The sequence below is a fragment of the Glycine max genome, chromosome 9 (genome assembly GCF_000004515.6).
Source record: "Glycine max cultivar Williams 82 chromosome 9, Glycine_max_v4.0, whole genome shotgun sequence".
NCBI lineage: Eukaryota > Viridiplantae > Streptophyta > Magnoliopsida > Fabales > Fabaceae > Glycine > Glycine max.
The window spans coordinates 36,541,227-36,685,405 of record NC_038245.2 but is presented as its reverse complement, the minus strand read 5'-3'; the positions used below and the strand labels follow the sequence as shown (position 1 = coordinate 36,685,405).

At 32.4% G+C, this 144,179-nt stretch overlaps 5 protein-coding genes, 1 non-coding gene and 1 pseudogene across 11 annotated transcripts; 5 read left to right on the top strand and 2 right to left on the bottom strand.

The window, feature by feature from the left end:
• Positions 1–5,968: 5,968 nt before the first annotated feature.
• IQD31 (protein IQ-DOMAIN 31) lies at positions 5,969–11,497 on the top strand. Its single transcript, XM_003533167.4, has 4 exons — positions 5,969–6,502; positions 9,781–9,978; positions 10,349–10,414; positions 10,544–11,497. Exons 1-4 carry the CDS (start codon positions 6,071–6,073, stop codon positions 11,294–11,296), a joined length of 1,449 nt encoding a protein of 482 aa, XP_003533215.1. The 5' UTR covers positions 5,969–6,070; the 3' UTR covers positions 11,297–11,497.
• Positions 11,498–20,631: 9,134 nt separating this feature from the next.
• On the bottom strand, positions 20,632–23,876 carry LOC100784671 (inactive rhomboid protein 1-like). Its single transcript, NM_001255071.2, is given in 5 exon segments — positions 20,632–20,912; positions 21,256–21,506; positions 21,886–22,049; positions 22,262–22,425; positions 23,397–23,876. Coding segments are annotated over 5 exon segments (993 nt in total). The 5' UTR covers positions 23,696–23,876; the 3' UTR covers positions 20,632–20,797.
• A 23,111-nt stretch (positions 23,877–46,987) lies between these two features.
• On the top strand, positions 46,988–54,557 carry LOC100820113 (homeobox-leucine zipper protein ANTHOCYANINLESS 2). 5 transcript variants are annotated; one of them, XM_006587282.4, is made up of 10 exons: positions 46,988–47,272; positions 47,427–47,522; positions 48,613–48,836; positions 48,940–49,057; positions 49,902–50,597; positions 50,881–50,982; positions 51,052–51,264; positions 52,291–52,462; positions 52,551–52,915; positions 53,168–54,555. In XM_006587282.4, the coding sequence occupies exons 3-10, from the start codon at positions 48,622–48,624 to the stop codon at positions 53,516–53,518; spliced, it is 2,232 nt and encodes a 743-aa protein (XP_006587345.1). In that variant the 5' UTR covers positions 46,988–47,272; positions 47,427–47,522; positions 48,613–48,621; the 3' UTR covers positions 53,519–54,555. The 5 variants fall into 5 exon arrangements, with proteins under 5 accessions (XP_006587345.1, XP_006587347.1, XP_040860863.1 ...); XM_006587284.4 differs by lacking the exons at positions 46,988–47,272; positions 47,427–47,522 and adding an exon at positions 47,535–47,649 and having other exon boundaries at positions 53,168–54,556; XM_041004929.1 differs by lacking the exons at positions 46,988–47,272; positions 47,427–47,522 and adding an exon at positions 47,894–47,943 and having other exon boundaries at positions 53,168–54,556.
• A 26,012-nt stretch (positions 54,558–80,569) lies between these two features.
• Positions 80,570–88,535, top strand: LOC100819582 (protein ROOT PRIMORDIUM DEFECTIVE 1-like; annotated as a pseudogene).
• Positions 83,035–83,235, top strand: MIR4374C (microRNA MIR4374c). The gene has a single exon (NR_161703.1). It is a non-coding gene; the product is annotated as a microRNA MIR4374c (primary transcript).
• A 25,631-nt stretch (positions 88,536–114,166) lies between the features above and the next one.
• On the top strand, positions 114,167–121,517 carry LOC100784143 (E3 ubiquitin-protein ligase XBAT33). The gene is made up of 10 exons (XM_003533961.5): positions 114,167–114,781; positions 114,904–114,963; positions 115,413–115,484; positions 115,733–115,914; positions 117,211–117,371; positions 117,452–117,510; positions 117,591–117,637; positions 117,725–117,868; positions 119,364–119,455; positions 120,485–121,517. The coding sequence occupies exons 1-10, from the start codon at positions 114,605–114,607 to the stop codon at positions 121,024–121,026; spliced, it is 1,536 nt and encodes a 511-aa protein (XP_003534009.1). The 5' UTR covers positions 114,167–114,604; the 3' UTR covers positions 121,027–121,517.
• Positions 121,518–124,424: 2,907 nt separating this feature from the next.
• On the bottom strand, positions 124,425–126,160 carry TFL1.4 (terminal flowering 1-like protein 4). Of its 2 annotated transcripts, XM_006587280.3 has the most exons (5): positions 125,726–126,160; positions 125,547–125,608; positions 125,413–125,453; positions 124,837–125,085; positions 124,425–124,757 (listed from the first exon to the last, which is right to left on the bottom strand). In XM_006587280.3, the coding sequence occupies exons 1-4, from the start codon at positions 125,924–125,926 to the stop codon at positions 124,868–124,870; spliced, it is 522 nt and encodes a 173-aa protein (XP_006587343.1). In that variant the 5' UTR covers positions 125,927–126,160; the 3' UTR covers positions 124,425–124,757; positions 124,837–124,867. The 2 variants fall into 2 exon arrangements, with proteins under 2 accessions (XP_006587343.1, NP_001276314.2); NM_001289385.2 differs by having other exon boundaries at positions 124,428–125,085; positions 125,726–125,926.
• Between the last annotated feature and the right edge of the window lie 18,019 nt (positions 126,161–144,179).

The window sequence follows — 144,179 nt, the reverse complement described above, 5'->3', positions numbered from 1 at the left end:
ATATATATTTTTTATCCTTAAGCAATTTTGGTCTCTAGAAAAAATTTATTGCAAATCTGGTTATCAACTTTTTAAAATTTAGTAATTTTAATTCACTGTATGTATGCCTTCAATTTTATAACCCAAATTTATGACATTGCTTATAAGTAATAAGTAATAATGTGACACTAACATGTCAATGTGATAAATGATTTAGCAATTTATTATGTATGTTGATATGATATTAAAGGTAAGTTTGATTTGCTAGAAAGATAAGACAAAAAGAACTCCATTAATCAAAAGCTGAGTCATAGAATAACTTTTTGTACTATATGTTGGTTGACACTTGATGCAATACAACTAATTTGATATTGTATCTTGTTTAATGTGTTTATATATTGAATAAAATAATATAAATTTTACTATAAAACCCTAGGTGCATTAGCAGGACCTTGACAGCGCAATAAAGGAGAGACACCTCCACGGAGGAGGTGCAGTCCCTAACGCCACCGAGCACAAGGCCTAGCGTCGGGAGGCCACTATAGGGTCACGATGGTGGCAACGATGCCATGGCACCGCAACACAGCCTCGTCAGAATTGGCCAAAAGAAAAAAAAATATATGATCCTCGTCGATAACAAAGGTACGACGTTTGGAAATGGAGGTTTAGAGAAGGAGACAAATATGGAAAAAGAAGAAAGGTGTGGGATAATGAAAAGTAAAAGGGATAATATTGTATTTTTACTTTTGTTAGAGACGAGACAAAAAACTATACGAGGTTTAATGAGTTATAAGTTTTTTGGTATTTGTCTAGTCCATCATTGTTTATTTTGTAATGTCCCTCAATCATTTTTTAAATCAAACATTAGACAAATATTTGTGTTGTTTGATTTCTTATTTTTTAGCGAATCAAATGCATCCTAATAATCTAAATTTTGGTTCATACTACCATAATAATACATTGTACTCGCATGTGTTCTATTGCCAAGTCATCCATCATGTTAATATGTTAATGTCACATCATTACTTAAATATCAAATTAGTAATTTCAGTAAAAAATAACGGTGACAAATTATGGATAAATCAAAATTGTCAAAATATAAAAGAATGAAAACCAATAGTATAGAAAAAAAATTTGAGAGACCAAAATTGTAGAATAGGAAAAGTATGGACACCAAAAGTAAATTTAAACCAATTCATTATCAATAGTTCAGAATTTTCTTCATAATAAAAATCCATAGTTGATAATAACTTTATTTTACAATTTAAATTATTCATTATAAATTTTAATCATATGAAAATAAATATTTTATCTTTATTGAATACTCAAATTAAAATACTAGTAACAAATAAAAGTGGAAAATATTTTGTCAACCCAAACATGTTTCCACGTGTTTATCCTATTGCAGTCATTAATTGAACATTTGCTTGCGAGGTTGGGGTGGGGGCGCTACATATTTGATAGACCAATGTACGATAGACCTGCACTCTATAATGTTTCATATTTTTTCAAATCCTTTATTACTAGTTGTTTTCGTTATTTAAGATATGTGGGCCCAATTCTTCAACAGTTCAACCAGCCCAACAGCCCCAACTCATGCCATGACAAGTAGATTGATTCACAACGTTAAATTCTCAGTTGTATAAGCATAAAGGTTTAATCCTCTGTCTTTACTTTGTCATTAAAAGTCCACACCTTACAAATAAATGTTTTCACCTTCTTCCCCCATTGAATAGCAATGTTTGCACCTCAATTTAGAATTTTCGCATTCATTTCTATAATATAGACGCGCTAGTATAGGTTTCAATAAAAATTATTTACTTCTATAAATATCCATTAATACAATTAATAGCAATTTGAATTCGTTAGATATAAAATAAATATTATTGGGAGAATAATACCACCTTTAATTAATTATTCTGAAGATTACTTGGTATCAATATTATATTAAAAAATAATAGAAATCTTTACGTAAGTTTTTTTTTTTAAAAAATAGTATGACAATGTGACTTTTTTAATTCATTAATAATTATCAGTTTGAAATTTATTTATACAAGATCATGGAATTTCTATATGTTTACATTTTTTTTCTTACAAAGAAGGGCCAAACTTAAAGACGAAACTAAAACTGTACTAATTGCCACTAGAAATTATTAACTAATGCCATCATTGGTTAATTTCCTTCGCGAAACTCATGTCTAATTGTAGTATAGTTTCTATGTTTCAGGGAATAAATAATATTGAAGTGAACAAGCTCATAACAAGGCTTTCGTCAAAAAAGAAGAAGAAGAAGAAAAAGCTCATAACAAGGTTGAAGAGAATTACAATCAGAATTGACTCTAAGTCTAAAGTAATTAAAACTTATGTTTCGGGCATATTAATAAAAAATAATATATAAAATAAAAAATCACATTTGTTAAAAATATCACATACATTAACAAAAGGTCCAACATGTAGATCTCTCTTTTAAAATAAAAAAAATTCTTTAAATTTGATTTAGGTCTCTTCACTAGTTGGCAAGTGCACCAACTTGTCCAAATAGTAAATTAAAACAGTAAGACAGAGTATCGTGTTCTAAGGAAATTTTTTGTACTCAAATGACACATATTTAGTTTATAAACAATTTATAGTTGGATGTAAATGAAAGTCAACAAATAATTCATGTTGCACAATAAACTATAACATTTTTCCTAGTTAAAACTGAATAATAGAATTAAACACCGAGCTTAGCGGATGAAAACAAATACCAAGGTAATTATGTTGGGGAGCGCCCTACTGAAACCTCTCTTGATGTAATTGGAAAAGTTTTTCTCTATTCAATATTATCCTAATGTCACTTGCATCCACAAATTTACTCTAACCACAATTCCTCACATGAAAGAGTATAACCCTTCTAGTTTCATTCTTGATTCCTCAAAGAAATCAACTAAGCGAACAGCATGACGAATGGGATGCAAACCATACTAAATTATTTCACACTATTCCTAAAAATGAAGAATTTTAGTTGTTCTACCATGTTCTAAGGATTAACCGCATTTTCCAACACTTAAATCCTAACAAAGCATATAAATGGATGATCAAACCACATACATGAAAATAACCACCCATAGAAGCAAAGACACTAGCAATAATATTAAATAAATAATTAGAGCTTTTACATCAAGAGTGCTCAATGAAAAACTCCCCAACAAATGGAATGTTTAGCCCTCCATTAACATGGAGAGCTCAACTACAAATGGAAAAGACAAGGAAAGGTGAAGTGTTGAAGCTCCAATGAGATGAAATCAGCTTGCTTTTTATTCCTTTTTGCCTAAGAGAACTGACAAAAGCTGCGTTGGGCCAGTTGACTACGGGCTGAGCGGTTGGTCTCTGGCTTCGTGCTCTCTAGGGTTTGTAGCCGCACTGGGCGAGCTGTCTTGGCATTGAGCGGATTCCCTCGCTTAGCGAGCGTTGCATGCTGAGCATGAGCCTTCAGGATGCACTTCCTAATTTTCCTTGCTTAAAATCTAAAAATTTCCATAAAAATACTATCAATCATCATGATGAGACCTCTATTGTGTAAAACTCATAAAAATTTAGATATTTAATAATTCTAAAATAAAAGAAACCACAAAAATGGAGGCACATTACTAATTTTTATCTACTTTTTGATGCATTTTATGCTCTTGAATATTAATTATCAAGGCCTCTTTGATTACAACTAATGGTGATACTTTAGGTTTTACTAATTTGTAAAATAAGTAATTCATATATCGTACTACTTAGCATGGAATATTAATTCAAATTCCTTTTGACAGATAATTTACACGGTTTCCTTATTTTTATTTCAGTATGAGGTTCAACATTCTTCATATTTAAAAGAAGTGTATGTTGGAAACTTAAATTGTGTAGTATCTACAGCTTTTCGGCTATCATCCTCAAGGTAGATGAAAATTAATTAGAGCAGAGAGTGAGGTAAGACAAAATATTGTACTTTGTCCCAAAATAAGAAGAAATGTTGTACCGAACATATATATATATTTTTTATGTACCGAACATATTAATTAAGATCTCATTCCTTTCGCAGGTGTAATACATTAAGATGATTTATTTGATTTTCGTATAGTATTGTCTTTTTTCTTTTAGGCAAAATTGTTGTTCTGTAACTTTACATTTCGTAGTCTGAAATGGGCGCATAGTTTAGTTGAATTATAATTGAGACTTTGTACCAATTCGTGTACATGTTTCGGGTCATACTCACCTAAAATATCTACTTTTTCATTAAGAAGTAATCACTTATTTTCAATAATAATTGACTAAAAACGAGAGTTGGTGTAAAAACTTAATATCCATACCCAATTCGTATATTTCAGCGCTTATCTGGAAAAAAAAATACCTTAAAAAGAATGTTTTATTGTTTTTTTTACCTCCTGAAGAGTATTTTAAGGGCTATTTAAACAATCTAATTGAGGCCCTATACACCTATGTTCAATTTGAGGTTTGAAATAAACTCCGAACGACTGAAATGAGATACACGTTAGTACTATTATTCTCCTTTTCCACAGCGTACTATTTTACCCTAAATCCACAAACCCTCTAATAGCATTTTCAACCCACTAGGATTTTTTTTTAAAGCTCTCATCATTAGGATTCTTGAGTGATTTAACTTATACATATCACTCATTTTTATCATTTCCACCTTAAGCACCTTATAAACACCCGATCTCCCTAACCCAACACATCTAAAAAATTTACTAAATGAGTCTTACCAATAACTCCACATCTTTATATTTTATCAACATTAATTATAAGAAACTTTAATTATTAATAATATTAATACAATTATTACTATAATTAATTAAGAAAATATACATTTTATGTAACAAAAAATAAAGAAGAAGTAAAGCATTGGTGCTTAATAAGAACTCAACAAAGATTTGTTCCAATGTAAAAATATTCTTTGGAAAGGTTCTTAATAAGAAAAAAAAAGGGATATCATGTTGCAAATGACCTAAGTTTGTTTAAGAAAGTAAATAGGATAAAGATTAAAAGTCTAAAAAAAAATAGAAACGGAAGAAAATACGAATAATGATGAGTTTTTTTTTTTTTTTTGGAAAGAAAAGGATAGAAGCAAAAACTTAAAAAAAAATCATTTCTTTTACCTTCCCTTTAATTAAAATTTCAAAAATTTCTCTCCTTTCCTATTTTTTTTTCCTTGTTCCAAACACATGTTAAACTTTACGATGTTTGTTAAGAGAGAGAAAAAATGTGAGCATAAAAATAGGAAAAAGAGAAATAAGGTGAATGAAAATAAAAATATTTTTAGAATGTTTGATTTAAGAAAAATAAAAAATAAAAAATATAATGTGTAAGTAAAAAGATTATACTATTCTCATGTATAAACATGAATAAAAGAGTTAATCATATTTTTTGTTTCTGATTTTTTTTTAGTTTTACTTTTAGTTTTTGAACTAAATTTTGATAAGTCTTAATTCCTAAATTAATGATTTTAATCCTTACTGTAAATATTATTATTAAATGGTGAGTAATGTTAATTTTATTATGTTTTGTGACGATTTATTTTTTGATGGTTAAAAATTACTAGAAAATTAATTCCAATAAATTTCTTTTTTGGATTAAATGATTCCTTTGCCGTCAAAAATTACTTCATTTTAAAAACCCAAAGAACCTCAAAAATCAAACCGCCTAAAAATTAACCAAACAGCTTTCTACTACTCTTAATAAAAAAAAAAACATTTTGTAGTTTCTTTAGATTCTTTTAGTATGTTCTTCAATCAAAATCAATTTTTCTATCAGTAAGTCATTTTCTTTAATCAAAATTAAAAATTCATCTTGATAGTTCGCACAATAAAACTCTAATTGTAATTAAAGAGAGAGAGTAAACAGTAATTAAAAAAAAACACAAATAACTGCATCTAGATTTTGTATTCCAAAAATATTGATTAGTAATAACCATTTTCAATATTTCCAAATGTGCAACCCTCCAAACTTAGTCCATTTAAGTGTTCCCTTCCCTTCATACTCTTCTTCACTCCTCTTATCTTTTTCTTCTTCTCTCTCTCCACCAATGCCTTGAATTGAATTCCCTCTCATGGGCTTTCTCCGGCGACTCTTCGGCGGCAAGAAGCACCACAACAACCCCCCACCCTCCTCCTCCGACGCCTCCAAACCCAACAAAGACAACAAAAAAACATGGAGCTTCATCAAACACAGTACGAGGTACAAACCCAACACATTACCAACAACACTTAACAACAACAGCAACTTTGACTCTTCCACTTCCTCTGCTCCTTTCACTGAATCTTTGGACGCTAACAAGCATGCCATTGCTGTCGCCGCCGCCACCGCCGCGGTCGCTGAAGCTGCTCTCGCCGCCGCACATGCTGCGGCCGAGGTTGTCAGGCTGACCAGCGGCACCGGTGGCGTCTCCAGCCGGCCCGCCCCGGCGCCGCAGCCCCGACGCGTGGCGGAGGAAACCACCGCCGCCGCTGTAAAAATCCAGTCGGCTTTCAGAGGTTACTTGGTACGTGAAAATCTGGTTTTGTTTTTGTTCTTCGTAGTAATTAATATTCGCAGTCAAATGTTGTGTTTTTCGGTGTAACTACGTAGTTTAAATTATTCTTTGTTAATTTAAAGACTTTTTTATCATCATTTAATTATAAATTATTTTAAGTACGATTTTTTAAGTAGTTGCAACAAAAGTTACCAATCTTTTTTATGATGATAATGAGAATTTTAATTTTTATTAACGGTGTGTTCTTTTAAATATGTTTGGGAAGTGAAATTGACACTTCAAAGTGTCATGTTAAGTTGTTTAAGGTTTTAAATGATGAAAGATTGAATTAAATTGATGTTTATTGATAAAAAGTTGAATTAATGCTGAAAATATTTGCTTGTGAGTTTTTGAATGACTAAATTTGAGTATTTAGGACAATTTTGATACCAGTTAATTTTGGAAAAATAATTTGAAAAAGTTGTATTATTAAATTAAGTAGTCTGTGCTTTGATTAAGACTTGAGAGTGATGAAATATGAAGTAATTGATCCAAAATTTTCTTTGCTTGGTGTTGTTGAAGTTGAACACATGTTTTTTTTCATAGTGATCTTTCTTTTTTACCTCTGGTTTTGTTTGAGTTTGACCTTGGTAAAAACGAATTATTCTTCCTTTTTAAATTTTCTCCCTCGTTCTCAGCGCGTCAGCTAATTTCAAATTTGTTGACTCGCTGTTTCTGATTGTCTGTGTGTGCTTTTCACCCATTAATTTTTCTCGTTGAAATGGAATTTCCCCTGCTGTTTTTCTCGGGAAACAAATCCTAGTCAAATATTATTGCTTCATTTTCAACGCTGTTTATTTTTTCCTAAAATTTTCACCTATCCAAAGAAAGCTGTTCCCTGCCACAAGTCACAACACAACAGCCATGCCTTTTCTTCTTCCAATAAATAATTTGAATTGTTAGGATCATGTTAAAGAATTAAAATTGAACGTAGTTTTCTATTAAAAATATTACTGCATTAGTAATTTATTATTCTGATTTTTTTAATATATTTTTAACACATTTTTTAATTCTATTCCTCTTTCTTTGTAGCTTGTGGTAAAACTTTGGTCTTTGGTAGATGTTGTGTGTGGACCTGGCAATTTGGGTTCCGCCGACAAATCTCTATAGAATCCAACTTGTAAACGTTAGCGAGATAGGATGGGAATATAAAAAACCGTAACTTGTCTATATCGATCGTTTTAATCTTAAAAACTATTTTTTTAGTTTGAAAGACAAAAATATCGATAATTTAAATCTTTGAAAAACAAATTAATTTCCGTAAGAAATTAAATTAATTGACCTTTTCGTATTTTAAGACGAGAATATGATTTTTATTTTTGGATGCTGATGTATGATTTCCGAATCTTTTAGGCCTGAAACGATATTTTATTTTTCAATGTTATGGGTGTTGAATGCAACATGTATTCCCATCACGCGGTGGCTGCAATTTTCGTGTGTTGAGTCACTTTTGTGTTGTGGGGGGTGTTCTGTTCTGCTTTCTGTCGTGTACTTGGCTTGTGTCGTATTGCTTATGTGTGATTTGATTTGGATCCTTGAGAAAATGTAGCAGTGAGACTAGAGTAGTAGTAATGCAGTATGGTGTTGTGAGGATTCTGCCAGTTAAACGATTCAGCTCAAAGTGGCCATGTTTTGGGGACTTGGGTGTGTGACAACACAAGAGTCAAGGGCCAACAAAGAAAGTTTCGAGAAGTGGAAAATGGGTAATTTGTGGGAGTAAGAAAGTGTGAGCCCCACATATTGGTGAGTTATGATACTTACCTTTCCGGTGACCAAAGTGGAATGTCCCCTTTGTACCCAAAAAATAACACCAAAGGTGAAGTGGCCGTGCACCAACACGTGATCATTGACCTAAGTGCTAGTGCTAGTTGTTAGGCTACCCATATTTTACTCAATGTAAGTAATAACAGAGTCACGCGCAAGTTGGCAAAAATAATGTTTTTGTTATTGGCTCTGTAATCGGTATGATATAGGGTACATAGATTGACTCATTCTCCATTTACATAAGTGGTTTAAGGATTTACTATGAAACTCTTGCACACACTTTTATAAGTGAGTTCGAATTTTCTTAATATAATTTTTTTTGTCCGGTGGACAATCTTCTCTTGGAAGATCTCTTAATCGGTAGAATTGCTTGCGGTTAAGGTTTGAACTATAATGTTTATGTGGCTATGTGAGTCTCTTTTGACCGTTCCAACATGTCTTTAGTACTATGCCAAGTAGTATTTTGAGCATGGAATAAGGGGGCATCATACTTTCATGTTTAGAGCATTGTCCATGTAATCCCTTAATTAGGTAGAATTATTTGTTGTTTGGACCTTGTGGGTCTCTGCTGATAGTTTAGTATGTCATTAAGCCCTGTTCAGTACTATTATTGAAAGTGTGTAAGCACTCTATCACTTTTGTTGATTAAAAAAATAAAAAAGAAAAATGGTACATTGATGGATTTATGTTAAACTTGTGATTTCTTGGGTTTGACAAATGAAAAGCCGAAAGTGAAAGAGCCATGCTTTTTTGGGGGGGTTAAAGTGAAAAGAGATTTTTTACACCTCACTTTAACCTTCACGTGAGAGGAAGCTACTCTTGTTGAGGACAACACGGACCAGCAGTTAGGCTGTAATGTTTTTTGTTTTTTCTTTCTAATAGAAACTGAAAGTAACATTAAGACTACAATATTCGTTGAACTTAAATTTTCACCTTTTGCCGTCCAACCATGGTGGGGCATGCGACATAGGAAGCTTCAATGAATATGAAGGAGCATCAATAATGGATGGCTTTCCACTGTGTATTTATGTTTACTAATGATTACGCCCATCAACCTCAACCCCCCTCCCCCTTCTTTCTCGTGTCTTTTTCATTTCAATATCCTCCAACTTTCTGACATCCCTCTATTTCCCATCTTTTATTTTAATATTATGTTTAGAGTATGTTTATTTTATTCTCGATATAACATTTTAAAGTAATATTTCCTAAAGTTATCATTGATCAAGAATCTTACCATAGATAACAATGTATGATTAAATAACATTGTAAAAACTTTACATGTTAATTTGTTCTAACTAAAAGCCTTTATAATTATGTAACAATGCAGATACCCTTTGCATTATCTTTGTTCGTATGCTTTAAGTGTTCTTTTTTTTTCTCCTCAAAAAATGTGATAGGTGAATTTCATGGATAGGTTTTACGAACAGTATGATATGGAATGGAATTTTATGTTTTACTGATATTTTTTTATATGAATTTGGAAGGCAAGGAGAGCATTGAGAGCACTTAAAGCACTGGTGAAGTTGCAAGCATTGGTGAGGGGTCACATTGTGAGAAAGCAAACTTCAGATATGCTAAGGCGCATGCAAACCTTGGTGAGACTGCAGTCTCGGGCACGTGCAACTCGAGGGAACTTGTCAGATAATATGCATTCTTTCAAGTCTCCACTTTCTCATTACCCTGTAAGCAAAGTGAACACACACACACACATGATCCTTATCTATGTGATGGCATTGTCATGGCATCTCACTTTCTTCAAACGTGTTATCTTTGTTAATGGACTTTTCTTTAACTATTTTTCTTTTTTCTATCACCCCACCAAATGTTGCAATTAGGAATCTATTACAGAATAACTTTCCACCCAGTATAGAACAGCATGTTGCAAATTAAACTGGTGCTAGAGCATGGTTCTTTAGATAATCTTTAGGTTGGATCGTAACCTTGTGGTAATGGTAATCATTAATATGTGGCTCATCAAATAGCTCATAAATTCTTAACCATTAATCTTTTCTTTGAACCTTTTTTTTATTATTTTTGTTTTGAATAATTTAGGTCCCTGAAGATTATAAGCACTCACTTCGTGCCTATAGTACAAAGTTTGATGGATCTATTCTCAAGGTACACATGGTTCTAGCTTGCTCATAATATTACTCCAAGCATTGTCCATTTTCAAGGGATCATCACTTGGATGATCAACCTATGAATTTAATTCCCACTTTAATTGCATTCCCCATTTTCAACTTGCAGAGATGTAGTTCCAATGCAAATTTTAGGGACATAGACGTGGAGAAAGCCCGGTTTGGTTCCCATTGGTTAGATAGTTGGATGGAAGAAAATTCATGGAGACAAACTAGAGATGCTTCATTAAAAATTGGACGCCTTGATGATGAGAAGAGTGACAAGATTCTTGAAGTGGATACTTGGAAGCCACACTTGAACTCACACCATAGTAGTGGCAGCTCATATCAGACATCATCACATCATTACTTGTATTCTGATTACAACAATGAGAATTTTGTGGCATATGAATCTCCATCAAAGGGTTCTTCCAAAGGTCTAAATCCAAGTCTCTCTTCTAGGGAGGTTCTTCCCTTTGGGTCTTTGACATTTCACAAAGGAAAAGAAGAAGTGGCGGCTTTGCCAAATGTTGAGGATAGTCCTCAAGCATTTTCTGCCTCCTCTAGGCTTGGAAGTGGTGGTGCAAGGAGAGGTCCATTCACACCAACTAAGAGTGAGTGTGCATGGAGTTTCTTCAGTGGCTACCCGGGTCATCCCAATTACATGGCGAATACAGAGTCTTCTAGAGCCAAGGTTAGGTCACATAGTGCTCCAAGGCAAAGAATGGAGTTTGAGAGATATGGTCATTCCACAAGAAGGTCTCTTCAGGGTCTTTGGGAAGCAGAGCCTAGTTCAGATAGGGATTCTGATTTTAGGAGCCAGGCCTATGCAACGACCACAAGCAGCAGTTTGAACAGAATTGGGAGTGCCAATTTAAGATGACATCACAAAAAAGACAAAGAAAACAAAAAAATAGAAGAGAAAGAGACATTAGTTTCTTTTGCTTGGTGTTTTCTGTGTATGACAGCAGTTTTAGGATGTAAGTATTTGACATGTACTCCTATAGTGTCTTTGTCCCCTCACGATCAAAGGCCACCTTGTTGACTCATGATTGGATTTTTACTGAATTTTGTTATGTTGAAATATTACATGTTTTGGAGGCTTTTTACTGAATTTTGTTATGTTGAAATATAGCATGTTTTGAATGTGTTCATTAATCCAATGCTGGTTTTGATTTTTATTCATCAGAAGTTACATAACATTAAAACTAGTACCTTCCTAAGAAAATATCAATGATTATAAAATAAGGATAATGTGGTATGAAGACAATATAAAAATGAGACAGGCTGAACATGTATTGAGTAACAATGATGTGTATAATGAAGAGTTTTATACGTGCAAGTGCTGTTTATATACCAAAATTCCAATTTTTTTTAATAAATAGAAACTAAATATTGTGTGGGTTTCTTCTACATCAAAACTTCATAAAACGCTGCATTTTAGCAAACGTTTTCAATATGGTGAAGAACTGCAAAACTTAGCAAACGGTCTATTCAACTTCATTTCAAAACTTCCAGTGAGCATGCGTGTTAATAAACACCATCCACTTTTACCTGTAGTTTGTTGCAGATCTCGGCAATTTTTTATAATATGCTAATCTACTAATGGCTATTACTTGCCAAATGACAAGGTGTTTGTTTATGCTGGAATATGCTATAGGAACTTGTCGAATTCATGATATACAATGGTGCTTAAACAGCCTTTACATTAGGACAGATCTGAACTACCAAATCCTGAATTTTATATCTTGTGCGGATATCCTGTTAATTTTCTTGTGAGAACAATCTTATTGAATATGGAAAGAGACAAAACCACATTAATGAAACTTTCATCTTCAACAGGACTAGTCTTATTCATTAGAGGACTCCATTATTGTAAAATAGTCTTTTTGTTTTTTTCGCTTTGATGGTTTCTTTATAAGTCTACTGCAACCAGTTCCTTCCAAATGAACTGCATAAAGGAGTTCAGAGAATTTTCCTCAAATAGCTGAAGGCAGTTTCTCCAATTTGATTTCCCACTACCATTAAATGAACATGTTTGTAAAAATATTTGTATCAAAATAAGCAACGACATTGATGCATAAAAGTATTTATGATGTAGCACAAAGCAAGTGGATCAACTAATGTAGAGCTATTCTAACTTAATCAACGATTTTGAGTTTGAGTATTAAATATTTAACTACATTAGATATTGATCAGAAGAACTTTGTTGTTGATAGTAATTTCATCTACCTTGAGGAGTATTGTTTCTAAAAAAAGGATATATGCGGTCTAAGAAAGTATTTATTGTGTGAATGAACAAATAATAATGTATATGAAGATGCTGTAACTAATTAATAAATAGAGAAGATAAGATATGCTTTTGCTAAGTATTCTTATTTTTATTTATCTTTTGGAAATGTTTTCCTACTTTTATTTATCCATTGTTGTGAATTCATCCCAGTTATATTTCTCCCACGTGAATTCAGGGAAACTATATCTTAGCTTTCTTTATAGTTTTGCCTTTCGGTGGCCCATTTCACATAAATGGACACCAAACAAAAGGACAAAAGATTGGACACATGAAGTGACATATTAGACAGCATGACTCCCCTCCCTTTGTTTTGTTGTGTTTTTTTGTTTCTCTTGTGACTATGAAATGGAACTGTGGCCTTGGATGCTCACCGTAGGCCATGCAGTTGAAGACAATTGATAATGAGAATGATGATAGTTGCTCTCTCATTAGATCTGATTCTCTCTTTCTGATCTAGTTTTGGACCACACCAATCCAATAACCCATGTCACACTTTCAGACATATCACCTTTGTATCAAATGACAACTTAAACATGCCCCTTTCTATCACTGCTCTTTTGTAGAGTACTGTGTCTTTCATTATGCCAAAATCATTTGCTTTTATCAATCATATCAAAGATCAATAACTCCTCTTTTGAATCACTTTGAAATTAACTGTTAAACTAATAGTTTAGTTTAACAACCAGGAAAAAAAGTCACATACTAGATTTTCTAAGAGCATTATTCACCTGAATTGAAAAATATAGATCAACACATAAAAGTAACAGTAGAAACGAAAAGAGTTTATTATGGGGTCATATAATCATGAATTAGTTGATTTGTTTATTCACCTGTCGTGAACACGTAGTACCATGAGAAAGAGCAGTATAAAAGGAATTAAGAGGACACATGAATCATATAATATAGTTTATTAATGGTGTGACATATACATGTACCTAAATAAATAAAGGTACAAGCATTTGGAAAGTTTCATGTCGCCATCATTAAGAATTTGATTAATTAATGGAAACACCTCATCAAAAAATAGGACAGAGGCATTCAAGGATGGGTCAGAGTGTAAGACCATAATTAATAGTGCCCTGATAAATTAAGAGGGTTTGGAATAATTGGTAGGATAAATAGGACTCAATATGGTTGCTGTTTAAGTTTGGTGCCTGGAATTTTAATGTGTGGCTACTTGTCAGATGATTAAACAAGGGAATTTATGGGATGAATAGCTTCCATCAACCCTCAAGCAATGAAAAAAAAATGAGTTAGATATGGAACTTGAGCTGGAGATTTTGTGCTATAAAGAATGTATAACCTTTGAAGCTCAATATATAGATTTTTTTTCTCAAAATTTTAAAATCATAATTTCCTAGTATAATTAAATACTAATTCAAAGTTCTAAAATTTCAAAGATATAAAATTTTGAATGTTAGATTATTTGTTACTAATAGATTATGGTCATTAGATCTATGCTTATTAATGTTTCCCTTGATTGACCCTTTTTGGGATTGATTTATAATTTCAATTTGCAATTGAGAAATTGATGTTTGAATTAGTGTGATGCATTGAGCATGTTCTTAGCCTCGGAACATGGTTTGAAGCGTATGCATTCTTTTGTGATTTCTTGAACATATTACTTGTTTATAATTATTCTTGTATGAAGAATTAGGATTCATGATAGTAATAAAGGTTTTTTTATCATCGATCGCGTGGATCAACCAGAGTACGATTATTATAATTTAATTCATGCTTTCAAATTTAAATAATACTAGATATATAATTATATTAAATACTAAATGCTAAAAGAGACTGATGTGTGACTTACAATAATTTTATCCGATTTACACATAATTACCCGTGGTCTAGACCAAAAAATAAAAATAAAATAAAAATGACGAATTTTCTTACTAAAATTAGACAAATTGAGTGTGAATTACATAATTAGAAGGAATTTAGGAGAAATGCAACATTAAGTCTCAATGAACTGTGCAGTGGGGCTACATCCCCATGGAGTCCCCACTCTTTCTAATTCTCACGAGCGAGCATGTAACTCAACTTTGAATACTTTCTCCATCAGGGTCGATTGACACTATTACAACATAGACCAAGGACCTTAGTGTTGTGTACATGCACATCAATTCCGAGATATCTGTATGGAAAAATACAATTTTACCCGTTACACGTGAATTTCATGATAGTCATTCATTTACATGATAAACATTTGTCATGTAATATTTATCACCTTGTGGCATATATAATTCATGATGCATGAGTAATCACAATGTATGAATAATATTAATATATAGCGGAGCTTGGTAGAAAACTTTGGAGTGGCAAAAATTAAATTTATGATATATAAATTAAATGTAACAATTTTGATAACATACTGAAAAGTGGGCTTGTTCCTCCCTCAAATCTCTTTAGACTACTTAATAATAATAATAACATATATTATAATTATTATTATATTACATAGTAAGAAAAAATTAAATAAGTCATATTAATTAGTATATAATATATTAATAACATATATTACTTCTAGTAAAAAAAATACTGATTAATAAATCTTCATTGATTATATATTAATATTTTAATAATATATTGTCATTAATTATAATTATATATATATATATATATATATTTTGATAGATCTTATTTCTATATAACTTTTCATCAATTTTTATAAGTCTCATTCATTTATTATATATCTAATTATTAACATTAATTATTATTAATATTATATAACATAATTGTATATATTATATATAATTGTTATGAAATTTGATGACTTTTAATTATTATTATATTTGATGTGTTTGTTTTTTTAATTGTGAGATTATTATACATGAATCATCAATTATTATCATTATTATCAATATTATACAAAGCATGTGTTTAAGTTGAATTACATGAGCGAAGTTGGAGTACATGAGCTGACACTGACTGACAATAGGTTTTCATTCACAAAACCAATTAGAAATCTATATAGAAATCCATACCAATGTGATCAAATATTTACCAATATAGTCATGTTAGTAACAAGGAAAAAAGAATCAAACACAAACATAGTTTAATTAATCAATCCTACTATGGTATAGTTTTGTCAAAATCAACTTACACCAAGAATAAGAATAAAAGAATAAAGAGTTATTCTTCATCTCATCCTTAATTTTCTCTCTTGAAATCTATTTATTGTAATTAGTGAGTAACTAATAAAAGAGGAACAATCGGGCTCCCATTGATGTCAAGTTGGTGTGGTCAGATATTTTAATATTTTTTTGTTATTTTTTATTTTATTATCATTTGTTTAAACTTGAATAACTTTTTTTTTAATTTGAATTTAAATAACTCTTACACATAGGGACTCTAGTATATTAAAATATTTGATTCCTGTTTTCAATTGAAAACCGTTGTAGAGTGTGGAAGTTTGAATAACAAATATCATTTGCTCCATTTAAAAAGCTAATTAGAGAACTAAAGCAATGCAAGTTGAACAAACTATAACTCAAAGCACACAACAACAGAATTAGCATTTGATTTTAACATGGAGTAGATTAAGCAAGAAATAACCTGTTTTTCATTTTCTAACAGGCTATGAGAACTAAAAACATATCCAGAAATCAACTTTAAGATTAGTTTATATAATTATCAAATAGCCAATGACGCACGGATACATATTAAAAACTTAAAACCAATAATATATTTATTAATCATTAATAAAATTAAGATAGAAATTGCAAATAACTATAATCCAAAATCTTGAAAGATTAAACCATCAAGAAATCAAATATAAAAAAATATAATTTTATCTTTATTTTGGTATTACCCTATTAAAAAAATGATTTATTTTAAATCTGAGTATCATGTCACCCAACAATAAGTAAAATGGCATAGACCATCCATAGAACATATTGATAATCCTTGTATTTTGACTTGAGGCGAATAGCAGGGAGACTTAATTGTTCTAACCGCACAAACTGAGGGGCGCAGCAGCAAAATAAACCCCGGGAGAAATCCTGTGAGGAATATCCTCCAATATGACGAAGTTATCAACATGTGGCAACATCCAAGGGCAAGGTTAATGACAATAGTAAATAGAAGTGTGAACAAACCAACTGCCTGCCAAAATATGAAAAAAGACGGTTAGAAACTTATAAATGAATCTTAAATATACTATGCAAGTCATTTTGCCAATCAACGGGATGCATGCATACAGGACTTCGCCAAAATCTCTTCGTAAAATTAATCATTTTCCTTTTCAAATTAAAGAACTAACAATCATACAGAATACAAAAATAGCATAAGAACTGATAACTCTATTCTCACCTTATTTGTATGAATACTCCAGTTTGTAATAAGTTCTGAAAGCATTGCTCCAAGTCCAAAAATAGCACCAGAAGTACCCATAGAGATGATGTTTCTAATGAACAGAGAAGACAGTAAATTATTCCTATCTTCACTGCCAACATTTTCACAAAAATGTCAGGCCATAACCATTCAGAAGAAAAAAACTGAAGAACACATATACAAGAACTCGAAGAACATAAACATTCTCAAATGGGTTACCATGTTCACAGGTATAAAACTGAACATCCTAATTTTGTGTATAATTCACACTAAATGGCATGATAGAATAAACTGTAAAGAGAAACATACCAATCCCAAATTGTTCTTCAAGGCCAATGTCAATGAAGACCAGACTCTACATGTTTGAAGCCAAATGAACAATTCCACCGTATAACCAAATGCAAGTCACGACTCCCCATCCTTGATGATGATTCACAACAAAATCCCACCAAAGTCCTACCATCTTTTCTAAGCTTAAAAAATGAACCAAAATTTAAACCAATAAATCTTTACCAAATCTCTATACCACCATACTTACCAAGAGTTAGGCCAAAGAACTTGAACTCAAACAAATGAAAAAACCAATCACCATTCCAAAAAAACGGGTGTTATTATTTAACCTTTATTTTGTGCTAAGGGTAGAAGGAAAATAAGGGTGATTCTAACTCTTACGTATATGAAGAAGATCCAAAGAAAAAATTCTCCCTAAGGGGTTGGAAGGAGAAGCGGACGAGAAACTTGGCAAAACAGTCCCCTTCAAAGCCGACATTATTCTTGGGACAATCATTGACATACATGATCACAATGAACACCACAACGTTAACCGCCACAAACAGCGGCACCAGTCACGACTTCCAATTAAGTGAGAGCATCCATGTAGTTGATTTTGTCCTTGCTAGTCCCTCCACTTTCTAGATCTCTGTGTTGATGACATGATCTCTGACTTGCTTCAACGCAAGTTAGTTTGGAATTGATTGTTACGATGGTATCTCACAAGTTGTGACCATTATATGTACGATATTATTGGTTTACCATTTTGGCTGAAAGTAATATCCAAGCCAGGATCATTGGGATTCAAACAAGAAAATAGAATTATTCTATTTGCAGAGTTCTGGTTACTTAGATGCATCCATGCATTTGATTCTTTTGTCTTCAAATGATAACTTGAATGTCACGCATTCTTCAATGCCAAGATTGAGTTATCTTATTTTTTGAGCTTAATTTTTAGCTAATGTCTCTTGCTTGATGGACTTTTGCTTAATCAATACATTGAACCAAATCTTTCAACTCTTTTGTCTAATTCTCATTTATTCATTTGCTTTGATATGGAATGACAATGAATCATGCCAAATGCGGGGTTAGTTCAAACTTATTCAGTGATGAGAATACCAAGTTAAAAAGCTAAGCCACTAATTGGTAATGTTAAAAATGAATAATAATTAGGTTTAATTATATTTTCTAACTGTCATAATAATTAATGTGTAATTTTATTAACTTTTCAATAATTCTTCATTCAAATTTAATTCATCGTTTTTAATTACTATAATCAAGTCGCGTCATCAGATTTGTATTACTTACATAATTATCAAATTCTCACTTTTTTAATAAATCAAAATCTCTATGAATTAAATCATTAAACTATTTTAAACCATGCTTAAAAAAAACTATTTTAAACCATTTTTGCTTAAAATAAGACACCAATCAAAACACCATTCCAAAATTACAAAATCTTAAATATTATCATCTTCGAAGTCTTCATCCTACAAAGTCTTTCAAATATAATCAAAATTTTAACTTTACAATCATTATTTATTTGAAGTCCTTTTTATAGCATGTTTTGCTATGCATTTCTGACCATAAACACGCTTAAGGGATGGGAAAATCTGAAATGTACTAAATGGATACCCGCAAAAATTATTCATGATGAGTAGGGATTTTTTTTAGAAGATCATGATGAGTAGGTGGATTATTCATTTTATGGGTATGAGATGTACGGATAATTATCCACAAATTTTAACAGTACAGGTGTGGATATGAGTAGCTTAATATCCAATCATATACCAACTCACAACAAATAATAATAATAATAATAATAATAATAATAACCACGTTGATCAATCCAACAAACATAAAAGAGATATGTTATTTATTTGCTAAAAGATATATCATGATCTTTATTTGCTTAGAGATAGATCACATTCCATAATTTTTTTTAAAAAAATATCCTTATTTGCTTTTTTTTTTCAATTTTCTTGTTGATGTTTTATCATTATTATCGTTATATTTTGTAAAAGATATTTGAATAAGATTTTAATGATTGTGTCTTTGTGATAATCTATTATTATGTTTTATAAAAGATTTTAAATGGGATCTTAATTTAATTACTATTATAATTTTAATCAATATTTATGTATTCATTTTTCATAATTAATTAAAGTGTAGATAACAGTACGGGTATGAATTTCTATGTACCCAATGAGGAATGACACGTGTATTTATTTTTCATAATTAATTAAAGTGTAAATAATGGTACGGGTATGGATTTTTATGTAGTCAATGAGGAATGGCTACTACCCATTCTCATCTCTAAACACGTCCTTATTTACTTATTGGTTAAATTGTTTTTTTTCTTTAATTTATTTAGTAGGTTTTTGCCCCTTTATTTTAAAATTTTTAATTAGGTCTCTTATTTTTTAAAATAAATTTAATTTGATCTCATTTTTCTTTTTGTCAGTTCCAAATATTTAAAAAAAAATCTGAGAGACTAAGTTTAACTTATTTAAAAATAAGAGATCTAATTAATTTTAAAAAAATAATGTTATCAAATTAAACCTGCAAAATATGTTATGGATAAAAAAATTAGTTTAATCTTACTTATTTTAAAAGGAAATTGAAGTTGATATGTGGGCTAATCTAAATGCTCCAGAAGCCTACCCAATACATTTCTCTCTTTTATTCTTGAATTTTTTTAAAAAAATTCGTTTATGTGAAAGTGAATAAATTGTTTGCAATCTCACATTCTAAACCCATTTAAGCCACAAGTTTTACAAATCAACCCACGTAAATCAACAACTAAACACATCAATACTTTAACATTACCAAGCTCGTGTGAGCCATTACACCGAATTATTCATGAACATATATCCACCTTAACTAAATTTAACAAAAAAAAATATAATCTTTTAAACTTCATTAAAATTGAAAAGATTAAATTATAAAAAAAAAATGATAATAATAATAATAATAATAATAAGCAAAAGGATGACATTATCTACAACTTACCTAATTATATCACTTTGTAATATATTGGAGTTAGAAGTAACAGCATACCAAATGCAGTGTCGGAGTCTCCACTCTCCAGTTTGTGCTTGAGAGATTTACAGTAACTTGGATTTTGAATCATGTTTCCGAATTCAATATGCTTAAATTATCTAGGTGAATGAGAATCAAAGGAATAGGTAGAATTTAATCAATTTATTCCAGACTATAAATTTTTTCGTTACATGGAAGGGGTAAATTTAAAGTCGGAAAGAGCTAGGCAACAGGAAAGTCATCAGGCAGAGTATGAATGCAAAATGACAAATGAATTTCATGTACAAATAAATTTCTTTATATATGTATAATACATATAAATCCACAGTCAAACCAATAACTGAATTTGACAGGAATTAGCAAAAAAATAAAATAAAATAACAAAACAACCCAAAGTGAGAGCTATAGCTATACATATGAGGACGATAGCTCATGCCCTTTTGTTTAATTGTCATTGCATTTCCATTTAGAAGTTGGAACACATGTTAGATAGTGACACCAATGGCAGTGATCATATCCACTCTCACCCCGGAATAGCATCACTAGAGCAATAGATAACCTGACATTCAACAAATAAAAGCAATGATTAGAAAACTAAAGAAATGCACAAGTTGAAGACAAACTATAACTCAAAGCAAAGGAAAGCAAAGCGACAGAAATCACAGAATTATCACAGAATTAGCATTGGTTGATATGGAGTAGAATGAAGCAAAAAATAACTAGCTTTACATTTCCTAACAGGCCAGGTGAGAACTAAACATCTCTAGAGATCAAATTTAAGATTTAGTTTATACAATTATCATATAGCAAATTAATATAATTTCATTTCCTAGACCAAAAACAGCTGAACCATGACAATAATATAGCTTTATGAGTTTCAAGGATTTAAGAAAGTAACTCACCCAACAATCAGTAAAATGGCAGAGACAATCCATAGAACATATTGGTAAGCCTTGTATTTGGACTTGAGGTGAACACCAGCATGGAGACGTTGTTGTTCTAACCACCCAAATTGAGGACGGAGCAGCAAAATAAACCCAAGGAGAAATCCTGAGAGGAATCCCCCAATATGCGCAAAGTTATCAACATGTGGCAACATTCCAATGGCAAGATTGATGACAATAATAAACAGAAGTGTGAACAAAGCAGCTGCCTGCAAAATGCAGATGAAGAGTGTTAGAAACTTAGAAATGAATGTCAAATATACTATATAAGTATCATCCATATGCAAGTCATTTAACCTAGTTGATGGAAAGAATAAAAAAAGAAAAGAAAAGACTCAAAAGACCAAAAGTGTTTTTTCAAATCAGCACAATTAGTTCATGCAAATTGATAAGAATATTATAATTAACTAACCAGGATGTTTTGTAAATTCAGTTTTAGTAATTGGACAAGAAAAAAATCAACAGTTTATGATGATGCATTCAAGAATTTGTCAATCTTTTCATAACATTAATCATTTTCCTTTTCAAAAGAACTAACAAACACACAGAAAACAAAAATAGGATGGGAACCAATGACTTTATACTCACCTTATTGGTATAAATACTCCAGTTTGTGATAAGTTCTGAAAGCATTGCACCAAGAAGTCCAAATAGAGCACCAGAAGCACCAACAGAGATATTGTTTCTAATGAATAAGGAAGACAGTACACTCCCGCCGAATCCAGACAACAAGTAAATGATTCCTATCCTCACTGCCAATGTTTTCAAAAATGTGAGGTCATAACCATTCAAAAGCAAAATTTGAAGAACACAAAAGAACATGAACACTTCCAAATGGGTGACCATGTCCATAGGTATAAAACTAAAACTTGAATGTTTTTTATTTCCTAACTTCGGGTGTATAAATTCACACTAAATGGAATTGCTTCAAATAACCTGAAATAAGCAGATAAAAGAAACATACCAAACCCAAATTGTTGTTCAAGGCGAATGCCAATGAAGACCAGACTCAACATGTTGGCAGCTAAATGAACAACTCCAGCATGCAACCAAATGCAAGTGACGAGTCTCCATGCTTGATGATGATTCACAACATCATCCCACCGAAGTGCTCCCATCTTTGTTAAGCTTAAAAAATGAACCAAAATTAAATCAATAAATCTGTACGAAATCTCCATACTGCGATACTAGCAAGCAGTTCGGCCAAAGAACTTCAAGTTAAACAAAGGAAAAAACCAGCCATCAAGGCTAGAAAATAGGTGTTCTTATTTTCCTTAGTGGTGGTTTTGAGTGCACATCTGTGCTAAAGCCACGTTTTCTTATCAATAGTGTTATCTTTCATTTGCCTTTCAAAAAAAAAAATTATTTTCCTTAGTGGGTCAATCATTTATTCTTCTCATAAACACCAAAGACAAAATCAATTACCACATTTATTGTGTGCTATAGGGTAGAAGGAAAAGGGTGATTTTAAACTATCACCAGCAAAGCAAGCATCCAAAAATGGAAAAAACTAAATAAAAACATTGTCGATTGCATAATAGAAGACAACAAATCCAGCTATTCATTTAATTTAGGGTCAAGTGTGTGTTAGGTTTCCATTTTATTAATTTTGTGTGTCAAATTGGCCTTAATTTTTATCCTCCTATCTCCGATAATGGGTGAATTTCGCCCCTCATAGCTCATACTAGAATCCTAAGTTTCTTAAAGAAAGACAAAATCACCAATAGTAAAAAAAAAAATACAATGATTTTTTACCTATTATAAGAACCAAGATCAATTTTAGCCGGGAATTGAGAGACCTAAACACACTCTAACTATGTATGTTCATTAATCAAAAATTAAAAATTGACTTCACTTAGTACACTCAATAACTCAATGTTCACGGAGACACGTGAAAAACCAAAATTCACTCGACCAAAGAAGAGAATAGTTCAAAATTGATGCCACGGAAGAAAAACAAGGTCAGTCATATAAGCAGATTACAAAAAACCGACACCCGACTCATCAAATTAACCGAATTTCAACACCCAACAACTCAAAATCAACAAAACAACTAATTCAAAAACACAAAAAAAAAAGTCAGTGAATTGAGCTCTTACGTGGATGAAGAGGGCCCAAATAACGGATTTTCCCTAAGGGGCTGAAAGGAGAAGCGACCCAGAAACCTGGCGACACAATCCCCTTCAAAGCCGAGATTTTTCCTGGGGCAATCGTTGACATACATGACCACAAAGAACACCACAACGTTAACCGCCACAAACAGCGGCACGAGCCACGATGTCCAATGAACTTCCGGATCGTAAACATAGGAAGTGGGAGCGGCACTGTAGCTTATGTTGTTGATGTTCTTGTTCGCCCCTCCACTTTCTAGATCTCTCCGTATTGTTGATGATGACATGGTTTTTGTTTTTCGTCTCAACAAAGACTCTCTGACTTAAAAAGTTTCAAAGAAAGACTCAAAGTTTCTACTACGCAAAAGGGTGAGTTGGGAAGAAGAATAAGAAGGTGGAGAAGTGTTTGGAGCTTAAATCTGAAATGGGAAATGGGAAAGGAAAGTTACTGGGAAGGTGCGTGTCACCGAGTAGTGGAAGGAAACGTTTCAGGCTTTTCTAATTGTAACTTCTGATGCTGCATTATTATTTATTACCGAACTTAAGATTAATTGCTAAAGTTAATTAGTTGCTGGTGGCTCGTGGAGACTTCTTTTTGTGGAGTGTATTTGTGGTGTTACGTAAAAGAAAACATTAATATTTGGATGAAAGTTAGAAATGTGGATTTTGGAATCTTAACGTAGATTTTTTAAAATTTTAAGCCACAAAATGTTGTTATAATGATTTTTCTCAACTAATGTTCAAACATGTATTTATTAATGTTAAATTTGTTTACATTAATTTGACTTTTTAGATGATGAAATGTCACTAATTTGAAAATTAAATTCTTAAGTTATTTTTTATATATTGATAATTTTAAAAAATACACTATTAATTAGAAATTATTTTTAATATATTTTATAACACTCAGCGAATTTATTGTTAATGTCAATACCTAATTAAATGATAATATTAAAAACATGGATCTAATTCTTTTAAACTTTTTTGAAAATACTATAGTTTATTTTAAAATACATTGCTTAGAGTAATTGGTCAAATTAATTTCATATATAGTTGGAATAATATTAAATGCTTTCTAAAACATTTTTAAGATAAAATAAAATAAATCAATAAATATATAGATATATTGGAAAAAAAACTTATATTGAAAAATTTATAGTAGTATTAGTTTTAAAAAAGACTAGATTATATAATATATTGAAGAAAAAAACTAAACTAAAGTTCATTTTGATTTTGAGTGATAAAATAAATAAATTTTAGGTAAAAAAAAAAACTTTAACTATTAATTGATATTTTGCGTGTGATTGTGTCCCACCGCTTCAATGCTTGGAGTGACGTGAAACAGCCAACGAGTCCTTGTCTTTGTTGGGTGACAGTGTATCACGTGACGAACACGTGGTTTTGAACCCGTTGACCAAACTTGACAGTATTTGTATCATGACGTGGCGAGTTCTGATTGGGTCTATGATAAACGGGAACTGTGGATTGTGGCCGCGGCACGCGGTGTTTCACTTTCGGAGAAAGCCACGTTGTGGTTGGGATACTTTTCATTTCATGTATTTCTTCTTTTTTTTTTCTTAGAGTTCTTTCATGTGTTTCTTGAGTTTATCTGTTGTTTTAACCTTGCCTAATGCTATATAGATTGAGTTTCATATATATTCCATATCAGTTTACGCGATGTCCCCACGTCATGGTAGATAGAAGAACAATACTAATATAATTTTTAGCTATTTTTTCAAAGTTTAATTTTTGATATAGTGAAGATGTTTACGACGTTTCCAGCAGTTGTTCTTACAAGATATTCGTGAGCACAAGAATGAGATTTTATCTAGATTCACAGTTAGAGGAGACTGGGTTGTAAGCCATAAAAAAAATTGTTCAAATTCTATAATTTAATAACATAATAAAAATTGCTTAAAATAAATCGAGAATCAACCCTAAAAAAAATTAAGAATCAAGAGTGTACCATTGAAAATAGTCTTGTGGTATTGATATCAATTAAAAATCATCTTAAATATCATTTTTAAAATAATTATTACAAAATCTAACATTTTTATCATGAATAAAAAAAATATTGTTGAATTACAAACCAAAAACGCATTAAAAGCCTCAACAGTAACTAGCACATAATAATTTAGAATCAAATGATGATATTCTTGGCAAATTTACATCAGAGGTGTTAGACAAGTGGTCTCACATATCTTAAGAATGACGGTTGAATTAAAATATCACAAACTATTCCTCAATTAAAAATTCTACTTTGATTTTAATTCAAGTCCCAAGATTCCTTTTAAAATGAATTCCTAAATAATAATTCAAATTAAATTTACTGAATAGAAACAATAAGCAACAATAAATAAAAAAGTTTAAGGGAAGAGAAAGTGTAAATACAGTTTTTATATTAGTTCGGCAAAGTCCGTTGCCTACGTCCAGTCTCCAAGAAATCCGCTTGGGAGTTTCACTATCTCACAAATCTTTTACACCTTCTGAAACACACACAACCCTTCCTTTGTACTCAGATGTTTTACAATAAGAGACTCACAATCTCTTAGCCCTTTTTTCATAAGTAAGAAGAAGAAGAAGAAATTATCTCTCTTGAAAGAGACAGATGTTTCAATGAAGCCCTCAATTTCTTATTGAATAACACAAGTGTTTGGCCAAGGAATTTTTGAAGATAAGAGATTTTTGTTTGAGAGGATTTTGTCTTTTGTGAACAGTGAAAACTCTTAAGAAAATTCGTGCCCAAGTCACATATTTAAATGCCTTTGATGGCCATTCAAAAATCCAATGAAAAGTTGTAACTGTTGGCTGATTTTCTCAAAAATCCTCTCTAGTAATCGATTACAGCATTGGCATAATCGATTACACAGTTAATTTTATTCAAAATTCAAATGTCCAACGTTCAAAAACTCTGGTAATCAATTACATATGATGTGTAATCGATTACACAGTTACAAAATCATTTTTAACCGTTTTAAAGCATTGGTAATCGATTACATAGTTTTGGTAATTGATTACAACTTTGAAAACTTTGAAAATAACTTTGAAAATATTTCCAAAAAGCTTTGTGGCCACTGGTAATCGATTACAACCTTTGGTAATTGATTACCAGAGAGTAAAATGCTTGGAAAAGTTTTTGTTAAGATAGAAACTCACTTGGCCAATCATTTGTGCTTTTCAAAAACTTTTCTAAGAGTCTATCTTAATTCTTATCTTGAGATCTTTGCTTTGCTTGACATATTGTTTTCTTCATCCTTGAAATTCATCTTGAATGATCTTTGAAATTTCTTGGCATCATCAAAATAATTCTTGAAGCTTTGCTTCTGCAAGAGGGTTCTATTTAGTAATTATTTACGAAAGAGGGTCTGTTTTTAAAGTATTTACGAATATGGTCTGTTTTTGCATGCAAGTCGCAGCTGTCATTGGCGATACAGGATGACCCGCCATAGCCATTGGCAAGACAGGCGCTGACGTGGACGGTCCCGCCATTGCCATTGGCGAGACAGGCTAACGTGGACGGTCCCACCATTGTCACTGGCGATACACACATGACAGGGAGTTACCGCCATTGTCATTGGCAAGACAAGCACAGGCTACACAGTAGAACGCAGAACAGCAGCAGGCTAGGGTTTAGCTTTTCTGAGCATATCGCCATTCGTAATGGCGAGATACCTTTTCACCGTTGAAGCTTCCCTCCATAAAAAAAAAAAAAAAAAACTCTTCCATTAGAACGCGTATCCTCTCCCCCAGTTGCCTCTATAATATATCATCTTCTTCCCTCGTGTGCCTGGTGCGTTTCGCTGCTACTAGTGGCGATATACTCATATATTATCATTTTCACTCAACTCAACTGGTACATGCTTTTTTAATTGATATTTTATAAAGTTTTTATGTGTTCTGTTGTTAATATTTGAAGTTAATATTATAAAAAGATTATTTGTGTTAATAGGTATTCTAAGCTATTATTTGTGTACGTGAGTTAGTATGATAATATTATTTGGTTTAGGTTTTATAAGTTTGTGAGATATTATTTGTGTTATATATATATATATATATATATATATATATATATATATGGTACGTTAGTGGGCATGTTAATATTATTTGGTTTAAGTTTTGTAAGTTTGTATGCTATTATTTGCTTTAGGTTTTGTAAGTTTGTATCTATTATTTGTGTTATATATATGGTACATTAATTGGTATGTTAATATTATTTGGTTTAGTTGTTTTTAGTTTGTATGTTATTATTTGTGTTATATATATGGTACGTTAGTGTTAATTTTAGTTTGTAAGTTAATATTATTTGTTTTAGGTATTTTAAGTTATTAATTTTGTATATATTTTGTTTAAATTTTTATTTGCATATTAATTTTTCTTTTGTATTTTAATTTGTTTGTTATAATATATTTAATTTATTTTTTCTTAATTGCAGAATATATTCTGTTATTTATTTTAAATTATTTATAGAATATATTTAAATTTTATTATTTGTATAATATATTTTGTTATTCAAATAAATATATTCTTTTATTTATTTAAATTTGAGTTTGCATGTATTTTAATTTATTTACAGAATATATTTAAATTTTATTATTTGTATAATATATTTTGTTATTGAAATATATAAATTCAAATATATATATATATATATATATATATATATTGTGTTATTTATTAAAAATTTATTTATTTTGTATATATATATTTAATTAAGTTTTTATAAATGTATTTAGTTTTTTTTTATATTATGTACAAATAATGTATAAATTTTGTTGTTAACTTATTGTATTATATTTTATTTTGCAGTATTAATGACATCTTCGTCAACATGTTCATCAAATATAAAGATTAAGTCTGGTCCAATTGATGGTGACGTTTTATGGATGCAAGGTAAACATGTTTCAGAACATATTTGGAATGGGGAAGAAGACAGAAAATTACACATTAGACGAGTTGTCCCCACGTATCAAGGTTAAGAAGAAATACCAGAGGAAATTGAAATTATTCATCTACTTCGACAATCTGGGTTTTTACTAGATTGGGATACTTAAAAATAAATGTCTCATTAATTACTGCCTTGATAGAAAGATGGAGGCCGGAAACACATACTTTTCACATGAGATACGGAGAGTGCATTATTACTCTTCAAGTTTTATTACGTCTCCGTGTGGATGGGTTACCATTAATTGGTCCAATAAACCTTGATTGGGTTGATTTATGTGAAGAATTGTTAGGAGTCAGACCACAAGAAGGTGAACTTCAAGGTAAGGTGGTTAAATTAAGTTGGTTGGCTCACCATTTTGCACAAATAAATAACCATGACGGTAACCTAGAACAAGTAGAAAGGTTTACCCGTGCATGGATACTAAGATTCATTGGAGGTGTCTTATTTGTTGACAAAAGTAGTAACAAAGTTTCCCTAAGATACATGCAATTTTGACGTGACTTGAGAAAGTGCAGCACGTATGTATGGGGACCTGCCGTACTTGCTTATTTATACAGAGAGATGTGCAGCGCCACCGATTATAAAACTAAATCAATCGAAGGTATGTTCATCTTAATACAAATGTGGGCATGAGAACGATATACAACTTTGGCTCCAAAGAGGACTCTTCCCCTAATAGAAAATAAACCACTCGGGCACAAGTTAGTCGTTTTGGAAATTATATATCATTTCAAAATAAATAATAATGTAACGTATATTAACTTTTAATTTTTTTTAGGTGGTTGTGACGTGAAAATCAACGTATCGACAATGATGATTTGATAGTTTTTCGTCGCAAGTTAGATATTATGAAACGACATAAGGTAAGAACATGTTAATGTATTCGTTACATAATAAATAATATGTCATATTTCACTGAAATCATGACAACTATGTTGTTATATGCAGTTTTTGTGGAAGCCTTACACAACAAATGTTATGTTAGTGTTGCCTCCAATTTGTTTAGTTGAAAGTGTAGCGTGGTCCGCAGTGGTGCCACTAATTTGTTTCGAAGTTATTGAGTGGCACTAACCGGATAGAGTATTGAGACAATTTGGAATGCAACAACCAATTCCAGGGTAGGTGTCCTTCGCAACCCTTGAATATTCATGGCATAATATTGAAAGGCAAACATGATGAAAATTGGGGGCAACTGTTCACCCCAATGATCCATCAGTGGAACAATCGAGCTGATTTTAGGATCGACGGTTATCTCTGACAAGAGGGCCTATTGAGCTTTAACTCTGACTATATGGTCTGGTATAAGCGAAAGACAAAGATGTTTGTTGACCTAAGAAATGCAAATACAACTACATTGGTATTTTTGTTGTTTTTGAGTATTTAACTTCAAATTATTTTTGAAATCATCGCCATTAATTTGCTGACCCTAATAATTGCAGGCTGAAGTTGTAGAGACATTACAGTACATGGTGTCTCCATAAGGGAGGAATACGTGGATAGTTGATGATCTTGTGTCGTATGTGAATAAAATAACCATTTTATCCGAAGAGAAAGAGAGAATCACTGAGTCTATGTCACATGATCCACCAACAGAGCATCAATTTGGAGCAATACCTGATATGGATGGCTTATTAGGTGTTGATTTACGTCACCAATTTTCTGCTGAGGCCAAGCACGAAGATGAGATCGACCATGTGGCACATCCTCACATCATCATGGACATCATAACGACTGATTTTCATGTCTCTGTTTAAATATGTTGTTGTTGTATGTTTGTAATTTCAATTTGAGACTTAACCCATCGTTTAAATATGTTGTTGTTGTATGCTAATATTATTTGGTTTAAGTATTTTATGAAGGCTTACTAATGGATACAGTTTATTTCACATACCAAAATATAATAATAAATAATGTTAAACACAAACAGAAGAACACAAACCAAAATAACTAATGTTACTAACGATTTCATTGAATAACACAAACTAAATACATTCAAGAGAACTTCAAGCAATACAAGTTAGTTGTCTAAGATATCTGAGGTCACTTGTCTAACATACATAAATCAATTAAATGAACAACTTCCACGTTCAGATTGCATTGGACATTGACGCCTGTTGTGCCCTTCTGCTCCACATCTACTACATTTTTGTCGGTGCTCAGATGGTTCGAGCCAATCCATCTCATTCCTTATCCTTGTTGATTTTGGCTGACCTTTCGCATGAATTGTATTTGGATCAGGGATAAGTGTCCATGCGTCATCAGAAGGAGGAATTGCCGCTTCATTCCCAAGAGGCCACCATTGTGCAGAGTAAGCTTTTAAGATGTGTTCATTTCTGTAAACAACATCTACATATTGTAAGAAGTTCATGCTCACGTAACCACAAGCAACAATAATGTGTGAACATGGATAGTGAAGTGCAAAATACTTTCCGCATTGACGATAACGGTCATTCAAGTTAACTGCCCACTTTTGTCCGCCACGTTGCGTTATAGGATTGAAGGTTTCCTCTTCTTCAAATCTTGTCGAGTGGATATCATACACGCGGACAATGTGGGAATAAGCTTGTTCTTGATTTTTTTGAAGTTCTTTAACAACCTTAGAACAATATATTTGTCCTTCATTTAATTGTCTTTGGTCTTGGCGACCACGATCAACAAAGTACTTTCGACACCTACTATATGTTGATTTCACCAACGCTGTTATCGATATGTTGCAACAATCCTTCAACACCTTATTCACACATTCTGAGAGGTTGGTTGTCATGTGACCATATCTTCATCCTTCTTTATCGTAAGCCATGCTCTATTTTTCCTTTGAAATGCGATCAATCCATGTTGCTACGGTTGGACTCAATTGATGAAATTTTTCTAAGTTTTGATCAAAGACATGCTTGCAAGGAGTGTAGACTACATAAAATTAGTTACCAACAACAATTGTTAGTACATATCAAACTTAAATTAACTTCATGTTAGAAATTAAATCTTATCCAATTTCTTGAACATTTCTTTTTGTTTCGCGTTGTTGAATTTGCGATTGAAATTGCTTGCTTTGTGTCGGACGCAGTAAACATGATAACCGTGGGGAGGTTGCCAACCAAGTGCTTCGTTAGCAACAATAGACTTTATACTCGCGTGAGGATCAAATATTAGACAAATACCATTCTTATATGTCACGTGTTCACGCAAGTGTGCCAAAAACCATGATTATGCTGTTAACGTTTCACCTTCGACCACGGCAAATACTAGAGGAAGAACACCATCATTTCCATTTTGTGATGTGGCTATTAACAGGGTCCCATGGTATTTCCCGTATAAATGTGTGTCGTCAACTTGTATGATTGGCTTACAATACTTAAAAACCTCTTTACATTGACCAAAAGTCCAAAATACTCTATGAAACTGACGGTGTTCGCGAATCACCCTATTCCCAACAATAAAATCGTCATATAGTATTTGAAAATAGGATCCAGGAGAATGATTTTGCATGTGTTTTAGCCACGACGAAAGTTTTGCATATGACTCTTCTCAATCGCCATATTCTATTGCAATCGCTTTTTGTTTCGTCATCCATGTTTTTTTGTACGAAACCTTATAGGAAAATTCACTGTTTATCCTTTCTTGAATCAATGAAATTTTTATTGATGGATCTTCTCTGATCATGCCTGTTAATCAAATAATAAATTAAAATAACAAATAACGCAAAAGTAGGATAATATGAACATAAAAAACATAGCTACTACGCTAGTGGCAATTAAATTTGAATCAAGCTTCTCATGATCTTGTGTCATACTCATATTCAGACATGTGTGCGGTCCACCCCATTGTGTCACTTTCCATGAATCAATTTTTTTAGATAAAATTGCCCTCATATAAAAAAGGCAAGGACACTCTGCACTGTTATTGGGGGCAACAAACGATATATTTGTGCGATATGGCTTCAACAACCTTAAAACTTTGATGCACCTTCATAACATATTGTTTCAGTGCATTTTTTTACCGCGTCTTTACTATCAAAATCCATGCCAACATATAATTATTGCCCAACATTAAAAGTCGATAGCACCTCCAAACCGCAAATGTCCTCCTCATCCGGATGACTCCAATTGATATTGTTATAATGCAAAACATCATTCCAAAATGGATTTTGAATTCCTTGTACACCTAATAGTTAAAATCACACTCGTATTTATTTACCATTAAATACAATTGTCATAAAATGATAAATGTATTCAACTATTTTTTTATTTAATAAGATATACCTTCTATTGGGTGAACAATTGTAACTGGTTGAATCATGTTGGTGACTTCATCGTCTGTATCAGATATACCATTAACACTATCATCTTCATCTAAAGACTCTTCAACGTATGAGTTAGACACAAAATAATCATCATCATCATGTAAATTGCTTATATTTCTTGGCAGTTCTAACTCATTATGAGATAAATTATGTCCACATGATGTAACAGAGTTTGCAGAATGAAACATAGAACCACCAACAACATCTTTTTCTATGTACAATTCTAGAACTGACATTTGTTGTTGTTATTGAAAGTTTTCGATCATAGTTTCAATATCTTCGTCGTCACAAATTTACAATGCAACATATTTTTTTGAAACTAAAAATCTACAACTTACAGATATAATTTCATTATTTTCTAACTTTACTTTATCTCCAATTTTTTTTCAAAGCATTGAAACTAATTCCACGTTTAATCTGAAACGCTTTTTCATTGCCTTCAAATATTATATCATCATTCTCTTCATATAGTCTTCCGTTGAAATACAACACTATGATAATCGAATTCATCATATACCTACAACAAGATAATTAAAAATAATTAATCATAACAACAATAATTTCAAAATAAATAAATGTATTTGCTTGCTATATTAAACTTAAACTAGAGATTAAAACTTGATTCTAACAGAAAAATTATTATTCCAATTAAATAATTTATGGATAATTCCTTAACATAAAAAACTGGAAGGGAATCACGTAAATATTTTTAAGGCAGAAAAAACATCAACAAAGGTCTATAAATAATTAATCGTAATAAAAATAACTTCAAAATAAAAAATCTAATTACAAAAATTACTACACTTAAACTTCAGTTTAAAATTTTATTCTAACAAAAAAATTATTACTTCAAATAAATAATTTGTGAATGACAAAAATAAAAAAAAATCTATTTTCCTGCTCTATTAAACTTAAACTAGAGATTAAAACTTCATTCTAACCGAAAAATTATTACTCCAATTAAATAATTTGTGAATAATTCCTTAACTTCAAAAACTAAAAGGGTCATACATAAAAATTTCTAAGGCAAAAAAACCATCAACAAAGGCTTATAAATAATTACTCGTAATAACTTCAAAATAAAAAATCTAATTCCAAAAATTATTACACTTAAACTTCAACTTAAAATTAGATTTTAACTAAAAAAATTATTACTTCAAAATAAATAATTTGTAAATGATAAAAATTATTCAGAAACTTAACTTGAAAGAGAATGAAGGAAGGCTTGTAAATAATTGATTGAACAACAATAAAAATTGTTACTTCAAATAAATAAAACTGTGAAGGATGAAATCAAAAACTTGAAACACGCTTTCTGCTTTCTTCTCTTCAGGAACCAGTAGAAATTTTCAAGGCACAAGCTGGCTATTTAAAGGAATCTGCACCAGTCTTGCCACTAGAAATGGCGAATCTAGACTGCACCAGTCTCACCAGTGGAAATGGCGAGAAACATGCATGCATGTGACCTCTAACCTCTGCGCAACCCCTTGCCCTAGCCTGCAACCTATATCGCCAATGCTTCTGGCGAGACACTCCACGCCAGCGTGTATCGGTAGTGCCAATGGCGAGACCATCCACGTCAGCTTGTATCGTCATTGCTAATGGCGAGACCGTCCACGTCAGCGCCTGTATCGCCAATGACAATGGCGGGTCACGCTTTATCGCCAATGACAATGACGACTTCCATGCAAAACAGATCCCCTACGTAAATACTTTTGAAACAGACCCTATTACGTAAATATTTTGTAAAAGTGACTCTCTGACGTAAATTTGCCGATATTCTCTCCTGAATAAAAAAATCAAATGATAATATAAATATATCTATATATTTTAATTAAATTCATTTTTAATACACACTCCTTGTTTTTAAAAGGAATACACACTCTTTAATAGTTATATATATATATATATATATATATATATATATATATATATATATATATATATATATATATATATATATATATATATATATATATATATATATAACGAAGTAAAAAAGACACAGCGAGTGTGAACAAAGTGAAGTGTGGTTGATTATCGTGAGAGCTGGTTTATAAAAATATGGCCCAAATTCGTAGCCTGACGCGTATATATGTAATTAGTGTAGGTTAGGACTAGAAAATTTTAAACCCGTTAAATTTGAGAGGTTTTTTTGTCGTTCAATTATGGGTTAAATAGGTTAGACTCGACGCAGGTTTAACACACTAACTAGCTGGTCAGAATTTTTTATATACTTTTACAGAGAGCTGATCAGAATTTTTGAACAGTAGTCATAATTTTTTATATACTTTTACAGATTTTTTTCTTCAATTTTTAATATTTAATGTGTTTTATTAGTTCTCTTAAAAAATATTTTACTAGTTAAACAGTCAGACTCCTAACCCGCGAGCCAAATTAGACCAGACTTAGATTAGTGATTTCATAGGTGTATTTATTTCAACTCTATCCAATTTTTTGAATGGTGGTCCATCACGAAATAAATTTATATGGTTTTCCGTACACATACATTCAACGGAAAAAAAAATAGTTTTTTTGAAAGGTGGAAAAAAAAAATACTACAGTATATACGTTACGGCTTTATCCAAATTATCATTGGATAACTTTGTTTCGACTTTAACATGTTTTTTAGTTTCTTTTAATTTTTGGTTCAACTATTTACATTTTGTATAACTTTTCATCAAGGAGACTAATCTTTTTAACTCTTAGGATAAATAAATATTTTTCCCTAAATGTGTAATTTGTTAATAAATACGTTCTGAAAGATAAAAATGTAAAATTTAATTCTTGAAAGTATAAAAAAATACGACAGATATATTTGGCGGTTAACTCCCGTCTGTCACCGTTAATAAAATAGTTTACGTGACATAGAAAAATGAATTTGTAAGTGAAATGATTGTCAATGTGATCATGTTGACTAGAGTGAACAAAAGTGTCAATAAGATATCATTTTTAGACATAAATGTCAGTAATTTTTTGTTGGACAAATATGTTTATTTTTTTATTGGAGGAAAATGTCAGTAATTTTTTTGGACCTAAATATCAGTATGTTTCATTGGACCAAAAATATTAATAAGTTATCATTATTGGACGAAAATGTCACTAACTTTTTATTGGACCTAAATATCAGTATGTTTCTATTGGACTAATTTATTAAACCTGAAATTTCGTTTCATTTAAGGGTAAAATATAATTTTAGGATAAATTTTAGGATAAATTTTTGTCATTTTTATCGTTACAAGCATAACATTACAATAATCATTTAAAAAAATATATTGACAAACATAATTTAAAACAAACATAATAATAACGATAATATTGATTATCAACCATAATTTGTCTGTCACAATAGAAATTATTCAAAATAAACATTGTATCAGTTTACCAAAATAAAACATTGTAACAGTGTATCAATCATTACAATTTTTTCCAAATTACCCTAAAAGATAAATATATCTCATATTTCACTTCTTCGAATCTTGGCTATTTTATTAACGGTGACGGTCGGAAGTTAACAACCGGATTATTTGTCGCACTTTTACACCTCCAGGGACTAAATTTTATATTTTTATCTTTTAGCGACGCATTTATCAGCGAATTACACATTCAAAGATAAAAGTGGTTATTTGCCCATTCATATTCCTAGAGAGTGGGAAGACGAAAAATAAAATAAAAAATATTATATGATAAATATGTCCTTATGTTGACAATTAGAGATGATCACGTTGACAATCATTTCAGTGACAAATTCATCCATTTATGTCACGTAGGTTATTTTATCAACGGTGACAGACAATAGTTAACGGTCAGATATATTTGTCATACTTTTTACACTTTTGGGAACTAGATTTTATATTTTTATCTTTCAGGGACACATTTCTCAACTTATTACACATTTAGGAACAAAAATGACTATTTACCCTAAGTTTTAACTATGATCAAGTGCTACAGATGTATCATTTAATAATTTATACTAAATTATTATTGTAGAATAATTAGCACTATATAATTGATATGTATAAGATGAGAATGTTGACTTGTATCGAACTTCAATGTCGACTACAATGTGTTTTTTTAATTCAGGTTCAATAGTTTCTTACATTGATGAAACTTTCTAGCACGATAAAGATATTATTAGTAAGGTGATCTCCGACGGTAGTTTCATCGTGGGTTTTATAATAGTATTTTTGATTTAGAAGTTAATTTCGATAATCATTAGATTTCGATAGTAATTCTAATAATAACAAGAAATAGAGATAGGAATAGTTAAAGTTTCAAAAAGAAATAAAGATTGAAAAAAGTGAAGGATTTAGAGAGATGCATTAAAACAAAGAAACATGAATTCATTAAAAGTAAGAATAATACATACATGATAACCTTTGAACCAGTAGTCAATTTCGATATGTGGTGTTGTCTGTAATTAAGGATTTAAGTGATAATGATTCAATCCACCGAAAATGGTCATTGGAGGTCTTATTTATAAACTTTTAATACTAAGAGTCAAATTTTATGATTTTGACACTATACAACAATTTTCTAAATACACATATCTAATGCTATTTGATGACTCCATGTAACTTCTTTCATTAACTACTTCAATTGCTCTTTCGAAATTCAAACAATCTTACTTCTGAACACTTTTAAACCCCACATGCTTTAATAGACTCGTAAATGCCAACTTTTATATAAAAAAGTCTTCGTTAACAAAACTTAGCTTTTCAAATTTTACTCCACTTATTGGTCACATTTTAACATAATCTTCTACCATTTTTGAAACAAATCTATTGAAATAAGATATACTCCATATATTAGATAATTTTACATAATAGAGGCAACACCACAGGAGACAATCTACATGGAAGGAGTTCCTTTAGAATAAGATGCGCTCCCTATACAAGAAACGGGTGCTTAGGACATCTCTAATGGTAGTTTCTTAAGTGAGTTTTTGAAGTTACTTTTTATGATCTCTACCGTATTTCTTGTGGTTCCCACAATGTCATGTCAACTTAAGAAACTTGTACACAATTTTATTCCAATGGTAAGAAACTCACATTTTTATATTTTTTATTTTAACTTAATTATGGTTCATATAAAATAATTAATTTAATATTTGAATTATTAAGTATAAAAATATTAAATATTAAGAAATGATAAAAAAAATTACTCTATTAATTTTTTATAATAAGTTAAAAATAATGAAAAATTCACAATACATAATATTATTCAATTAAACAACAATGAACATTACATAATACATAATTAAACACAATGACATTGAAAACATAAAAAAATACATAACAATGAAAAATGTGTAATGTTACATAAAAAACAGTGGATTTTGAGAATTTTCACTAGTAAGGGGTGGTTGATTTTGCAAATAATTGCAGTAACATTGATAACTATACTTATTGAGATTCATTTTAGAGAGAATAAAAAGATTGAGGCTTCATAGAAACAAGAAACAAATTAAGATTAGAGATATTGTGCGCAAAACACTATCAATAAGACCCATATTTATAGTGAATAATATGTAATTGTAATTTTTTATAGCAAGATCCATATTTCTCACAACGGCACCATGAAATGACAATTGATAGATAAGAAGTCTAGTTTTGATTGCAAACGGTAAAATCCGCAATCATAAAAATTTTGAAAAAAAAATCACTTGAGAACCTTCCTTTCCCAACATTTCAATTCCAATTTTCTTTGATTGGATTTATTTATTTTACATAAAAAAATCATTACAATCTCCACAACTTCCATCCTTCTTCTTCCTTTTCCCTTTTCTCCCCCACCGCCATTTTTTCTTCATTTTCCTTCTTCTTCGTTTTGCAACCACCCTTTGAGCCATCAGTGTTGCCGCTCCCTAACGCAACCACGACTGCCCTTTGAGCCACTGGTACCGCTCCCTCGTGCAGTCACAGTTGCCCCTCGAGCCACCAACGTTGCTCCCTCACAACCAAGACAACTCCTTAAACTACCATTGTCGCTCACTCGCACAACCATCATTGCTCCTTGAGCTGCCACCACTGCTCTCTCGCACAAAACCACCATCGCCCATGCATGCAATCACCATCGATGATGACGACATGAAATTTTTCCATATTTGTTCAATATTCCGTTCCCCCTTTGTATTTTTCAAGATCTGTTGAATCTAGTTTGTATTTTGAGATGAGATTGCTTTGTTGGATCAATGTTTCATATGGTGTTTTCATTTTGTTTGCTTAAAAATACATTTTTTTTGTGAAATTTCATTTGGTCTTTTGTTGTTGTGATTCCAAATTGATTGTGTTCATTGTTTTTGTTCTTGCGGTTATTTTCCCTTTTTTTTTGTACATGGGTGGATTTTATTTTATTTTTTCTCAACAAACAAGATGTCTCAAAACTTTATACTAGTGTTAATCATAAAAAAAACATAATATTGTTAAGGTAAAGGTAGAGTCATATAAGGACATCTAATGTTAGATTTATATCTGTAGAAGCGAAGAGGGGTTAAATTGTATTTTTAGAAATTTAACTTTCCTTACACCTGGAAAAAAATTATCATCTGATGAATGTAAATTGATCTGTCGATGAGAAAAACACTATTCTTTAAAAAGAAGATGTAAGATCTAAAAATAAATTCAAAAATCTTTTATCAGTTAAACAAGAAAACACACAAAATTTATACTAGTTCGTCTCAAACTTAAGACTATGCTCAGTTCTTGGCAACCACTAAGTTTCTACTAACTTATCAAAGTTACAAATATTGTTTACTACCACTTCTAGCTCTTACACTTGCAAGCTCTACCCCAAGCTTGACTTAAAACCGACATTATTTGTCCTATCGAGCCACTACTAGCTCTAAAAAAATCAACATGATTTGTTGGAAGATTGTCCACTAACTAAAATATGATTGTCTAATAGACGAATATATCACTTAGCACTTTGAGTCTTTTCTCTCAAGATATACAAGGTATTTTGAGATATTTTGTATCTTTAAAATAATTTTACAAAAAGTTTTATAAGAAAGAATGCAAGAATGATTCGAGTAGTGAAGTACCTGAAAACACACTAGAAAAAGGGGGGGGGGGGTAAATAGTGTGATGGGTAAAAACTTTGAAGGCTTTTCTTAAACAGATATCAATGGACGATATGTTTTGTCCAAGGGGTTCTAAATCACTTTGTGTTTAAAAATTAGTTCAAAAAACTTGGACACAATATTGTAGAAGTAAACTGTAGAAAGAAACTAGTTATATAGAAGCAGTAAAGAAAACATAAAGGATTTATACTAGTTCACCCCAACTCTTGGGCTACATCCAGTTCTCCTTCAAAACTTGAAGGGTTCCACTAATTAATTATTTGATTACAATCAATTATTCTCTATATCACTTCTAGCTACAACAAGTACTCTTTAGATCACTCCTAGTACTACCCGTAATCTCCCCCTAGGATTAAGATCCAAGTATATTTTGTCACTCTTGGCTCTCACAAGTAGTAGATGTTTGATAGAAAATGTATTTCAATCATTCAAAGAGTATTTATACAATAAGCTCAAATACAATGAAACTTGCTAACTTAGCAGAACTAAGATTCATTCAATTCACTCTTTTTTTATCCAACTAAACTAATAACATTACAACACTTTTGTTTGTCTTGACTCAGATGATTCTTTAGTGATTTGACAACTTTATCACGAATATTTTCAAGCTTTATATGGACTTCAAAGCTATGATTCGTTGAGAAATCTCAGTTAGTCATTGTCTAATACCTTGAGCGCTTTACACAAGACACATTACTATGCAGAGAGAGAATGTGGGTACCATAACATCTTCTGCAACAAATCTTCAAATAAGTACATCTTACTAGTGTCCTCTTGTGCTCAGAGTTGGTTTTCAGTGTAGAATTCAAATACAACGTTAACAACATAGGACAAAAGGAATTAAGAATGTCATGACAAGACAATTTCAAACTTTTCTTTTGTGCGTTATGGCACGAATTTCTTACTGAACCATGGATGTTACTTTTCGATGATTACTTTCAATAATTGAGGATTGAGTAATTGTTTCATTTCCTTTGGAATATGAGCCAAGTGCTAAAGCACTTGTCTTCCTAGGACTGGACATTGAGACAATATCATCCAATGACTGATACTTTAGTTATCATTCAGAGTCTTTTTGTTCATGCATTCTGCTTGTATCTCATAGAGATAGATAAACCTGTAGCTTAAGCATGAAGAGTTAACACAAAATTTAGACTTTGTTAACATCAAAAACCTTAGGAATTTAATCTGTTTCCTATCATCTTCTCCTCACAATGGCCACATATTTGGTCATGGCAATTGCACTGCAAGCGAGAGATAGGAAACAAAGAAGAAATGGGAGAGAGAGTGAGAGACAAAGAATAGGTTGATATCACACAAGGCAACCAGAAAGCGTAGCGACGGTGGCTAATGAAGTTTTTCGGCGACAAATGTTTTCCCTTTTTTTTTGTTTTTTTCTCTATTTCTTGTCTTTTGTTTGTATATTGTTATGGTGATTCTATTTTAGCATATGGTGGCATGAGGATGAGTTGATTTTTTTGTTACATATGAAAAGCTATAAAAAATTGACGCGAAAAAAGACACATCGAACACTAAAAATCAACGTTGTTTGTGGTTGCTATGATTTTACACAAAGGATAGGGATGGAAAGCATATAATTTACTATACATTACAACTTCTTTTAGCTGTCTTTAGCTTATTTTTAAGGTGAAAGTAATTCATGTAAGACCAGCATGAAAAGGCACACTTTTAACTGCATTCTTAGCTCATCCAAACAACCCAAATGAATTTTTTTCCTCTCTTTTCATGGATGATTTACTTTCAACTCGTACATTTCATATGTTCCAAACACAATGAGAGCTGTTGGGAAATTATAAAGATATATGACTTATTTGGGTAAGTTTGTTTAGAAATACTTTTAAGAAAAGAAAAAAAAAGAGATGAATTTTCTCATAAGTTGAGATGAGTTATCAATTAGTTAATCATTAATTAATTTGTAAAAATTCTCTCATATAATTTCTCTAAAAGATGATAAAACATTTACAAATTAACTAATGAAGCTCTTTTTAAATTTTGGAGAAATTCATTTCATTTTTTTCTTCTTATTTTTTTTCCTAAAAGAGCTTCTAGAGAAGCTTACCCAAATATGTCCATAATGGTTTAATTGTAATCAAAGAAGAATGTATTTTCAAACCAAATTTTACTTAAAGGAGAATTGACCAATGAAAACAAAAACCGAAAGAAAAGATATGAACGACAAAATTAAGGTGTGATCATATAAGGTAAGAATAAATTTCAAGAGATAAACCAAAAAAATTGAAACGTACCGAAATCAATAATTTAAAACCACGGCTTGAAAATCAATATATATATATAAAGAGAGAGAAATTATGTTTGATAAAACTAGTTTAAAAGCTGACTGGAAGTTAAAAATTTGATTGAAAATGGAAAAACTTGCTTATTCATTTATAGGTCCTTAGTAACATTATGATGTGAATCCCCCTTGCCTTGGTTCAATTCAGATCAATTCTAGGATGGAACTCGCACACCAATTGAACCATAAACGTATTTTAACTTTTATTCGTTTCTCAGCTTACAGAACTCGGATTAGGACAATTCCCAATCGAGGTGAAAGGACATTCTGAAACACAATTTAGGCACAAAAAACACCGAAAAATGTTAAGTAACACGAGAGATATGCAAATAAGAAATTCAGACAGAATTAAAGAATTAACATTGTAGAAATTAACAAGGACACAAAAAATGAAAAAGAAAGAACAAGATAGGCGCCACAAACAATGATGTCTAATAAGCCTTGAGGATCGCCACAAGAATTGAGCAATTCTTGATAATATCAAATGGTTCAAGGAAGAACCCTAGCAGAAACAATTCTCACGCTTCAATGATAAAACCAACTAAAAGTCCATTTCCATTCACTTCACAATTGATTTATACAAATCAGTTCTGGTGTACTTGGTAGAAAATAAAAGAAACATAAAATCTTAACATTGTAAGTATAACCAAAATGCCTTAGTGGTTAAGTGAGGCATAAAGCAAGTAATACATGTGACTAGCAACCCATGCATGCATGCCTCTATTTGTTGCAAAACTTCTTGGGTCTTTTTAGCTCTTGTTCTTGTCATGGCCCCTCTTATGTCTTGTATTGGGTCTTGAGCTTTCTTCTGAGCTTAGATTTAGTCTTTGATGTCCTCATCACATTATATGTTGAAGTAATTGAAAAATACAAAATTACATAAATAAACATATTTATGTAATATTTTTATACAAATTTTAATTTGATTTTCTTCATAAAAAATACATTTTATAGTATCTATAATTTTAGTATTAAATTAATTTTAAATACTTGTATTTTTTTATTTATAAAATATCCAAAAGAAAAAGCTACATATTGCACATCACTATCAATATATATTATATATAATAAAAATATAAAAATGAGAAAATTCTATCATATGTAAAAAAAGGGGTCAAAATAATAAATTTTTACCTTAAATAGAAAAAATATAATGAATGTTGAAAAATAAAAAGGGAATAAGTATAAAAACATAAAAGTTAGAAATTAGTGTTTTAAAAAATGTTAAGCTCCAAACGTTTTAAAAAAATGATGAAATCTCAAAAAAGCTCATTTACCCAATAATGAAACAAGATTTTCATATGATAAAAAATATTGGAAGTTAGCTTAAATGACTTACCGATCCTAGCTTTTAGCATTTTTGAAAATATTAGCTTCTAGTTTTCTATCCTTAATATATTTATCAAATTTTTTCATTATCTTTTTTAAATAAATAATAATTTTATTATTTTTCTATCATTTTACACTTTTCAATTACTTAAACAATTAATTTTACCAAACAGTTAAACAATTTTTCCAACTAGTAAAACAAGTTAGAAGCTAATTGAAATAATTTGTCGAACATAACCATAGTCAAACAAACTTACCAGTTAAAAAAAAAAAAAGAACTAGAAATTAGCTGAAATGTCTTTGCATAACACACTCTAAATATTCGGTAGAATTAACTATTTAAATAACTTAAAAGTATACAATAATAAAATCATGATTTATTTTAAAAAAATTATCAGAAAATTTGATAAACATAGAATAAAAAATTAGAAGTTAATATTTTAAAAAATACTAAAAACTATTATAAAATTACTAAAAAAAATTATCTATTGAATAATCAAACAAATTTTAAACTAATACAAATAATTAAAAACTAATAAAATACAATCTCTAACATAGTCATAGAACTCGTTGTAAATCATCAATAAACATAATATTTAGATTAATAATTTAATTTTTGTAAAAAAAATACACTAAAAGGAACAGACTAAATGATTAGCAGTTACTACAAGGAAATCTTTTTTTTTAGTACAGAAAAAAATAATCGCCTATGGTATTCTTTTAGCAGTTACTTAATTTAATTTAGTATTTACTTGATTTTTTTTCTTTCAAAATTCAGACTTTGTTTCTTGTTATTTTCTTATTGCAAATCCCCCCCCCCCCCAAAAAAAAAAAAATGGGAATATTAGAATTTTCTCTCCCTTGAAACTTTTTGTTTTAATCCTGATTGGGATAGTTGAAAAAAGAGTGAGGATATGATTTTTTTTTTCTCTCTGTTTTTTGAGAAAGATTCTTACGCATGATTATTGATTAATAGACAAAGGATGAGAAGGATTCGATGATGGATAAATCATTTTTATCCACGCTAGATTGTGGGTTCGAACAATAAAAGTACACATGTTGCAATATAGATTGGATTGGATTGTCATTTTTTGGGATGATTTGTTGAATTTTCTATAATGATTTTCTTTTAGAAATTAGGATTTGATTTTCCCGATCATTCCACCCAGAGCGCTTAATATTGTTAGACATGGTAATGGGGCGGGTCGGGTATGGATATTGTCTCCCCAATCCCTTATCCCGACTCCTCGACATATCCCCATACTCATACCCGATACCCGACGGGTTTGAGTTTATTGTCCCATCCCCGTACCCGTCAGGTATCGGGTATCCCCAACCCCGTTCCACACACCATTTAGAAAAATATTTTTTTTTGTAAAAAAATATTAAAAATTTGATTTTAGAAAAAAATAAATTGATTGTTAAACATTTATTTTTAACTACTTATATATCAATAAATTTATTATAACACGTGTGTCTACATAAATAGTTAAGAAAATAATATTAAATTATGTAAAAGTTTTAAAATAAAATTAACTAGTAATAAAAATTATATGCCTTTTGATTAAATTATGCAAAAATTCTAAAGATTTTAAGTGGCGGGACGAGTTCGGATTCGGGGTCGGGACGGGTCTAGTAATCCCATACCCGTACCCGTACCCGACTTTTGGTTATCGGGGAAAACCTGAACCCGTACCCATACCCGGTCAACTCGGATATTACCCGTCAAAGTCGGGACGGATTCGGACGGATACCCACGGGTACGGATTTTCTTGCCATGTCTAAATATTGTTCTTTTTTTTATAAAAAAATCATGAGTGACACGCATTTTAAAAATTTAACGGAAAGAAATATTAAATATAATCTTGCTTTTCAAGGATAAGTTTTCATTTGCTTAAAAAAAAATCAGTTTTCATTTGCTTAAGAAAAATCAGTTTTCATTTGTTGAAAATGTTAAATGCTACCAGTCATTTAATTATATTATTAAAGTATTAAATATATTGTTGAAAATATTCATTGTATCACCTGTGAGTGGTTCTGAGTTTGATTTCATTAAGTAATGTTTAGGATTTATAATTTACGGATGAAAAAATGATTGTTAAGAAAGATTTTATTGAGAGTAATCAGTTAAATTTTTTGATAAAAATTAATTATCAATAAAATTGATAAATACTCTCCACTAATATCAAGATGATAAAAGAATATTTATTGTGTCAAAGTTATTTAATAAATCATTTTTTAATAATATATATACAAATGATTAAATTATAATAATATAAAAGTATCATGCTAACATTAATATAAAATAAAAGTAAAAGACTACATTACAATTTGTTCTCTTTTCATTTTTTATTTGCAATTTTCGTCTTTTTATTTTTTCTTTTTATAATTTTAAGAAATTTATAACTTTAGTTTAAGATTATGTTTAATAAGACATTTTAATTAGATTTTAGTTTTTTTATTAGCTGAAAAGTTTGTGTGATTATTCGATAAACAATTTTTTTTAATAGTTGTTAGTATTTTTTGAAACATTAGCTTTTAATTTCTAATTTTTTATATTTTTTTATTTTTATCCTCAATATATTAATCTAATTTTATAGTTATTCTTTTTAAATAAATTATTATTTTATTATTTTTTGATCATTTTATAATTTTTAACTATTTTTACTGAATATTTATAATTTAATAAGTTAATTTTTTTAACTTTTTACTCATTTTTTTAACTTTTAATTAATTTTTAACTAGTTTTTTTTGTCAAACATAGTGTAGCCGAATTCTCAATGTTGTATATGCTTAATTTTTATGTTTTAATAAATTAAATTTTTGATTAATGATACATTCAATAAATATGTTAGCTCTAAGATTTAATTTGATGAAAATGAAAAAAATAAAAAATATGTAAAATTAAAGATTCAACCAAATTATAATTTTTTTAAAAACTAAAATTGCAAAAAAGAAAAACTAAAATCGCATAAATATAAAAATGAAAAGAAATCAAAAGAGTCTTATCATGAGAGGTCTGTATTCACGAACAATTGAAGCAAGTCTTTTTCTTACCTTCTTAAAAAATGTTGAAACAGGAGAAAGGGGATTTTGTGATTTTGTTTCCTTATCCAACTCCACGTCAAATGTAGTAAAAATAGGATTCAAATTCACATTTGCATGCATACTAGGATGTTTTTATTTTTTATTTTTTATTTTTCCGTTTTACAATAAAAAAAGGTAAAGAAAAGCAAAATACGATCATTGAATATTCGGATTTTGGTCAATCCCAGAGTCACGCCAGAAATCCTCTTCTTTTTAAACATGACCGCACTTTTTATTTAATGACCGTATTGCCCTCGAACGCGGGACCCTCTTATTGGATAATTTTAAACTGGTTTCACGGTGATACCGTGGTCCTGCCTGCACTGTATCAGTGCTTTAGAAAGGCAATGCAATCTAAAAACCAGGCATTGTCAAAGGACAGAAATCCCACGCGCGCGTGTTTCACGCGCTGGGGAGAGAGCGGACATCACGAACCGCTGTTTTGTTTTGTCAGTGGGCCCCACGCGCGTTTCACCCTCTCTCCTAGGTTCTATATATTGCCAAATGTCCGAAGTATAACAAGAGAATATGTAGAGAGAGAAGAGAATAGGGAAAGGGACTATAATCTGATTTCAGAAGATTTAGAGAGAGAAACTTGTGCATGCAATTGAGTGTAGAGAGAAGAGAAGAAGAAGCAACCAAAGCAACAGACATTGATAGAATCATAGAATACAACATTGGATTTAAACATGGGAATTGGGTCTTGAATTTTCATTCAAAGTTTCTATTTTTTTTAATTTAAGAAAAAACAATTATTCAATTCATGGAGTTGAGAAAGCCATTGACTTTCTGATTCCATTGAGTCATTGTAAGTCAGCTCTGCTATTTTATTAGTGTTGAATAAAATAAAATATTATTTTCTTATTGATTTGTTTTTATTATAGTATTAGTATATATATCGTGTTATTGTAATGACATATCACAAATAATATTTTCTCTGTCCTTTTCTCTTCCTTTCACAGATCCCAGTGTGTGTGTGAGAGAGTGTTTCGAAGGATCTGAAAAATTAAGACAAATTTTTTTTCTGCTATCTTGCTTTGGAACTGCTAAACTAAAAGGTATCACCTTGTCTTTGTACCTGGCTTCCTTTCTATAAAGTTTGGTTCTTTCGAACTTGTATCAGTGAAGGGTAGGGGATGAGTCAACTGGGTCTTTTGCTTTGATTTGGTACCATGCATTTTAAGAGTAAGGTTCAGCATGAATCTTGTTTTTGTTTTTTTTGTCTTTTTACATAAAAAAGTTCTCGCTCCATATTGCTGTGTTTGTTTCTTGTGCAACGACTTTGGCACAATAGACCCTTCTGGGTTTTGGAAAAAAAATTGAGTGCTGACAAAGAATTGGCCAGTCCAGGTGTGAAACACAAGATGAAAAAAATTAAAATTTAAGGGCATTTACTCTTATTTATTACTTTTAGTTTTCTGATTTGTAGGGTTGTGCAAATTGGAGAAACAGATGTGAACACTGTTTCAGAAAAAAAGGGTTTTATTTTTTTCTTTCTTATCTTGTTCTTTCTGACATTTGTATCTGTGAATGGGTTAATTCTATTGAGAGTAATGAGTTAAAAGTCATGCATGGAGCCTTGACTAGGAAACACCTTTTTCCCCCCCTTCAGTTTTTGTTTCTGTGGATGTGTGTATCTTATTTCCAAAGAAATCAATGTTGTGAACATTTGACTCAATTTTGGTTTAAGGTCAAAAAGTTGAGCGAAAAACCTTGAAAAAGTGTCTGATAAAAAGTGATAGTGACAATTTCAGAATATATAGAGCCTGGAGTACACAAGGGTCGGAGAAGGAAATAGAGAATAGAGTACTTGCATATTCGGTATATAAAAAAACTTTGGGAATTTGGGAGAGAAAATGATGATCCATAACTTTTTATAGGGTTGTGGTGCATAGTTCTCTATAGAATCGCTTCATGGCTAGTGTTTACACTGTAGATCCACATCTTTTTTCTTCACCCTTTGATATTTCAAAGCAAAATCCCTCTACCTTGAATTTAGCTGCTGTATGCTTCATCTCCCCTTTGATTTAGAACTCCCTTTATGTATCATGTTTTGTTGTTTGCTTTTGTATGGATTATGAATTTGATTTGTGCATGTTACTACTAATCCTTGTTGTTATTGTTGCTAATTGGACTATTATTCTGCAGCAAAGGAGAATGGAAGGCCATAGCGAGATGGGTCAAATCGGAGAAAGTTTTGATACTAGTAATTTGCTGGGGAGGCTGAGGGACGATGAGTATGAAAGCCGGTCTGGAAGTGACAATTTTGATGGCGGATCTGGTGATGACCAGGATGCTGGGGATGATCAGCCACATAAAAAGAAGAAGAAATACCACAGACACACCCCTCAACAAATTCAGGAGCTTGAAGCGTATGGCTCTATGAAATTCTCAAATCTTTTTTACAAAATGTGATTATCTGTAACAATATGTTTGCTAGGGTTGATTTTTATTTTTTTGCTGTCTTTGTTTTAGGTTTTTCAAGGAGTGTCCTCATCCTGATGAGAAGCAAAGAACTGATCTTAGCAAGAGGCTTGGCTTGGAGAACAAGCAAGTCAAGTTCTGGTTTCAGAATCGACGAACCCAAATGAAGGTAAGTTGGAACGGATTAAAATCGGTTGGATCCGTTACTTATCTCTTTAATTAAAGAATAAGTATTTAAAAATTAAAATTATCGTTATCGGTTGTTATTTTTTTGGCGGAAGTGTTATTACCTAATTTTCGGGGGCGGGATGTGAGGATGAAGCTTTACAAAAATCACTTGGCTCCGTTAGTTGCTCCTTTAATAAAATATAGGCGGTTAAAAACATTATCGTAATGTCTTTCGACCAAAGCGTTATTACCTAATTTGGGGAGGGGGGGATGGTTGAAGTTTTATAAAAATCACTTGGCTCCGTTACCTGTCCCTTTAATTAAAGGATAAGTGGTTAAAAAGTAGCATTATCGTTATCTTTCGCTGAAGCATTATTACCTAATTTTGGGGGGGATGGTTGAATTATAAAAATCATTGGCTCCGTTACTTGTCTCTTTAATTAAAGGATAAGTGGTGGTTAAAAAGTAACATTATCGTTATTTCTTTCGGTCAAAGCGTTATTACCATTTGGGGGGGGGGGGGGGGCTGATGGTTGAAGTTTTACAAAATAGTCCGTAATTGTGATTTTGGCAACAATGTCAAGTTTTTTGGGTGAAATTGTATTGCGATCACAATTGTGGCTGTCAGCTGCATGTGTCGGCAATTTCCTGGCTTCCCACAATATCAAGGGTTGCTACAAAACTGAACCGTGATTTAAAATCGGGGGTGGGGGTAGGGAGAGAGATATGAAATAGGGACATGTGCTTTGGTTCCAGTTGGTATACATTGGTATTTGTTCTCATTTATACATTTTGTTGATGCCATTGTGGATGTTTTACTAAATGAATTGCTTTTCTTGAATCAGACACAACTGGAACGCCATGAGAACATGATTCTTAGGCAGGAAAACGACAAGCTCCGAGCTGAGAACAGTGTAATGAAGGATGCTTTGGCAAATCCGACATGTAACAACTGTGGTGGCCCAGCCATTCCTGGTCAAATTTCCTTGGAGGAGCACCAAACTAGAATGGAAAATGCTCGACTGAAGGATGAACTGAACCGAATATGTGCATTGGCAAACAAGTTCCTGGGCCGGCCACTCTCGCCACTGGCCAGTCCTATGGCTCTGCCACCCTCAAATTCTGGTCTAGAGCTTGCTATTGGAAGAAATGGAATTGGTGGTCCAAGCAATTTTGGCATGTCCTTGCCAATGGGATTTGATGTGGGAGATGGAGTTATGGGCTCCTCACCTGGGATGTCTAGTATGGGTGCTAGATCACCAATGGGAATGATGGGAAATGAAATCCAGCTTGAGAGATCTATGCTTTTAGACCTTGCATTAAATGCTATGAATGAATTAATTAAGATGGCTCAGCCAGATACCTCTCTTTGGATTAAGAGCTCTGATGGCAGGAATGAAGTACTCAACCATGATGAGTATGCAAGACTGTTTTCTCCTTATGTTGGATCAAAACCTGCTGGTTATGTGACTGAAGCTACAAGAGGGACCGGAGTAGTACCAGCCAGCAGTTTGGGCATTGTTGAAACATTGATGGATGTGGTATGACACCTAATATCTTAGTCTTAGTTGAAGTTTAATTGATTTTATTGGAGATTTAGACCAGTCATTTACAAATCAAGAATAAATTCAAAAGAAGCTTCACTGTATTGTATGCCATATTTATCTTCAAAGTTCATAAAATATGGCATATAATTCAAAGAAATTTTATTGTAGAACAATATGATATGTTAATAACTTGTGATTGACTATGATGATTATTTGGTCTTAAATTTGTCACAGTTGATTTTTTTTTTTTTTTTTAATTTATCATTTATGCCAACAGGATCGATGGGCGGAGATGTTTTCATCTATGATTGCTAGTGCTGCCACTTTGGAAGTACTGTCTAGTGGCATGGGTGAAAGCAGAAGTGGAGCTTTGCAAGTGGTATGTTTCTTCACTGTGTGTTTGGCCTTTGCTATATTTGGCTTCAACTGATTATGGAATGCTTTTCAGATGCTTGCTGAGGTTCAATTGCTTTCTCCACTAGTCCCTGCTCGTTCATTGAGTTTCCTCAGGTATAGCAAGCAGCACGGCGAAGGTGTATGGGCTGTGGTTGATGTTTCAGTTGACATTGGTCGTAATGTTACCAATTCACATCCATTAATGAGCTGCAGGAGGCTTCCCTCTGGCTGTGTTATTCAGGATATGCCCAATGGTTTCTCCAAGGTAAGTGCTACAATAAGATATTTTAGACACTTATTTTCTTTTGTATTGCATTGCATCATCTCATGCTTGCTGGAGGTTCAATTTTTAAAAAATATTTTTGGATTTTTTTATTACTTTTAGTATGAATGATGTGGTTTGTTATGGCTGACATTTTAGTTTAGCAAGAGCTTGTGCTTGATTCCATCATACCTGCTCTATATTATGAAGCATTGATGGTGTCATTTGTGGCTATAGGTCTCTTGTTTACTAGGACTGTTCTAATATGGAATGAACCTAATCTCACTGTACCGTTTTTCATGCTCTTGTTGTACTATATTTTTCCCCAAAGTTTCCCTAAATTATTTATAATTATGTACTTAAATTGTTGACTACTCTTAGAAATGATTGAAACAAGGTTTATCAAGCCAATCCATGGGTATGGTGTCATTGGATTGAATATGCTCTGTATGATAGTGATGTGTGCATCCAGTCCAATTATAGTATATATGGTACCCCTGCCTGTTAATGTGGTAATTCATGCCCTTTAATATGACCAATCCTTCATTGCTATCATATTAAAAAATCTATAATAAGCTAAATCCGTTGTGATTTCCCTGTGCATAAACCTTTTGAAATTTGTTCCATTTTTTTAATCCTTTCAAGGGACTTCTAAGTTGGGATATTAATTTAATATTAACCTAGGGTTTTACAATTTCTTTGTTATTGAGTGTGGGCTATGCTTATTATATGCAAAAACCTCCCTAATTCCATTTATGTTTAATTCTTGCAATTTCTTCTTTCTTTTTTCAATTAGTGCTTTTAATGGTATCCCTTTCTCTATTTACATTTAGTATTTGAGTTTTTTGTTGTTGTCAAGTTTGTACTTCTACAGTGATTAGGAGATGAGTGTTTTCCTCCTGGTGAAAATATTACTGGAACTACTTTATTGAAGTAACTAGGCTTTGCATATCTTAAAATATCTTTAATATATTGCTTTGAATTTGTAATAATCACCAGATTGACTGAAGGTAAATTACACTGTTGTAGATTACTTGGGTTGAACATTCCCAATATGACGAGAGTGTTGTCCACCAACTTTATCGCCCATTGGTTAGTTCTGGCATTGGCTTTGGTGCTCAGAGATGGATTGCCACCCTCTTAAGGCAGTGTGACTGCTTGGCAATCCTCATGTCTCAAATCCCATCTGAGGACCCCACAGGTATGTCACATTGTCACTTCCTTAAATGCTTGTTCACTTTGACGAATATGGCGATGTTCCCATTTTGATGAATGCTGTTCTTTACTAGTCATTAGCCTAGAGGGTAAGAAAAACATGCTGAAGCTCGCACAACGCATGACCGAGTACTTCTGCTCAGGGATCTGTGCTTCGTCTGTGCGCAAGTGGGAAATACTGAACATTGGTAATCTGGCTGATGACATGAGAATCATGGCCCGGAAAATCAATATGGATGACCCAACTGAGGCTCCTGGCATTGTGCTGAGTGCTTCAACTTCTGTTTGGATGCCGGTGTCACGGCAAAGGGTGTTTGATTTTCTGCGTGATGAAAATTTGAGAGGCGAGTGGGACATGCTGTCCAAAGATGGACCAATGAAGGAGATGCTCCATATTGCTAAAGGACAAGATCGTGGAAATTGTGTTTCCATCCTTCATGTAAGTGCTATTTTCCATCACATCCTTTGCAAGTTTTTGTTTTTGTTTTTGGTTTTTTCAGGCCTTTCAATAAGAAAAAAATCACAGTAGACTATAACTAATCCAAGTCAAATTGATTTTTTCTGTGTTTATAAGAGGGTAAAGCTTTTTCATATGCCTATTTTATGACTTATTTTTTCTCCTGTAAATGCTTAGTGAAAAACTTATCCAAACAAACATCACCTTGCATTCTAACATTCTCTTCTTTTGCAGTCTGCTAATAGCGAGTGCAATGTGCTATATCTGCAAGAATCATGGACTGATGCTTCCGGCTCATTGGTAGTGTATTCCCCGATCAACATGCAAGCCTTGAACATGGTGATGAACTGTGGAGATTCATCATTTGTCGCTCTCCGCCCATCAGGCTTTGCTATTCTGCCAGATGGCGCTTCAAACAACGGTGATGGCAGTGATGGTGGTGGCAGCTGCCTGCTTACAGTTGGGTTACAAATGTTGCCAAATGGAGACCAATCAACCAAGTTCACAATGGAGTCAGTTGTTACTGTCAATAGCCTCATCTCAAACACCATTCAGAAGGTCAAAGATGCACTTGGAGTTGCGTGATCCATTTCTTTAAGACTTAAATATGATCACAAACAAAAAAGACTTTTTTTTTTCTTTTGAAAGAAAACATAATAGAGGGTTTTATATTTTGGGTGTATAGAGTATATCTAGAGTAGAGAAAGAGGCTGAGGCAGAAAAGGGTTTGAGTCAAGAACGAACCAACCGCGAATGCTTTGTGGTGGTTCGGGTATTGACTCGTTACTTGTTATAAGTCTTAGCTTTTACTTGTCCAAAAGGATATGTTGTGTGTTATTCTTACACCCTTTACTTAAGAGTAAAGTGAAACTGCTCAACTTTGCTGCTATTAGTTGTCAATGTTCGTTTCTTGAATGCATTTTCATATTTTGGTTCATATGTTTTTCGGGTTTCTAATTCTAACGTTTGATTATTGCTTTGTCTCTCTGTGCGGGTTTTTGTGGAACCAAATTCTTATTCCTATTCATGTTTGTGTTTTTTTAGCTGGTAGTATTTGTTTTTTTTTTTAGATGGTGGAATTAAGTACAAGTTTATTTGGATTATAATTTCTTAATTAGAATTTTGTTAAGAACAATGTTATTTTTTACGAAACTTTAATGCTCGAAAGCTTGTGATGTTGTCCAACCGTTTTATAAGATTCAACAATAACCTTTTGTTAATTGTTGGTTGCATTCATTTTCGTGTGTTGGCAAGAATTTCAATTGATTCACGTTTTCACATGTAACTGTTTCGCCTTTTGAACCTTCTTTCTACGCCTTTTGCAATGTTCTCTGGAAAAGTTGTAATAATAAAGAAGCATGGTTGAGGTGAGCCTTGTTGCGGAAGAGGTTTTTTTTTTTTCTTTTCTTTTTGTGATAATGAAAGATACTGCTAGGGATTTACCAAAATTCACGTAACTGCTCGATCCCTTGATGCGTAAGAGGATATTAGGAATGATACACTAATTTTGAACTAAAAATAAACTAAAAAATTAAAATGTGTTGATTTTTCAATTTTTTTAACTATATCTTTTCATGTCAATTATTTGCTTCATTTATTTGTTTGTGTGCATGGACACATTGAAATGCGAATGCGGACGTGGAGGAACGCGCAGACGCAACATTGACGAACGGATTCATGCATAGGCGCACGTAAGAAAAAGCACATATATTTGCCTAGAAAAACACATTATATTAAGAGAAGGAGAAAGAGAAGAATCAAATTATTGTAGAGTTCATAATTTCATGATGTATAATTTTTTTGCACTAAGGTGCTTCTTAAAACATGGAAATAATCTGTTCAAAGATTTGACATCTAAAGTCATTTCTTACACTATTAATATCCATGTGCAAGGTGTTGTATTCAATTTTTATTCTTATTCATTTTCCTCCATTTCTCAGCAAAGAATTCTCACAACTAGAAAATTGTGTTTTAACTATGATTATTTAACACTTTTAATGACAGTTAACAAACCATCTTTGAAGCTATCATTGTAGAAAATGTTTAATTTTCACTACGATTCTTGAACCGTCTTAATATGTTCGGTATTCGATGACTGTTTTTATTTAAAAACTGTCTTAGAATCATAATATTCTAAGAAGGTTTTACTCCAAAACCATCTTAGAATGTTATAATTTTAAGACAACTTTAATTGATAACAGATGATTTTTTAGGTCCTATTTGGATAAATTTTTCTATAAATACAATTTTTAAGGCAAAAATACATCACAACAGTTCAGTTAAAATCTTGAATTTCATTTGCAACAAAGATGGTGTTGTAAATATATATATTTTTTAGTAGTGTATGATAATAAATTATTATTTATTTGTTAGTTTATTTTCTTCCAAAGTTAATACTTACTACTAACCTTGCTTTTTTTTTTTTTTTATAGTCTAACACTACTTGCTTACTTCTATAAAGTGAGAGGGTGCATTTTAGAATATAAAAGGCAATAATAACAATAAAAAAAAACTTAACATTTAAGTGTAATTAGCTTTAAATTTGTTAGTTATATATATGACCATTGATTTTTTAATCAACAAGTGTGAATACACTTAATTCTTTAAAATGTATCTCCTCGGAGGAGTCAAATCTCACTCTTTTGAGAGATAAGCAAGGAAGTAAAAAAAATAATTTAAAATGGTTGAAGAATTGGATAGAGTGAATCTTATCTATCACAAGTGAATGATTAAGATTAAAACTAGTTAAAATAATTTTCACCATTTATATATATATATATATATATATATATATATATATATATATATATATATATATATATATATATATATATATATATATGAGAAAGTTTTTTTTTCTCTAAATTTAAAATTAATCTTTTTAGTCTTATAATTAAAAAAAAAGTTTGTTGTAATTCTCTTCACAAATTATCTTTGCCCAAACACCATAAACTTGGTTTGAATTGTAAAAGATGATGCAACCAAATATTGAATACTTTTTTTTCAGGGATGCAACGTTTCTTTCCTTTTTAGTTTGTCTATTTATTTAAAGAGAGTTGCTATTGGCCCCTACCATTCTTCCATATTCCAAAATTGCTCATTCTCGAAATGCACAACAGAATTGTGTTCCCCCTGCACAAGGGGTGTGTGCAAAAAATCGTACACAACATAATCATGTTTCCGCTGTGTAAATGTAGTGATTCCTTGTGCATGGTTTTTGCATCCCTCCTTATACAGTGGAAACACAATTCACAACAGAATTGTGATTCCGTTGTGCATGGGGGGTTAAAACAGAAGTATGGTTCTATTTAATGATGTGTAACAGAATCACACTTTTGTGGTACATAATAAAACAAAATCATACTTTCATTGTGTATTTTTTCCAGAAAAAATTATGCAATAGAAGTGTCACTTCGTTACACATTATGTATAACAGAATCACACTTTCGTTGTATATTTTTTTCCATAAACTATAGTTGTCTTCAGCAATTACATGTATCAAATAAAAATTCATAGAAATATCAACATATTGAGAAATAATGGGATACACATTCAACGTTTGTCATGAATAAAATGTCTACTACATATTTCAATCATTAGAAAGGTTTACTACATATTAAGATCCTCCAACTTATTGAAATTGTATTGAGTTGAAAACTTGTATTTGTTGATTGTAATGCCTTGGCCATAAACAAGCTTTGGGTGTGCAATAGCTTCTCCATTGTGGTACAACATGAGGCAAGGGACAATGATCCCTTAGAAAAAACTTCATCATCATACATACAAAAGATAAAGTTAGCGAATAAATCAGTATTAGTTTACAAAGACAAATGGTATCTTTAGTGGATATTATATACCTGCATAAAGTGATTTTCATTTACAAGTCCAATGGAAATGAGACGGGGCTTTGTTGGCATGATACCCCTAAGTGGAAAGAAGGTCCAACTCTACAACCTAGATAAGTGGATCAATACAATACTATACCGACTAGCAATGACATAACCATGTCGAGAATGGTCATCCACTTCTCATAGGTACTGGGCCACGCTCGACATACAAAGAAGTTATTAATTCCAACAATATCTCTTTCAAGCCAAATAATTGAACATAGATAGAGTGTCATGTTTGAAGTTCCTGATCAGATCTTGGAGAATGAGAGACCAAGACTCATGACCCTAGCCTAGGGTAATTGCAATTGCCCTATAATCACAATTTCCATCCACTTTGACATCAGTAATGTCCAAAATGTATTCTTGCAATTCATCGAGAAATTCATCCATATGATGATCCTTTTTTTTTCTTCTTGTTGACTTGTCCACCCTTGCGAGCCATAGTTAGAATTCCCAAACTACCAACCATTGTGTTCATTTTATTGACACACTCCCACATTGAAGGTTCACGCTTGGTAGATTTCACAGACTTTGGTGCATCCTTTGTTTTTATCTTTGTTGCAAGGGACACATTGAAGTGGTATCCAGAATTGCAAGTTCACGAACTTTAGTCTTTAAGGTGATTTTACCATACATTTTTAGAAGTGAAAATCTCTCAAACAGTGCATCAACCTTATGTGTCAGAGTTAAGTCCCCTCAAGAGTCACTTGTATCGTCTGAACTACAAATGGATAATATCTTCTAATGGACATGAATGCTCTACAATGCTATGTAGCCATGTATATTGATAAATTCAGTAAGCTCACAAGCACATGGTAGACCGTGAGTAACTTTGAGTGTGCAACTACAAGCACAACTGCTAGTGCCTACGGTGTCAACCCGTTGCAACTCATGGAAATCATGTCTTGTGCTTCTCTTGATACAAAGCTATGCAATTTCTTATACATAAGGGTATTAAGCCTATGTTCAATCACATCTATGCTTTTATGAAATGAAACCTTAATCATCGTATGTTGTAAGGCAAACATGTTATTCATTGCATCCCAACAACTACACAAATCTCTCATGTTATCATGAAGTGACCTCTTCAATCTTGTATGTTTGCCTTCAACCCTTTGTTTTAACAAAATGAAATGTAAATAATTCTCTTAGTTTAACAAAATAAAACTTAAGCCAGAAAAACAAATGCCAAATAATTTATGCACCTATTTGTTGTTGTGTTTCCAAGATACATGATTTGATCAGCTTATGCTTGTACAAACTTCTCCTTGAAAGGCGTCAATCATGTATGTTGCACATAGTCAACAGATGTTTTATAGCATGCACACCGGGTTGTAAAACTTTTAAAGCGTGCATTGTATGATTCTTCATCTGGAGACTACAACAATAGTTTCCAAGCATTCATGACATTTTTTCACTCTTCACCCTTATCCACGAGGATTTTGATTCTTTGTAATGTGGAACAAACATAACAAGTTGGTTGAAGAAGGAAACACAATCTCCAATGCATTATTGAAAACAAGATCCTTATCACTAACAATAACCTGAGACAACACGTCATATTTCACAAACAATCATTTCAACTTGCTTAAAGTCCATTCAAAATTATATGTTTTCTCATAACTCAAATAAGCAAAGGTAACAACGGAAGTCATGCTTGTTGAAGTGATACCAACAATTTCCAACAATAGAAGACAATATTTGTTTGTCTTGTAAGTTGTATCACAAATTAACACTATTGAAAATCAATTCAAGAGTTTGATGGAATTTGGATGTGTTGACATTATATCTCTGACGATATCTTCAGTGTTCAGTCATCTAAACCAATAAACATATTGGTTGTGTTCTATCAACTTCATCAGATGTTGTATTTCCGTCCTTAGACCCCTTTCTTGGAGACGGTATCTCTGACATGCTTTGCATATGGTTTCAATGGTGTTGACATTCATCTAATCTTGATATTTGATTGTCAACAAACTTTGACTAGGCTCCAACATGTTTTTAGTCAATTGGTAAACCATAGTTTTTTCTTTACTATTTAAACGACCAACATATGAATGACCAAACAATGTTTTCATGATTTATTGTTATGGAAACCACATACCACAGTGAGTCTCCACCCTATGATTTTCATAAACCTTTCTTTTAATTTAAAAGGACACCCACATTTTCTGGTTCCATTGGACTTGCATACTAACTTGTCCTTGTATGATTGTACTTTTTTCCCTTTTTTCACAACCAGTATAACATGTTTTTTAGTTACTTCTGACATATGAATGACAACCACAAACGTGTACTCTTTTTCCACATGTCAAGCCCAATCTAACAAATCATCATGCTCTTGAAAAACCTAAAAGAATATAAAAATTTATTCAGTAACTAAACACAAAGATAAATAAAAAAGTCTCATGAAATATACTTGATCGTCACGAATTAACTAGAAAAGTAAAGATAACTAGGTTGTGTTTGCATTTAGTGTCTTCACCCATATTTTCATCATTATTATACCCCATACCATCATTTTCATCATTGGGTTAGGCTCCATATAAAAGGCCGGGTTGATAAAAAAAATTGAATTCCATCATCCATATTTCTCCATCTTGAAACCTCGTTGGATATAAACTTATTATGATCCATTGATCTACAAAATCAATATAAAAAATATAGTTATTTTAAAAAAATATTTGCTACATAATTTGGCTAACCAAAATATATTACACAATAAAATCGTAATTTCGTTTTGTGTTATTTTGAATAACACAACTGAATCATAATTATGTTGTGTTGCCTGGGATAACACATAATGGAATCATGATTTCATTGTGTAACGTATTTTGGTTACACAATGAAATCAATATTTCATTGTGTAACCAAAATTACAAGAGAAAAAAATGGAATCATGATTCTATTTTGATTACAAAAAAAGGAAAAAAAATTAACTTGAGCAACATGAGCACAGAGAATAAAGAAAAGAAAGAGAGGAAAGATGGCGAAGGAGTATATGAAGAGGGAGAGGAGAATGAAAAAAAAAAGAGGCGAGAAAAAGGTAGTTTGATAATTGATCTTTGCTAGTAGGGGCTAAGAGCAATTAAGTTAGGGCCAATAATAACTCTCCCTTCAAATACACAAAAGTGAATCTTCCACGGGTAGGATTTATATGACTTTTAGCATGTTTATTGTTCATTAAAACACATTGAATGTCAATCCATTAAGTTATTGCTTTCACACTAACTATTTCGAAAGATGCATCAATAGGAAATCAAACACAAAATGAATACTTTGAAAGAAAAAGCACATGTGTCAATATGTTTGATGATAAGAATGCAAAATCAAAGTAGTTTTCCATATAAACAATTTATAAGTCATTAGCCATGTCAAAAAAATCTTTAATGCTAGTTGGATAGGGAAACTAATATAATTTTTTTTTCCAATTATAGAGACTAAAAAAATTTATAATTGATTAAAAGCATATTTAAATCATATGATTATATAATCAAATTATCTTCATGATCACTTTTCACACTAATAATTATCTATTGTCCTTGTTTATTTTATTTTAAAATATATGATTGCAACTCATCCCTCTTCCAAAGTTTAGGCACAAGAGGAATTATATGAAGGCAAATTGACCTAATAGGGTTAGTTTTACAAACTAATTCCCAAAGTAGGTCTATTTTCAAACAAATGACCAAGGGGGTTTGTTTTAAACGCATTCCGCCATGCATGCTGGCGAAACATGCATGAGAGCGACATGTGGCGGCCATTTCGCCATTGCCATTTGCGAAATGGCATGAGGTATTTCGCCAGTCAAACTAGCGACAAAGGCTAGCTAGGTCAGGGGTAGCAAGGCTAGGGGTTAGGGCTCAGGTGGTAGGTGCGCAGTACAGTTGCAGGTGCAAGGTGGCAGGGTGCAGCAGGTTTCGCAAGGAAGGCTGGTGAAATAGGCCATGTGGGTTTTTCCATTCCCACTGACGAAACAACCCATGTTGTGTTGGATTTTGCTATTTAATGCATCGTTGGTGGTGCTGCGTGCTCAAAATATTTTCTGCCTTCCTTGTTGCTTTTTTTGCTAAAGGTGATAGCGAAATCCTTGAGGCTGCTGGAACGCATACTCCTTCAAGTGGTGGTGGGTAAACACTTCTAGGGCAGGTGTTGTTATTTAAATTTTTTTTATTATAGACATGTATCATATATTTATTTTGTATTATTATTATGTATGGTAGCTTAATACTTTTGATATTAGCCATGCAATATGTATATCTATATGAAATAATGAACTCTGTTAACGGTTGATAATGTATATATATATATATATATATATATATATATATATATATATATATATATATATATATATATAGAGAGAGAGAGAGAGAGAGAGAGAGAGAGAGAGAGAGAGAGAGAGAGAGAGAGTGTGTTGGTGCTGTTACGCATGTGGTGGTGGCGAAAAGCTTGTCCTGTGTGGTGGCAAATAGTTTGTGGTGTTATGTTGTGGTGGTCATTCCAGTCCAATGATTTGGTTGTTTCAAATTCTGGTATGTTAGTTAATATTTTTTGTGTTCTATTTGTTGTGTTCTTGATATTTAAATTATTTGTTTTAGGTTAATATTGTGTTAATTATTTGTATCACATAGCTTATGTTAATTATTTGTGTTAATATTCTCGTACCTTAGGTTAATTATTTGTGTCAAATAGCTTCTAAGTTATTATTCAAATATATATATATATATATATATATATATATATATATATATATATATATATATATATATATATATATATATATATATATATATATATATATATATATATATATATATATATATATATATATATATTGTGTTAATTTTGTACATATATTGTTTAAGTTTGTCTTTGCATATTAATTTGTGTTATTGAAAAATATATATATTGTGTTATTTATTTAAATTTGTCTTTGCATGTATTTTAATTTATTTGTAGAATATATTTATATTTTGTTATTCAAATATATAAATTGAAATATATATATATATATATATATATATATATATATATATATATTATGTTATTCAAATATATAAATTGAAATATATATATTCTATTATAAATTGAAATATATATTTTTTGTATAGGTTGTTGTTATTTTTATTAGATAATTTATTTTGTTTGGTTGTTTGCATGTTTTATTTTATTTTATTTTATATAATATATTTATGGTGTAATTAATAATTTTTAGATATATTTAATTTAATTTTTGTAAGTGTACTTAGTTTATAAAATATTTTGTCAGTTGTATTATAAAATTTTATAAGTGTACTTAATTTTGCAGTATAAATGACATCTTGTTCATCATCTTCGTCAAATATGCAAATTAAATCTGGTCCAAATGGTGACGTGTTATGGATGCAAGATAAGCATGTTTCACAACATATTTGGAATGAGGAAGAAGATAGAAAATTATACATTAGACTAGTTGTCCCCACGTATCAAGGTCAAGAAGAAATACTAGAAGAAATTATTCCTCTACTTCGGCAATCTGGTTTTTACTGGAGTATAAAGATGAGATATTTAACAATAAATGCAGCATTAATTAGTGCCTTGATAGAAAGATGAAGGCCAAAAACACATACTTTTCACATGAGATGCGGAGGGTGCACTATTACTCTTCAAGATGTCTCTGTTTTATTAGGTCTCTGTGTGGATGGGTCACTATTAATTGGTCCAACAAACCTTAATTGAGCTATGTGAAGAATTAGAAGGTAAACTTCAAGGTATTGTGATTAAATTAAGTTGGTTGGCTCACCATTTTCCCCAATTAAATAACCATGACGGTAACCTACAACAAGTAGAAAGGTTTAACCGTGAATGGATATTAAGATTCATTGGAGGTATCTTGTTTGTTGACAAAGGCAGTAGCAAAGTTTCCCTATGGTGTCTGTAATTACGGGACTTTAGAGAGTGCAACACATATGCATGGGGACCTGCCATTCTTGCTTATTTATATAGAGAGATGTGCAGCGCCACCGATTATAAAATTAAATCAATCGGAGGTATGTGCATCTTAATACAAATGTGGGCATGAGAACGATGTACAACTTTGGCTTCAAGGAGGACTCCTCCCCCAATAGAAAATAAACTACTCGGGCACAGGTTAGTCGTTTAAAAAATTAGATTTCAGTTCAAAATAATTAATAATGTAACGTATATTAATTTATAATTTTTTTAAGGTGGCTGCGACATGAAAATCAACATATCGAAAATGAAGATTTAATAGTTTTTCGTCGCAAATTAGATATTATGAAATGACATGAGGTAAGAACATGTTAATGTATTTGTATTTGTTAAATAATACATAATATGTCATATTTAACTGAAAATAAACAATTGTGTTGTTATATGCGGTTTTTGTGGGAGCCTTACACAACAAATGTTATGTCAGTGTTGCCTCCAATTTGTTTAGTTGGAAGTGTAGCGTGGTGCGCGGTGGTGCCACTAATTTGTTTCCAAGTTATTGAGTGGAACCAACCCGATAGAGTATTGAGACAATTTAGAATGCAACAACCAATTCCAGGGTGTCCTTTGCAACCCTTGAATATTCATGACATAACATTGGAAGGCAAACATGATGAAAATTGGGGGCAACTATTCGGCCCAATGATCAATCAATAAAACAATCGATCTGATTTTAAGGTCGACGGTTATCCTCAACTAGAGGGCCTACTGAACTTTAAATCTAACTATATGATTTGATATAGGCGAAAAATGAAGATGTTTGTTGACCCAAAAAATGAAAACACAACTACATTGATATTTTTTTTTGTTTTTTTTTTAAGATTTAACTTAAAATTATTTTTGAAATCATTGTCATTAATTTGCTGACCCTAATAATTGCAGGGTGAAGTTACAGAGACCTTGCAGTACATGGTGTCTCCGCGAGGGAGGAATACATGGATAGTTGATGATCTCGTGCCGTATGTCGAGAAAATAACCATTTTATACGAAGAGCAAGAGAGAATCATTGAGCCCGTGTCACATGTTCCAACAACAGAGCACACGAGTTTCATATTCTCCCGTCAAGTGTTAAAACTCAAGGCATAGGAAGACGAAGGGAGGCTGTTGAAGTGGAACCATATGTCTGCCCACAGATGGAAGAGCGTGACCATGGAATGTATTACACACCACCAACATTTTCTCAATATCCTACATAGATGTATCAATATCCTTTCGAAAGTCATCAAAGTGATACTTCTGCAAGCTCTTCAACATTGGGTGGTGTTGCGGAAACATATCCCAATTTTTCATGGCATGTTATGAACCATTCACAGCAACATGATGCCCCAATTCCAACACCTAATGCCTCATTAGGTACTCAATGAAATGTACCCGGAGCAATACCTGATATGGATGACTTATTAGGTGTTAATTTACGTCACCAATTTTCTGTTGAGGCTGACCAAGTTGATGCGGGGAGACATTGGGGTAGAAGAAATTCTGATAGACAAGCACGAAGATGGGAACGATCATGTGACACATCCTCACGTCATCACAGACAACACAACGAATGATTTTCATGTCTCTGTTTAAATATGTTGTTGTATGTTTCTCATTTCAATTTGAGACTTAACCTATCGTTTATTTTATGAAGGCTTACTAATGGATGCAGTTTATGTCGCGCACCAAAATATAATAATAAATAATGCTAAAAACAAACTGAAGAACAAAAATCAAAATAAATAATGTTACTAACGATTTCATTGAAGAACACAAACTAAATACATTCAAGAGAACATCAAACAATACAAGTTACTTGTCTTAGATATCTGAGACCACTTGTCTAACATACATAAATCAATTAAATGAACAACTTCCACGTTCAGATTGGATTGGACATCGATGCCTGTTGTGCCCTTCTGTTCCACATCTACAACATTTTTGTCGGTGCTCAGATGGTTCGAGCCAATCCATTTCATTCCTTATCCTTGTTGATTTTGGCCGACCTTTCACATGAATTGTAGTTGGATCAGGGATAAGTGTCCATGAGTCATCAGAAGGAGGAATTTATGCTTCATTCCCAAGAGACCACCATTGTGCAGAGTAAGCTTTTAAGATGTGCTCATTTGTGTAAACAACATCTATATATTGGAAGTAGTTCATGCTCACATAACCACAAGCTACAATAATGTGTGAACATGGATAGTGAAGTGCAGAATACTTTCCGCATTGACAATAATGACCATTCAAGTTAACTGCCCACTTTTATTCGCCACATTGCGTTATAGGATTGAAGGTCTCCTCTACTTCAAACCTTGTCGAGTGGATATCATAGATGCGAACGATGTGCGAACAAGCTTGTTCTTGATTTTTTCAAAGTTCTTTAACAACCTTAGAACAATAAACTTGTCCTTCATTTAATTGTCTTTGGGCTTGCCGACCACGATCAACAAAGTACTTTCGACACCTACTATATGTTGATTTCACCAACGTTGTTATGGGTATGTTGCGACATTCTTCAATACCTTATTTACACATTCTGAGAGGTTGGTTGTCATGTGGTCTTATCTACGTCCTTCTTTATCATAAGCCATGGTCCATTTTTCCTTTGAAATGTGATCAATCCATGTTGCTATGGTTGGACTCAGTTGACGAAATTTTCTAAATTTTGATCAAATATATGCTTGCAAGGAGTGTAGCCTGCATGGAATTAGTTAGCAACAACAATTTTAAGTATATATGAAACTTAAATTAATGTGGCCATGATAAATTAAATCTTACCCAATTTCTTCAACATTTCTTTTTGTTTGGCATTGTTGAATTTGCGATTGAAATTGCTTGTTATGTGTCGGACGCAGTAAACATGATAACCGTGGGGAGGTTGTCAACCAATTGCTTCGTTAGCAACAACAGACTTTATACTCGTGTGACGATCAGATATGAGACAAATACCATTTTTATCTGTCATGTGTTCACGCAAGTGGGCCAAAAACCATGACCACGCTGTTAACGTTTCACCTTCGACCACAACAAATGCTAGAGGAAGAACACCACCATTTCCATCTTGTGATGTGGCCATTAGTAGGGTCCCCCAGTATTTCCCGTATAAATGTGTGCCGTCAACTTGTATGATTGACTTACAATACTTAAAAGCCTCTTTACATTGACCAAAAGTCCAAAATACTCTATGAAACTGACGGTGTTCGCGACTCACCCTATTCCCAACAATAAAATTGTCATGTAGTATTTGAAAATAGGATCCAGGAGAATGATTTTGCATGTGTTTTAGCTACGACGAAAGTTTCACATATGACTCTTCCCAATCGTCATATTCAATTGCAATCGCTTTTTATTTCGCCATCCATGCTTTTTTGTACGAAACCTTATAGGCAAATTCACTGTTTATCCTTCATTGAATCAAAGAAATTTTTATTGATGGATCTTCTCTAATCATGCCTGTTAATAAAATAAAAAAATTTAAATAACAAATAACGCAAAAGTAGGATAATATGAACATAAAAACGTACCTACTACATAACTGACAATTAAATCTGAATCAAGCTTCTCATGATCTTGTGCCATACTCATATTCAGTCATGTGTGTGGTCCACCCCATTATGTCACTTTCCATGAATCAGTTTTTTTAGATAAAATTGCCCTTATATAAAAAGGGTAAGGACAGTCTGCGCTTTTATTCGGGTAACAAATGATATATTTGTGCGATTTGCTTTCAACAACTTTAAAACTTTGATGCACTTTCATAACATATTGTTTTAGTGCATTTTTTTACCGCATCTTTACTATCAAAATCCATGACAACATATAATTCTTGCCCAACATTAAAACTTGATGGCATCTCCAAACCGCAAATGTCCTCCTCATCAGGATGACTCCAATTGATATTGTTATAATGCAAAGTATCTTTCCAAAATGGATTTTGAATTTCTTCTACACCTAATAGTTAAAAAAATAAAATTCAGGTCAATATCACAATCATACTTATTTAAGATTAAATACAATTGTCATAAAATGATAAATGCATTCACTTATTTTTTTATTTAATAAAATATACCTTCTGTTGAGTGAACAATTCTTACTGGTTGAATCATGTCGGTGACTTCATCGTCTGTATTAGATATACCATCAACACTATCATCTTCTTCTAAAGACTCTTCAATGTATGAGTTAGACACAAGATAATCATCATCATCATCATCATCTTCATCATCATGTAAATTACTTACATTTCTTGGCGGTTCTGACTCATTATTAAATAAATTATTTCCACATGATGTAACAGAATTTGCAAAATGAAACATAGAACCACCAACAACATCCTTTTCTATGTACAATTCCAGAACTGACATTTGTTCTAGTTGTTGAAAACTTTCGATCATAGTTTCAACATCTTCGTCATCACAAATTTGTAACGCAACATATTTTCCTGAAACTAAAAATCTACAACTTATAGCAGAAATAATTTCATTATTTTCTAACTTTACCTTATCTCCAATTTTTTTTCAAAGCATTGAAACTAATTCCATGTTTAATCTGAATCGCTTTTTTACCGCCTTCAAAGATTACACCATCATTCTCTTCATATATCCCTCCATTGAAACACAACACTGTTATAACCGAATTCATCATATACATACAAAAGCAATATTATAAATAATTAATCATAATAATAATAAATTCAAAATAAAAAAATCTAATAACAAAAATTCTCTTTACTGAAACTTTAGATTAAAACTTTATTCTAACAAAAAATTAATTACTTCAAATAAATATGATCCAGAAACGTAAAAAACTTGAACGCTTTCAAGGTAGAAATTTTAAAGGCAGAACAAAGCATCAACAAAGTTGCTGTTATAAATAATTCATCTTAACAATAATAACTTCAAAACAAACAAATCTAATTAAAAAAAATACTACACTTAAACTTCAGATTAAAACTTTATTCTAACAACAAATTAATTACTTCAAATAAATATGATGCCAGAAACTTCAAAAACTTGAATGCTTTGAAAGTAGAAATTTTAAAGGCAAAACAAAGCATCAACGAAGTTGCTATTATAAATAATTAATCTTAACAATAATAACTTCAAAATAAACAAATCTAATTACAAAAAATACTAGAAACTTCAGATTAAAACTTTATTCCAAACTCAAAATAATTACTTCAAATAAAAATGATGCGAGATAAATTATTGATTGAGAAACTTTAAAACACTTGAAGGCTCAGACATTTTAAAGGCAGAAGAACAAAGCATCAACATGAAGCTGCTATTTAAAGGCACTCCACACCTATTTTGCCAATGGTAGTGGCGAAATATGCATGCAACATGGCCCCCTGTTTCACCAGCACTGGTTGCAAAACCAGCATAGCCTGCTCTGAACGCTGCTCTCCTACTCTGAACACCTACGCACCCTCTGCACCTATATCGCCATTCAAAGTGGCGAAAACCACTATGCCAACTATTTCGCTAGTGGCATTGGCGGAACAACCACGTGTCCAGTCCCAGGCGTATATCGCCAGCATGCATGGCGATATACGTGCATGCATGGCTGGGGGCTACGTAAAAATAGACCCCCTTAGTCATTTGTTTGAAAACAGACCTACTTTGAGAATTAGTTTGTAAAACTAACCCCATTAGGTCAATTTGCCATTATATGAAACTAGCGGATACTTTTACATTATTATAAGTACTACTATTTTTTTATTGTATGAGAATCTTTAAGTTGAATAAAATATAAATTATTATTATAAAAAATGAAGTATAATAAAAGACACACACACAACATTAATACATGAGCCCCCCCCCCCCCAAATTAAAAAAATAACCTTTAAATTCTCGTGTTTCAACTAGTAAATATTTATTGTCATTAAGAAAATATTGATATTATATATTGGCTAGTGTTTTTTAAATATCAATTTAGGATTTGATTTATAATTGCTGCAATATTGGACTCGACCTCCTTAAAGAAGATCTTGAATTTAAGTCTTGTTAGGAAGACTCCACTAATGTTATGGTGACAAAAAAAGAAGACAAGTACATTATTTTTTATTATAAGAAGGCTAAAATATATTTTTCGTTCCTATAAATATCAAAATGTTCGGAATCCGTCTCTGTACAATCTTTGATACATTATTGTCCTCACAAAATTAAAATGTGTCAAATTTAGAGTTGGAGCTAGCTTCAAATATACCGAACCTACATGGCTGATGACTATGCATAGAAGTCAGTCTATTAGCCAATTGGACCTCGACATGTGTTAGATCCAACCTATCTCTCTCTCTTTCTTGAGTACATGGATGGTTCAACCACAAATCTCCACCACTATTTCTTCTCTCTTGTGGTGCCACCACCACCTCCTCTTTCTTCACCAACAACACAAACACAAACACGCAACACACACACTTAATAAACACCAACATACAAGATGCATACTTTCACTAATTCCCTTGATCTCAGTCTCAGATTTGGAACTGAAGTGGCGGTGCACGATGATCGATTGGACTTGGGAGTTGGCGATGACGTTCACATCCCCCACGGTGTTGTTGCGGCTCTCCATGCAACGAATAAGGGAGACCATCTTTGCGCTATCACAATGAGGCGAAAAAATGAACATGAAGTGGGCAGTGATAGAGACAACCCACACCAAAGTTGGTGGCAAGGGTGCATGTTAGCAAAGGTGGGGATGTTGCCGTCGAAGGAAGGATTGATTGTTGTTGTTGCAACCACTTTGATGTTGTTCAAACCCTTAATTTGTTTTCTATGTGAAGAATTATGATTTATTATTCTAGTGTAGGAATTGATTAGGGATGAATAAGGGATTGATTGTTCAAACCCTAGTACCTAATTTGTGTGATTACTAATTAGTGTTTAATGGGTAAGGGAAGAAGGCTGATAGTGAGAAAAAGGAGGAATTTTTGCATAGTTATAAATATAACCCATGTAAAAAGTTTAAAATTTTTCATCCCCATCCACGTAGGTTCAAATATAGGTTTGGGTTACCCGAATCTACATTCGGATAAAAAAGCAACACATTTTGATTTTGCGAGGATGAAAAATATATCAAAAATTTTACATGGACAAATTTTGAACAATTTCAATATTTATAAGGACAAAAAATATATTTAAGCCTTATAAGAATGAGAAATAAAGAAACCATTTTTTTTGTTTAATTCATAATATATATATATATATATGTAGACACACACACATATACAATGCCATGTGATTCTTTTTAAATTAATTAAGTATATACGATTTTTAGAAAGGATATATGATTTTAAAGTATGAGAATAATTTGTTAAAAAAATTTACTAATATATATTTGGTTGAACTAAATGTTAAAAATAATTAGTTTGAGGAGAAAAAAGAGTGAGAAAATATGCGAGGAAATACTCAAAGAATTTGTTTGTCACTAATTAGTGACTTTGGATGTTGCGAGGAAAATGTCTCTCACTAAATCCGTTGCAATTCTTTCGCTAATAAGTTTAGCAAGGTATTTGTGAGGGATCACTCGCTAATTTGCATTTTTTGTTTAGTAAAATATATTATTTTACATTATTTTTGTTATCCAAATCAATTGAATAAAAAATTGTGTGTTTATTTTTTCTTGCATAAACATGAAAGATTCCTACTTTACATTAGCATCTCTTTTATTATGGTATTTCAAAATGTCCATATTTTTTTATGAGTCAATTGACTTGCTATTTGGGTCAAATTCAAAATGTGCATGTAGTGTCTCATGAGAATACATATTTGTCTCTTAAAAAAATATATTTGTATTTCAATTTATATTGTTAAAAAATTACATTATAATTTTTTTAAAAAAATAAAAGTGAAAAAAATATAAATACAGTTAAAAGTATTCAAATTGTCCTGGAGTGTAGCATAAAAAAAAAGTGTTCATGTAGTGTTTGATCAGAATACATAATATACTCCTCTAAAAAAAATACATAATATAACTACAACATTATATGACATTACTTCTATTTAAAAGTGTCCTTATTTCTTAGCCAAAAACACCACTGTCAACTTAGTAACCTAAAAACAAATCTCCACTAAAAATATCACTATTAAACACTTATGTATTTCTAATTCAAGACTCAATAGGTAAATACATATTTAACCAGTTAATCTCATTATTGTTTAACTAGTTATAAAGGAAAAAAAATGATATAAAAGATAAGAGGTTACATTAAATTTAAGAAAACATCAAAACAAAAATTTGAAATTGAAATACAAATATTGCATTGAGACCAATTTCAATCTTTACAATAATTATTATATGAGTAATGTATAATTATTAAAATTAGAAAAAAATATCATTTTAATATATATATATATATATATATATATATATATATATATATATATATATATATATATATATATATATAAGTGAATAAATTAAACATCATTTGATAATTTCAATTTTTTTTTAAAAATATCCTTTATTATAAATTAGAATGCACAATTTGGAGAGAAAACGTTCAATCTTAAAAGTAAACAATTTTTTCTATCTTTTCTCATTAAGAGGTGCATTCTACACACCGCTGTTGCAACTAACTAAAAAGATTTTCTCAACTATTTTAAACTATCATCATTTTATCTTTATTGATCTACTTTACCTACTATCATCATTTTATCTTTATTGATGTATTTTACCTCCTTAACCACTTGTCCATTTCAATTTACCTTATTTTACATTATCTCTAAATTAATTTCAAATATATTTTAAAAAGATATATACAGTTAAAAATGATATTATATCACGATTTAAGTCGCTCATTATAAACTTAAAATATAATTTAGATATTTAAAATATTTATTTATTACAAATTATAATTAAATTATAATATATATTTATTCTATACAATACACAAAATAACATTAATATCTTAATACTTTAAAAAACTAAACTAATCAAACTAAATCATTGATATTACTCCTGTCATAACATTCTGTAAGAGCCATTTCACAATATTTAGGTAGTCAAAATTCATAAGTAATCCTCTGTACTCCCCTTTGTTGATTTGGGGCATTTATTTCCTGCATGTTTTTAAAGCTTTCATGACACCTAATTTAGAATGTAAAATTTATATTTCAAAAAGACATTTTCAATGTAATTTTAAATTATGGAACACGTGCCGAAAGCAAATGAGAGAATCAGGAAGTAATTTCCTTGATTTGGGCTGCCTCGGAGAAAAAAGTCCACTTAACTTAAGCCCATTATATGCAAAAATAAATCCTCATACAAAAACTTACGATAATTTCATTATAACCCCTTTACCTTCTTATTATTTTTCGGTTTAATTACCCATTTAGTCCCTATAATTTCCAAACTTATCCTTTTTAGTCCCTATAGTTAATAAGTGAATTTTTTTAATCATGTAATTTACCTTTTAATTCTCAATAGGTCCCTACCGTTAAAATTGTTTAACACCATTAAATAATGTTTGCCATGGACCTTTTGTATAGCATAAGTTTTTAATTGAGAGGGAACTCAATAGTTTTTAAGCGTGCAAAGAAAGGAACTCCCACTCAGAACTCTCACTCGAAACTCTCACTTGCACATTTGTAGAACGCTCACCGTCGATAGGTGTGTTTTCGTTGCTCTTCTCGCACCACACCGACTTTTGATTGCATTTTCAATTCATCTCACTCTCGACCACTCAAAACTCATTACAATTTTTGTTGTTGTTGAGTATTATTTTTGGTTGCAAGTAGTTTCGTGCCAACTCGATTGAGATTACCAACGCCATTTGTTTGTTGTTTTAATGTCGATTGTTAAGGACAATGTCAACCATCGAACAACAAGTAAGTTTAGGTTTTGTTATCAATTAGATTTTTGCCTAATTTTCTTCATCTCTGTTTTTTGTTTCTTTGTTGTTGAATCATTTTGAAGCTTTTTTAGGGTATTATAGCATGTGACTGCATCATCTAATTGTTAATTGTTGTGCTCATGGTATAGGCTTGTATCCAAACACTTTTTCTATTACTGTATATCCCGGTGGTCACTTTGTGAATATACCAACAAAGTCACATGGTCTTGAGTTGAATTATGTTGGGGGTAAAACCTTTTTGATGAGTAAATGTGATCCAAATGATTGGTCATTGCAAGAGACAACCTTTGAGCTTAAAAAAAGGGGTTATAAAGGTTCTATTCATATTTTCTATCGCCAACTTGGAATAAGATTGGATAAAGATGTTGTTAAAGTTTGATTCAAAAACATGTTGAAGTATATATTGATCATACTTCACACATGACAGAGGGAGTTTTGCTAACTATTGATGAGGGAGGAAAACCCGTGGTTGAGGGAGATTTGGGGAATGATGTCATTGATGGAAAAAACAGTGATGGAGAGGTTGACATGGCTGACTTGGATGATAGGGATAAGGAAACTGATGAAGATAAAGGAGATGATGATAATTATGAGGAAAAAGATAGTGATGATGGGGATGACTTGGATGTTGAATATGATACTGATAAATTAGAATTTGATATAGCAAGTGAAGAAGATGATGATTGTTATGTACTTCCTATGACACCAATTAATGGAAAAGATATATCAATAGAACCAGTTTCCAAGAGATTTCAACCTCATGAAATGGGAAGATATTTTAATTGAGGTTGGTATGGAGTTTGATTCAATTAGTCAGTTCAAGGTAGCCATCAAAGAATATGCAAACCTGCATGGTTTTGGGGTGAAATTCAAGAAAAATGACAATGTTAGATGTAGGGTGATTTGTCAGGATGGTTGTGAATGGGTGGCATATGTGAGTAAGGTTGGTTGATCAACAACATATAGCATCAAGACTTACAATGAAAAACACACATGTGCCAGGTCTGGTGGTGGTAAATTGACATCAAGTAAATGGATTGCAAAAAAATTGATAGAACCTTTGAAGTATACCCCTAACATGTCAATTAATGCAATGATTCAAAAAGTCAGTGAAAGCTACTGTGTAAAAAATCTAGTAAGAAGGCATATTGGGCAAGAAGGATTGCAAAGGAAAATGTGCAAGGAAATTATGTGGCGCAATACAATAAATTGTGGGATTATGCTAATGAAGTTAAAAGGTCTCAGCCCGGTTCAACTTTGTTATTATTGACTGAGCAATCTGCATATGGTAGTGGAGAAGTGTTTATGCGATTTTATATGTGTCTTAATGCTGTAAAGCAAGGATTTCTGCAAGCATGTAGGTCTATTATTGGTCTTGATGGTTGTTTCTGAAAAACAACTTTTGGTGGTATATTGTTGGTGGTGATGGGTTGAGATCCCCATGACTAGTACTATGCTCTTATCATGGCAGTTGTTGAAAGCGAGAACAAAGACTCTTGGAAGTGATTTCTACAAAACTTGTTAAATGATATTCGTCATGAGCAGAAGTGGGTCTTCATTTCAGATCAATAGAAGGTATGATCTTGTATGCTTTCATTCAAATTTTATTGTATTTGGTTGATACATATCTGATAACAAGTTATTGCACATGGATTGGTCCCAGCTTTGCAGGAACTACTACTAGTTTTTTAACATAACGTGTGCTTGAGGCATGTATATGCAAACATGAAGAAATATTTTGGAGGTGGTGTTGTTCTCAGGGACAAGATGTTGGCAGCTTGTAAAGCTACATATATAGGAGATTGAGAGCAAAAAATGATTATGCTAAAACAAATATGACTTCTAAAAACTGATTAAAGCATGCCTTTTAATTTCTGTTCTAAATATGACCTATAATTTTAGGTTCTAAAAATAGATCCGAATATAGGTTTGAATTTCTTATCTTAATTTTAACTTTTATAAACTGATATACATATAACTTATAATTTTAATTATAACTTCTAAAAACTGATATGCATATGACTAGTAAAAATTGATACGGATTGTAATTTTATGTTCTAAATTTTGATATGACTTGCAATTTTAGGTTCTAAAAACTTATCTGAATATAGGTTCAAATTTCTTATCTTAATTTTAACTTCTAAAAATTGATATGCATATTGTAATTTTAATTTCTAAAAACCGATATGCATATGACTTGTAAAAATTGATACGACTTGTAATTTTAGGTCTCTAAAGAGGCATATGACTGGTTGATGCAGCTAGATCCGAGATTTTGGTCAAAGGCTCACATGTCAGAGTACTTCAGGTGCAATATGGTCATGAACAACATATTAGAGGCTTTTAATGGTAGGATTTTGGAAGCTAGGGAGCAACCCATCGTAGCTATGCTAGAATGCATAAAAGTGTATATGATGACTAGATTTGCGAAAAACAGAAAATTAGGAGAGAAACAAAAGGCAAAGGGTCAAAAAGTGTGTCCGAGGCCCATGAATATATTAGATCAAGAGGTGTTGGCATATTCAAAGTGGACTGTGGTTTGGGGTGGTGGTCCGAAATTTGAGGTTCAAAAATATCCACTTGCATTCAAGGTCAATCTAGATGAGAAAAGTTGCTCTTGCAGGTTTTGGCAGTTGACTGGAATATCATGCAGGTAATTATTCAAGCTTCTTAATTTCATGAAATGTTTGACTATGTGACAATTATATCTAAGTTTGTAATGTATTTTGTAGGCATGCAGTGGCAACAATGTTTGACCGTAGATTGCTACCATCTGACCTTGTTCATCCATATTGTCATGTGAATACTTATACAAATTGTTATGCGCTCATTATGGAACCAATTAATGGAGAAGATATGTGGCAGCAAATTGGACTTCCAACTGCCTTACCCCCTCAAGTTAGAGTCCTAATTGGCAGACCAAAGAAGGTTAGGAGAAGAGAAAATGATGAAGCACCAAAACCTCATAAGCTAAAGAGGACAAACACATCTTTGAGGTGTGACATGTGTGGCACTTTTAGGCAGAACAAAAGGGAGTGTCAAAACATGACAATCCCTAAATTAGATCCTCCTCCAAAGAAACCTAAAGTTATGACATCAACAAAGAAGAAAAACACAGCCACTTCAACAAGTAAGCAAACACAACCCTCCAACACTCAACAATCTCATACTCAGCCACCTAAAACAAGCAACATGCACACTCAACAATCTCAAACCCAAGCACCAACAACTGCTAAAGGCGGCTTTAGGCCCAAACTGCTGATCAAGAGTAAAGGCCTCCAATGGAAGGGAAAGCAAGCCATCACCCAACAACAGTTGCAAGATGTTGTGAAGAATGCATCTGGGAAGAAAACTAATTGAAATTTTAGATGGTCATTGTGTTTTATTTTTTGGGAAAGATAAATACTTGTATTGTGGGGTTTTACTTTTTTTGTCTTTAAGTGTGGTTTGCTACCCCCGCATGGCTTGCATAGTGTTTAGGGACCACTATGTAATTGGCTTGCATACTGTTTTTTGTCTTTTGTTATTATCACACTCCTATCTTGTTTAGGGGCCAATGAATGACTTTACTATTCTATCAATTGTTCACATTTTCTCTTTCAGTTATGTTCAATGTTGGAAAATTCTTCAGTATTGGATTCAACATAAAATAAACATTTCATTAACTTCAATAAATTGGTTGCATAACACTACAATACAATGACTTTCTTCCAAATTTAAAATACTTAATTTTACTAGTTGTTTTGCTGTAATTGTTTAACCATAAATTGAGAAACAAGAACAATACCGAACATTACAAACAAAAAAGGCCCTAAGAATAACATGACAACATCTTCAGAACATCAATCTTTTTCTTTAAGTCCACAATAACTTGTTCATGTTCTTCAATCAATTTTTGTACTTGTTCAAACCTTGCCTCATCCATGTTGGATCGAGTGGCCTCAGAATAATTAAAAAGGGGGGGGGGGGTGAATTAATTATTTCTAAACCTTTACTAATTAAAATTACTCTTCTAAAGCTTTTACTAAATTGTTAAGAGAATGAGGAGTAGAAGAGAAACTTAACAGAAAGTAAAAGCGGAAATTAAATGCACAACGGAAAGTAAAAGAGTAGGGAAGAAGGAAACAAACACACAAGAGTTTTTTATACTGGTTCGGCAACAACCCGTGCCTACATCCAGTCCCCAAGTGACCTGCGATCCTTGAGATTTCTTTCAACCTTGTAAAAATCCTTTTACAAGCAAAGATCCACAAGGGATGTACCCTCCCTTGTTCTCTTTGAACCTAGTGGATGTACCCTCCACTAGAGCTGATCCATAAGAGATGTACCCTCTCTTGTTCTCAGTCAAACCCAAGTAGATGTACCCTCTACTTGTACCACAAAGGATGTACCCTCCAATGTGTTAAGACAAAGATCTCAGACTGTTAAACCTTTGATACTTTGTGAATAGGGATACAAAAGAATTCTCAGGCGGTTAGTCCTTTGAACACTTTTGTATAAGGGAATGGGAAGAATAAAATGAATTCTTAGACTGTGTCGTTTTCAATTCTTTGACAAGGGAGAAGGGAGACACAAAAGAATTCAGGCGGTTAGTCCTTTGTTCTTTTGGAAAAGGGAGAAAAGAGACACAAAAAGAATTCAGGCGGTTAGTCCTTGGCGAATTCTTTTTGGCAAAGGGAGAAGAGATGAAAAGATGAAAAACACAAGTTTTCAAGGTTTAGAAAACCAGAAAACTTCAGAAAGCTTTTGGTACAAAGAAGAAGAATAAGTTCAAAGAGATTCAAGGCTTGTAAAGGATTGTAAGAGATTGATTGGAAAAGTATTCAAGATTATTGAAATGAAAAACAAAGCCTTGCTTTTATAGACTCTTCATGTCTGGTCAAGACAACCATTAGAAGAGTTATAACTTTTAGAAAAACTTAAAACCAATTTGAAAAAGTCAAAAACTATTTGAAGAGTTACATCTTTTGATTTATTCAGAAACAAACACTGGTAATCGATTACCAAATCAGTGTAATCGATTACACAAAGCTTTTATGTGAAAGGATGTGACTCTTCACATTTGAATTTGAATTTCAACGTTCAAAGGCACTGGTAATCGATTACAACTTTTTGAAATTAATTGGAACGTTGTAAATTCAATTTGAAAACTTTTTTAAAACAATTTTGCTACTAGTAATCGATTACAACAATCTGGTAATCGATTACCAGGGAGTAAAAACTCTTTGGTAAACATGTTTTGAGAAAAATCTTGTGCTACTCAATTTTTGAGAAAAACTTTTCATACTTATCTTGATTAAGCCTTCTCTTGATTCTTGAGATCTTGAACCTTGAATCTTGATTCTTGACTCTAAAATTTCTTCTTGAGTCTTGAATTCTTCTTGATTCTTATCTTGAACTCTTGAATTGTTCTTGATTCACTTGAGTAGTTCTTTGATTGATCTTTGATTCACTTGAGTTGTTCTTTGATTGATCTTTGAGCTTTTTGTTATCACCTTTGTCATCATCTTTTGTTATCATCATTGCTATCATCAAAACACCTTAGAATCACCTTGATTCATCATGAAGCTTTGCTTCTACAATCCATCCACCGAAAATACACACAACTCCAACTCTCTTGTAAAACACAACCCATACAAATTACAAAATCTCAAAATAGAACCTTATACATTAAATAAAATTTAAAATTGAAAAGGAAATATCCTGTAATTTGGGCATGTGAAGAATCTGCCCAAAATTCCTTTCAGTTCATGACATAAGCAACCTTAACCTTCTTCCACACTCGCAATAAATCAACCTTGATGGGCTCCTTCTACTATCTAATGAATTGCCTTCATCCTCTCTTAAAGAAGAAAATGACACATATGGTTTTCAGTTGGCTGCAACGATGGACAGCATTGGCCAGTGCTTGGTTGAAGCAAATCGCGCCTCTAGCAATGATGTCTGATATTATGAGTTGTTCGTTGCTGGTTGAGGAGAAAATGGGTAACCAAAAACCCTAAAAGCATACTCGTGATCAACGTGACAAACATTATTTAACGGTGTTAAAGAATTTTAACAGCAGAGACCTTTTGGGAATTAAAAGGCAAACTACATGAACTAAAAAAAATCTACTTATTAACTATAGGGACTAAAAGGAATAAGTTTGGAAACTATAGAGACTAAATGAATAATTAAACCTTATTTTCCCAACCGACCCATTCCCGCTGTTTCTTTTTTCCACCAATACACTCTCTCTCCCCCATATTTTATTGATATACACCAGTTTATATATTATTACTCAATATACATCACTTTTGTCACTTTTGAGAAGTCGGGACTGGTCACCTCGACTTTTGTAGGTCACACTTTTTTTAAATTTAATTTTTATTTGATTTTTAAATTTATGTTTTGATTTAAATTATTAAAATAATAAAAATATTATATTATATAAAAATATTTTTAATTGATTTGAAATATAATTTTTATTTGTTTAAGAAAATGATGTTATTAATTATAATTATTTTTCTTATATTATTTAATTTATACAAGACTTAATTGATAATAGACTTTGTTTGATAATATTTAATTTATATAAGACTTTTGAAGAAATTAAAACTCTCAAATAACAATTGAAAATAGGCAAAATTGCAAATTTGGTCCCCCAGTTTATCCCCAGTTTCGGATTTGGTCCCCCAGTAATTTAATTCACAAATTTGGTCCCCCTATTTTGTAAAATCGTGCAATGTTGGTCTCTCAGGCCACAATTGGACGTTGACAGTTAACAAATTATGTTGATTGCCACATGTCATGTTCTTATTGGATGATGACTGTCACATGTCATGTTCTGATTGAATGTCAACTCCATGAAAGATGAAATGAATTGTTGTTTTCATTGACCAATCAGAACATGACATGTGGCAGTCATCATCCAATAAGAACATGACACGTGACAGTAAACATCACTTGTTAACGGTCAACGTCCAATTGTGGCTTGGGGGACCAACTTGCATGATTTTACAAAACAGGGGGACCAAATTTGTGAATTAAATTACTGGGGACCAAATCCGAAACTGGAGATAAACTGGGGGACCAAAAATGCAATTTTGTCTTGAAAATAATAAAATGAATTTGAAACATAATAAACAGAACAAAATAAAACAAAAATAACGCAATATAATAACAATAACAATTTCAACATGAAAATGGCAAAAGTAATCTTAGTTTGAAAGGTGTCGTACAACATACATGTCTTCTTGCAATAGTTGGATTATTGGTTTGCTAAAAGTAGCTAAGATTTCTATTGGACAAAGACGCTTTCAATAGCTGGATTCTATTAGCACCTTTAACACATCTTCATTGGTTATCGACTCTATTATTTTATACTCGATTAATTTTTTTTGAATATTTTGTATGTCCTGGCTGTGGAAAGAATAATTGTTTGATCAATTGTGATTCGTGAATTCCATAAGGGAAAGCCCCTATTATCAAACAAAGTCTATTATCAATTAAGTCTTGTATAAATTAAATAATATAAGAAAAATAATTATACTTAATAACATCATTCTCTTAAACAAATAAAAATTATTTTAATAAAAAATTATTTTTGAAATCAATTAAAAATATTTTTATATAATATAATATAATATTTGTATTATTTTAATAATTTAAATTAAAACATAAATTATAAAATAAAATAAAAATTAAATTAAAAAAAAGTGTGCTGTACAAAAGTCAGGGTGGCTAGTCCTGACTTCTCAAAAGTGAGAAAAAGTGGTGTATATTGGGTAATAATATACGAACTGGTGTATATTAGGAAAATATGAGGGGAGAAAGTGTATTGGTGGAAAAAAACCCTTCCTGCTCTCACTTCACTGCTTCATCGTTCATCCTTCATAGCTAAAAACCTCAAATAAGAGACCTTAAATCCCCAAAATGAGAGTCTTTGCTGCTCGAACCTCCAATTTCCTCAAGCTAAATCTCAATGTCGAATATCTCCCCTTGATTCCCAAGCCTAATAATTTCAAATCCTTTAGAGAATTCTCGCAATCCACCGCAATCCCCAAAAAACAGCTTAGGGTTTGCGACTATGGTTACGAAAACTACATGGAAGTCGAGAAGAAAACGTGCAAGGTCTTTAAATTCCATAACCTCATCCTCTCGGAACCCTCCCAGTTGCTCCCTATCTCGCGCCTCGAGTCCAGCACGTTCGTCCTCAAATTCCCGCATGTGTTCGAAATCTTCGAGCACCCCGTGTAGCGCATCCTCTTCTGCCGCCTCACTCGCAAGGCCATCCTCTAGATCAAGCAAGAGTGTCGTGCGCTCGCTACGAAGCTCCCACGCACCGTCACGCACCTCCGCAAGCTCCTCATGATGTCGAATAAGGGTCGACTTCGCCTCAAGCACATGCGCATCCCATTTGCTGCGTGTGGGCTCTCAAATGATTTACACTCGGTGGTTCTGGGGTACCCTTAGTTTTTCTGTTTGATTGATGCTAAGGAAACTAGGAACAAGTACATTGAGGTTATGGAGAGAGACGCTAGGTTAGGAATTTGTGCAATTGAGGAAGCTAGAGAAAGGGTTTATAGAGAGAGAGGTAGTGATTATGAGGATGTTAGGTTTCCTTTTGTGATTTTTGTTTTGTTGGAAAATCAATGCTCTGATACTACTGTTGGGTAATCAACGTTCCCACAAATAAAATTACCTACAGCCACAAAGAACACACACAAAGATTACACTGTAAGAAAAATAATAACAAGCACAAGAATTTAACATGATTCAACACCTCTTTCCTACATCCACGGAATCGGCTCAAAAAGTATTTCACTATCACAAAAATGATTACAAGATTATAATTCACCCTAAATAGTGTATCACTCTACAAACCTGAGAACCCCACTCAATGGTTACAAGAAATGATAACACTCTAACACAAAGACACTTTTCTCTAAACAAAGTGACTTTGTTTCACAATCTCTCTTCTCACACACATTCTCTCTTCATGTGTTTTGTTTCTCCACTAATTTTTTTCTCTATTTATAGTGAAGATTGCCACCAACTATAATAAATATGCTTTCTTGAAAGTTGAAACAAAAACAACTTCCAATGCATTCATTCAACTTAGGTTCGTCTAGTAAAATGTAATCTTTCATTTTGCATTTAAGCCACCTAAACCTTAGTGATAAAAATTCAATTCTCAATGTACATGCACCTTATCTTTTGACTTAAAATTCTACAATTTTCCACCTAGTTTTAAGATTGGTAAGTATTTTAGGAATGCAATGTGGAAGTGGCAGAGACTGCCTTATTGGTCCCTTTATGAGGATGTCCCTCTGGGTATAACTTGCGGTCCATGGAGGCCCAAAAGAGGATGGAGAAGAGGGCTATTGCCACCATTCACGAGTTGTTGTCGTTGACTGTGGAGAAGAAGATTACGCTAGAGAGGATTGCACATTTCCGGATGGCGAAGAACCTGCCCAAGAAGTTGAAGGATTTCTTGCAGCAGCACCAGGGGATTTTCTATGTCTCAACTAGGGGGAATCAGGGGAAGCTGTACACGGTTTTCCTTAGGGAGGCGTATAGGAAGGGCGAGCTGATTGAGCTGAATGAGTTGTATTTGGCACGGAGTATCACGATTAAGCAGTTGCAGTTAGTTACAAGAAGTTATTTGAGTAGTTTGTTGGTTATGGCAGTTAGTTGGTTACTAGAAGTTATTTGAGTAGTTAGTTGGTTATGGCAGTTAGTTAGTTACTAGAAGTTATTTGAGTAAGTTAGTTGGTTACTCAAGTTAGTTATTTTCTGTCTTTGTATAAATAAACCAACTTTGTAATACTTTGATGAATGAATCCTAAAACTGCTTTTCATCTATCTTTCATTTCTGATATGGTATCAGAAGTTTTTGCTTCCAAGCCTCTTGCTTCCTATTGAAGTTATTTCTTTTTTTTTTCCTCTCATGGCCATGGCTGCCATTGATGATTCTAACCCCTTCATTCTTCATTCTTCCGACAATCCTAGCATTGCCTTAGTTTCTTATCTTTTTACTGGTGAAAACTACAATTCTTGAAAGAAAGCAATGCGTATGGCTCTTCATGGAAAGAACAAATATGGGTTTGTTGATGGTTCAATTCCTGAACCTGCTTTGGGTCACTCAACTCATGCTTTGTGGCATCGCAACGATAGTATCGTTTCTTCCTAGCTCCTTAATTCTTTATCCAAAGAAATGCAAGTATCTTACACTGGTAGAAAAAGCGGTTTCAACGACGGCGGAAAGAGACAAACAATGACGGTGTTTGACCGTCTTTGAATCTAATGTCGTTGAAAGTGTCTCACTTTCAAAGACAGTCGAAATGACACCATCTTAGAAAATCTCAACTTTCAAAGACAGTGCTGACATCACGACTGTCTTAGAAAACCAGGCTTTAAAGACGATGCTGACGTCACGACCGTCTTTGAAGGTTGACTTTCTAAGACGTTGTCGACATTAGCACCGTCTTTGAAGCTTGGCTTTCTAAGACAGTCGTGATGTCAGCACCGTCTTAGAAGCCTGACTTTCTAAGACGTTCGTGATGTCAACACCGTCTTTGAAGCCTGGCTTTCTAAGACGATCGTGATGTCAGCCCCGTCTTTGAAGTTTGACTTTCTAAGACGTTCGTGATGTCAGCACCGTCTTTGAAGCTTGGCTTTCTAAGACATTTGTGATATCAACACCGTCTTAGAAAAATATTTATATTACATAAAATCATATTAGAATATATTAATCCTGCACTAATGCACGAAGTTAATGAACGACAAACAATTAAAATAAATAAATTTCTACATATATATATATATATATTAACAGAAACCTATGATGAATTATAATGTTTAGTTAAATAAAATAGAAATATACACAAGGGAAAATTAAATACAGTCACAAGCCCATGACATCAAATGTAAAGAACTAACACCAATCATGATATATTCCTATTAACCCTCTATCCATTATAATAGAAAAACTATCTAGCACATCAATGGTACTCAATGAGAGGTGTGGCAAATTTGCAAATAACAGACTTAGAGAAAACTAGTCAATTAAATAAGATACAAGAGTCATAAAACTTATTATTTTTAATAAATTTTAACTAACAAAAAATTGTTCCATTTAACGGGCTCTTCTTCTTTGTATTATTTTATAGATTTTTTATTTATAAAAATTAAGATAATTATTTATTTCACTAATTATTAGACATAGGTATTTTTTTTAACATCACTAAAATACGATAGACTACAAGCAATGTATAAAAAATTGTATAAATCTAGATATATTAAAAAAATATATTAAATTAAAATTAGTATACACATCAATTAAAAAAATAATATAATGCAATAAAAATGCACACAGGGGCGTTGGTATGTTTTGGCTAGTTATCGATAAAGCAATAACTAATTAGCTAAAAAGAGAAATGGAACCATGATTTTATATTAAAAGAACAAGATATGTTTTCCTTGACTCATTTGAGGCATTGAACCCAGTAATGTTTTAAGCAAATAATACAAACAAACATTAAAATAAAATGTGTTAAGGATGACACTAGGAATTAAAAAAAAAACTAGCATACATCTACTGATTATTAGACTTGTGGTGTTGTTCTTCAAGTAGATCTCCTTCCACTAAAGCATAATCTGACTGTAGGAACATAAATTGATATATATATATATATATATATATAAAATCATCTTTAAAATTATATCTATTACAATTTCTGATAAAAACATCTTTAAAATTAAATTATTACATTTTTTTTTATTGATAAGATAAATATCTGTTCCACTATATATCAAATAGAAATTAACCTCTTTTGAATAACGTTGGCTCATTCTCTACTCCAAACATCGCGGACAAGAATTTGAGCGAGGAAGATATCAAGAGAGAAACAATTCTGATTAATACAAGTCAAAGTCTAAGCCACCTAAATTATTTATTTATTTATTTTACTAACCACTTAACATCACATCATATCATCATAATTACAGTCCAAGCACAAAAATTATAAAATTATCCTCCACTTGAAATTGAATGACCATTAATTAAATAGTTTGTTTGGTCCTCTCGACCCCTCTTCAAGTAATTTTTTATCATTACTCTCTACTTTACTGTTGATTATAAGATTTTATTTAATTTTTTTTCTAATTTTTAAATATATTAATTATTTTTTATATATCTCTCCAAATATTAATAAAAAATAATTAATTGAATAAAGAGATAAAAATAATAGTTTTAAAATAATAATATAAATAACCAAAAAATTTAATATAATTAATTAAATTAATTATTTTTTAAAAAAGATATAAATTATTTAAAAGAATCTAGAGTAACTAGTGACCTTTTTGGAACCAATTTTTCAACTTAAGTTTTCTCTCCACGTTGAGACAGCTAGCATTTGTTGCTTTCAACAGTGAAAGTGGCAGCTTTTCTTTTTCTTTTCACTACCTGTTTATTACTTTTTACAACAATGATATAAATAATTTAATTTGTTTTATTACTTGTGTATTAGATGCTTAGAACATAAAATCACGAAATTAGGCAAATTAGAAGAACATAAGCAAGAAATAAAACTTGTGTATACTCTCACTGCTGAGAGAGCCTTATGTCTTCACAAAGTATTCTCAAATTTTCATGTTAAATCAAACAAAATCATGAAGTTATAAAATGCATTTCAAAGTTGAACCAAATACACAATAGATAAGAAGTAGGACACATGACATCAAGAATAAAGAATAAAGAGGAGGCATTTCTCATTCTCAAATACCAGAGAGAAAGAGGGGCATTACCTGTAGGTAGTTACGAAGTAATGAAGAAAAAAAAAGCAATTTATATGCGAGCCAACTCTGCTCCTGGACAGAATCTAGCCCCTCCTCCAAAGGGTGCATAGAATGGACTAGTTCTCCAATTTCTCCACTGTATACATTCTCATCTAAATGGACTGCTGAAAGAAATGGAACCACAAAGCAATCATGTTCATCCTGTCCAAGAGAAAAACTAATAAAAAAAATGTTTTTCAGTTTAAATATAAAAATCAGAGCAATCCCCTAAGATAATGTTTTATGTACCAAATAAACATATAGGGAAAAAAATTCAACAGTAGTTGTTATATATACCAGCAGTTGCTTCATGGCTCTAGGACATTGAGATTATGGGTATCCATATTGTATTTGGTACCCATGTTAGGTTATATGCAAGAGCAAGTAACATATTACACCATTTTCTTTATTTCTCTGTCATGCCAATAGAAAACCTAGAGAATCCTATTTAAATTACATGTCTTTTTGGACCAGTGATGTTGATTATAATTTCAGGTATCATCACCATAAACTATAACTAGTACAGCAGAACTCATTCCAGATGAGGAGATATCTCTAACTTGGTTGTGGGAGGATCGCTAAAAATATTAGGAATGCAAAGGAGAATATTTTGGGGTTAGAATGGCTAGAACTCTCAAACAAAAAGATTACATAAAACATAAAAGTACCTCATTGATGAGTTTGAGAATTTTTAGAAGTTCACTTTTGCACTCTATGCTACATAAATGTGTTTCTTCACATTCTAAAGGAGTATCTTCATTCATAGTATATAAATGGTTAAAATAATTAGTTCAAAAAATGCCACATTCTAAAGAGATAAAAATAACCAAATCATATAAAATCGAGAAGTTTTGAAGATTGAGAACACATGATGATCTTGTTTTCTCAATTGGCAGACTCAGACATATAAGGATAGCTATACATAATTACACTATTTCATAAAAAAAATAAAAAATACTCTATAGTTAAATCCTAATAGTTTGATATAAAAGAGAGGTTGAAGTTGAATACTCTATAGTTAAATACTCTATATTGACCTATAATTGTAATTCCAGCATCAGATATAGTTAGACTTTCAATGTGAGTGAAGAAAAAGAGAGGTTGAGGTTGAAGTTCTTTAAAAATATTCAATACCTCAAGCCTGTTTTCCTAATTTGTGCCATATAAATTACTTAAAGTTGGACCAGATTACAAACTGTGGAAGTTCTTTAAAAAAATCTACAATGTTGTTGAATAGAAGATAAGTATAACAGTAACTACTAGAACAACCTACAAAATACAAAAGAATATGCTAGCCAAAAAGTCAGTAAAATACTCAAGCTTAGCTGCTCTCAACATACGACACAAGATAAGCCCAGAAATACATATAACAACTCAATTTTGTTATATTATTTAATTATTTAATATGGATAGATAAACTTTTCAGAAAAAATGAAGATTAAAGAAATGGAATTAAAACAATTAACCACCCAAGTGGTTACTTATTAACAACTATAAATATTCGTAACGGATTTAGTAGTTAATTGTTGCTAAATTGTTGGAAGTATTTTCACCAAAATTTCCATTTTTATATGTTCCATACAAATTTGTGGGCTTATCCCCTCACTTGATCCATAATAACTTGCTAGGGAAATTACCAATACGAGATTCAGAGTAGCTTTTAAAAAATGAAATTATTTAGCTAATTATCCAGAATTAAACTGCAGTCAGGAATGAATGAAATAAGCATGGGAATTTTTAGTTCAGAATTTAAATATAAGAGTGAAACTTGAGACCAATATTCTTACAATAAATGTAATAAGAAATTTTTTAAATTAAAGCAGCTAATAGAAAAGAAATTAACTACAGTTTGTCTTACAGCTGCTCATAAAAAATTCAACAAAAAAATTACTGACCTTATAATTATAGATTGATTAACTTCATCTGGAAAACAGAGCAAGAGTCAGAGCAAGTTCTTGCTTAAAACAAATAGAAGTGGTTTTAAACTCTAAAGTTTCAGCTATAAATATAAATATAAGGAAATAAAAAGTTACCTCGTATCATTTCCCGGATGGCCGTGTCTGCTATTACAAAAATTACTATCTTAGCTACATTCCAAAAATACATATAACAACTCAATTTTGCCGACAAGGCTACCAACATGATACCAACTACAAGAGCATAAACCTCCTATGATAGAATTTCAGTATACACATAGAGATCGTGTGAAATACAACTTTCTATGAATCCATTCGGGAATATGTTTCTAAAAAAAATAACAAAATAAACAATCACCCAAATAGCAATTTCAAATACATCATAAAGACAAATGTTATTATACAGCCATGGAGTGCCAGTGATTTGTTCCAAACTTCACAAACTGAAATCATCACGAATTGATTCTGTCAAAACTACTTGAAGGCAAATGAAAACTATACATAAATATTACAAAGTTCCAAGTAAGCACCACGAAAAAAAGCATATGCTCAGCAAATAAGCATAGCTAAAGTTCATATCATAAGAGCTTATTTTTCATCTATAGGAACCCTAAAGATTAATCAGCCTTGCAAGTTTCAAATCCTCATAAAGAAAAATAAGAGATACCCCATGTCAAGCCCCTAGAACAACTAAAAACAACAATAATTGAATGTCCAATCCAACAATCTAATTTACATCGAAGTGTTAGAATAAATTCTAAAATCCAAACAGAAACCACTATTCAGCTAACCAATAAACTCAGAACAACATTACATGCAAATTAAAGGTGAAGTCTGCTTACATTTGAAGATCTGGTGCTCATCATGTAGATCTGGTGGTGGTGTTGGTGTTTTCGACGTGGTGGCTGAAGGATCGGGTGCGTACGATTCCCTTGGCGGCAGCGTTGTTGTCGTCAAGCAATCTCGGCAAAGGCGGTGGCAGTGACGAGGGCAGGGAGCGCCCTCTTGGTGTGGTGGACCTGACCGTCACCGACGGGGGTTTGTATGAGGGTTGTGACAACAATCTCGGTGAGGCATTGAAGATCCTTGACGGCGTCACGACCAAGGGTGTCGACATTACAGACCTCGACGACGCGGTTGAGTGAGAAGTTTAAAAGATGGAGTGAGGGAAGTCCACGCGAAGGCTAGCTATGACACGAGTTGAGTAGTCACAATAAAAATAAAAACTCGCGTCATTCAAAGACGGGTTTTGAAAATCACCGTCTTTGATATGTTTCTTTTATTTACCAAAATACCACCCGTTAAAAAATAACAACGGGTTTATCATTCATCGTCTTTGAACTATTTCTTTTATTTACCAAAATACCACCGGTTAAAAAATAACAACGGGTTTGAAAGGAATGTAGTTAACTTCAGTCATTGAAACTACTTATTTTAGTAGTGTTACATTGTTCTTCTGCTAAAGCAATCTGGAATGATCTTCAAGAATGTTTCGAGCAACGAAATGGTCCTTTAATTTTTCAACTTAAGCATGACTTGATCATTCTGCAACAAGGTTCCATGTTTGTTTCCTCTTTCTACTCCAAGCTTCGTTCTCTGTGGGAGTCATTATCAGAATTGAAGCCCTCACATAGCTGCACCTGTGGAGGAATTAAACCTTGGTGCAATTTTGAACAAATGGAGTATGCTATGCAGTTCTTGATGGGGCTGAACAAATCCTTCTCTACTATCAGAGGTCAAATTTTATCTATGGCTCCCTTTCCCTCAGTAACTAAGGTTTTTGCCTTAGTTTTTCAAGAAGAAAAGCAAAAGGAAGTTGGTGCTTCCACCTCTGCTAGTGAAGTTTCACATGCTTTTGCCTTGAAGACTTCTTCTGCTACACGCAATCATCCTGACAATCGCTTCAAAGGATCTTCCAAGAATCGCCCCTTGTGTGCTCATTGTGGTATGTTGGGTCATACTCAGGATCGTTGCTTCAAGTTGCATGGTTATCCTCCAAATTATAAAAGGACTGGGTTTTTCCTCATAAGCAAAGAAATATTCTTTTTCTTCTGAACCACCACACAAGGTTGCTCAACAAGTATTTGTTGATATGTCTCACTCACAACCTTCCTCTGGTGACTCGGGTTCCCAGTTTCAGCTTACTGCCCAACAATATAGCCAATTGATGAATATTTTAGAAAGACATGTTACCAATGTTGTCATCCCTCAAGGTGTTTTTTCTGCCAGTGGTATGATCCTTTCTACATCCACTTCTGCGAACATTCATATTTCTTGTTCCCTTCATCATTTTCGATCTTACCAACTTGTTTATGATAAAATTGTCACTCTGCCTAACAATGATGTTATACCTATCCTTGTCATTGGTTCAGTTTGCTTAACCAATTCCTTAATCTTACATAATGTTACCTACATTCCTAAATTCAAATTCAATTTAATTTCAGTTAGTGATCTTCTAACCAATCCTAATTTGTCCATTTCTTTTTCTCAAAATGAATTTGATATTCAGGAGAAGCAAGCTTGCAAGAGGATTGGTAAAGGGGATCTCATCCAAGGCCTTTATGTCTTAGATCTCAAGGACACTCTTGATTGCAAATTTACTTTTTCTATTATCAATTCACATAAAATTCCATTCCTTTTCAAAATGCTCATATTTGGCATTCTAGATTTTATCATATCTCAGACAAAGTTTTCAAACATTTGAATGATAAAATTGGTCTGCACCTTTCTCCCAATTTCTCTTCTTCTAATTGTTCTATTTGTCCTCTTGCTAAATTTGGAAGATTTTCTTTTCCTAACTCTAACCATTTGACTTAATTCACTGTGATATATGGGGTCCCTAGTCCATATGCTCACCCTACCTATGAGGGAAGGAGATTTTTCCTTACATTGGTTGATGATTGCTCAAGATTCACTTGGCTATTTCTGCTTAAGCACAAATCTGAAGCTTCAATCTATGTGCAACAATTTTTCACCATGGTTCATACTCAATTTGGTGTATCTATCAAATGCCTTAGGTCTGATAATGCTAAGGAACTTGCCCTCACTTAGTTTTTGGATTCCATGGGCACTCTTCATCAATTTTCCTATGTTGAAAGGCCAGAATAGAATTCAATAGTGGAAAGGAAGCATCAACATCTGCTTAATGTAGCCAGAGCTTTTTTTTTAGTCTAAAGTTCCTATCTCATTCTAGGGTGATTGTGTTACCATTGCAGCTTTTCTCATCAACAGAACCCCTTCACCATTACTACAACACTGCTTACCCTACAATATTCTGTTAAAAAAGGAACCTGACTATCATGCTTTAAGAAGTTTTGGCTGTTTAGCATTTGCTTCCACTTTTCCATCATCAAGGAACAAGTTTTCTCCTTGACTAGTGCCTGCAATTTTTGTTGGCTATCCCCAAGGTTATAAAGGATACAAATTGTATAGCCTAGACACTAAGAAATTTTTCGTGTCTAGAGATGTTGTCTTTCATGAATCCATTTTTCCTTTTCAAACCATTTCATAGCTTTAAGTCATTCTTGATCCTTTACTTGATTTGGTTATCCCCATTCCCATCACTAATACCTTACCTAACCCTGACCAGACTCGTAGCCAATCACCACAACCACCTAATAGCTTTAACCATGACCCAATTGATTCATCCTCAATCCCTGGCTCAGATCATCCTCACACTTTGCCCTCTGTCACCTTAAGAAGGAGTACACGCCATTCTAAGCATCTGTAATACTTGTCTGATTATGTAATATCACAATCTCAGGCTGCATATCCCATCTAGCATCATTGTTCCCTGTTGCCTCTTAGCCCCCCTTACAGAGCTTTCATTAATCACATCTCAGCTGTCTATGAACCTCATTTCTATCATCAAGTTATTCCTTTTCCTGAATGGCGTCGAGCAATGGATGAGGAAATTCAAGCTCTTGAAGCAAATTCCACTTGGACACTTGTTCCATTACCACCTGATAAGCACTATATAGGATGTCGATGGGTGTATAAAGTTAAATACAAAATGGATTGCTCTGTAGATAGATACAAATCTCGATTGGTTACCAACGGTTATACTCAACAAGTTGGGATCAATTTCTCTGATACATTCTCTCCAGTAGCCAAACTTACCACTATGAGAGTTCTGCTTTGTGTTGCTGCTGCTAGAAACTGGTGCCTTCTCCAATTGGATGTTAAAAATGCTTTTTTGAATGGAGATTTGTTTGAAGAAGTTTATATGGAACTTCCCAAGGGATACAAGTCAGCCAATCCTTCATTGGTATGCAAATTGAACAAATCATTATATGGCCTAAAACAAGCCTCTAGACAATGGTTTTGTAAGTTCTCCACTACTCTTCTTAGTCATGGATTCCATCAATCCAAGCATGATTACTCCCTTTTCACCATTGGCTCAGGAAATTCCTTAGTCATTTTACTAGTATATGTAGATGACATCATCCTGTTAGGACCCAATCTTGCCTCTGTACAAGCTGTTCTGACCAAATTACAGTCTTTTTTTTTCAATTGAAGATCCTTGGCCCTTTGAAATATTTTCTTGGCTTAGAAATAGCCAAATCCAGCAGAGGTATCTCACTATCCCAGCGAAAGTATGCTCAATCTCTTTTGGAAGATACAGGTTTCTTGGCCTGCAAACCTTTCAATATACCAATGGATCCCAATCTGAAACTCAATCTTCATGATGGAGACTTACTCCCTGATCCATCAATGTACAAAAGATTAATTGGTAGATTGCTTTATTTGACCATCTCACAACCTGATATCACCTTTGCTGTGAATCGATTAAGTCAGTATATGAAAGCACCTAGGGTTCCTCACCTACATGTTGTTCATCATCTTCTGCAATATATCAAATCTGCTCAGAACTCTCTCAACCTCACTGCCTTTGCTAATGCTGATTGGGCCAGCTGTGTTGATACCAGAAGATCCACTTCTGGCTTTTGTGTCTTTCTGGGAAACAACCTTCTTTCTTGGCGTTCTAAGAAACAACCCATTGTTTCAAAATCATCCACTGAATCTGAATATCCTGCCTTGTCTTCTGTTACTAGTGAAATTGTTTGGTTAAGCAAGTTACTTCTTTACTTTGAAGTTGATGTGCCCTCTGTGATGCTATTTTGTAATAATAAATTTGCTATAAGTCTTGCTTCAAACTCTACTCATCATGAACAATCCAAGCACATTGACATTGATCATCATTTCATCCGAGAATATGTTCAGTCCAAAGTAGTCAAGCTTGTCCATGTCAAGAGCCAACACCAAGTTGCAAATGTTTTTACAAAAGCACTTCCAGGCCCTGTTTTTGGTAAATTCATTGCCAAGTTGGGAATGATTAACATCTATTCACCAACTTGAGGGGGGTATCACGATTAAGCAGTTGCAGTTAGTTACAAGAAGTTATTTGAGTAGTTAGTTGGTTATGGCAATTAGTTGGTTACTAGAAGTTATTTGAGTAGTTAGTTGATTACTAGAAGTTATTAGAAGTTATTTAAGTAAGTTAGTTGGTTACTTAAGTTAGTTATTTTCTATCTTTGTATAAATAAATCAACTTTTAATAATTTGATGAATGAATCCTAAAACTGCTTTTCATCTATCTTTCATTTATGATACAGAGGAAGCTCTTGTGAAGACTTTAAGGGCGAAGATGGTTTAGGGAGGGATAAGGATGCAGAGGATGATTTCACATAAGATATAGGCTCTGATGTTGATTTGGGAGATGAGGATGATTATTGTGTGGATACTGTGTGATTGCAGAGGACATCTTAGTTGAGTATTTGGGGAATCTATTTGAGCTACATTTCTTTGGAACATATGGTGATTATTCTGAGGGCAGTTCAAATGCAAGGAGAGGCCCAACACATGGAGTCCCACAAGGGAGAATTGCTAGTCCTATGTGTTGATTAAAAAAAAATATCAATAATAAAGTGCTTGCAGCTAGTTTAGAACCCTTGACCTCTAACTAAACTATGCCTCGCTTTAACCACTAAGACAATTTAGCTATGCTTGTAATGTTGGGATTTTGCATTTCTCTTATTTTTATTGTTGAGAACTAATCTGTATAAATCTTTGGAACTGAATGAAAATAGACAACATTGTGGTTTTTTCAAAAGAGTGTGAGCATTGTCTCTGCTAGGTTTCTTCCTTGAACCAACTGATCTCATCAGGAATTCACTAAATTCTTGTGGCGATCCTCTAGGCTTATCAAACCCCGTTGTTTGTGGCGCCTCTTTGATTTTCATTCTTCCATGTTTGTGTTCTTATCTGCATTTCCGTGGTTTCTAGAATTGTTCTTTCTGCCCGATTTTCTCAGGTTCATTCTGCACATTTTAAGAATCTATTTTTAGTGTTTCTTGACCGTAAATTGCATTTCAGAGAGTCAGCTTTCTTCTCGTTTTGGAATCACTCAAATCCAAGTTCTATAGATTGAGAATGGAATGAAATTAAAAACTTGTTCTGGGTTTCTGTTCTTGGTGCGTGAATTCCATCCTAGAAGATCCGAATTTGAACCAAGCACTTGGTTTTTCATCATTTGGTACCAGAGCTCAGTTCTAGGGTTGGAATTGAGTTACCTTTTTCTCCATTATATTAATCAATTTTGTTCATAATCTGCTTTTGACACAACCCTAATTTCAGTTTGCTAAAATTTGGGTTGTGCAATTTGGTTGTTTGCTATCTTCAATTTCTTATTCTTTTCATACTTTGCTGCATATTTGTTCTTGGTGTTGATTTCTGTTGAGTGTTAAACATGAGCTTGTCTTGTGGGGAATGTTGATCTAGTGAATCAATTGGTGCAACTTAAAAGTTTGATTGCAAGGTTACAAATTTTGTTATTAGAAGCAGTTTGTGTTATAAAAATAAAAAATACAAATTGCACAACTTGTGGCTGTTCTTTATTAAATTCAGTAGAAAAAAAAAAAGAAAACAAAAAAAAAACAAAGAGTACAACAATTGTAGTCATTAAATTTCCTTGCACCCCACTTGTTTGATAAAATTCCTAAGTGTCAAGTGTCTTCTCTAATCCTTGTTTTCTATAGAATTTGTTCTTGTTTGTTGGTACTGAAATTGTTCTTTGCTACTTCCCTTTTGTTGGTGTTCAAAATTTTGTGTCAAGCCTTGTGATTGTTACTCTTGAAAGTTATTCTTGATCATAGATCGTTGATTCTTGTAAGAACCTTAAGTTAGAGAACGAGTGGAAAAAGGCTAGAGAGTACATTTTCTGAAAAGCCTACTTGTGTGAAACACTTGAGTGAAACACTTTGGTGAGGTTTTCTTATTTCAGATTCTGTTCATGGCTGCGAGAGAGGGACATCCATCCTCTACTAGAGATCATAGGATGTTGTTAAATTCCTTAACTCAAAGGATGAACCAAGTTTTGAGGAAGCATATGGAGGGAATTCATGAGAGGCTTGAGAGTTTAGAAAACCAAAATCTGAATTGGGAAAATGACCAACATGGAGATAGGGATAGACATGAGAGGCATGAAGGGAGAAGAAGGAGAGGACATGAGAGAGAACCAAGAATAAACCGTGATGAGGGAGGAAGAATTACCATTCCACCATTTAGGGATAAAAGTGATCCTGAAGCCTATATAGAGTGGGAGTTGAAGGTAGAACATATTTTCTCTTGTCACGCCTTAATTGAAGAGAGGAAGATCAAGCTAGCTACCTTGGAATTCACTGACTATGCCTTAGTTTGGTGGGATCAATTCCAAAAGGAGAAAAGGAGGTATAGAGAGCCTATGTTGGAAACTTGGGAGGAGTTGAAAAGAGTGTTGAGAAGGAGGTATGTTCCATCTCACTACCATAGAGAGCTTCTCAATAAGCTTCAAAGAATGACCCAAGGGAGTAAGAGTGCAGATGAGTTCTACAAAGACCTTGAAATAGCTCTGATTTGAGCCAATGTTGAGGAGGATAGGGAGGCAACCATGGCAAGGTTTCTTAATGGGCTGAATGGAGATATAAGGGATATGGTGGAGCTGCAAAATTATGTGGAGATAGAGGATATAGTCCATCATGCTATGAAAGTGGAGCAGCAATTAAAGAGATAATGTGTAAGGAAGAGTTCATCTAATTTTGATAACTCTAGGTGGAAGGAGGGGTTTAAGAAAGAGGAAACTTCAGCCGATAAGACCCCAAGGGCTGCACCAATGCCCACCCAAAATTGGGGCAAGGAAGTGGCCAACAATTCTCGGTCTAGAGACATAAAGTGCTTTAAGTGTTTGGGTAGAGGAAACATAGCTTCTGAGTGTCCTACTAAGAAAGTTATGATATTAAAAGATGATGGGGAAATCACAAGTGAGAGTTCTCATTCTGAACCATCAAGTGAAGAAGAGAGTGCGGAAGAGGAGGAGATCCCTGAAGGAGACTTGTTCATTGTGAGGAGGATGTTAAGAGGGATAGCCAAGGAGCGTGAGGAAAGCCAAAGAGAAAACATATTCCATACTAGGTGTCTTATTCAAGGGAAGGTGTGCTCTTTGATCATAGATGGAGGGAGTTGCACAAATGTGGCTAGTGCTAGGTTGGTGAAGAAAATGAATTTAGAGACTAAACCCCATCCTAGACCTTATAAGCTACAATGGCTTAGTGAGGAAGGTGAATTGAGGGTGGATAAGCAAGTGGAGATTCAATTTTCTATTGGGAAGTATAAGGACAAAATTCTGTGTGATGTGATTCCTATGGAAGCTAGCCATGTGCTTCTTGGGAAACCATGGCAGTTTGATCGGAAAGCTCACCATGATGGTCACAAAAATAAATACATCTTTTATCATGACAACCGCAAGGTTACCTTGGTTCCGTTATCTCCAAAATAGGTTTGTGATGATCAAAGTATCATGAGAGAGAAAAGAGAGCAAGAGAGAAAAGAAAATGAAAAAGAGAAAAAAAAAGAAAGAGAGACCCACAAGATAAAGAAAAAGAGAAAAGAGAAAAGAGAAAAAAGAAAGTGAGAAAGAATGAATTATTTGTGAAAAGTGGAGAGGTGAGGAGAGCTTTAATGGCAAGGAAGTTTTTGTATATACTTTATAATAAGGAGATTACTGCCCTTGATTCAGACCTTGAACTTCCTAGTAGAGTTAAATCTATTTTGCAGGAATTTCAGGATGTGTTTCTAAAGGAGATACCATAAGGACTCCCACCATTAAGAGGCATTGAACACCAGATTGATTTGGTTCTAGGAGTTTTGTTGCCTAATAGGCCAACATACAGGAGTAATCCTCAGGAGACCCAGGAGATCCAAAAGCAAGTCACTGATTTGATGACTAAATGTTAGGTAGAGGAAAGCTTGAGCCCATGTGTTGTTCCTGTCATATTGGTGCCAAAGAAGGATGGAAGCTGGAGGATGTGCTCAGATTGCAGAGCTTTCAACAACATCACCATTAAGTACAGGCATCTCATTCCCAAGTTAGATGATCTTCTTGATGAATTGTATGGATCATGTTACTTCTCTAAGATAGATTTGAAAAGTGGATATAATCAGATTAGGATTAGAGAAGGTGATGAATGGAAAACAACTTTTAAAACCAAGTATGGCTTATATGAGTGGAAGGTAATGCCATTTGGTTTAACAAATGACCTTAGTACTTTCATGAGGTTAATGAATCATGTTTTGAGAGAGTTCTTAGGAAAATTTGTGGTTGTCTACTTTGATGACATTCTTGTGTATACCAAAAATTTGGATGAGCATTTGCAACATTTGAAATCTGTTTTGCATGTGCTTTGAAAACAAAGGTTGTATGCTAATTTGGAAAAGTGCACATTTTGTAAAGATCATGTTGTGTTCTTAGGATTTGTGGTTAACTCTACTGGAGTTCATGTAGATAAAGAGAAAATAAAAGCAATTCAAGAGTGGCTAATTCCTAAGAATGTGAGTGAAGTGAGAAGTTTCCATGGCTTAACCAGTTTCTATAGGAGGTTTGTGAAGGACTTTAGTACTATTGTTGCACCTATTAATGAGCTAGTTAAGAAACATGTAGGATTTAAATGGGGAGAGAAACAAGAGAAAGCATTTTCCGTCCTAAAAGAGAAATTAACACATGCACCCATACTTGCTTTGCCTAACTTTTCTAAATCTTTTGAACTTGAATGCGATGCATCTGGGGTGGGAATAGGAGTTGTCTTAATGCAAGAGTGACACCCGATTACTTATTTTAGTGAGAAACTAAATGGGCGAGCCCTTAACTACCCCACATATGACAAGGAGTTGTATGCATTAGTTAGAGCATTGCAAACATGGCAACATTATCTTCTGCCTAAAGAATTTGTAATTCACAGTGACCATGAATCTTTAAAGTATTTGAAGGGGCAGGGTAAGTTGAACAAGAGACATGCCAAGTGGGTGGAGTTCCTTGAGCAATTTTCGTATATGATCAAGCACAAGAGAGGTAAGTCCAATGTGGTTGTTGATGCTTTGTCATGCAGGTATGCTTTACTATCTACTCCAGAAGCTAAGTTTATAGGTTTTGAGTGCATTAAGGAATTATATGAACATGATGTTGATTTTTCACATATTTACCAAACATGTTATCATACTAAATCTGATGGGTATTTTAAACATGATGGTTATTTGGTTAAGGATAAGAGACTTTGTGTGCCTAAGAGTTCAATCAGGGAAGTTCTTGTTAAAGAGGCTCATGAAGGGGGGGGGGGGGGTTAAATGGGTCACTTTGGAGTGCAAAAGACATATGATATCTGCATGAGCATTTTACTGGCCTTACATGAAATCTGATGTGCATTCATGTGTGATAAGTGTCTGTTTGCAAAAAGGCTAAATCTAAAGTCAAGCCACATGGTTTGTATACGCCATTACCTATTCTTGAACATCCTTGGATTGATATTTATATGGACTTTGTTTTAGGTTTGCCTCGGTCCAAGGGAGGAAACGACTCAATTTTTGTGGTGGTTGATAGGTTTTCTAAGATGGCTCATTTTATACCCTGCAAGAAGGTGGATGATGCTTGCCATGTTGCTGACTTATTTTTCAAGGAAATAGTAAGATTGCATGGGTTACCCCGGAGTATTGTAAGTGACCGTGACTCTAAATTTCTTAGCCAGTTTTGGAGGACTTTGTGGGGGAAAATAGGTACTAAGCTGTTGTTTTCAACTACATGCCATCCTCAAACTGATGGGCAAACCGAGGTGGTCAACAAAACTCTTTCTACTTTTCTTAGGGCTGCCATTAAGAAAAATATTAAGACTTGGGAAGAGTGTTTACCACATGTTGAATTTGCTTATAACAGGGTTGTGCATAGTACTACTCAATTGTCACCTTTTGAAATTGTTTATGGTTTTAATCCTTTAACTCCTTTGGATTTGTTGCCTTTACCTGACATTTCACAATTTAAGGATAAGTCTGGGCAAGTTAAAGCAGATTATGTCAAGAAGATGCATGAGAAAGTCAAGTCCCAAATTGAGAAGAAAATGGAAGGGTATACAAAATATGCAAACAAAGGAAGGAAAAAGGTAACATTTGAACCCGGTGATTGGGTTTGGGTACATTTCAGGAAAAAGCGGTTTCCTTCCCAAAGGAAGTCCAAGCTAATGCCAAGAGGAGATGGTCCATTTCAAGTACTAGCCAAGATCAATGATAACGCCTACAAAATTGATTTGCCAGGAGAATATGGGGTAAGTGCTACTTTTAATGTGGCTTATCTCACTTTTTTTGGTGCAGGTGATAACTTTAGAGATTTGAGGGCAAATGCTTGTCAAGAAGGAGGGAATGATGTGGACATCAAAACCCAAGCCCAAGACCAGATGAAAGCCCAAGACGCAATACAAGGCCTAGGAGGACCCATGACAAGAGCAAGAGCTAAAAAGGCACAAGAAGCTTTGGAACATATGGTGATTATTCTGAGGGTAGTTCAAATGCAAGGAGAGGCCCAACACTTGAAGTCCCACAAGGGAGAGTTTCTAGTCCTATGCGTTGATTAAAAAAAATATATCAATAATAAAGTGCTTGCAACCAGTTTAGCGCCCTTGACCTCTAACTAAACTATGCCTTTCTTTAACCAATAAGACAATTTAGCTATGCTTGTAATGTTGGGATTTTGCATTTCTCTTAATTTTGTTTTTGAGAATTAATTTGTATAAATATTTAGAACTGAATGAAAATAGACAACATTGTGGTTTTGTCATAAGAGTGTAAGCATTGTCTTTGCTAGGGTTCTTCCTTGAATCAACTGATCTCATCAGGAATTCACTAAACTTTTGTGGTGATCCTCTAGGCTTATCAAACCCCGTTGTTTGTGGCGCCTCTTTGATTTTCTTTCTTCCATGTTTGTGTTCTTATCTGTATTTCCGCGGTTTCCAAAATTGTGTTTTCTGCCTGATTTTCTCAGGTTCGTTCTGCACATTTTACGAATCTATTTTTAGTGTTTCTTGACGCTAAATTGCATTTCAGAGAGTCAGCTTTCTTCTCGTTTTGGAATCACTCAAATCCGAGTTTTGTAGACTGAGAATGGAACGAAATTAAAAAATTGTTCTGGGTTTCTGTTCTTGGTGCGCGAATTCCATCCTAGAAGATCCGAATTTGAACCAAGCACTTGGTTTTTCATCAATTTTGAACCAGTGGATGTGGAATTAAGATTCCTGGTTTCACTGCATCAGACCATTTTAACTGGCATGATCTATAATGATTTGGACCATTTGGTCAGACCTAACCTACCAGGTCCATCATGAAAAGATGTTCACTCTCCTTTCATGGAGGCGGGAGCTACTGGACCTATGTGAATTTGTCTCTCTTGGAGGAATTTATTGATGATGGCATCTGATGCGAACTAAGATCTTTAACCTAGAATAGATAATTGGGTTTGTTTCATTTACAGAGAGGAATTTATGCCTTAAGGTGGAGCAAAGTATCCATGCGACCATGAACTCATTTGTCACCAGCGTTTTACCTGTATATACAAAACTTTTTTATAGAAGGAAACACTGGCAAACAAAGAACAACTTTAACCTTGAAGCATCTTGTAGGAAAAATCAAGTGCCTCACTTGAACGGATGTTCATAGAGTAGAGACATGAAAGACAACTCATATGCATTTTCACAAATATCAGTTACTTGTTGGATCGAGTGACCTCAGAATAATTAAGAAGAGGGGGTTGAATTAATTATTCCTAAACCTTTACTAATTAAAAAATTACTCTTTTAAGGCTTTTACTAAAGTTTTAAAAGAATGAGGAGTAGAAGAGAAACTTAATAGAAAGTAAAAGCGAAAATTAAATGCACATCAGAAAGTAAAAGAGTAGGGAAGAAAGAAACAAACACACAAGAGTTTTTATACTGGTTCGGCAACAACCCGTGCCTACATCCAGTCCCAAAGCGACCTGCGGTCCTTGAGATTTCTTTCAACCTTGTAAAAATCCTTTTACAAGCAAAGATCCACAAGGGATGTACCCTCCCTTGTTCTCTTTGAACCTAGTGGATGTACCCTCCACTAGAACTAATCCACAAGAGATGTACCCTCTCTTGTTCTCAGTCAAACCCAAGTAGATGTACCCTCTACTTGTACCACAAAGGATGTACCCTCCAATGTGTTGAGACAAAGATCTCAGGCTGTTACACCTTTGATACTTTGTCAATGGGGATACAAAAGAATTCTCAGGCGGTTAGTCCTTTGAACACTTTTGTATTAGGGAATGGGAAGAATCAAAAGAATTCTCAGACTGTGTCGTTTTGAATTCTTTGACAAGGGAGAAGGGAGACACAAAAGAATTCAGGCGGTTAGTCCTTTGTTCTTTTGGAAAAGGGAGAAGAGAGACACAAAAAGAATTCAGGCGGTTAGTCCTTGGCGAATTCTTTTTGGCAAAGGGAGAAGTGAATGAAAAGATAAATAGCACAAGTTTTCAAGGTTTGGAAAACCAGAAAACTTTAGAAAGCTTTTGGTACAAAGAAGAAGAAGAAGTTCAAAGAGATTCAAGGCTTGTAAAGGATTGTATGAAATAAGTGTTCACGATTGTTGAAATGCAAAACAAAGCCTTGCTTTTATAGACTCTTCATGTCTGGTCAAGAAGACCATTTAGAAGAGTTATAACTTTTAGAAAAACTTAAAACCAATTTGAAAAAGTCAAAAATCTTTTTGAAGAGTTACATCTTTTGATTTATCAGAAACACTCACTGGTAATCGATTACCAAATAAGTGTAATCGATTACACAAAACTTTTGAGTGAAAGGATGTGACTCTTCACATTTAAATTTGAATTTCAACGTTCAAGGGCACTGGTAATCGATTACCAAAACATTGTAATCGATTACAGCCTTTTGAAAATAATTGGAACGTTGTAAATTCAGTTTGAAAACTTTTTCAAACTCATTTTGCTACTGGTAATCGATTACAACAATATGGTAATCGATTACCAGAGAGTAAAAACTCTTTGGTAAAGGTTTTGTCAAAAACTCATGTGCTATTCAAAGTTTTGAAAAAACTTTTTAATACTTATCTTGATTAAGTCTTTTCTTCATTATTGAATCTTAGGTCTTGAATCTTGATCTTGATTCTTGAGATCTTGAATCTTGAATCTTGATTCTTGATTCTAGGCTTTCTTCTTGAGTCTTGAATTCTTCTTGATTCTTGAACTCTTGACTTGTCCTTGATTCACTTGAGATGTTCTTTGATTCACTTGAGTTGTTCTTTGATCTTTGAGCTTTTTGTTCATCACCTTTGTCATCATCTTTTGTTGTCATCATTGTTATCATCAAAACACCTTTGAATCACATTCACCATGAAGCTTTGCTTCTACAATCTCCCCCTTTTTTATGATGACAACTTCTGAAATCATGAAACACACACATACACTTTTTCCTAGTCGATCACTCTCATAAATTCTCCCCATTTGTTTTTGAATTTACGCTTATCTTAAAAATAAGTTGATTACTCATGTGAATTCTTGATTTAATCCCATTTCTCTCCCCCTTTGGCATCAACAAAAAGCCAAAGTGCGTATCAAATAAATTTAATTTAAACATCCATACAATGTTAAAAAAAAAAATCAACCAAATCATGAAGCAAGAAGCAAGAACCATGAAACCATGAAGCAAACAACCATGCATAGATTAATTATAAACTCCACATAGTCAAATAACATAATTAATATTGGTCCAAACATACTATGCAAATAAGGAAATAGTAAATTGTTCAAATACCATACTAATATAGCCAAAATACAAGGCTGAAAATCAAAGTACTAATATTAAAATATAAGTCTAAGATGATGATGGCGGCGGTGGTGGAAGATCAAAGCTTCACCGGATGTAAGATACATCTTCTTCAACCTTAGTCATTCTTGACTCCATTTCATTGAAGCGCATATCCACTTGCAGTTCCAAAGTATCAAACCTCTCACCAACAAAGGTTTGAAGACCATCAAACCTTTCCAAAATCTTCGAAAGAAGAGATGAATCTTCTCCCTTATGTCCTTCTTCACCAACATTTCTAGCACCCTTCTTTATCCAAGATCCATCATGCTCTTTAACATTTCTAGCACCCTTCTACATTACTTACATTAAATCACAATATTTTTTGAATTTTGATACTAATTTACTAATACAGGACAAAGGTTTTTTTAAGAAGCTGTCATTCAGTTGCTGTGATTACTTGAAGAATGGTCTGTACTATAAATGTTTTGCAGGATTCTCTTGGTTAATTTAGTCTCCAAAACAAAATCCTTCAGTTTCCTGTGCATGTGTGAGCTAGGAGATCAAACCAATAATACCATAACTAACCAAATTCTTTAAACAATTTTAATAACCTAAACCATTTTTTTATATAACAAATTCTTTAACATGAACCATGTACATATACCAATTTGGTTATATTAAGAGAAAGAAAGGATTCTCAAAGCATGTAGTTTCTTGCTTTGACAATTTGAGATTACCAACCATAAGGGTGAAAATTCCTTTAGCTTCTTCCATATTTACTCTTTCAAGAAAATCTGAGATGTATTTGGTTTGAGAAAGCATGACAAAACCTGCAAAATTATACTTGACTTCAATTCCAAGGAAGTAGTCTAACTTGCCAAGATGTTTAAGAGAGAAAATAAAGTTTAGCTGTGAAATAAGTTGTTGAATTAGAACACTGTTATTTCCAGTGAGGATTATGTCATCCACATAGACAAGCGCATAAGTTGTGTTTCCACATGAGGAAGAGGCAAATAAGGAAGGGTCACACTTGCTAGCCTTGAACCCAAGAGAGATAAGAGTTGCTGAAAGCTTTTAAAACCATGCACGAAGTGCTTTCTTCAGCCCATAAAGAGCCTTGTTCAGTTTATAAACAAGGTTATTGTCATGTTCGAAGCCTGGGGGCTGCTGCATATAGACAGTTTTTTCAAGCTTGCCATTTAAAAAGGCATTGTTAATATCAATTTGCTAAAGATCCCAATGAAAGGAAGTGGCTAAAGTCAGAATAGTTCTGATTGTTATAGGTTTCACAATTAGGGAAAATGATTCTTTGAAATCAAAACCAGGCTGTTGATGGAAGCCTTTTGCTACAAGACGTGTCTTGTACTTACTGACAGACCCATCTGAATTATGCTTGACTCTAAAAACCCACTTGCAACCAATTGGTTGCCTATTAGGAGGTTTAGGAACCAGTTCCCATGTATTGTTTTTGAGTAGTGCAACCACTTCTTCATGCATAGCATCTTTCCACTTAGGATCTTTAAGTGCTATTTTGACAGTTTTAGGCACAACATGAGTTAGAAGCAAGATTGGTTGGAATCTAGGCTTGACAATTCCATTTTTTGATCTAGTTGTCATAGGATGAATGTTAGGAGGTATGACTAGATTGGTAGAGGAAACTGGTGCAGTATTTTCAGAATTAGACTGATTGGTTGATGAAGGATTTTGACTAGGTGAGGGAAGAAAGAAATTTTCTGTGGATGAGGAGGAAGCAGTAGGTATAGGAGGATTGGAAAGTAGTAAGATAAAGGATTGTGTATTAGTGAAGGGTACAGGAATGCAATTGCTACTAGTGTTGGGAGATTTTGGGGAGAAGAGACTAGGAAAGGGGAAGTGAGTTTCATTGAATATCACATCTTTAGTGATGTATATTTTTCCTTGTTTGCTCCAACACTTGTAGCCCTTGAGATTTTCAGAATAGCCCAAAAATAGACATTCTTCATACCTTGGTTGTAACTTTGACTGATTATATGGTCTTAGACACGGAAAATAAGCACAGCCAAAAACTCTAAGTGCCTTGTAATCAGGAACTCTTCTAAAAAGAGTGTAGTAAGGGGTTTCAAAATTAAGTGATGATGATGGAAGAAGATTAATGAGATAGGTGGCAGTGAGGAAGGCATGATCCCAATATTCCAAAGGCATGGATGCTTGATTTAACATAGCAAGACCCAACTCAACAATTTGCCTGTGATTTCTTTCTACAGACCCATTTTGATGATAGGTATAAGGACAAGTTAACCTGTGAATGATTCTCTGCTGTTGAAGTAAAGGTGTCAGTGGTTTAAATTTTGTTCCTCCATCAGTTTGAATAGATTTAAGTGGTGTTTGAAACTGTTTTTCTGCCATAGCTTTAAAAAGCTGAAACTTGTTAGAAACATCAAATTTATGATTAAGCAGATAAATCCAGGTGAATATGGAATAGGCATCAACACAAGTTAGGAAATACAAGAATCCACAAGATGACTCTACTGAAGAGGGCCCCCAAACATCAAAAAAATACTAATTCAAGAGGTGCAGTATAAACAGTAGAAGAGGGAGAAGAGGGTAGTTTGTGAGATTTGGCTATAGAGCAAGAATTACAAAATCATTGCTAGTTTTATTGATAAAGGGTATATTACATTTATTTAGTACAATTTCTAGTGCATCCTTGTTAGGATGGCCTAGTCTTTGATGCCAAAGTTTAAAGGAACTAGATACAACAATATTATGAATTTCTTTTGGACTAAGGAGATTGTTGTGGACACTAGCAGAAGAGTGTGTGCTGTTGTTATGAGAAGTGGTTCTTGCAGGTGAAGGGTAAAACTTGTATAAGACATCTTCTCTAAGAGCTCCTTGAAGAAGAACTTTATGTGAATCCTGAGATTTAACACAGCAATAGGAAGGATGAAACTCAAAGAAACAATTATTATCTTGAGTGAATTTACTAACACTAAGTAAATTTTTGGTATAGGAGGGAACTAGCAGTAAATTTTTAAGGGAGGGAGTAGTGGTTGGAAAATAGGGGGACCTAAACAGATTTGAGCCTATTGAAGAAATTCTTGTACATGTGCCATTAGCCATTAGGATATGTTCATTTCCTGCAACTGTACTGCTCTGAAGGAGATTATGTGGATCATTGGTTGCATGGTGTGAAGCACCTGAATCTGGAAACCAAGCCTGGGAAATGTTAGCAATAGGTGGAATTTGTTGCTGCTGGAGGGTGGTGCCATTATTGGGTGGGATAATGGGTTGATAACCGAAAGTAGGCGCTGGATTTTGAAAATGTGGACTAGGTAAGTATGGCATCCAGGGAGTGGGAGTGGTGCCATTAGCAAAGTGTGGTTGCTGCATGGTGTCAAAAAATTGCGAAGCACCAAAGTTGGGTGGTGCAAAACTGTGTTGAAGCTGAAAACTGTACGGACCAATTTGAGAGGAGGATGGCCTAGAGAAGGATGGTCCAAAGAAAGAGTATGGGGATTCGAAGTTGCCAAACGGAGCCACAACAGACCTGTGGTAACACGTTGAGGCTTCGTGGTCACGTTTCTTGCAAATCTGACACTGGACTTGGCCACTGCGACCTTGTGCGCCACAACCGCGATTCTGTCCACGGCCATAGCCACCGCCATTCGCCGGAAAGTTCCCTTGAGAGGAGTACTGGTTTTGATTCAAGGAGAATGGCGTAGAATTTGTAGTAGCAGCTCCTTGAGCAGAAACGTAGTTCGCAACTACATGATTTTCTGGAATGTTGGCTGGAATAGAATGTGGCGCTGAAGTAGATTCAGCAAGTTCAATGTTAGAGGCTCCTATAGAGCAGTTTGCTTGTGTTGCTCAAGACGCGCTTCATGCGCAAGAATCATGGTTTCGATACCAAGAACAGAGACATCAACATCACGAGTAAGAAATGTCGTGATTGTAGAGATGAGTGCTTCATATTTAGGAGGAAGACCACCAAGAATAGCGTCTGTTTGTTCACAATTGGAGATTGCATCACCAGTTGCTGTTAGAGTATCGCACAATTGCTGAATTCTTTGCAGATACTCATTGCAAGATTTGTTGCCTTTCTTGATGGTTTGCAGTTCCAAGCGTAATTGCGTGGTTCTTGCACGCGTAAGACCATGAAAATGGGAGCGAATGGCGTTCTAGACTTGGAACGAATGACAACAAGTCACAACATGACTGAGAATTGAATCAGAAAGCGTAGAAAGCAGCCAAGACATGATTAGAGCATCTTGATGATCCCAATTCGTAAATTCATGATTGATTGTCCCTGCTGCACGATCTTCTTCGGAGAGGTACTTGAGAGGAACAACAGGATTGATGACATATTTTTCTAATTGATGAGCTCGAAGGACATCATTAACTTGCTGGAAGGTGACGCCATTTTCTCACAGGGGAAGGAAAAAGGCTCTATGATACCATATTAAGAGAAAGAAACCAAAAGAAAATATCTAGAAGAAGAGAGAAACTCTTAGAAAAATCAATTGTATAAAACTGAGAAAGATCAAAACTAAAATACAGAGAGAGATCTTAGTCCTATTTATAAGGTGCAGCATAACTTAGCAAAGGCTAAGTTAGTTACACAGTTCTAACAGAAAGGAGACCTATAAACTGTTTAACAACTATTACAAATCTTAACAGAACATATCATCTAACAAAGAATAAAAGAGAGTCTTTTATTCTCATACTCCTAATAGGTTAACCAGTTTATAAGTGAAAATAAGTTGCATACTTACATTACATAAAACCAATTGTTTTATCATCACAAATGAGCTAGAAATTGAATCCAATTCATCTCTATAGCACTTCATCTCTCTGTTGGTCTTCTGTTCATAAGAATTACAACACCCAGTTTGTATCAAACATCTGCTAAAAGATTGGCTGCAAATGAATCCTTTATTCTTTGTCACGATACTTTCAGGGAATAAGTTTGTGAGTGCCTCTGTTGTGAAAGGTGTTTGGTATGATGGTGATGGGTAGAATAAAATAATTTTGAACGGTTTGGTTGTGTTTCAGCACATTTTTTTGTATTCTTTGCCATGTTCTGAGGTTTACTCAGAATGCTTGTTGGAATTTACACCGACTATGCTTTTACATGCAAGGCATCCGAAGATGATGGACGTGGCCGAGTCTACTTCTCGTAATAAATTTTCACGGATTAGTCTGCTCTTTTGTATGCTTTCCTTTGTTTATTGGGTTATCATCCATCTTTATCCATAGCACAGTTATCATGTGGCGCCAGAACCCAACACAGTCATCGTTCATCAACCACTGTAGTGGTTTGCTCCATTCTGCTTGCATCCATTACCTCTCTCATGGGCCCTGTCTATCCATTCATACCACGAGTCACCAGTCCTAATGTTGAGTGGAATTAATTGCTAGATCATAAACAAAAGTTGCTAGAGCATATGCAAAAGTGTACTGTGTTTTGGATTGTAATTATGTTTATGTATCTTCAAATTATGTGCAGCTTATAATTTGTAATACAAACATGCAATCCAGTTTAGAAACAAATGAAATGTAAAAAATTGAATAGGTGTTTCTGAGGATTATTCAGAGTAATCCTTCTGAGATTTAAGGTTGCTGTTTGCCTGACAATTCATCCATTCCATATTATTATGTGAACGGAACTGGTTTAAATTGGTTTGGGATTGATTTAGCAGTTTAAACCTATTCAGAACAGGTATTAACTTCAAAACCAGCTCAAATCTGGTTCTGAACCAGAACCAGTTTAGATTCAGTCATTCAGAATCTGTTCCCAACTTTTATATTATTGTGAAGTTATAAGGTAGGTTGAATGGTTAAAGGAGGAGAAAAGAGAAGAAAGGTTACTGATTCGATTTCTTCTACCAATTAAAATTAACAATTCTAACATGTCTTTCAAAAAAAAAAAACTTATATTATTGTTCCGGAAAATGCATATCAACACTCTACTAATGAAGGCATGATAGGCCCAAGACAATCCTATGGCACCTAAAATAAAATGTCTTGCATGGCAATGCTTCATGAATTCAAATCAAAGAATTTCTGACATCTTGTTACACCACACATTAGACGTTCCAGCAATGGTTAAGGACTTGAGGGAATCCATGTTTTAGGTTTATCTGGTGGTTACGTTTGAATGCCTTGACTATGACTCATCCGCATCCAAGTCCTATTAAATATAACATTCCAAGAAGTCAAGAACTACGAAGTAGATCCTTTTTCCTACTGTTCTTACTTTGCTTTCTCATTCAATATGACTTGAACTTATTGTAGGTACCCCCATTTTTCATGTTACCTTGAGCCAGCTTCATCCTCATCATCTCCAACCAGAAGTAAATTTAATGAGTCTTGAACCATTGAAGGCTTAGCTGAACCAATTATATTATTAGTTAAGTAAAATTGATAAATGGAGATATAAGGTTGGTTTAGTGGTGAAGAGAAGAAAAGAAAAAAAAAAGTCTGGACTCGAATCTCTCCACTAACAACTAACATTTTATAAAGTAAAATTGACAAATAGTTACCTATTCACTTCCTACTATCTCAATGGTTAATTTTGGTTACCTGAGGTCATATGTAATTAAATGGTTAAATACAAACAATTGGTTAATTTTAGTTATGCGAGGTCCGAAAGGATTTATTGGTTTTCATACTAACACTATATCCGAAGAATGGTGACTTTGGTCATAAATAAATAAATAAAATCAGAGATCAAAATCGAATTTAGTTGTAGAACAAAAAAATATAATTAGCCTCAGTGCTTGGACCCCCTTTTACATTTTTTTTTATTTAGGGGAGGAAAATACATTTCTGAAGGATTTAAGCGAGATTGTAAGCAACTACCATTGCCTTCTGCCAAAATCTAGCGTCTTCGTCTCGTGCGGGCCATATTATTATTATCTAGAACAAGTTGCACAATTGTATCATCATGACAGACAGAAACATTATTTTATTTGTTGAGTGAATGATACTTAAATACATGCACTATTCACTTGTCATCTTAATTCCCAGCTACCCTGTGTGATTTGTTTTGTGAATTGACTGAATTTTTGTTTTTTTATCACCTTTCATTTGAGGGATGGGATCAATGCCAAATTAAAGGTAGCATCTCTATATGCTCCTTGAGATGAGAAATTCTTGTATGATTTAGTTCTATAACCATGTAGTCTCGTACAATTTATAGAATACGGAGTAATAATTTAAAAAATTGTATTACGTGCATGTGAAGATTGATTGAAATTATAAGTTACCGTACAATAATTTTTCCCTTGAGAAAGACTCATATAATCATTGAACTTTCTGATCATAGAATAATTTCTTTTTTCTATCTAGAGAGACTCATTTAAACACTGAACTTTATGCAATTGATTATAAGATGTTTGAGCATTAAAAAACATGAACAAAGTATGAAAGTATCTATATATATAAATAACCAAAATCATATAATACATTAAAAGAATAATAAGTAAGACAACAATTAACAAAGTTATTTTTTTTTAGCTATGCCTTTAAGCACTGTATTCATTCAATAATTGATCTGATGTAGCCTCAAGACTGATCAGCTCAAGTTTATGGAGCTTTTTGTGGCCTGCTCAATCAAATGATACTATTTGGTGTTACTTTATGTAACCTTTTCTTTACTTTCAACCCAGAAATCAACCATTTCATGTGATTGTTTTTGGCTCTAAAACTTCCCAAAAGCCACTAATTAATTTCTTTCCATTTTCCTATTTCTGGTTGACTTTAATGACAAGCTGTTGATTAGACACAAATGATTTTTTATCCCTCATGGTTTATTAGGACATTATAATAAATTTCAAATAAAGAAATGTAATACACAGGGCCGTGTCTAAAAATTATGATACATAAGATGAAATTTACTTCAAATTTTAATTTAATACACTTTGTTATTTTTTAAAAAATAAACTATGATTTCATATTTTAAATATTATTCAAATTTTAAATTAACTTCCAATTAAAGATTTTAAAATAAACTATGTTTGTTAATTATGTATCAAGCTGAAACCAAATTAGCTTGTTGAATGAGAAACATGGGAACAATCATTCGATATTAAACGAATTATAAAGTCAGATATTTTGTTGGAAATTTTGGTAACAACTAGTGGATGTGTGGCTATCAAATATAACGAGAAGACCACAGTTTGCAAGATGGTGGTATTCTTTGGTTTCCTTATTTAAAGAACTGTTTCAACTTATTGATTTAAGTGAATAAGCAAAGCCACTATTGGAAGTCGATGTTTGGCTCAACGGTACGAATAACAAAGATAATATATAGGCCATGTTGGGATTAATTATTGAGCCACGAGTCATGACTGAAAGTGAAACCATCACTAAACCACGCATTTTAAAAGTTATATATGGATGTTGTTAATTTATTTGAAGGAGAAAAAGATTATAAAAGGGTTTCAAAAGGTTTGTGATAAGAACAGTACCGATTGATACAATGCTTATCTTGATACACTGCGTATATATAATTAATTATTGTTTCCTTTTTAGATATCATACATATCCTCGATTTGATTATTAGTTTTTGCCTATATCGAGAGCTTATTATGAGCTTGGCATTCAAGTCATATCTGTGGTTTTTTGCATTAAATAAAAAAATGGCAACAACAATCCAATCCTTGATATATTTATGATTGCAACAAGAGCATATTCATTTTTACATTAATTCTGTGAAGCCTAACAATCCTTGACAGATTTAAGCTAAGTTTAGTATAAAGATGGTACCAATTCCATTTGCTTGTAGAGGTAGAAATTCTTCTCAATTTCAATTCTCTGGTTAATCCAACTAATGTTTTGCATGCTTTTATCAATTATCATCCAACGAAAAGAAAAAAAGTACGTAGAGGAAGAAAAAAAAATCTTTATTATATTTACGCAATTTGCCCACTTGTTATATAAATAATGTATGTTTTGGAACTCACAATTGCCCTTAATTCAACTTCGGTGATTAGGTCAAACAAACATTGTTTTTGTTTTTATTATTAAATAAATTAGGGCTTGACATAGAAATCACTAAAGAAGATAAGCACACTCTAACACAATATTTTTTAACCATGTTGCATTGCATGCTTGTTAGATACACAAGAGTCAAGTTTTCACATTTTTTCTAGTTTTTAAGACCTCTAATGAGGGTTTTGACAAATGTCTTTATTTAGTTTTTAAGGGTTTTAATAACGATAAAACTTATCTTTTTTATTTTATTTTTTTATTTGTAAGAATCAATGATAATATTAAAAGATTTACAGCATTCATATATCTTGTTTTGAATCAATTGAGCTAGATTCTTTGATTCCATAAAACTTATTATTCCCTTTGTTCCAACATATTTCTCTTCCTAAGTTATTTTATATAGGTAAAGAAAAATAATAAATAGATAAAAATAATAATTTTATAAAATTAATCTTATATCATTATTATATATTTATAAATTTTGTGATCCATCATCAATATTATAAGAGTTATAAGTAAGAGAAAGTAATTAATGTTATTACATTGAGAAACTAAAATATAATTATTTTAGAATAATTTTTTTATATATAACAATTATAATGAGATGGATGGAGTAACATTGATTAATTTACTTGATTATTAGTTTTAAAGAAAGTTTGTTTCTTTTAATTTAGACATCTTTCTCAATTCATGGAAGAGTCGTTATTAAGAGGGTAAATGGTTAACACTAACTCCCGTTTAAGATGTAAATTAAAAAAAATTAGATAAATAATTAACTAAGTGATTATTTAATAATTTTTAAAATTATATTTCAACAAAGTCAAGTATGTTTTGTAAAACTCTTTCAAACATCTCTTAATTAATGAATGTTAATACCTCCGTATTTTTTAGTTGTTGTTTAAGGTTGTTTTGTAAAAATCAATAAATATAATAAATGTCGTTGATTCTATTAAAATAATTGCATGATTTCCTATTTTATTTCCTTTTTACCCACTTGACAATAAATGCATGAAAATTAAATAAAAATTAAGAAATAAAGTAATATTATAATTGATAAAATAATAATTAATGTGATATTTAATTTTGCAAACGACAAATAAATAAAATATATATTTTTCAAAATACGATAATTAAAAAGGAATGAAGGGAGTTATATATATATATATATATATATATATATATATATATATATATATTGACATTATTTATTGTATTTTTCTTTTAAGTTTACATTTTTACTTTAAAATTTTATGACTTAAGAGTATGTATAATGTTTGGATTTGTATGTTTTACCAAAATATTATGTCAACCTGATCCCACCCGCCATTAGTTTGACTACATCGATCGAGTAAGGTTAAAATTCATAACCTAACTAAAGCATTGGGTAAGGATTGAGTTAGACTAAACTCATCCCATGAACATCCCTGGTGAACATGCATTTGACTTATTAGAATACATTTGTACTGGATTTCACGAGTAAAAATATAGTTACCCACTACAGAAAACTCGTCATATGAAATTATTCCCAATAATTACGCCATGTGTAGATTTAGATGGTTACATATCATCTAATCATTTAAAGTAAACGTCAAGGAGTAATAATTTCCTTTATGAAATGCAATGTTCTGCCTGTGAACAACAGAACAAGCTAAAGGGAAGAGAGATTCAATTGGCATAAACTTCATCTATATATTTTGCCACACGGATACCTTTGGTTGCTTTGCCTAAATTTCAAGTAAGAATTTGTTAGTTTATAAAAAAAAAAGATGCAGATAATATATGTGAATAGAATTGAGTATTCAATTGAGTATAACCGAGGATATCTTTAATCCCCAAATATATACAACTTGTTGTCTACATTAAAATGTATGTCATGATAATTTTTGAAATTGAAGTATGAATTAATCAATGAAAGTGGTATGTATTATTTATTTATTTATTACGCATACTTTAGAAGATCAAGAGATCAGACTTGTGAAGATGGCCAAAACTACTAGGTCATCTTAGGTTTTTAAGTTTTTTTTTATATGCTTAAAAATTAATTTAAATTATTAAGTGATAAATTTTATCATGACAATATGTATATAATTTTTTGTATACATAATTTAAATATTTAATTGATAAATTTTTAAGGTTATTAGAAGTAAAATTGAATTTTTTTTAATGTTATTAATAAAATTGACCAATTATACTAGTTTTAAAAACCAAATTAATATTTTAGTTACCTAATATGCTTTCTTTCAATTTTCTTTTTTTTTCTTTAATCTATCCCGTAATAGTAAAATTAATATTTTTGTAATGTTATTAATTAAATCGACCAATTATACTAATTTAAAGAACCAAATTAATATTTAGTTACTTAATAAGTATTCTCAATTTCAGTCATCCTTTTAATTATTTTTGAATCTATCTCTCAATAGAAGTAAAATTCATACTTGCATCCACACATGAATAAATGAGATTTGTTAATATATATATAGTGCGGCACGGAATAGAGTATATTAATTAACTACATTATAAATTATAAATATATTTTAAAATAATATATAGTTGTAACTTGTCACTAACGTATTTTAATTAAAAAAGTTAGTTCCTTATTTATGTAATGCAAGAGGATTTTAAAATTATTAAAAAAATAGGAATAATTTAGCCAATGTATCGAACAAGAATGAGGATCAAACAAAAAAGTCAAAGCAACACTCACTTAGAAGGAAAGAACATGAACATCATTAAAAGGGAGAGAGAGAGAGAGAGAGAGCCTTCATTTTCTCATACATTTGTGTTGTGTCCACCTTTCTCTTTTGTTCCGCATCAGACAACAAAACCACCATTAACACCGACCTAAATCACATTCCTAGCTACCACATTCAACCGTTCTTTTTGTTTTACCCTTCCTCTGTCTCACAAAGTTAGATATCGAGAGAAAGGTGCCACGTTACCATCACAGTTTCTTCTCCACCAAATCCAAAAGCAAAGTTTCCAATTTTCTTCACATCATAAATACACATCACACCCCGTTGCGTTAAGGTTCTCCTCCTCCCGCTTCATATATTTTGTTTTATTTTTCTTTGTTGAGAGTCTCCATTGTGAAGAGAGAGAGAGAGAGAGTGATGGGGAATTCATTTGGGTGTTCGGCTTCCGGCGAGAGGTTGGTGTCGGCGGCGAGGGACGGCGATTTGGTTGAGGCGAAGATGCTTCTGGAATGCAACCCTTGTCTTGCAAAGTACTCAACTTTCGGGGGTCTCAATTCCCCTCTTCATTTTGCAGCTTCCAAGGGCCATAACGAGGTTTCAATTCTCAATCTCAATCACTTCTTTTTTTTTTTTCGTTTTTTTCATTTTGGTGAGTTTCTGTTTTTACCGGTTTTCTTCGACTCCCTTCTGATTTTGTTTATCTGGGTTTCTCTTAGATTGTGGCATTGTTGCTTGAAAATGGAGCTGATGTGAATTCGAGAAATTATTGTGGGCAGGTATGGTGGTTTTTTTTTTTTTTTTTTAATGTGTGGTTAATATGGCAGGTTGATTTTCGGTTTGAATTTATGTTTTGTGGGTGTTGGTTTTGATTTGGTGAATATACACGGTTTGATTGCAAATGGCGTGGTGAACTTAGGTGAATTTTGATGTTGGAAGACTATTTTGTGTGTTAGAAATTGAAACAAAAATGAATTTTTACCATTTTTGAGTATGATTCTATTCCGTGCCACACTGATGTAGTAGCGTGTGGGGTGTGCATTGTGATTATTCACAGATCGGTGGATCTGGTGCCTATTCAATAGGTGCCAGCATGATAATGTGAAAGATTTATACAATTTTCTTTGGATGCATGTTGCTTTGCTTTTTTATGCATGTGTATGATGCACTGATTCAGAATATGGCTTACTAAATGAGATTTTGGTTTGCTTTGATCCTTGATTTGAAGACCGCTTTGATGCAAGCTTGTAGATATGGACATTGGGAAGTTGTACAGACCCTTCTGCTCTTCAAATGCAATGTGAGTATGAGTACTCCATTTTATTTACTGTGTTCATATAGGAGGAATTTTCTCTCTCCTTTTTGTCTTTTAGTTATATTTGAACTGTTGGATGGAGACCATAGGTTACAGCCTTACAGGGTTGGTTGTTGAAAGTTGAAACTATGTGTTGAGTGGGAAAGGAATTGTCGTCTTCAAGTGTATTTTTCTACTTACATGGTTAAAGTTTCTTTTTAAGAATAACTAGACTGTAGCCCTTATGATAACAGGTTATGAAAGCAGATTATCTCAGCGGGAGGACAGCTCTTCACTTTGCAGCCATCAATGGGCATGCAAGATGCATTAGGCTTGTTGTGGCGGATTTTGTTCCAAGTGCTCCGTTTGAAGCATTACATGCTCACATGGTTGCTGAGGGTGATGCATCAAATGTGAAAAACAAATATGAACAAAGGTGCGCCTTTCCTTTTCATTATGTAATTCTTAAAACAGTATACCAGTGCAGTGAATTTCATGTGATGTTTTGTATTTGTCTCATTTGGTTGAATTACTAAGATATTTTCACCATTGGTAATATGCTTGTATTAAAGTGTTCTTTGTATTGATGTCATCATGTAGTTTGTATTTTATCTACTCTTTCATGCATATGTATTTACTCATTTTAGTTACTACATAGTATACTAATTACGCATTGGTAAAAATATTAATTGTGGGGAGCTATGCTTAACTTTCTGTGTGAGTTATGACATTTAGTAGGGATGCAAGCAGGTATGGGCTATAATACATGAGACAACTTTTTATGGCTTGGTTCGGGTAATTGGTTTGGATTGGACCATGATCACTCAACTGAGTTTATTTGGTTCGGGTTATGAGTTTGTAAACCTGAAGTAATACAACCCAAACTGAACATCCCCAACCAGATTTTTCAACAATCAGCACCCCTATTAATATTATACAACCAAAACCATGGCAAGATTTGCAGTTTTGCACTGTTTAGCTTCGTTTGTGAAGTTGGCTTTGTTTTCTGCAATTCCCACAATCCCACTCAGCATAGCCAAACCCTGCATGACCCACGGTGGAGACACCAGATCTTCTAGAGGTTTACACAGCAGTGGCGTTTCTGATGGGTTTGCCAGAGGTTTGCACAGCAGTGGAGATGAGATCTATGGTTTCACCATTCACCGCCACCTGATTTGCCATTTTTTGCGTCTGATGCGCACCCTAGTCATATTGGTGTCATTAGGGGACTTCTTTTTTCCATCTGCGACAGCCTCATGATCGTGGATTTGGTCACCAGCGTTTCAGCCCTTCTGCTGCCTGCAACAAATGAACAAATTCATTCCTCTGCTTGAGCTTCTTCAAGTTGAAGAGGGGTGATGAGGTTGTTGCCTTGTGGGTGCTGTCTGTCATGCGATGATTGATGAATCAAGGACGTTTTGGGAGGAAAGAGGAATTTGTCAATAATTAATATTTATTTTTATCACCAACCCAAACCAACCAAATAGAGATTCGGTTGGTTTGGTTTGGGTTTCCTACCTAAACAGAGAACCCAACTCATCATTGTTTAATTGATTTGGATTTCTGAATAGCACCAAGCCAACCCAACCCGGCCAGATTACACCCCTAAGTCATTGAGTTTTCTTTTAGTTTTTTTATTGATATTAAGAATGTTTTGAGGCATGACTATTCTACAAAGCTGTAATTTTTGTATGTTATCTTCTTGCTATTTATTTACTTTATTCCAGTGCAGTGCGCTGTCCAAGTTTATAAACAAAACAGCTGATGCTGGTATCACTGCCCTTCATATGGCTGCATTAAATGGGTACTTTGATTGTGTACAACTGCTACTTGATCTTAGTGCTAATGTGTCAGCTGCAACATTTCATTATGGAACATCAATGGATTTAATAGGTAATCTTTTGTTTAATTTGCTGACAAATGTATGGTTGTTTTCCTTTCTTCTTGAAAATTACTGATGTGCATTGATATAGGTGCTGGAAGCACTCCATTGCATTATGCTGCTTGTGGAGGCAATTTAAAATGCTGTCAGGCAAGAATTGCTTCAACTTTGATGTGATATTCCATTTGGTCTTTTCTTTTGAATATGTCATGATGCTCTTATTTTTTCAGATCCTCCTTGCAAGAGGTGCAAGTCGAATGGCTTTGAATTGCAATGGGTAAGATACTTTTAATGGAAACTTTAGAACTAACTTTACATTCCCTATATAACATAAATGATGTAAATTTGATTTTTTCCCCTCCAGATGGCTTCCACTTGATGTTGCTAGGATGTGGGGGCGCCATTGGCTTGAACCTTTGTTGACACCTACTTCTGATGCCACAATATCATCATTCCCTTCTTCAAATTATTTATCCCTTCCTCTCATGAGTGTGCTCAACATTGCCAGGTAGTTTTGCAGTCAATATATCTTGATAATGAAAATCATAAAGAGCAAGGAGAACACTCTGGAAATATTTTGAAAAAATATTGGGGACTGTAAATAGCATTAAAGGGGAAAATAACCAATAAAGGAATTTTGGGAAGATGAGAAAGTACATATGTATCCAACCTAATTTTCTCTGAACAACAAAGTAATGGATGCACTACAACAAAGCTTCAATTATGAAGGACTTCGTCCATTTTCCAGATATGCTAAATAGGGTGCTGTGATTTCATATTTTTCACTGTTTGTCTACCTGATAAATAAATATACATCAATTTCTTATTTGTGCATGTCTAATGTGATGTCAACAAATAATACTTTGGGGAAGTGGCCGAGGTTCTTTAGATTTTAAATTTACTATTAAAAATATTGAAGAAGAGATTACTAGAGTGATTAATGTTGTTGTCTGTCTGATGAAATAAACTATATTATAGGTACAAACTAAAAAAATTAAACTTTATTTTCCTTGCATGTTTGGGAGAGAAGAATTACTTGAGTATTTAGTGTTCATTATTCAGCCTATGGGACCAATGGCACTTTTCCCAATTTTGATTTCCAGTTTGTGATATAAGAATCGAATGAGTGTCCTCTCACTTTCTGCTTGGGAATCCATTGCCATTTTAGTTGTGCGTATATAGAAATTCATTTGAATTTGAGTGGGTTGAGTGGATTATAGTTTTCAATTTTTTGAATTGATTTTTTTGCCCTCAAGTCTTATAACTTATTATGTGAGGGTAATAACGTAAATTACTAATACAAAATCAATTCTATTAATCTTTAATGTGTTTGCCAAGATATAATTTAAATTGTAAGCAAATTCAAATTTCATTTTTTAATAAGTTCCAAACGTGTGAATTGATTGTTAAATCAGTTTCATTTTTTCTTATGTTTCCACACATAATTTTATAGTCCATCTTCCTACATAAAGTAATAGCTGGAGAGCATGGTGTGGGGGAATCTTCATCTTATTTATCATTAAACTGTGCGTGTCAAGTGAGAGGGCTTTTACTTTGATTCAGAGGAGTGAATCTTGGTTATAAGATAAAATCATGAAGATTTAAGATTAAATCACAAAATCATGACTTTTTTTAGTTATGTGATCATTAAATAATGATTAGTCCTACCATCCATATATAGGGCATATAAGAAAAACCTATATTCATGATGAAATATTTCTTTTACATTAGAAGTTGGGCCCAAAGTCATTTTCACTTTGGATCCTACCATTTGTCTTGTTTGGAATGGAATGCAATGATCTTGCCTATTGTATAATTGTTCAAATCCACGTAATAATACCAAAAGAAATGAAGTTATCAATCCATTGAAAGACAAGAAGAAAGAGAAAATTACTTTTTTGTTGATGTCCTTTTCCTGATGTACCGAAGTAGAATTAAATGTTAAAATACTTCTCTCTTGTTTACTGCTGATGCAAATGGAAGATTGGTTTGAATAACTGCAGAGAGTGTGGACTGCAATCAACTACAACCTCCTCTAACGAAGTTGATGCTTGTGCTGTCTGCCTGGAGAGACAATGTTCTGTGGCTGCAGAAGGTACTGAATTCTATCTTTTGGATATCTGTTTAAAGTATATATGCCTGCGCTTCTGCATGAGGATATTTGATGAACTGCAGTTCTTTTCTAAAGTAATGAAGGAAAGCAATATGAGATTTCCTGAGCCAATCCCATGTTCTCTTTTTTCATTTTGAAAACCCGGGGCTGGGGTGGTTCTTTTTACATACTCTTTTGCACTATATTTGCAAGTTGCAACTTTCTTTTCTTTACACATTCAAGTTTTCGATATTAGAAAATGGAAAACTTATTAATCAAGAGGATTGAGTAAGCCGTGGTGTTTGGATCATGAAAAGCTCATGATACCAAGTTAGATTTCATGGTGCAATGAGAATTGACTGAGAATTTGGGAGAACTGAAATTCTGAATTGTTATTCAAATGAGAGAATGCTAGGGTACGAGTATTTATACTGATCTAATACAGTTGCAATCAATTATGACTGATGTGACAGCTAACAGCACCTCTAACTAGCAATCTAAACAGACTAACTAACAAAGTGCAGGCTCACTGGGCTAGATCAATTAAGGGCTAGATCAATCACTCTTTATATCCAACATGAAGTAGCTATTTTAAAAACTATTTCCAAAATATTGGTTTGGATATTATAAAACCGAAACACCTAAAAAATATGTTCTCTAACAGTTTTTATAAAAACACCGTTGCTCAACTGTAAATAACTATGTTAATTAATGCGAACTTTGTAATAAACTCATCATTTGAACGTCAGCAACACTGAAACCACAACTAAATATATGGACAAATAAAAACTCATACCTTTTAAAAACTTGAAAAGTTCTACCGAACACTTATTTGGCACATTTCATTCAGTTTAAAAATTGATCTTAAACAATTTTTCAAAACAGCTTTGGAAGCAAATTTTATAAATTCCAATCGGAAACCAAATCAAACGGAAGCTAAGTCATTTGTGAAAGACTTGCAGAGTGTTTGACATTTGAGCTTACTGGTGGATGCTTTCACAGTGTCACTGATCTCAAGACTTTTACATGCAGGATGTGGGCATGAGCTTTGTGTAAGATGTGCACTCTATCTTTGCTCAACAAGCAATGTTTCTTCTGAAACGGGTGGGCCTCCTGGTTCTATCCCTTGTCCCCTTTGTAGACATGGAATTGTCTCTTTTGTCAAATTATCAGGTTCCAAAGCAAAAGAAAATAAATTACATGTGTCCCTCAGCTTGTGTACCCCTTGCATGCTACATCCACGTGACCTAGATCGACCGTCTCTTTCTCTTACCCCCGAGATTCGAAGAAACCGTGTAGCTTCTGTTCCGTCGGAGATGCTTTGCCCCGTCACTTGTACTCCATTTCCATCTGTAGCAATTCCTCTGTGTACATGCAATGATGGTCCTTGTCCATCATTTGAACCCCGGGAAGCAGAAGCACAAGATGGATCACCTCGCCACTCACAAGCTGCGATGATGGATCAGAATAAAATGGATGGTCCGAGGCTGGAGAAAATGACATGCTCAGGCATGTTTTGGGGTAGAAGAAGTTGCAGCAGGGAGCATCAATGCAATTCAGAAATAAATGCTTGACCTAAGAGGTTGGGGCATGTCCATTCTTATTTTGTGGATACTTCATACAATCTTAGATAAAAAAAGGAGTCTATAGTTTATCTTATTAACCAGCCTCATATGGTGAAGTCCAGTGGATGTATATGTGAGGTGATAGATAATCTTGCATATCAGCATCCCACCACCTTTTTAGTTCTCAGTTATGATATTTAGAGAGCATTAGTAAAATTAGTATGAGCTGGTTGTTATTGCAATTGGATTTCTTTTTTATCATAGAAAACCAAGTGTTCTTTCAAAAGGAGAGGAAAAAGAAAAATAGCTTTCTGTTTTGGCTTGTCTCAGATAGGAAGTTCTGTGTAGTCTATTTGTTTGTCATTTATTTTATAGGTTTACAAGAACAACTTTGAGTACTGTAACGGCTTGTTGCTACAGTTGTAATTTCCCCTTTTGTGAACTCAAGGGTGTTTCTCCCATTAACACTAAATGTTATGCTGAAGTACTTGTTCAACAAATTTTGACTCCATGATTTTTTTTTTTATTTTTTTTTTGCACCAAGGATATCTCAATTGATAATCAAAGACTAATTCCTTTTGAGGCATAGAAATTACCCAAGTGAGTTATGTTTCTCTTAACTAATTAAGTCTTTTCATTCACGTGGTCAAGAACCAAGTTTCTAATAGTGACAACATGCTTAAGTTGATTTATACTGTGCGCATACAAATAAAATGACTTGATTCTGTTGAGAGCACTTCTATGAGAATTATTTCGTTTCTAGAAGACTTTATTTAGTGCGTTTGGATAACAACACACAAAAATCAATTTTATCCCACAAAATTATGAAGATATCATGAAAAAGAAGTAACTATGTTATTCATGAAGTTAATTAATCCACACACACTAATAGTTTATTTATAATAAAAATAAAATAAGGTTAAATAAATTTAGCATAAATAAAAAGTTGTTTTCTTAAGATATTGCGAATAATTTTTTAAAAGTACCTGAATATATATTATAAATTATTTTTATAATTTTTTTAAATATTTATTCAGGTACTTTTATATTAAGTATTTGGATTTTGTTTGAATAATGTTTTCATAATATTTACAGGAAAAGTAAATAAGATAAAATAAATTCAGTATTTTTTATAAGTTAAATTGATTTATGTACTTCAACTTTTAGAGTATGTTTGGTTTAGAAAAAAAAAAGTAAAGAAAGAAAAGGAAACCAAGGGAAAGGAATAGAAAGCGATTGTTGTTTAGATTATTTGGTAGGAGAAAAGAAAAAGATAAATAATATTTTTTCTTGTTTTTAGTTGTGTAGAAAGTGAAAGAGAGAAAAAAATATTTATGTAAAATAACATAAATATCTTAAATAAAAAAGATAAGCGATATAAATAAATACCTTTGTGTCTTTTACATGCATTTATAAAAAAAATACTTTCTTTTTTCAATTTGAAAAGAAATAAATTTTACATAATCTGTATAATTTTTTGATAACTTATATAATTTTTTCTTTTCTCTTGATACTTTGTGATTACCAAATGAAAGAAAGATTTCAAATTATGATGTTTTCTTTACCCTCGAATTAATTTCTCTTATTTTCCCCACAATAACTCAATTGGTTAGGGAAGTTAGATGAGATTTTTAATTGTTTTCTCTTATTTTCTCTTATTTAATAATCTTAAGTTCGAATCGTGTTATCATTTTAGCAAGGGATACCATAGTTTGTTGCATGGCTACTACCCTACATGTTATTATTATCATCTATTAATGGCCCCACTAAAATAACTTGGGGAAGTCAATGAATGATGTTAAATAAAATGCATATAGAAGAGAAATTCTCTGGGATTGGAAGACTGATTTTCTCCTTAAGTAGTTGCCAGTCACATCTAACTAATGACATGTTGCCACGTTTGAGGTCTGCATCCATAGAGAAAGAGACACGTACGCGACATTTCTTTATAAGGCCATATATTACTTTGTTTGATAGTTGCTGTGTTGTAGTCTGTCTTGTCTCAGCAAGCTTTTGTTTCTTCCATGGTTTTGCATAGAATATACATGCACAAGGCACACTTTTCAGAGAATGCGTGGAAGAGTGAGATGCCACCAAATAATTGAGCAATGATATTCATGCTTCATTTCTAGTTATGTTATTCATAATAATGTGTAGTTATAAATAATTAAAAATAATAAAATGTTTGATGAACCAAGAAACTATTTAACACATAAAAAAGGGAAAAAATAAATAAAAAAATGTAAATATCATAAAATTTTTATGATCTGATAAGAATATATATATATATATATATATATATATATATATATATGAGTTATTAATAAAATGTTTAAAATGAATAATAATTCATATATTAGTACTCAAATGTCAATTCTATCCAAAATGAGTGAATTGACGTAGTTGAAAGAGAAAAAAAATTATAAATATAATGCGTGTTGTGATAAAAAAGAATGAAAATAAATGTAATTATAAGATGGTGATATGTATAAATATCATTACTCATAAAAAAAGAATTATAATGGTATATTATCAATAACTGAAATATTTCATTTGTAACAAAATAGTTAATTGTTAAACAAATAAAATTATAAATGATGATGTGTGAGTATTCTTTTATTTTAAACATTTATTAATACTTGAATTTTTTTTCTCTCTTTTTTCTTTTTTATCACATTATGAACGTGTTGGATTCTTGTTTGTTTGTAAGACATAATACTTGTCTAAACAAAAGTCACCAAGAGTAGCTTCAATGTTTTTTTTTTCCTCTTTCAAATTGATGTGGTTTTGCAAACATATGTTTGTGAACACACTTCCCAACATATGTTATATAATCTATTAATTCTCTGTTATCTATTATCTATCTATTTACATTTGTATCTCATGTCATGTAACATTAACGTGTCTACCCACCATTTCCATAAAATTGCAAGGTGTGTACGTAGACAGCACATTAGTGATTAAAAATTAAATCGTAAAAATTTATCTTTTAATTAGTGTTAGATTCGTATAAATATATATCTTCTGTTTTTCGAAAGAAAAATTAATATCTGAAAACACAGGAAACAAAAGTCCAATCATGCATATTTTAAAGTTTAAACTTAAACTTTATATATACCATCTTTTGTCCTTTTGTATTTGAGACTACATTTTTGCTCCTTTTTTATACTTTGGTATCAAGATATTTTAATGAGAAAAAAAAATCATCCCTCAAATTTTTATCCTAGATTATTTTACTTCATCATTGTCTGCATCAGACATATGTGAAGGACTTGCTGATCTGTGCCATTTATGCTTAGATAGATTCAACGAAACTTAAAAATATCATAGGTATGCATGCGATCATGACAGCAATACTCGTTTGAAGGGTGTGGTGAAATTGAAATGACAGAGTTAGAAAGTAACTGTTTGCATATAACATGTCCTCCTTCTCATTAATTATATATCATCAAACATATCATTACACTCCGGACACACCTACTAGAAAGCCACACACAGCTTTGGTAAAAGCTATGTTCATTCCTATCACAACAACACCTAGTTTGGTCCCCAACTTCCCATAACCTATAACAGCTAGAAGTATAAAGTACATCAAGAATATCTACTACTTTTTGAACACCACCTACCTCACAGTTTCCCTTGTTTGTGGACTCCAAAAGAAATTGGAAAAAGAAAAAATTGATGAGAGGAAGAGATTTCATCAAACACACCTATCTTTCCTTACTCAACCATGCCAAACCCTAAGAAAACCAAAGGAAACAAATCTCATTATGAGATGATTAAGGTTGAAACAAAATTAATTTTATTTACTGCTGCAACCTTTCTTCTTCTTCTTCTTCTTCTTCAGGAATCACCTCCTTCTTGCGGCAGTCTCTCTTTGAGCATTGAAGTAAACTACAGCAACTGGTAGGCCAAGGCCATTCTCTTCTGAGAACCTCCTTGTGTTGAAATGGTCTCTTGAAGAAGGAGGCCTGACTGTCTGTCTTCCTCTCTGCTTGAACAAAATGAACACATACCTGTGGATTCCTATTACTGGTTTTGGACTCTCATAGCCCACTATCTCTTTACCTGTAAGAATATTACAAGCATCTTTCAAATTGATATTCTTTTTCTTTGTATAAAACTTGACTTATACTATATATATATTATTTTACACTATCATTTATCATTCAATCGTAAACGGTTATATATAATTGATAATTTATTTGACTTTTATATTAATTATCTTAAAAATCAATATCAATAATAACTACTGATTGAATAATAATATAAAATTTTACACTATTGCATATCTGGCCCGAATAGTAATGTAAAATATCAATTATAACTTCTGATTGGATAATAATATAAAGCAAGGTGTATCTAAGAATAAGCATAAGTAAGAGAGAGACTAACCAAAAGAGACATCTGTGGTGCCAGGGATATCTGTAACCGTCCTGGCAAATTGGCACCAAGTTGATGTGAGGGAATTGATATTGATATATAGTACAAAGAATATAGACACAATAGAGAGTTTCGATTATACAAACCAGTGGAGATGTTCCCTCAGATGTGGATCACTAGGACTTGGAGCATCTGGGTCTGTCATGATCTAAAATGTTCCATTTGGCCATTGGGGATAAGAGTGGACACATATACCCAGTGTTAGTACTAGTAGAGACATATAAGCTCACACATAAATCTAGGGTGAATGAGTAATTTAATTTACCAAGGTATAAGCAGTCCTCATGTCATCACCACCAATCTCAACGCGTGGCTTGGCCATAATAGTAGAAGGCATTAACTCATGACCATTAGCAACTTGCTTAGTGGAATATGTAACATTCATTCTTACACTTGGGCTGAAAATGTCAACCACTTCTCCTATCACTCTTCCCACAACAAGTGGTTGTTCCATTAGCCTAGACATCAATTGCAAAGAGAAGGAATGCAAGAAAAATGAAGAAAATATGCTCTAAAACTTTGTGTATGAGGGTATATGTGAAGTGAGAGATTTTGAAGGCATTTATAGAGTTATAATGAGCTTGGCTTGGATTAGAAGCATAAAGAGAGATTCCATACAGGTTTGTCTATTTTGGGAAAGGATTTCCGTTTTAAGAAAGCAAATTGGGTTCTTCAAAATTGTTAAGGGGACACGCTAGCTAGCTAGAGAGAATGATCATATGCTACACTTATTTATATATCCTAAGTGATCACTCTGATCAAAAGCTTGAGGTTGAATTGTATATATCAATGTTAATTTATGCTAACGGTAGAATCTACATGTGTTTTTCACGTATTGGCGAAACGAGAATGAAGAATATGTGCTATTTGTCCCACTACATTATAATATATCTTTGGCGAATGAGAATTCAACTTTTTGATAAGGTGCAGAGTTTCATGCACATGATTTCTTATTGAATGAAAAAGAAATAATATCAAGTTCGGGATTTGTATCTTAAATTCAGCGGAGAAACAAACTCTTGCATAATTATCAGAAATTTGTGCAGAAATAAAGATCTATTCATTAAAAAAAAGAGTCAGTTGCAATTAAGACTCATTTCCCATCGAGCAACCATTTTTCACTACAACTTTTTAACACGTTATCCGTTGTTATTTATGTCAAGTATTTATGAAATCCTACTTGATATAAAAAAATTACAATTATTAATATTGTAAAATAAATTTATATTATTATTAAATAACAAATTATTTTATATATAATTGGTTGATTTTACAATATATATATATATATATATATATATATATATATATATATATATATATATATATATATATATATATATATACATATGATCCTGTGACAGATCCAGAAGTATTGTGTTGTGGGGGCAAAACTTATATTATACATTTATTTTTTACCATGTATTTTAAACTATGAGAATTTATAATTATATATATACATTTTATTAAGAAAATTTTAAAAAGTTAGTGGGGTAATTGTCCCCAATATCCACCAAGTGGACCCGTCCGTGCGCTCTTCACATACATGAGAATATTTTATATAAGAATAAAAATATCAATTTTAATTATTAGATTAAAATAAAAAATTAAAATTTTATTTGATTATAAATTTTTTAAAAGATTTACCAAACAAAAATTAAATATCTTAAAAATTTAATTTAAATTAAAATATTTTTAATATGTATCCGAATCTTCTATTTCAACTAACAGTTGAGTTTAATCATTCTGATTCTTAGATAATATAATATAATCAGTTATATATATATATATATATATAATACCATATTCGAAACTTGATGTTTAAATAATAAAAGTCTTTTCTTTTCCAACTGACCGTTGACCAACCTTTCTTTTCCAAAACTGGAAAGTAAAATAAATAAAAAAGCAAAAGCGGTACATAAAACACGACGCTTACAAATCACATTGCAAATTGCATATACAGTAAAGTGAACACATTCTAATACGTTGTAGGCAGCCACATATGACAATTGACATGACCTTACACTTCTTGATTATTATAACTGATATTTATTTGGGGATGAACGTTTCTTACGGCTAGAAGGAGTCCTCAAATTGCATGCAAAGTATACTGTAGGTAATAAAAATCGAGTATATTTGTCAGTTTCTCAATTAACTATTAAGTGCTTGTCGCTTTTGGCACCAAAATTACGTTGAGGGAACATGACCGATTTTGAGTTTGATGTATAACTTGTTTCCATTTTCAAAATTTACTGCGTGGTGTTTGGACTCATCTTTAGACAGAAAAAATGTGCGTTTTCCATACACTATGATTAATATGTGAAGACGCGATTTCAAATAAAAAGAAATAATATGAGAAGTATAGTTAATTTTGAAAAGAAATACTAAGTATTAATGTTTATGTTATTGAAAAGTTTAATGCTTTTGTTATTAATTTTTTTATCTTATAAAAAATGTTTTGTTAAAAAAATTGATTATAAGTCTAAGATCCACAAAATTATCTATATTTTTGAAATTTAAGAGATTTTATTGAGTGTATATATTTACACCGAAAACAAGATATGGAAAGAACTTGATAACCATGCATCTTAATTCTCGTGTTTGTATATTTATTCAGTGAAATTTAAATTTAAGATTTTTCACCATAAAATACTAAATGCTAGTTATCAATAAGTAAGCTTCGACTTCAAGTCAATCAACCAAATTCCATCATGACAAAAAATAAATAAATAAATAATACATCATAGTAATTGGGGAATTGACATGTCAATTAATTATTGCTTGGAGTAGGATAGATTTCTCCTTAGATTCACGTCTAACAGGTGGCTGGCTCAGCTTAAATGAGCTGGTAAGATTCAATAAGAAAAAAATTGCCCGTTGAATCTTTTACACATAATTAGTTATTTTTATATATCTTCAGTTATTTTGTCAGAGGGAACAAATTAGATGTGATCATTTCATTCACTTAATATGTAATGGACATTAATGAGTATTATGTGTATTGAATGCATTTTTTTTTAATTTTAATTAATAGTTATAAGAATTAGGTACCTTGTTTTTGCCGATGAAAAATAAGTTATATATAAGATAAATATGTGTAATGAATTTAAATAAATAAAAAAGTATCTTAATTTTAGAAAGAAAATATTAAATTTAAAAATTAAAAAGAATTCATTTTAAAATAGAATTAACTGAGATTTGATACAAAATAATCAATATTAAAAAGTACAAGTAACTAAACGAGGTATTATTTGATAGGAAAAAATGAAAACCTTCCCACGAAAGAATTAAGAGATTTAAAAACTAATTGTTAATGATAAAAATTCACATATAACAAAGAGAAAGAAAATATAACAAATGATGTTCTCATTCAAAAATATTGATGATCTAGATTTTATTACAGGGATTGATTATTAAATTTAACATTTTAGACCAAGCAAATCTAGTTGAGTTGATCGAGTAAAGTGTGTGAATATAGTAAATTATTTGATATCATATTTAATTTTTATGGGATAATTTTTTTATTATCTTAAATAATTCATGCAACATGTTCAATATATCAAACTCTATTATTTAAAATATTTTTTTTACTGAATTCTAAAAAGAAAGTTAGAATGTCTAAGACGCCAGATAATTATAGCCCTGGCATATATATTATTAGTTGGACACGCTTCATATGTACATTATTGATATTTGATGAATAAGATAAAAAAAAAACAGGAGAAATAGATGATGATAGATATTTTTTTTAGAGAAGATGATGATAGATATCAGAGAGCTGTGTAAGAATATTTTTAGGCGTGTAAGTAACATTATTATATAAAATATCATACAGAACAAAAATTATTATATAAAATTATACAATTTTCGTTTCCATATAATCAGAGATGTTATTCCTGGACTATTGTAGTAGTCAGAAAAATAAATAAAAAGAAAAACCTTATCACAAATTATTGAGTCATGTCATGTATATAACAAAATTCTTATTCTCTTCCCCACTTCTTCCGAAACACACAGAAGAAGACGCAAAGAAAAAGAAAAAGGAATACACACAAAATGCACAGAAAGAAAAAGTTATCACTACAATAATTTAATATATTTTCAGCTTTCCAATTTCCTAGTAATAATTTTTCATCACATTGTTCTGTCTGTTTCCCAAAGACACATGAAATGAGTTTATCAATTGTCACCATTTCATATGTTTATAGAAAGGATATATTAATTATATTCTGCCATGTAAACTAACATGAAGCACAAGACATATCTATCTACAACAGCCAGTGACAGTGTACCATTACAAGTGTCCAATGTCCATCTTTTCTTGGTCTTAAATTTTTGCTAATTATTGTACGAAGTGCTCGACGATAACCCTCATGTTTATTCCAGTACTTTAATCCATCACATCAATTTTATGATAATCTTTTGCATGATTTTATTTTATTCTTTTTGTGTATCTTTCCTATTGCTACTGTCCACCCCTAAACGAGTTTGTTAATTTATTAGCCTTATACCTGTCTTTAATTGTGTTTGTTTTAAAAAAATTATATGCCGATAAAATATTTTTTTTTTCATTTTTTTTAAAAAATAATTTTTATCTTTATTCTAAATATACAGTTAAATTGATATATAATGACTTGAAATAATATAAAAGATATTTTATTTAAAATGATGTATGAATTTTAAATTTTTTATTAAAAGTTTTTGTATCAATTTCTATACATTTTTTTTAATAAACAACTTACTAAGTTATTTCACTCTTTTTTTTTTCCCTTTTTTTAATTCCCTTTAATCCCCCCCCCCCCCCCTCCCCAATCAAACATACAAAGAGAAAATGAATGAGACACTGCAAATCACAAATAACAAAAAATAGATAGTTAACACAACTTAAAGATATTTAAGTGTCTATTTTTTTTTTTTTTACTTTTGAAAACTGAACATATTTAAGCCTACTTTTATTTTTTTACTTTTTTGAAAACTGAAAAATAGATATATTTTATAATAATTTTCAAAATTTATTTTTATCAAACAATTTTTTTATCAACAAAAACATTTTTTTTAAAAAAAAAAGAATCAAATGAGCCTCCAACCCCACACTCTTTTTTGGGCTCCATTCTTTGTTTCTAAGTTAGTAAGTTATTGGATTATTCTCGGCAAAATAATGAAGGAATGGCAGCTTTTTGTCCTATGCGGTCTTCTCACTTTATTGGAGCACTATGACAATGGGAATTTGAAGAATGCAAATGCAAGGAACTAACCTCTCCACACTTGGCACGTAGTGTCACACTTCAGAACACCCGTGTCTGCTGAAAAGCATTGCGAATTAAAGATGACAACATTATGTACCTTTTTCTTTTTTTTGAAAAAATGAGTCCAATGTTAATTGTTAGCTTCCATTTACCTTTTCCTATCTTATATTCTTTTTTACTTCCTTGGAGGCGCTTGATTTACACCAAAATCAAGTCTTAATTCTACTATCGATGATAAATATCTTAAGGAAAAGCTTAATTCGACTTTCGAATGTAAAGTATTATGATTATGATTAATATTATGAATGTTTGGCTCTTTTATTTAAAATGTTATCTGGGTTTTAGAAATTTATTTATTTATCGATCAATTGAGTTATTTAATTAGTGTGCTGTCAGTTTTTAATATTTTTTACGTGACATGTTAAAGATATTCTAATAAGAAGTTAGCATGACGGTGGATGTGATTCTGACATGGTTGTTTCATACATACATTGATATAGTATTGTACGGTAAGCGATATTGGTAAATTTAAAAATAAACAATTGGGGTATTTTAAGAATCAAATTAATTTGAATACATAATGTTGGCTAATTTTGTTTTATTTTTATTATTTTTCTTTGTTGTTATCATTAAAATAAGGTTGAATCGTCTTAAACTTAACCCTAATTAAAAGAGAGATTTAATTGTACAGTTTGTAAGTTATCAAAAAGATTTTTGCTTAAGTATTTTCTAAATTGTGTTCCTACAAGCTAGACACAATTATTTATATATTCACCTTAGGATGAATCTTTTTAAAAGTTCATTTCTTCTGTCTTAGACAAAGTTTTGACTTGTCAAAAAAATTTCACAAACAATTCAAATATACAATTGAACTCTTTTCTTATGTTTTAATTTATGATGTTTTTGTTTTTAAAGCTTCTGGTTTGGACACTAAACAATTTGTAAGAAAAAAATAATCCAATATAAGAAAAAGGACAAATATTGTTCCAAACAACTAGCTCATACTTGAAAGAGCATCTATCACTCAACATCCATCATTCTCAGTTGTGAATTATCCTTAATATGGAGGGATAGAATGACACATTTCATAATGTCCACAAAATACACTTTATGGGGCATCATTATGGTAATGAGTCCAAGAACCCTATATGAAACTACATAAAGAAAATTGGACACTTAAGTAGATGAACATAATTCAGTTCTATATATAGTTATGCTTAAATACAAATGAACGGTCTTTAAACAAAGAAGAATTCTTTCATATCATTGTTAAAGTAAACTTTATAAGACACTACTAGAAAATATGTATATTATATTGCCTACTTAACATTGGTTTATATGAAAATCTATGTTAACAAATACGCGGTGACATTTCTTTTAAATAACTAAAAGTTGTTAATATTGATTTTAAGAGATCCGATCTTAAGTATTGTACTCGACATCAACTTTATTTAGAACCGATATTGAGTGTTGTGGGTCAACATCGATTTTATGAGAATCAATGTTGAGTGTTGTGCGTCAACATCGATTTTATGAGAATCGATGTTGAGTCTCGCTTGTTAACAATGATTTTTCATAAAATCGATGTGCTTGACCCTAAATATCTAACGTTCAGTTTTGCTCACATTCCAGCTCTTGCGCCCAAACCTCTCACATTGTCTCTCTTTTGTGTCCAAACCTCTCGAGCCTTAGCCTCTTGCCGTTGTCGTTGTCACTGTCGTCACTGTTGTTGTGCCCAAATCACTCTCAAGTCCTCGCCTCTCATTGTTGTCGCTCTCAATTTTAGGTTCTTTTGCTATAACCTAAACCACTCTATCCCTCCCTCTTTGTCGTCCTCCTAAACTATGCCTTCTCCGACATCGACCTTGTCGCCAACCGGCACGTCCCTAATTCCTCTCTTATCTCTTTGCTTAGCTCAATTGATTCAGAAAATGCACAAAATAGAATTCCTAAATTGTAGCTTATTATTAGGTCTTGTTTGATTTTGGTAACTAGTGAGTGATTGGCATTGTTGTGTTGTTTTTGCAATTCGCAATCCAAAGTTGACCTCTTGACTTTGGGATTGGCGGTTACCAATATTTTGGCAGGCCTCGTTTGGCTTTCAATAAAAGCTAAATCTATTACTATGGTAAGCCTCATTCACCTCGTTGCATCGCTATTTTTCATTGTAAATTTTTTTAATAGGCTTGTGTTTTTGGCCCAGGTAAATCCTCGAGGAGTTGAATGCAAGAGATTATGCACTACACTCCCCGAAGTTGCACGTAATGAGTTGCTTTGGTAGGTGCATTTTGCTTTTTTAGTAACTAAATTAGATGCATTTGTTTGGATGAGAACAAGTAATGATATTAATCCATAAAAACTCACCAATCTTGCATGTCTACTAGAACCCAACCTGACCAGAAACCACCTACACTCAAAGTAGGCTTTTCGAGTGTTTGATGAATATTTGGTTTGTTCGAATCTTGAAGCAGTTTCTTTTTATTAGTGTTTAGAGCTTCCAGTGAGAGTAAATTGAGAAATAGTGTGTTTAGGGTGTGACCCAGTTAATTTGCATTTTCTTAAAAAAATCTCTTGGTAAGTAAACAATGTCCTAATAAAATATGTTTAAAAATTTGGAGCCAATCATCAATAGCATCTTCCATCACCATCTATAATATCTGTTTTGATATCCAAAAAACTTGTCTTATGCATGAACAAAAAGTAACTAGCATTAGTAACTTCTACGTCTTGGAAATTAAAGAAATCAACATCATCATGGCACTTTATATTTTGCTCTGTCAAATCTAACTAGCCTAAGTTTGAAATCTAACTACTGGCTATTAGCATGAATATGGAAGAAAACATGAAGCTATCCTATGGTAGATTATATATTCTTGACAAATAAAAAATAAACGGAAATCAAGATAGTACCATGCCAAAGAGTGGATTTTATTTCTATCAAACCCCATCGAAGTCTAACAATTCCCTTTAGGTTCAAAGTATGACAAAGCATACATTCATCAATCATCACAACGTTGTGCTAAAATTATATTTAATTAGTGCAAGGATCAAATTGCAATCATTTCAACATGAAGGTTTTATAACTTATACCATGCAAGGGAATGAGACATACCAAAACCTTAAGTGATAAGAGAACACTTAGGATCATTTTGAAAACTAGTATAAAAAGGATGGAACTTGACCCTAACCGCGACTTGCCAATAAAACCAAAGTTATCAAAAGGAACGTAACCCTAACCGTGACCTGCCGATAGATATATATTTGTAAATTGGGCTTTCTAAGGTGATTCTTCATGTTGGCCTCAAAACATCTTCATCAAGAGTGACCCAATTAGGTACAATCCTTAATTCACATTGGTCTTCTATCTCTTTGATCTTTAGAATCAAGCCTTGCAATGCTTGCTTCATCCTCTTAGTCTTGGACCTTATCATAGGACCTCTAATCCCTTATAAATGGTCATTAGACGAGCTGGTTGCACCTTCATTATTAAGTTATTAGGTGAAAGTGTAGAAATCAGTCTTGTCTCTTATTAGAATATATGAAGATGTTCAAAATATCTTGCTCATATCTTAGAGTATCATAGATTGTCCTTTAGATTAGTTTCCATATTTACTCATTATCTCTTTGAACTTATTACCATATTTCCTTATCTCATGAGTTGTTTCTCCATTTAGTTAGGCTTATGATTAGTCTTGAGGTTTTAGTAACATATTATATTGTAATATGTCACAATCCAAAATATAATATCATTTAAAGTCTCTTTTCTATTTTTTCTCTCAAATTATTTCTGAATACCTAAAAATCCATAATTTCAACATGGTATCATAGTGGTATCATCTTCTACGTAAAAGGGTTTGGTACCCCTGGTGCCTATAAATTTATAAATATATGTCTATTTTGCTTAGAAAAAAAAAACTATTCCACTATTGAGTCTCCACAAATCCAAAGCTCTATTTTATTTTCATGATTCTTCCTTCAAACTAGTTATCTCTCTCCATAATCATTTTTATAGTCACCATTTGTGAGTTTTCTAGCCATCCCTTGCCACAATGTCCTTTTGGAATCTCCTCATGGTATTTTTGCTTCTGTCCAATAGCCATTTTTCGGCCACCTTTGTCGCTAGTCATTGCTAACGCAACAATATAGCTAGCTTCTCAAAGAGTCTTCTGAGAGTCTTAAGTTTATAAATATGTACTTCATTATATTTTTTGGTGTGGAATAGTATCTTTAGCTTCTGATTCATTTTTTTTCCTGAAAACACAAACTCTATTAGGTTGCAAATGAATATTGCAATAGATCCATTGAATTAGTATAAGAAAAATGTTGAGAAGTAGTTGGTGGCCGAATTAGGATAATTCTTTGAACTTGATTCCTTCTTCCTTGAACTCGTTAATTCCCTGAACTTGATTCCTTTACAAGTAGTTGATAAACCAAATTATATTGTAGTGACACCAAATTACACTCACTAACTATTGGTGGTTGAATTCATGAGTAGCAATAAACTGCAGTGGCTAAATTCAATATTCACACATATTGTCTTACCATAATATTACAAATATTAAGTGAAATAAACCACATTATAATGCACTACATTCCAACACTTGAAATATTACAAATTTTGTAGTGAAATATTGCAGTGAAATAAACCGAATTATATTTAGTGCATAATATTGTCTTTACAAAGGTAATAATTAAAAGTATCAATGTTTCCAAAAAAATAACATCAAAGAAAGTATTTGTTATCCCAACAAAAAACAAAACTCATGCATAAGTATTGTTATACCAATTTCTATAATTCACCCATGCATAATCATACTAAGTTGAGGCCAATCCACAAAATATAAGGCCTCATTCCTAAGCATCACATGTATTTGAATATATACCCCTAAAAAAACACTACTAGCCATAAAAATCTTCTCTATTTCCCAACTTTGTTTCTTGCTCTTGACTTCTTCTTTTTTGGCTTAGCTCCACTAGTTGTAATGTTCTATCCACATGTAGAATTTGGATCAGTGTTTTCAGCTTGGACAAAATGAGTGGTAGCAACTGCAACAACATTTGGGTCAATAGGAATTGCTTCTCCACCGGTTGCACCTTTAGCAATTGATTTCTATAGTGAAAAACAATTAATAATGTAAGAATTGTAGTTAATCAATTGGTAACTATAAAATACAAACCAATAACCATAAAGTTACTATAGAACCTTTTTTTCTTTGCCCTTCTTCACTGGAGCCCTTTGACAAGTCCTGAGTTATGTTCAAATTCATTACAAGTGGAACACCTGAGAGTGTTTGATCTCCTAGCCTCTTGTGTTCCTAAAGGTCCCTCAACATGACTCTTTTTCCTTGCTTTTCTATGTCTTCCTGTCATCCTTTTTTAAAGTTGGATCATCTATATCGGGATAGCCTCCCCTATTAGTAACATCAAGCTTAGGCATTGGATGAATAATTATATCATAAGCAAAAATATTAGCATAGAATTAGAGAACATTCTATCACATTACTTTTCTCTTATAAGAAATGCATGGTGAAGCATGTTTACATGACAAGCCAGTTATCTGCCAATATTTATAGCCACAATAACTATCTTTCAACTTTACCACAAAATTAGTAAACCCATCCTTTACTTGATACTCATCATTCCCAATATGTGTGACTAACATTATTGCAATCTCCACACTTTTATCCAAAATACTTTTGACCTTAGGGGTAGCAGTAAATTGATAAGTTACAACCTTGTCTCTCCTATTGTCAAAAAGTTTCATTAATCTACAAATTAGAGATTGAGGATTAAATATGTGTCTAGCCTATGTATGCTTTGGTCTGGCTTTATGTAAGAGCCAATCAACAACTTTTTTTACTCAATTTCCTCATAGCAACAATAGCTTTTTTAAACATAAATTCATTATATGCCATAACACATGCCCAAAACTAAGAAGTTAGCATTAAAGACCTAATTTTCAACTTAAAGTTATTGAGCATGTGGTTGGCATGGAACCTACACAAAGGAAAACAATTAGTTACCATTTACAAAAAAATGAAAAAACTAATACTAATCAAAACCAGAAGGAAAAATTGAAAATAAAACTAGAATTGATACTAATGAAAATATAGTTGATAATGATACTAATCAAAATCGGAACCAAAAATTGAAAGGCCTAAACCCTAACTGGCCTGTGTTTAACATAGGAGAAAGTCTTTACTACTGCAAGGCCTAAACCCTACGAGGATCATAACGTACATTAATTTGATAAAACAATAAAATATTACTCATTTAAAAAAAAATGTCAAACATTTTACCTTTTGCATATCTGACATAATTGTCAGACAGTTGTCCTTCCACTTGGGCACACTTTGTAGAGATTCACAAAGATAAGTGAGAAAAAACATCCAAGATTCCTTGCACTCAATTTCGACCACCCCAATTGCTATAAGGAACATTCCCCTATTGGCATCTAAAGTAACATCAGAAAAAAGAATCCCCCCATATGGGCCTTTCAATTGGCACCCATCTATTCCAAGCCAAGGCCTGCATATCCCTTGACAAATCCCTTCTTTTGAGCATCAAGGCAAAAAAAAAGCCTTTTAAATTGAGTGTTCATATTAGGGTTAGGTACTAGTTCCACATTTAGCTTAACAATGCTTCCTTTATTTTCATTCTCTACTGCAACAATCCATGGTGGCAAGTCATTGTAAGAGACAACATGTACACCCTTTGTGGTTTGTTGGACCTTTCTCTTAGCTCGATAAAATTGCATCTTACTGCCTGGTTTAACACCATATTTTTCAAGAAGAGTTTGCTTCATTGCAGGATAGCTTATGTTTGGATCAACCATAATTAATCTCTCTAATTTCTTTGCAATCCACTTACAATTTGCATCGTTGTTCCTTGTTGTTTTGATGCAAGTATGAATATTATAATATGTCTTGATTTGGAAGGTTACCTTATCTGGAGTAGGGGATGCATGGATCCTCCATGTGCAACCACGAGTGTTACACTCATAAGTAACCCTTGTTCTTCCATTTTAAACTCTATGCAGTTGAAATCTTTCCTGTATAGCATAGTCCTTCAAGATTTCCCTGGAATGATCTACATTAAAAAATAATTGATCCTTAGCAAGCTTGATCTTTCCATTTGGATCCTTCTTAAATGGTTGGCACTTAATCCCCCTCTCCACATAAATTTTTTCAATATCATCATCTAAATAGTTATTTCCAGTGACATCTATTGTTTCCTCAAAGTCACTAATGTTTTCACTTTCATAATCTTCATTGTCATTTCCATCCTCATCCACTGGCTCATATTCACTTCCAGAAAAACCATTATCAAAACCAGCAAACAAGTCTCCTCTTCACTGGCATAAAATCCATTAACACATGGATTAGGATTGAGAATGTTAGGTTCTTCATGCATATCAGGAACATTATACATATTGGTTGCAGGCACACTAACAAGATTAGTAAGAGACATATTTACAGAATTTAACATGTGGTCCACAACACACAAGTAAACAAAATAAACTTAGTTGTGCTCCATAATGACAAAAAAATATAAAATATTTTAGTGCCCCCCCTCATAAATTAACAACAAAAGAAATAAAACCCTTTAAAAAAACTCAACAAACCTTTTAGGAAATTGAAGATGTGCGAAGTGCGACTTGCCAACACCCTTCAAATTGAAACATCAACATTCGTCTTTTTGCTGGTACCTTCTTCTCAGACACGAACCTTTTAATCGAACACAGGAACCTTCAAACCGCTAACCTTCGCATAGCCAAAGCCCTAAACTAGGTGTAAGTGTAACTACTTGCCTTCCTTCAAATTGAAAGGGATTCCCTAAACCAAGTCACTCTCTCTCACCATTGGTGTCACCATATTGGTTGCAGGCACACTAACAAGATTAGTAAGAGACATATTTGCAGAATTTAACATGTGGTTCACAACACATAAGTAAACAAAATAAACTTAGTTGTGCTTCATAATGACAAAAAATTATAAAATATTGTAGTGGTCCCCCTTATAAATTAATAACAAAACAAACAAAACCCTTAAAAAAAACTCAACAAACATTTTAGGAAATTGAAGATGTGCGAAGTGCAACTTGCCAACACCCTTCAAATTGAACCATCAACATTCGTCTTTTTGCTGGTACCTTCTTCTTAGATGCGAACCTTTTAATCGAACACAGGAACCTTCGAACCGCTAACCTTCGCATAGCCAAAGCCCTAAACTAGGTGTAAGTGTAACTACTTGCCTTCCTTCAAATTGAAAGGGATTCCCTAAACCAAGTCACTCTCTCTCACCATTGGTGTGACCCTAATGTAATTCAAATTATAAATTGTAACAAAGGCTTCCTAAACTCTTAGAGAGTGCTTGTTTAATGATATGGGCAATTACAAAAAATAACAGTTTTCTAATATTTTATTTTTATTTTTTCAAAGACAACAAACAAAACCTTAACATTGTTAGACACAAGGGGGGCCAAAGTAATGTTGTAAAATGGAATAGTATCAGGTGTAATTACTTGAAACCTCAGGGGGGTCAATGTAATTAACTCTAACAATATAGAAATCACTAAATATAACACCAACAAAAGCTTCTATGAATTGGCATAAGATTAATTTTTAAAAAAAAATATACAAACAATAACAATCAACATGGAAATATAGGAAGATCAGAAAGATTAATATACCTTAGCCATCCTCTTTTCTTAAGCTGAAATAATTTGTCAACCAAATTCAAAATAGGGACATTCACGTTAGGTGGGGTCCATTGTAAAATGGTTAATATTATGAAGGTTAATAGTGTATTCTAAACTAAAAATAGAAAGGTTAAATTGATCCATGGTTGCATCCTCAATTTTTTTATTGGGTCGTATAGTCTTGTCTTGGCTTGCATCTCAATTTAATGTAATTTAAACTCAGAAGGTTTTAGTTCTGCGACATTTATCATTGACTAGTATTCTTCCATGTTTTCAAGATAAAAACACAATAGGAAAAAAAAATTATGGCTTTCTTGTTTCAGCATTCGGTCCTCCACAAGCCTTGTTAGAGTGTGAGTTTTTCTTATAATTGTACATGGAGTTTTTCTTATACTTTTAATATTAAATTTTGCTTATACAAAATAATATTTGAGTTTTAAATTGTAAAGCTAGTATATACAATTAATGGTTTTAAAATTGATGAAGTAGGCTATGCATGGCTTGAAATTATTTGCAAGTTTAGTTACTAGATTTTTATACTGAAAATTGACTTGAACTATTTTACATTCAGTGACTATCCATGACTCATGAGAAAAAAGAGCAGCCCTGCCACATAGTACATGGCCACACCTTCAAAAATAGAGGTCATAAATTATGGTCAATGGAAGCTGCATATGATATCTACTTCTTCCATATGATATCCAAACTTTTCTTATTTTCAAAAAGTTACATTATATGCATTATACATACTAAGAAGGCAAGTTTATGAATTGCTGCAACTTAGTAAGTGTCAATGACTCTAATTGTGCATTGCATTTGTTGATGTTAGGGTTAACTTAGTGGAGAAAGAATTGAGTTGTTGTGTTTAACATTGCCTCTTAGTTAGATAGGTATATTTGAACATAGTATTTTATCTATTTTACCCAAGAATATGCTAGATAATTTCAATTAATCACTAACATATATTTCTTTTTTAGACTCTTTTTCTTTCTCATCTCGCACTGCCCGATCACACTTATTGTTTTTGCTAGCAAGCCTCCATCATTGTATGTATGCCTTTCTCTTTTATGCTAGTGAATGTATTTCTCTTTTATAATATATTTTTATATTCAAGTTAAGGATTAATGCATTATGAGTGAACCGATGTTGATTTTCAACGTCGATAGATACAACATTGGTTCAAAATCGATGTTAACAGGCTTTTTCAACTGATGTTGAATGCCTTTTTTGTAGTAATGAGACTTCCCTTTTTGTTGATGTGTCCTCCTTTTCATTATCTATTAGGGTTGTTTTGCATGCATTTTAGTTTTATGCTTCATTCAATCATTATTTGCTTAAGGTTTCTTGTCTATGACTTTTATTGCATTAGTTTGTGTTTTTATTATTTTAGAACAATTATGTGGAATGAACTGGAGCAAAAGGAACTGTAGTAGTAATAATCTGGAGTCATGTGATAAGATTGAAATGATATTGGTTTCTCTGGAATGCTTAAATAAAGATATGCACTTTAAATGAATAAATTATTACCTTGTTCATCATGGATCATAAAGGAAATTAGGCTTGAAGTTAAATTTGATGTTTTGTCTAGACAACTTGACATAGGTGTCATATTTTGAGCATATATCAAGTTTAAGAATCAAAATTAACAATGTGAGACTAGTGTCAATTTTTAGGACAAAATTATATGCAGCTTTCATAAGGACACCCAAGCCCAAAATCTATAGTTGTGATTTTTGGCCATGTTCATGACGCACTTTGTAGTGCTTTGTTTTTGCGATTTTACCTTCTATTTTTGTTGGGCTTGAGCCCCTTTAGATAGACACATGCATTTAGAAATTGTTGGTAGGGTTCACAACCTTAAAGAGACGATGATACTAGGCATGAGACTGAGGGCAAAGTTTTTTTACCTTCTTGCCCCTATTCAAGATTATGGGTTAAATTTTTCTTGTTCTATATTTATGGTTACTCTATGATTAAGCAAGTTCATTGTTTTTGGATTTGGGCATAACCTTTAGTACATTGATGATTTCAATTTGATTATTCCCCTTTTTTATTGATTATGAATTCCTTTTTATTTGATTTGATTTGACTCTTATTGTGCATATTTGTGTGAATTTGTTTGCCATATGTTTGCACCTCTTAGATAATTAGGAAAGAATTGAAAGTTGACCCTAATTGTTGAAAATATATGAATATGATTGTTACATCTAAATGAAAAAGTCATTTTATATTTTATGGGGGAGCACCAATGACTTATTACAAAACTTAATCGGTTTATTTTGAATCTAGTTTCCATGAAAGCAAGGATTAATTTGATTAAGCAAGACTTTTATATCTCGAAAGGAAATATTAATAAATAGAATAGAATAATTAACCCTGAAAAAATTCAATCTTATCTACTAATAATAAATTTGGATTAGTTAATTACCATTGTGGTTACTCCAATCCTAAAAACCATTGTTGATATTAACTTGATATAGAATGTAATTTGTATCGATTCAAATATTGAATTATATATACATATTAATAAGGTTATCTGTGTTAAATCTTGTCAAAATTGAACAACAATAAAAAAGATAATTAAATGATCCATATTTGAGTATAATTTGAAAATTTTATATTATGTCGATTTTAATTTGTATGAATGAGGTAACAAATAATTTTAGATTGATATAAAATTTTGTATATATGATCTAGGTGAAATAAAGTTTCAATTAAACTATAGATTTTTTTTTAAAAATATTATCCAATTGAAAGTTAATGAGTGATGTAACAACTGATCAAAATTACATCGATATAATTTGATCTTTTCTCAGTTTAGCTCGACTCATTTTCAGAGTACCAATGTCTTGATATTCTTTCTTAATTATTATTAATTTGCTTTTACTCTTTGATTTTATCCCCATTGTTCTATCTCCATTAATCAATATTTCTCGCTTATATTCTCAAATCACAACAATTAAATTGATAATCAAAAAAATTCCAATAGATTCAATAATTTATTACTTTACGAAAATTATATGCTTGTGATTTTTTCACATGATTTACGCAAGAGACAACAACTAGTCAAATGTAGTTCTCTAATGGATAATCATGGAAAGATGAAATTGTGCATCGACAAAAGGTGATGTGGGAACGCTACAAGACCTTGGTGATAGACAAGTTGAAATATTTTAGAAACAAATACAAACTTATATACAATGATATAATATCAGTAATTGTTTTCGCATAACTTCTCTACAATCGTGCTAATTGATACTTTGATTTATCAAAAAATAATTTATTCTTTAGCGCTATCCAATCTCACATGGATGAATGAAATTATTGAAATGAACAATTCTAATCGAAATAAATTCCTTCGATTGAATAATCAAATTTTCTTGAATTTTTTTCTTATTCTGCTTTTTTGAAAGGATTCCTCTCTTCATCTCTAAACAAGTAAATCAAATTTTGATTTTGATAACTTAATCAAATTTTAGATAGAGCTAATCAACTAAAAGAAAAGCAAATCAATTATTTCTATAATTATAGTTATCACAATCAAACATCATCGGCTGGTTCAACATATTAATTAGGAATGTTGACTTGGCATATCCAATACAAATAAATCACAAAACCATATAAAAAAATTATAGAGACAAAAATTGGTCTTGAACCAAACAAATTAGCAAAGGAGTAACATATCAGTAAAAGTCTAATGCGACTTCATTATCTGGTTACAGACAACTAAATTTATAGCATAAGTGATCCATCTGTGTCTCAGTTGTGCTATGCTATCAAATAGGTTCTGGAGAAGTCAATATAAGGGAACACTTGTCTTGGGATAAACTTAATTAATTACTACTTAGATGCTTTCAACAATTATTGTTATCCCACTTTACTACCTAGCATTTACTGTGAGGACTATAAATGTCACACCAAATATGCAACCTTAATACTTTCCTAGTCCTCTATTCACAGGGAAAGATCCTCTTAATACTTTAACGCCCACATTCTGCTTAGTACAATACTAGATGTGGGCATGAAATTTGGCCTTGGAAGTTGTACATTGATCTTGCAGTAAGAAAACAACACACAATGCCTAGTTGAGCAACCAAGAAATTAATACGTCAAGTTTGCTAATTGTTGCTTCGAGGACTAATGGGTTAAGATATATAAATATAGAAAAGAGATATTGAGTTTATCTTCAAGGATTCTCCTTCTTTTCAGTGGTTTATATGTACTGTTAGAGTTTAGTTAGTGTCTTCTATCACTCTAGCTTTCTTTCTCAATCCCTTGTAGAGCATATTGTTTGTTTCATAGTGTAGTACAGTAGCATTTAATCTAGAAACAGCTAAAGCTTTCAGATTAATAGATTCCAAGAAAGGAAACATGATAAGAGCTATAACCAACAACAAAGACCGGGACACAAAACACATGTATCGTGAATCTTAATTACTAAATCATAATAAAAGGGTTACACATGCAATTCAAACCTAACCCTTCCGCCATGCAAAAATGTTGCTTACCCATGCATCTTGCTAGACTACCTTCTTAGCCAAACGGAGGACCTAGATGTAGGAAACTGAAGATAATTCGGAGAAGATATTGAGTTTGTTTTCAAGGATTTTTGTTTAATTATTTAATGTATTACATAAATATTAATTTTGAAAATATTATTTAATTATTACTGATTCAACTCTTACAACTTTGAATTAGTGTTCTTGTTAATTTCATGATCGGTAGAGTTTAGAATCATTCTCTATAACTAGGATAAAAATAGAAAAAGATGAC

Bases quoted from the DNA above. Each gene is read 5' to 3' on its own strand.
- IQD31 (XM_003533167.4), top strand. From the start codon at position 6,071: ATGGGCTTTCTCCGGCGACTCTTCGGCGGCAAGAAGCACCACAACAAC. The intron at 9,979-10,348 runs GTAAGCAAAGTG...TGAATAATTTAG, and splicing joins CTCCACTTTCTCATTACCCT to GTCCCTGAAGATTATAAGCA. The intron at 10,415-10,543 runs GTACACATGGTT...TTCAACTTGCAG, and splicing joins TTGATGGATCTATTCTCAAG to AGATGTAGTTCCAATGCAAA.
- LOC100820113 (XM_006587281.4), top strand. From the start codon at position 48,379: ATGGCTAGTGTTTACACTGTAGATCCACATCTTTTTTCTTCACCCTTT. The intron at 52,463-52,550 runs GTATGTCACATT...GTTCTTTACTAG, and splicing joins CCCATCTGAGGACCCCACAG to TCATTAGCCTAGAGGGTAAG. The intron at 52,916-53,167 runs GTAAGTGCTATT...CTTCTTTTGCAG, and splicing joins ATTGTGTTTCCATCCTTCAT to TCTGCTAATAGCGAGTGCAA.
- LOC100784143 (XM_003533961.5), top strand. From the start codon at position 114,605: ATGGGGAATTCATTTGGGTGTTCGGCTTCCGGCGAGAGGTTGGTGTCG. The intron at 115,485-115,732 runs GTGAGTATGAGT...TTATGATAACAG, and splicing joins TTCTGCTCTTCAAATGCAAT to GTTATGAAAGCAGATTATCT. The intron at 117,511-117,590 runs GCAAGAATTGCT...TTATTTTTTCAG, and splicing joins GCAATTTAAAATGCTGTCAG to ATCCTCCTTGCAAGAGGTGC.
- TFL1.4 (XM_006587280.3), bottom strand. From the start codon at position 125,926: ATGTCTAGGCTAATGGAACAACCACTTGTTGTGGGAAGAGTGATAGGA. The intron at 125,454-125,546 runs GTTTGTATAATC...CCAATTTGCCAG, and splicing joins CTGAGGGAACATCTCCACTG to GACGGTTACAGATATCCCTG. The intron at 125,086-125,412 runs GTTAGTCTCTCT...ATATTCTTACAG, and splicing joins CACCACAGATGTCTCTTTTG to GTAAAGAGATAGTGGGCTAT.